Source organism: Lynx canadensis, chromosome D4 (genome assembly GCF_007474595.2).
Source record: "Lynx canadensis isolate LIC74 chromosome D4, mLynCan4.pri.v2, whole genome shotgun sequence".
NCBI classification, from domain to species: domain Eukaryota; kingdom Metazoa; phylum Chordata; class Mammalia; order Carnivora; family Felidae; genus Lynx; species Lynx canadensis.
In genome coordinates, this window is record NC_044315.2 from 10,092,389 (window position 1) to 10,236,567 (window position 144,179).

The 144,179-nt window shown below is 47.1% G+C and overlaps 1 protein-coding gene across 1 annotated transcript; it reads right to left on the reverse strand.

The window, feature by feature from the left end:
- Positions 1–7,519: 7,519 nt before the first annotated feature.
- DMRT1 (doublesex and mab-3 related transcription factor 1) lies at positions 7,520–119,435 on the reverse strand. Its single transcript, XM_030293680.1, has 5 exons — positions 119,067–119,435; positions 115,209–115,392; positions 74,479–74,762; positions 53,454–53,598; positions 7,520–8,624 (listed from the first exon to the last, which is right to left on the reverse strand). The coding sequence occupies exons 1-5, from the start codon at positions 119,433–119,435 to the stop codon at positions 8,470–8,472; spliced, it is 1,137 nt and encodes a 378-aa protein (XP_030149540.1). The 3' UTR covers positions 7,520–8,469.
- Positions 119,436–144,179: the final 24,744 nt, after the last annotated feature.

Genomic DNA, 144,179 nt, shown 5'->3' on the forward strand with positions numbered 1-144,179 from the left:
GGTGCAGCGGCCGTCTTCAAGGATCCCGCGACGCCCGCACCCTCAGCCTCCCTCCGGTGCTCCGCAATCCCACGCGCGTCGCGTCTCTCTGCCAGAGGCTGCTTCGGCTGGCACGTCCTTCCTCGCAGAGGCGTTGCGGCGGCTGCAAAGAGCCGGCGAGAGCTCTGGTTAAGGTCTGAGCCAGCTCGTCTGCAGCTCCCGCGCGCGCCGGGCGGCCCCAGCACCTCCTCCGCCGCCCTCCCCCCTCCACTCCTCCTCCCTCCCACTGTCACCCCCACCCCTAGGGTCCCGATCTCCTTGCACTCTCCACTCCCCACCCCACTCCACGCCTTCCTCTTTCCTTCCCGCTCGCGCCCCCAGAGTCCCTGCACTTCACCTTCCTTGCCACCTGCAGCCAGGCCACTCTGGCGGGGGCGCTCACGGCCCCCTACTCCAAGCTCTCTTCGCTCGGCCGGACTGCGGCGCTCCGGGACGCGACGGAGCACGCGGGGCGGGGAAGAGGAGGGCCGGCGGGGGTGCGGGTGGAGGTGCCCGTAGGCCAGTGAGCTGGCCGCTCCCCTCCTCTCTCCTCCCCTCCCTGCAGGCCTGATTTGTCGGCACCGAGCCCGAGGCCACTTTCATCCCCACACTTGGCGGCCGAAATGGCTCGGCGAGATCCGGAGCCTACCCGAGACTTGCGGGTGCACTTGGGACCCAGCAGGAGCCGAGAGGGTTTCACTTAGGGCGAGCCAGGCCCTGCGGCCACTGGCGGGTGCAGTTGGGGTAGGGCAGTGCCACTGGTTCGGGGAAATTCTGACTTTCTTGATTTCCTTTGCAACATTTCTTTTTCTTTTGCTGCTGTAGAACAAAATGTGTGTTTATGAAAACCTGCTGGCCCGAGGATGACAACCCATCTTGCGGGCTATTTCAAGGGGAAAAAAGACCGCCCTCTCTGGCGTTGAGTTTCTCTACTCCCCAACCCATGTTTTAATAATAATAGTAATTTTAGGAAAAAAGTTTCAGTCCTGAAAAGCCAGGAAGTGCTCATGTGGAGGATCTGCTTACGTGCGGGATCTAACTTTCTCTCAGCGGACGGAGGAGCCACGTTAGCACCCCACGAGCTGCCGGATGTGACGACGATCTCCACTCTGTTCTGCCCACCAGTCATTACCGCACCATCAAACGGAGGTCTGGAGTCGGCCAGTTCAAATGCCCACAGACTCAGTGACTGAATTATGGATGAGGGATGGGGCCATCCCTGCCCTCCCCCACCCCCCAGCGTCTTTGGGTAGGCGTGGAAGAGCGCCCTTGCACCAGATGACAGAAGCAAACTTTGTTCAAACTGTTAGCGGCGTGTCTCTAATCTCGGAGTACCGGTTTGGCCTAATGCAGACTCCCGCTGGAAGTGCGCCGCGAAGACTAAGCAAACACACACACACACACACACACACACACACACACCGCAAGAAAACAAAGAAACAAGCAAAAACGGGAGGACACAACGGTGCAGGGTAGCACAATGGTTCAGTGCAAAGCGGGGGAGATGGCATTCCCGGAGCCTTCGTTCCGCGGGCTCCTGAGAGGACACTGAGCTCATCTCTTGGAGGTCTCGGCGAATCGAATTCGAGAAGAGTCCGCAAGAATGGCCAACCCTTGGGCTGCACAGCGCCCCTTGTCCTCTCTGGGAAGCCGTTTTTCTCTGCACTGCCCTGGAAGCAAGTAACAGGAAAACGTCCCTCTGTGTTTGCTGTAAATTCAAATAAAGCATCGCCAGGCGTTCTGGAGGCAACCCTCCACCAGATTTCGGGACGGGAGGAGGATTAAAAAGGGAACCCGGTGTCCCTTGAAGTCCTGGCCGCCCCCTTTGTCAGACTAGTCCAGAGGTTGGGGATCACTGGATGTTGGCCTGGTGGGGGGGGGGGGCGTGGGCAGGAAACCTGTGAGGAACAGTGCTACCCCTGGGCCAAACTTGGGTCAGTACAGACTCCCTCAGTGTCCCTCTCATTCCCCCTCATCCACCCCCACCCTCAACCCCTCTTCTCCCGACCTCTGTTAGGAAAACAAGCCCTAAAACACAACTGGAGGGAACTTCCTACACTTTCAGGATCGGAGGCAGAGGTCACCGGCACCCCCCCCACACACACACACACCCCGCGGGCCTGAGACTGGGAAGTGGGAATTGTTGGCCAGTCCCTTCACATAAAGACAGACAAGAAGGGCCTAGAATGACACTGAATCTGGGAACTTTCGTGGGGAAATCTCTAGATCTCTTGGGAATGCGAAGACCACGGACTTTTTTTTTTCCTTTTTTCTTTTTTTGTCAGACGCATGCCTCCCAATTTTCTCCTAATGGTCAGCGAAACGGAGGAATGTGAGTGACTTGGGAGTAAAGAATTTTTTTAAGGAAAAGAACAGATCTCAAAACGGGTTTGGGGGGCATTCCCACTACTAAGGCGACCTCCTTTCCTCCTCCACTCACCTAGCCATCCTATCCCTTTGCCACTCAAACAGTCTGGCATTATTTGGGCCGGGGCCCCATTTCACTCCAGTGCACATCGGGGGCTGAGATCTAAATACTCATTTGATATAGCGCAATAATCCTTTTCTCATATTTGATGGGAATGTTTTCCATATCCCAGTATTTGACAACATCTCCCTATAGGAACAGGTTTGTATTTATGTTGGTAAAATGTCCCCTGCCTCAAAGTCTATTGTAACCCAACACCTGACAACCCCGAGTCCCATTTCTGTTTGCAGAAAGGGTTTATTCAAGCACATAATGGGATCCCAGCAGAAAGCCTTCCTGAACAAGGGGCTATGGTAAACTTCACCACATGAACTCCGTTTCCAGGGCTATTAAGCTTTTAATTGGAAAATAGCAGAGGAAATTTCAAGGTGACTATAACGTGTTAGCAGTTAGTGCGGAGAAGAAAAGCCCAAGCGGGGATGAATGTAGAAAGCATATGGTCCGAATCACGTTTAGAAGGAGCGGCCTGCTTCTACTAAGTCCCCGCCACTTACACACTTATGGGAAAAAGCATCAAAGAAATTGCAAAGGGAGGGAGGAGGATTATGAGTAAATGTAACCTCACTAGATTGGATCCACTCAAGTTCTCTGGGTGATGGTGTGTGCGCTCAGACAATTAACTAGGTAGAATTGTGACAGGTATTAACAGCGAAAGGGTGAAAGATAATGTGCGTATGTGGTTGTCGCTCTCTTAGCTTACAATTTCATGGCGTGTACACATTTAAAAGCTGGGGCTGCAGATGTGCCAGCTGAGAAGCCGAGGATGTTCTGCCTCCAATTCCAGGAGTCCTGGTAGATGTTCCTGCCCGCAAAAAAAAAAAAAAAAAATCAAAAAACAAACAAAAAACCCCACAAAAACAAAAAACAAAAACAAAAACCACCCACTTATCAAAAGGGCAGTTTCACATTGTCCCGGATGTATAATGCATCAGAAAATTTTCTGCTTTGCTGGATTCTCATGGAGGGGGAGGTCAGGGTTCCTATTTTGCCGTTTTTTAATCGCGACCATGGTGACGCTGGAGGCCAGGGCTTGCAGAAAGCCCCGAAAATGCAAGAAAACGAGCCCCCTCTGCCCGCGCGTGAACTTCTCATCTCTCATCCCGTCCCTGCCTCTAGGCATCGCCCTTTGGCCAGCTTCAAATTGAAAGTGGGGGACGAATGTCTGGGGAGGCGGTGGGGCAACCAGCAACCAATTTCTTGAGGTGACAATAATGCTCTTGTTCTCCCTCAATTAATTGGGGAAGAGACTCCTGCGCACCTCCCATAGCATCCCCGTAGCCGCCCTCGGGGGCGCGGGGTGGAGGACAGAGGCCACGTGAGGCCGCGGTGGGGGGAAGCGAGTGAACCTGGGTCTGGCGGGCCCGGGAAACGCGGCCGAACAGACAGAAGGTCCACGACGGTCGCGTCCCCACGCCATTTTGGCAGTGGGCGACCTGAAGATCTTAAAGGGCCGAAGCCTTCTTAAGCAAACAGGGGCGCAGAACAGCCCGCAGGCCCTGTGCAGACAGTGCAGGTGCCCGTTCGTTCTTTCACGTTCTCGAATTCTCGAAACCAGCAGGGGTCGTGCCTGGGCACGAGCGCTCCCACCCGTGCAAATGCCTCAGACGCAGCCCAAACACCAGGCCGTGCCCGCCCCCCATCTTCTGGGGGGGGGGGGTGTCGCTCTAGCTTTGCTTTATCCGAGGGGCCCACAGAAAGCCGACCTCTGCCCCGCGCTTCGCAAGGGAAAGTGGAAAAGCGCGACCTCGCAGCGCTCCCCACTGGGCCAGGGCCCCGGCCCGCTTCCCCCGCAGGCCTCGGGCGCCGCCGCTCCCTCTCCGCGCGCAGAGGTGGGGCTCTTGGGCCCTGCCTACTCACCCCCGCGGGGCAGCGGGAGGCCGGGGTGGGCTGCGGCGTCGGTGCCGTCCCTACCCGCCTCGCTAGAGGCTCGCAGTGGGGCGGCCTGCAAACCCGCGCGCCTTCTGAGCAAAGGGGGAAAAGCAGCATGTACTCTCCGAAGGAAAACGAGAGCGGCGCGGACCTGAGGACATTTTAAAGATCATGTTTCCCTTGGACTTGAACGCTCAAAGCAAAACCAAACAAAAAGGCCAGGGAAATCTTTTTAGGTACTTCGAGTAACGTTCAAGGGGCACAGAATCTTTGCTCCAGTGCCCGCTCTCGGGGCGCCGGTGCAGTTCTTCTCCAGGACGAACCACTCTTCCAGAACGCTCTTCTCCCTCCGCCCCCGCTGTCGTCCCGCGGCCCCGTAACAAAGCCCCGCTGCGGGGAAAGTGGGCGGCTCTGCGGCCTTCCCAGAAACACGTTCCAGTTCCGTCCCAGGGAGTCCCGGGGATAATGGGAAACGGCGGACGCGGCCCGCACCCCAGGGGACCTGGCTGCGAACTCTACGCACGGAGGCCCGACCAGAGGCGGGAGAGCAACGCTGGGAGGCTGGGAGCGGCGCACCCGAAGGGCGCCCCAGGGCAGGGGGCCGACACCTACACCCTCAGCTCTCGAGGCCCGCTCGGTATCCTCCTGGCCGGGGCGACTTCCGGAGCACTCGAGGCTCCGCCCACCCAACCAGCGCCCCGCCTCCTACCCTGCTCACCCCGCCCCCCCGCCTGGGGGTCCTAGGCAGCCCTCCTGGCCGCAGCTTTGAACTGTTGGAAAGTTTGCCGGTTGTTCTGGGGTAGGGAGTGCGGAGAACTTGACGAAATAGTGGCTGAGCGAAGGCCTCTCGCGTTTCTGTTGAGGGGGAGGAGGCGTCTTTCCCCGGCGAAGATCGCGAGTCGTCGGCAGTGGCCGGAGCGGGCCGAGCTGGCAGCAGCTGGGCTCAGGCCTTGTCCTTGTGTACGCGCCAAGGGGCGAAGGCCTCCGGCCCCGGGCCACTTCCCGCTGGGGCGGGACGGAGCCGAGAACGATCCCTCTCCTTGCAGCCGTTGACCTTCGGCGTATTTTTAAGACGCATAGCGCTTTCCACGAAGCGCTTTTAATACCACTTGGTGCAAAACATCAAAATGCGGTGCAATATACGTGTACGTGTGAAACCGGTTCAGCACTGGAGTTCACCCGAAGCGGAGAGGGGCTCGATTTTTAGGCGTGCGCAGCAGTTCGGTTTCCACGAGGTGCAAGGGACAATGGTGACGGCTAGGCGGGTCTGGTTCCCACCCCTGCCCCGAACTTAGGTTTTATGTGTGGGTTTCGGAGGGAACCCTCGCTATGGGTGTGGCAGTGGCGGTGGCAGCGAGAAAGCAGTGTCACCAAGGTCGCCCTGGGCCTCTCAGGCAGCTTTCCCTGAGGCCCTAGATCCGCAGGGTGGGGCCCGCAGCGCATTTTAAGGGTGACAGCAAGGGGCACCCGAGTGAGGCGCCCGCCCGGGGCCGCGTCCGCATGTAGTAGGGGCACGGTCACCCTCGCCCGCAGCTCCTGCGGGAGCCCGAGACGGCGCGTTTCGTTTGCCCAGCGTCCAGGAGGGGAAGGCGCGGCGATCCTGCCTCGGTTTCCCCGCGTTGGAGCGGCAGAAGCGCTCCTAAGTGCTCAGGGCTGTCCCGGCCGTCCGCCAGATGCTCACGGGATGCCTGGCACGCCCACACTCGCACACACGTGTTGGGCATACGTGTATACCGCACACTCCAGGGATATCGCCTGCAGGGGGATGCGGCCTTGCTGTTACAGGTCTTCCTACAAGGGATCAAAGCTTTAAAGTGCCTCAAATGTGTGTATTCAAATATGGTTAAAATGGAGCAACCAAGCCTTCCCGCGGTTGCTCTACTGGTGTTGAGAATTTGCTAAATTCCTACAGCTGAGCACCCTGGACCAGCCTGGCTCCCTCCCTAGCAGTCAGGAATAAACAGCCTAGGTGCAGTGGCCCCGGGGCCGGTTTTAGCGCCAGGAATAGCCCTCCTGTGGGGGTAGCGGGATTCAGAACCAAATCGGGCTTTGGGAGCGGCAGGAGGGGCCTCTCCGAAGGACGGGCGCTTCCCACCCGACCTGCCTGTTTCCCTGGGTGCCGGCAGCTGGGAGTAGAACTCGAACTCAGGGCGGCAGGAGGCCGGGATGCGCGCGGCGGGAGATACCAGAGCCCGTCCTTGGGGACGTAGGGGTGGGCACCAGGGGCCCAGAAGATGCTGGGTCAAATCTTTGGCAGCGCCCTGTCAAGTTTACCCAGGCTCCGCTGGCTTTTCAGAAACGTAGGGACACTTAAGACGCACGTTCCCAGAGGAGGCACCCTACCCGCCCCCCCCCCCGCCCCACTGAGGGGGCGTGTCCGACTTCTCCAACAAAAACACCCCGCAAAATCCGTGTGTTGGGGGCATCTATACAGAAAGGCTGGAACTGGAAGACTCCTGGGTCCGCGGAAGCCAGGATTATTCAAAAAACGTAGGGAGCCTGGGCAGTGGCCAGCAAGTGCACGAAGTATCTTCATCTTCAGAAAAGCCACCCTGAACGCCTTGGAGGTGGCGACTCCGCCGCCAGGTCCCTTCCTTGCGCACCCGCAGCCTTCTGGCGTCGCCGCCACAATAGCTACAGCTACAGCCGCCCCGAAGGGCACACGGCTGCAGTAGCAGCAGCCTGACAAGTGTGATAAAATGATCTTCCTTAACTAAACTCGTAAAGCACTGGGCAATAAAACTCAATCTTCTGTAAAATCCAATTAAGTCATTATCTGACTGATTGTATCTTTAATTGAAAACAGAAGTGACAGTAAATTTCTGTGATATATCAGGATCAATCGATACCACTATACGATTCAGCCCCAAGAAGTGATTTATAATGTCAAACCTATATAGGTAACTCCACATTATTCTCTCTAAAACCACTGGTGGATGAAATTAAGAGTAAGTGCATTTAATAAAAAACAAGATGGTCAGGTTATTGATTACAACAGATGGGGGTGAAATCAAATAGATGTTTTCAAAGCACAGAGCGAAGAAAATACAAGTAATTTCTTTTTTCCTGTTTAATACCGCTCACCAAATATACACACAAGAAAATTCAGTCATCAATAACATTTTTATTTCAGGTACAGCTGCAACTACACAGAACAATGAATTTTTTTAGACTAGTTTCATTTCAGGATGGCTTCTGTTACATAAGGAAGTACTCCACAAGCAATTTTTAACAAAGTAATGAACTCAGAAATCTGTAGTAACTTTTAAAGATGTACTTATTTTCAAATCAGATTACAACCTAAGGTTACAAAATAGTCTAGATTGCATCCATTTATTTTTCTCCTGTAGCAGAAGGAATGTGTATGATAAACTCTCCTATTATTCTAGAAACAAATCCAGGAATTCTGTATTACTGAGGTTACTTTCAATTGTGTTGTTTTGAAATAACCCTTTATGGAAAGGGCAGTGGTTCTCAGGAGCTTTCTTTTTCTGACTGTATTTCAATCATGTTTTGGATTTGGGGGGGTGGCGTGGGGTAGGGCTCGGCTTTTCCAACAGCAACACAAACACACCGTATTTCCATTTACTCTTTCTGTGGATTTCTAAAACAATCACTAAGTTTGTCTGCTCTTTTCTTCTCACTGGTCAGGTATTTGGCTAAATTTATATTTTTGCAGCTTTATTAAAATACTAAAATAGAAACGTCTAAGGCACCTAAGATTTCATTTTAAAATCAGAGGTAATATCTAATCATGACACACTGAGATGCAAATGTACTGCTTTACTTTAGTGAATTACTGTCTTTCTTGAAAACTACAATGTAAACCAGTATCATCCACAAAGTAGGGGTGGAGGGAATACTACTATCTAACTCCGTGAGCAAAGCACTTAATTCTTGTGGATGGTAGTCCTGGATCCTAAACTATTCCAAATACATTCTGGCCCCTGGGCTAAGCTCTAAGGAGTGGAAACCAAACACGTTCTCAACAGTTAAGTCGACCTGAGTCAAGACAAAATATGAACAACAAACCCTGTGTCTAAATGGAATACACCTGCTACTCCAAGTGAACCGCCAAAAGCATCGGGCACCATTCACTCGTCCTCTTCGATGACCGGAGTAACGCTGAAGCTGCTTGGCTCCGAGGCCGACTCGCATTCGAGCACTCCCTTTGTGCTCTCGTTACTAATGGGAGAGCTGCTGGAGAGGGAAACCAAGCCAGAATCTTGACTGCTGGGCGGCGAGAATACTGGGTCGTGGGGAAAGACAGGGAGGGAGAAAAGCACGTTAAAAGTAGCCAGTCTTTCTACATTCAGGATTCAGTGAGGTTTCAACAAAGATAGAGGCGCTCTGCATCTCCATCCTGCGTTCAAAGCGTGGTTACAGGCAGTCATGACAACCCCCAGCGTTTCTTTAGAATTAAAAAAAAAACAACAACAGTATTTCTGCACAATATCTATTCAGTTATCTGTTTGCATTTGAAAGGGAAAGTTAGGGAGCAGAATTCTGGATTTATGTGCATAAGGAAAAAAAAAAACCAATCTGCATCCCCCTCTTTGGGGAAACTATTTCCACCCTTCACTGAACCCCTCCCCTTTATGTAAAGGATGCTAATAGAACTTGTCTTGTCAAATGATCCGTCTGACAAATTACCCCCAGCAAGACTCCACCCATGTATTTCCACCATTTGACAGGTAACCCTAAGTTTTTCGACATATAGCAAGCAAAGGTGATAGCTTATCAATTTTCCTGTTATTTCTCTTCGATATACAGGGACAAACACTTGCTGTTTACATAACTTCTGCAAACCAAAAAGCAAGAAATGGGAGGGAAACTTTTTACAAAATATGAGAAGTTTAATACCTTCACAAAAACAGAAGTCAGGTAAAGATTTTAAAAGCAAATCTGTGAACATAAAACTCTACTAGGAAACTGACACTAAATATGAAAGATGCTAAATGTGCTCAACAATGTTTGCAACCTCACAAGCCACAGTAGATACAAAATTTAAGCAAAAGGGTCTCTGACCTTCTTAACCTTAGCCGAGTTCAGATCCACCCCCAGAACTCCCTTCCTGCCTAGTGTGAACGTAATTAAGGGGAAGCTGCAGTGGCAATTTCTCTCCTCATTAACTTCCTGATTGGTTTCAGCCTCAGGATTCTGCCGGGCAGTAGTTTGTCACCAATTCCAAATGGCCAATCGTTAATACTAATGTTTGTGTAACTAACTGCCAGCATCTGCCACGGCTTCTTGTACAACAATAATGGTGAAAGGGTACATTAGTGCTCCTGTGTTAATTCAGCTTGTGTTCATCAATAGGGAAATCTATGATGTAATTAGCAAAATGCACTGGGAACTGAGTGCTGAAGTCATTTGTAGGGAACTAAATCATCGTAGAAGCTGCACCGAGTCCTGATGTGTTTGCCATCAATACTTATTATGTTTGGGATTTAATAAGGTATATTACCGTGCTGAAAAGAGACCTTTTTACAAGAGAACACTATTTACGCTTGTTATGGGTTTGGAAAAGGTTTGCTGCAGCTAGTGGAAACACACAGAACTAAAAGAGCAGAGCTAGGATTTAAGAAGCGGACCTTTAAAACCACTCCACTGGACCAAATTATCTCAGAAGGCTCCTTTCTTCTAACGTGACATATGGATGGATAGACAGAAGAACGGAGAGTTTTGTAGGGCTGCCTCAAAACCTCCAAGAAGGAAAGGCATGATCTGGAAACTTAGTGAATAAATCTGAAAAACAATTTGGGCAATTTCCTGACAAACAATTACCTTTGATACTGATAGTATTTGCTTAGTAACTGAAATTAAAAAGCAAGGGTAATAGTGTGTAAGCCTTTTTAAGTGGAGCGCTGTTAAATAGTACTTTACAGACCCCAACAAAGCATACACATGCACGCCAACCAAAACAACTGGGAACCTAAAAAACCTGAAACCTTCATTTTACTGCAGTCCATAAAGGCTACATTTGAAGTGTTACATGGATTTAAAAATCCCCACAAATCCAAGATGATTTATGAATTGTGCTACATACACAGCACGTTGTATATACAAAGAAATGTTTTCCAAAGGCGGCACTTTGCTCTGACATCTTGGAACTACACAAAGATCTGGAGAGCCATCTAAGAACCAACCAGGGAGGGGGTATGAGTTATCTGCCCACCGCCCTCAACCCACCTCAAACCAGTGATGGAACCTTCTCTGTCTGGAAGCGCTGGGGACGAGAAGGTTTACTGCCCTACCTCCTGTATGCCACAAGCTGTAATGAAATACTTAATCCTCAAACCAGTCACCGAAAGAATCACCCCCGCCGGTTGATGGAGGGGACCCCGTGCATGTGGCACTTGTCAGCACCACCCCCTGGGTTGCTCCCCCCGGACCGTCCCACCCTCCTTGGGTGCCACACTGGCCTGGGAACCCTCCTCATCTCCGTGCTGCGGCGAGTTTAAGGAGGCAAAAGAACTGACCCTTGTCAGACTGATGCAGTGGCCAGAAAGGAGTGAGTGAGAGCTCTCTGCCACGTTCTGAGCCCTGGGCCTGCCTTCTGCCTTCAGTCAGCAGCTGACCCACGAGATGCCCCTCCACCCCAGCCGTGCACCTCTTACCCCCATTTAATAAACTGATCCGTGACCAGAAAAGGGAGGGGCAGGAATTCTGCAAAAGGAAGAAATGTGGGGATAGCTCCCTTTGGCCCTCAGTTGCCTTGTGCGTGTTTTCTTGGAAAGTATTCCTGTGACTCAGGCTACAGAGACACAGTGTCACCTGCAGAGACGGGGGAGGCTCCAAGCACTCCTAATCCATGACTGCACTCAGGGAAGATGCAAATAAATGAACTCAACCGGTTTTGGAAAGTGTCAGCATTTTTCAGGGTTTCTCCACTCAAAATTTAAATCGATGTCATTTTTACTTTTGTCCAAGGCTTGGCATCGTCTTTGAATAGTGGGACAGTGTTTGCTGAACTCATTTTGTGTGGCCCCCTCCTAAGAGTAGTTAAGGATTTCAGAAGTGTTATCCTGGAGACGAATGTCCAAAATGTGTTTTAGTACTGTCCTTAAAGGTACACTCTCCGTTTTAATGCAGCTTCATTAAACTCTGTTGGGGGAAGAGTAGTAATTGGTCACTGTAAATCATTTTATACCAATTAAAAATTCCAAAGTCAGAGTTATCCTTTCAGCTTTTTAAGTTGATTTTAATGAGCCTGACACAAGGCTCATTTCAACTCAAAAGGTTCCTCTTAATTATTTTGTAAAAATGCTAATGCCTTGTGTCAGTGGGACTGTAAGAAAAGGTACAGTGTTGGTAGCACTAGAAATTGGTTCGGTCTTTCTGGACAGCAATCTAGTGACATGTAATGAGAACCGTAAAACTGTTCATCCCCTCTGACCCGGTAATTCCACTCTGGGGAATAAACCCAAAGAAAGAAAGAATAATTGGCCCAGAGATGCTCAACACACGACTATTTGCATCACTGAAGATGTCAGTGCTTCGCTCCGGGCTGGGACTGGGCGGTGGGGGGATGGGGACAGCTGAGCTCGGGGAGGGGGGACAGGAAGCTTTCACAAGGCAATAAACAATTCAGGATTATGCTACCCCTCGATCGCGGGCAGGCTCCCAGCATTTACAGAAATGGAAGAAATGACTTCTGGAGACCGAGGTAGAGCCTAAAAAGTAAGAAAAAGGAAGACTTGCCCATCTGCTCTTTTCTCCGGTTCCAGTGAAAGGTGGGGAGACCTAGGGGCTGACCCTTGATTGAACCAGCAAGCCCAGTATCTGTTTTCTCTCAAGTAGCCTATTTGTCCACCGAAGGAGGGGCTTTCTTTTACTATTATTTAAAAGCAAAAAACCTTGCACATAATCACTCTTCCCGGTGCTGGGGAAAAAGAAAAAAATTTAAGATAATGGCAGCAACGCCATCTAACCATCATCGTACCGCCACCCCCAAAACCCACCTCACCAAAAAAACCAAACAAAAACCACTCTAACTGCTAAATCTTTCGACACTGCAAAGACCCCTGACTTTTAACTTGAATGATCTGTTGGAAGTCAGTGGGCTGGAACGAATAATTCTCCTCCAATGATGTGAGAAAACAGGATATTCATGCTTGAGAAAAATTTTTCTTCCTCTCTATGTTAAATACTATGCAACGCCCACTAAGAAACCACTTAAAAATAAGAATGCAAGCAGCATTCTTCAATTGTTAGCAACTCTTCACCTCCGAGGGGACAGGGAGAAAAACAAAAGTGCTGGCCTCGGAGTCTGATGAAAAAGCTAATGAAAATTTCTCAAACAACAAATTCTTCCGCTTCATGATAAACCGTAGTGTTTGGAAATAAAATCCCTTCCAATCAATACCACTTAGCAGATATTTAATGTTTCACAATGGAACTCTTTTCCGCTGTGAAACTGCTGCCCCTTCTCACTAACGTTTAAAATAATTAGGATTATCTGAGCCAGTCCGAAGCTTGGCAGGTTCAGTCTGTACTTTCAAACAGCATTAATTCTTGGCACTCGGAACAAGGGATAAAAGGTAAAGATATGAATGGAGATCTTTATTCAACCCGATCTATCACGGATTAGTTCATTCTTTTCCAGTTCATGCCTGCACTCCAGTTAAGGGGAGGGCAAAGCTGTAACTGATGTAATTAGAAACCACAAGCTGAGAAAAAATAGCCCTTTATTAATCTCCCCATTTACTATGTATTTACTAAAATATATATGTGTGTATATATATATATATATACGTATATATACATATATATAAAATCTTTGAAGCAATTAAGTGTGTTTTTCCCCCAACCTAAGTGTAATTAAAGGACAGTGACAAGAGAGAGCTGTTGAGGATTACGCCTTCCTTGAAAACACGTCTTCACGGGCAGTTCTAAAATCTAACACCGATTCTGAGAGGGGCCAGCTCTGTGCTCTGCATGTTGTCGAGACAAGTGGCCGAGCCACGGTAAAGGAAGGTTCCTGTGGTTGGCAGCAGGCACAGGTCACTGCTTCTCTCTTGAGGAACCCTCACGACCTTTTGAAGCACTGGGAAGGGCCGTTTCTACAAACGAAGTGAACGTGTAAGAGAAAGTACCCATTATGCAATATTAACAGTACCTCCGTCCCTCTAAATTTCTTGCATAACAAGGAGACACAACTCCCCAAATCACGCCAGAACACTTTCATTCTCAAAGTAAGCAGAAGCCCATGGAGCACCCTTCAGGAGCACTCTGGAGAGAGCGAGGGCCCCGGGGGGGGGGGGGGGGCTGAGGACCCGAGTCACAGCCTAGCCTGGCGGTTTGCAGCCCACCAGCTGGCTCATCCTACCGCTCCACAAAATCGGCGAGGATACGCCAAACCTTCTCCCTTACCCCCCTAGAGTTCAACACAGAGGGAACAATCCTTGACTGTTTTAATGTAGTGCCCAAAAAACGAAAACGAGAGGAAGGAAGGACTCCACTCAGCCTTGCACCTGACCTGGGACCCCGGGGCAGAATCCTCTCGGACCAGACGCCCCCCACGCCCCCTCTGCAAGACAGATACTCCTGAACTACTACATGGCTTATTGCTTAGGGTCATAAAACCAACTGGAGTGTCAGAGCAAGCCCATGAATTAGCAGTGTGCCCGCGACAGCAGCCCTAACGGCACCTCCAAGGACCCCACCCATCGCACCTCTACCCCAAAACTTCCTGCCCGTCAGCAGTGGTGATGCTGCTGGAGGCTCCCTGACCCCAAACTGTCCCCATCAGTAGTGGAGGACTCTCTCGCTGACTCACTCATTCCTGAACTCTCTCTGAAGTGAGCACATGAGGGGTTAACTCATCAGGGCTGGCCCACCCGAGGGAGGCAGCATTTTTGGTGACCCACACAATCCAAACATTCACATTTCCTCAGTGTGTTTTAACCAAAATACACTGCGTCTCAAAACCGTGCAGCGTGGCTTCGACTTCTCTTAGGTGACAACATCCTGAGATAAAGGCTCACACTGGCTGACTCTGCCCTCCTTTGCCCTTCGGTGAGCTGAATACGAAGCAGACTCTGAAGAAACCTCCTACGCTGCCCGGGGGATGGACGGAAGCATCCTGGGCCTTGGTTTCCCCATCTGTGAAATGAGACTATTAACAGGCCACTGTGATAATTACCGAGTAACATTCATCAGTTGCCTCATTTTATCTGTCTGCAAGTCTCAGTCTTAAGGTCTTAAAGTTAGAAGATTCTTGCCTTTGAAGGTGCAGGAATTCAATTGGGATTTAGGGCAAGGTCTATTCATCCTGGGCCACATACACAGTTGCCTTCTTGAGAGAGCCCGGAAGAGGAAGGCAGGTTTGCTTCCTTTGGACACCATCCCTTTAAGACAGCACTATCTGGAAGCAGGAAGAATCTCTTGTGTTTGAGCCTAAGTCTGTCTGAAAACGGGAACTCTGGGAAGTCCTGGGCAGAGGCATCGATGACCCAAAAGAAGTAGGGGTCTCACCGGTTCCCAATCTTCAATCACTGGCTACCTGGAGCCCTGAGAATGGGGCTCGCTGGGCTGGCGGAGGCTGACCCTCAGAGGGCAACAGGGCAGAGCCTCTGTTAGGTATGCGGGCTTTGGTCAGTTCCGTACCCTCTCCATGCCTGAGTTTCCTCGTCTGTGAAACGGGAACAGAGTAGATGGTTCTACACAAAGCGGTGGGGCTCTGTAAAGTCTGACGCCGCCGAAAAGCCCACCTTCAAATCCCGCCAAGCTTCAGGCTTTGGTGACCCCCACGCGGGGCCTGGCTAGGGCAGCGGGACTTCAGTGGTGTGAGCCCTGTCCCTAGCACCACCTCCCGGCCTCCACCCCCCTCCCCGCTGCCCCCAGCAGCCTCTGAGAGTCCGTGTCAAAAGCCTCCGAGCTCGGACACCAGCACCTCAGTGAACACCTGAGACCCGGTTTCTTTAACTGTTAAAGGAGAATAATCGTGTGTCTCACAAAGCTGACTAGAGGATCGAGGAGACGGAATCTGACGAAATAGTTGGCTGGCAAACCTGCAGAATATACACACCCGTCAGTCACGACGAGCCCCCGCCGCTCCCCCAACCCCGCAGGAGTCTGCAAACTTCTGCGGGAAGAAGCCAGGGACTCTGTGCACCCCACTGCCCGGCACAGAACCAAGAAATGAGTAAGATTTGTATTAACTCTGGTTGAGAAAGAAAAAAAAAGGGGGGGGGGACTTAGTGATGACACACCCCAAACATCCCTGAATGTTCTCAGACAAGTTTCAATTCTGACGTTCAGGGAAAGGGGACTTTTACTTTATTCACCCTTCTGCACACACCAAGATACTGACAGTTACGATGAATTAATTCCAAGTTGACCCCGGGGCCTGTGAGTTTGTGCTTTTCACAGCACCGTGCACAGCACTGGCGTTACACACAGGATTTCCAGAAGCCAGGTCAACAGGTCAGCAGTCAGGGCTGAACCAGGTGGAGCTGTCAGAGCCTCGTGGCAAAAACAGGTCAAAGACAGACATCTGGTATGCTGAAATGGAGAACATCTACCATACGTTGTCTGGCACAGGGCAGTGCACACAGTGGGTGTTTAATAATGACAAACGTGTGGGAGAGACCACGGAATTCAGTCTTCGCAAGACATGCCATAACCACAGAACGGGGCAAGCTCACACGCTGGCCAGAGTCGCAAGCCTAAAACCAGTTTTGAGGGCTATAAACTGCAAGGGTTTTACTGAATTCCATCTGTATTTACTGCACAGACTCTAAGCAAAGCCTGGGTACAGAGGCAGAGAAAAGCCACATCAAACACACCCTGGGACCAGGATCTCAGCCCAGGCCAAGGCCAAAGAGCCCGGCTCTTAGTGAGCATGGGGACCGTGTTCCGGGGGACTCTGCAATGCAAACACAGCTCAAGTCCAAGAACGGCACTGCGACTGGGTGGTCACATGGACAGCTGCACTTGCAAACAGAGCATAAACACGGAATATAATCTCAGAAACTAAAGCAGACCAGGCAAACCAGATGCTCAAAAGTCATCTCTGCAGGAGGTTTTCCATGCGATCCTGGGAAAGCGGTTTTCTCAGATACAGCAGGATTCACGCTCACAAAGCAGGCTGCGGGGGGCATTTGCCATGCCAAAAACTAGCTCAGCTCTGTCCAGATTATTTTGCAACAAGAGAACATTTTCAAGTAGCCTTGTGTTTTTCTTCACGTTGAGAAGAAGAAAGGATCACAGATGCTTTGACCTTAATGGGTGATATAATTGATGGGAACATCGACCTTGATGGGCATCTTGTTGAAGCTAAGAAAAAGGATCAAAGTTTGGAGTTCACACCACCACCGGGAGGGCTGGTCGGCGAAGGACAGTGAATGCTGCCTTCGAACCTAAGGCCTGAAAGGAACTCGGTTGCTGGCTAAACCACCAGCCTGTGGCCTGTCTTTCACTTTGGGATTACATCATCTTCCATAAAACGTGCTGTTTAACAAAACATTTAAGATATGCAGCTTTAGATGCACGGTTAAGGAAGCTTTTCGTTTAGAAATACTCTGAGACGTTTTGCCACGAAGTGGATATAAGAGAAAGTTCGTGAGCCATTTCTCAAATAGAACCTGTATAAAATTTGCAGCTTGTAATTTAAAAGTAAATATTGGGGCACCTGGGTGGTTCGGTCGGTGGAGGGTCTGACTTCGGCTCAGGTCACAATCTCGTGTTCATGGGTTAGAGCCCCTCAGAGTCGGGAGCCTGCTTTGGGTTCTGTATCTCCCTCTCTCTCTGCCCCTCCCCTGATCACGCTCTGTCTCTCAAAAAATAAAAAACGCTAAAAAAAATTAAATATAAAAAATGGAAGTAAATATTATGGGAGGCCTGGGTGGCGCAGTCAGTTAAAGTGTCCGACTCTTGGTTTCAGCTCAGGTCATGATCTCACAGTTTTTGAGTTTGAGCCCCACATCGGGGTCTGCACTGACAGCTCAGAGCCTGTGTGAAATTCTCTCTCTCTCTCTCTCTGCCCCTCCCCCACTTGCGCACACACGCGGTCTCTCACTCTCTCAAAATAAATAAATTAAAAACAAAATAAAAGTAAATATTGTGCCCCAAATGAAATGCCAGCAAGCAGGGTAGAAAACTGTGTTGTGTACATTATTTTACCTTTACCTCAAGGGGACTCCATCTTCTTTCAAAAGCAAACGCAAAACTCATCAGTACTGGCTACCATTCTATGCCAACTTGTTACTCCCCTTTCTAGCTAGCGTTACAGGAAATTACTAAAATTACTAAGGAAATTACTAAGACTAGTAATTATTAATATTTTTCTCTGGTACAGGATAAGGAAGCAGACACATCCAAATAAAACATATGCCAGATGAAATCAATCAGGACAGAAAATTCCAGGCATTTCCAGACAGGAGCATACATGCCTAACTCACAGCCACACGAGTGATTTTACCACCTCAATACAATACCGCCATCATGGACAGTTAAGGGAAGTTCAGGTTACAAGAGCGAGAATACACTATTTTGGAATGGTTCACGTTAAGGGTGAACAGAAATAAGAAAATAAGAGCACAGAGTGTATGTTTTTCCAAAAGAGAATTTCTACACTTTGCCCAAGACTCCAAAAGCTAAAAAAATAAAATAAAATAAAAAATTCAGTAGATGTATTTCTGAAATCATTTTTAGGTCAAGTGCTGTCTTTTCACTTAGCCCCCAAGAAAGGACATCCACCCTGTGTGAAGTGAATCTGTGGGTGATATGAGGCATTTGGGGACTGTGCTTGCGCCTTCTTCCCTCTAGACGTTTGTGGTACTTTCTAACTGTTTCGAGAGAGAAGAGCTCATGTGTGGACAAGAAAAGGTCTTCCTTTCCTCCACAATTGCATCTTGAAGCCAACGTGAGCTGCGGCCTTTGTTTGGGGCGCTCCGGGAATGGCCGCCTGTGGCCTCCTTGGACGGAAAGGCTCCGCACGGGGGGGCTGCGGGTGCCCGTCAGCCCAGCTCCACTCTGAACCGAAGGGAACCGATACCAGCATTTTTTACCAAAGCAGGGGACAAATTCTTATTTAGCTCTTCCTTCCTCTGGTCAACAGATTGGGTTTCCCTTTCAGGACTTAGTTTTCTGTTTTTCGTTTCTTTTTTACTGTGGTGAAACGCACATCACATAGAACATTTTAACCATTTTCAGGCGTACGGTGAAGGGGTATTATGTCCACACACGTTGTGATGCACTTGCCATCTCCAGGACGTCTTCATGTTTGCAAACAGAAAGTCCACACCTGCTGAACGAGAACTCTCCATTCCCTCCTCCCTCAGCGCCCAGTGAGCACCCTTCTGTTTTCTGTGGTTGTGCAAGGACCACTCTGGGAACCTCACGGAAGTGGGTCATACAGTGTTTGTCGTTTTGTGACTGGCTTATTTCAGTTGGCATAATGTCCTCAGGGTTCATCCATGTTGTAGCGTGCGGCAGGATTTCTGTCCTTCTGAAGGCGGAATAATGTTCCACTGTATGTAGACACCACATTTTGTTTACCTACTCATTTCTCGGTGGCTATGTGGGCTGTGTCTGCCTTTGGCTATTATGAAAAATGCTGGTGTAATCACTGGTGTTCAAATATCTCCTAACGTCCTTGCTGGCAATTCTTTGGGGGAACATACCCAGAAGTGTGACTGCTGCATTATATGGTAAACCTATTTTCAGGGTCGCCTGGGTGGCTCAGTCGGTTGAGCGTCCGACTTTGACTCAGGTCATGATCTCACGGCCTGTGGGTTCGAGCCCCGCGTCGGGCTCTGTGCTGACCGCTCAGAGCCTGGAGCCTGCTTCGGATTCTGTGTCTCCCTCTCTCTCAGCCCCTCCCCTGCTCATGCTCTCGCTCTCTCAAAAAAATGAATGAAACATTAAAAAGTTATATGGTAATTCCACTTTCAGTGTTTTGAGAAACCGGTGTTATGGTTTTTCAGAGTAGCTATACCATTTCACATTCCCACCAGCAACACACAGGGTTCCAATTTCTCCACAACCTTGCGAACACTTATTCTTTTGTTTAAATTACAGCCATCCTAACAGGTATTTGGTCTTTTCCTATTAACCCATTCCTCAATTTCTCCCTGCCCTTCTTTACCCTTACTTAGTGTCCTGTCTCCATTTCACTACCACCGAATTTAACTAAAGAGTAGGCCTCACGGACCATTCGCTGGGTTAGGCCCGGCCAACTGGTGGCTGTCTTATTCCCAGACAGGTTTCCTCCAGGTCCCCCACGACTTTCAGATCCCCACAGCCCACGGCTGCTCTGGTCTTCCCTCAGCTGCTTCCTGCAATGTAAATTCACTGTGTGTAAAATTAAACCTACCATTCCCCGCAGAGTAAATACGACCCTCTTCTCTTGGGTCCGGAGCACGCCCACGTCACTGGCTCAACCTCTAAGCCTCAGGATTATCTTAGGAAACTTCTCCCTTCACCTCTCCCCTACCTCCCAGCACTGGCAAAGTCCTGCTCCTGTGAACCCCATGGGGCTCTTCCTCAGATCTCTCCTTCCCATTTCACTCTGTCCCTCCACGCCCCAGACTGGATCCCACCCTCATTACCTGTACCTAACCTACCAGAATCTGGTTGTCCTGCTCTGTCTTCTCGATCTCTCTCCTTCACCTTCCCCAGAACGGCCACCCTACTTCCAGAGAAACATCTCCCCTCAATCAGCACCTCTGGTGGCATCTGGAAAAGCCCAGACTCATCTGAGGAGGAGCAACCGGTTTGCCCACATCTCCCCTGCACTTGACTCATCCTGCTCTCCCCACCCCCAGCTCAGACCCAGGATCCTGGCCTTTGACACGTGCTTGTGCTGGTCCCACTGTCCCCTAGTCTCCACAGGTCGAAACCCAGCTCAAAGCTACTTTCCTCTCCCTCCTCAAAGGCCCAGAGTATTTTGCCTCTGCCTTTCTTGTGGTGCTCACTCCCACCTTCCTAGCCCTGCCTCTCCACCTCTCCCATCACAGACCTAACAACTCTCCCCACAGAACAGGGGAGGATCCACGTCATATTTGTCTTTGGGGCCCTTTGGTGGCCACCAGTTAAAAGCCTGCTGTCTGGTAAGCACTCAACACATACTAGTTGAGGAATGAATGAGAGATCGGACTCACTGGTCAAAGCAAGCGGATCTGTTTCCTAGAGCCCAACCCACCCTGAGCCACACACTACGTGAGCTCCCACAAGAACAATGGTGGGGAGGCAGCTGGAGTGAAAGGGAGAGGCATAGCTGTCAGTCCCACATCCAGGAAGGGGTGAGAGAGCCAACAGAGCCATGACGACACGTGACAGTGAATCTGAATCCTCCAGAAAGGTTCAGCATGCTGAAGGCAAGGATCCACTTGTAAACCTCCCTGTTGTCTGAGGCTGGGAGGCAGGAAACTTTGGCGACAGCAGGGGAAATGATCAGTCATTTGGGGAATTCATTTATGTGAAATCGCTAATTTCTCAGTGACCAAGAGCTAACGAGGTACCATGAATCGTCTCTTAAACTCAGTCCTCGGGGCACCTGGGTGGCTCAGTTGGTTGAACGTCTGCCTCGACTCTTGGTTTCAGCAAAGATCATGATCTCATGGGTTCGTGAGATCGAACCCCACATCAGGCTCTGTACTGATAGCGTGGAACCTGCTGGGGACTCTCTCTCTGCCCCTCTCTGCTCACACACACACTCACACTCTCCCTTAAAATAAACATTAGGGGCGCCTGGGTGGCGCAGTCGGTTAAGCGTCCGACTTCAGCCAGGTCACGATCTCGCGGTCCGTGAGTTTGAGCCCCGCGTCAGGCTCTGGGCTGATGGCTCGGAACCTGGAGCCTGTTTCCGATTCTGTGTCTCCCTCTCTCTCTGCCCCTCCCCCGTTCATGCTCTGTCTCTCTCTGTCCCAAAAATAAATAAACGTTGAAAAAAAAAAATAAATAAACATTAAAAAAAAACCAAACTCAGTCCTTGGATGATGTAATTTCACTCTAGACACTAACAGAAATGTTAGATGTAAAATCGCAAGACTGAAAGGTACGTAGGCACTTTTTTTCCTCCAATGACAGAACCTTATTAAAACTACTCCCTGAAAAAGGTAGGTAATGTGACACCATCACATAGGTTTTGCAAAGACTGCTTTCTATTATTGATTGAGAATGAGAACACAATAAACAGACTTAATTCAACAGACGTACAGAGAACTCCAGCCTCAACCCTCTTCACAAGCACCCCTGCCACATTAATACACAATGGCCACAGACTTGTCTGCAAAGCAAGCCTCTACATATTTCAGAGATACGTATCTTCCAAACCTTTGAAGTCTTGGACATTCAAGTCTGTAGTCTATCACAATAAGTAGTCTTACCACTACTAAAAATAGACCTTTCAGCTTTAAAAAACAAAAGACAAACAAGAATATAAATATCACCGACTCTGACTAACCAGCAGGCCAGCATTTGGTCACAATATAATTGATTTCACCCTCAATGCTACTGTTGAAAGTATTTAAATGCCCAGGCACTGACTCCAACCCACACACTCCTCCTCGATCCCCATTCCAAGCAGACCAGGTATTTTCACACATGGTTCATCTTCAGTGAAGACTGTAATTAAATCTTTAATTTGAAAACAAGAGTGAAGGTCCAGCACTCTGCATTATTGGCTGCCCTCGAAGCTTAGAGCAAAGAGCAATCAAATAACAAATGGTGACCTTAGCTCCTTCAAGCTTAAGTAATCTGCTAATTTCAGAAGGTACCGGCTCCTCTCAAAAGTGGCCAATTTACAAGTGGAAGTGCTTTCCACAGTTAACTGGCAAGCTTCCTGGGAATCAGAAATGTTATTTAAATTGCATAAACCGTCAAGTTTATGTGCTGCCTGGCCTTTTGCTCACACCATCATCTTTAAAGCATAAACTTCAGAACGTGCTTTATTTCATATCCAACGTGTGGGAAGAGGCCTGTTAGGGAGCTGAGTGTTAGGAACGCGAATACTAGCACTGGTCCCTTTTACTCTCCTCCTCTACCTCCAGAATGACCTAAAACTCTTCTTAGGCATAAAAAAAGGCAGTGTGGTACAAACTGATTATTAACTCTTAGAATACTTATTAAGCATCTGCTCTGTGCCCTGCAAGGCTGTAGCCACAGGAAATAGAGCTGTGAGTAAAACAAGTCTCCGTTGTCATAAGGAAACACCAGGGACACCTGTAATCACCAACACCTGGGAACGGATTCTGGCCAGGTCACTTACTGGTGATGTGACATTGGGAATATTTTCACAGCTCTGAACTTCTCTTCATGATCTATTAACGAAAAACAACAGGGGCAGCTGGGTGGGTTCAGTCCGTTAAGCATCCAACTTGTCGGCTCGGGGGGTGATCTCATCGTTCCCAGTTCCAGAATTCGAGCTCCACGTCGGGCTCTGTGCTGACAGCTCAGAGCCTGGAGCCTGTTTCAGATTCTGTGTCTCCCTCTCTGTCTCCGCCCCTCCCCCACTCATGCTCTGTCTCTCTCTCTCTCTCAAAATTAAATAAACATTAAAAAAATTAAAAAAAAAACAGTAAGATTAAAGGCTGTTGCAATTAAAAATAAAATACACTGAGTATTCGATCAACACTAGTCTCTTCCTCTGCTTGTTCCTTTCCGTAATACGGGAGCAGATAATCAGTACCCCAGGGACCATCGGAAGCAAAATCAGGAGGAAGGTGGTGTTTTTCTCAATTCTTTGTTTGCCTTCCTTTGTGTCTTCTTCACCTCTTTGCACTTCTTTTCTGTTCTTCAGAATCTGTGGTCCCTGGTCCTCCCTCTGCCAAATTACACCTTCCCCTGCCCCTCAGCCCATTCCAGAATTCTATTCTTTCAAGTAACCCCTTGAAGCTCCAATTAAACTAATTCACAAGGTAAATGCAGGCTTCACGCTTTGACCCTCTTGTGGATGTGTTCATTTCAAGGAGGTGGCTTCCAGGCATTTCGGACGACGAGTCGTCTGGGGGCGGGGAAAATTTCCAAAGTATTGCCTGTACCACTCGGTATGCAGACTGTACCGCTATTAAGCAGGTACATCCTGAGATTCGCTTTGACGAGGTCAAGTTTTTGTAACGTACAGCAAAGACACACTCCTGCTGAGTGAGGTTCTGGTCCATGCACAGTCTGCATTCCCATCCCAGGCCGCAGTCACAGCCTTTCAAAGCATCTACCCCCGGGAGCGCCTGGGTGGCTCAGTTGGTTGAACTTCCGACTCTTGATTTCGGCTCAGGCCATGACCAGGGTCATGGGATCAAGTCCTGCATCGGGCTCTAAGCTCAGCGTGGAGCCTGCTTAAGATTCTTGCACTCTCTCCCTCTCTCTCAAATACTAAATAAATAAATAAATAAATGTATCTAGTGAGAGACTCTCCAGCTGATAATCAGCTTCCCTTCCTGGAGCTTCATTAGAATGCAATTCTAGGGCGGATCAGAAAACCACTGGTATTTAAAGAATCAAAGTCACAAGACAATTATTTCCCCGCTAACGGTAACTCTCCTGTTTTCTAGCACTTCACTGAGGCTCCAGAATCCTAATGACGTATTTGTCAGAGCAGTGAATAGAATGAGCTTTTAATTATTTTTGTTAGGAAATATTGCTAGCGTTCACACTAAACCAGGTAAAGTTGAGAGAAAAAGCAAAGACACAAATATTAGCGTTAGCTAACCATGTGCTTGGGAGCGAAGGGGGGGAATTTATCATGCTAAACCAAGGTCATCCATTTATAGTAGAAGTACTTAGAACTTTCTGTGTCAAAATCAACTATCATATACCAAAGGATTTACTTTGCTTTAGTAAGCATGTATTCTTTTTGTAGTAATAAAAAGTGATAGAAAATGGCAGAAAGGAAGGATAAAAGGAAATCAAAGAAAACACAGGCCATGCTGGAAACCCAGCTCCCCCTCTGGAACTGTAGGAGTCAGCTCTTTAATGAGGGCAGGCGTGGACACTGGCAGATGAAACAGGGATTCTTAGGAAGGCTGGACCTCCCAGCCTCAGGCAGGAGCTAAGTGCTGACCTAGGTAAGCAGGCTGGTGAAATGAGCCTCAGCCCACATTATTTATTAGCATAATTATTAATAATAATCACTATCATTCATTGAAGCCCTATTGTGTTCCAGGCTGCACTTTGCTTATTACCTTCACAAAAAAAAAAAACCCTTTGGGGAGGTGGGTATTAACAACCTCATTTGGCAGATTTTACAAACTGAGGCCCAGAGGTGGTGATTAACATCCAAGGTCACACAAGCGTGGAGTGTCAGAGCCAGAATCTGTGCCTGAGTGGCCTTGAACCGGACTGTCCACCACAAGGCCACAGTGCAGAACCACCAGTCTGCTGTCTCCCCCTGCCTCCTGCAGACACCCCCCTCCTTCCAGGGAGCCCTCTGCACCCAGCTACCAAGTTGCTGCCTGAGATCCCCTCCAGAAAGCCACGGTTGTGCTCAAAGAGACAGCTTTGAAGTTTAAGCATCACCAGCTGCCCAAGGGCCCCCCATTCTCACATCTTTTAAAATTTTTTTTCAACGTTTATTTATTTTTGGGACAGAGAGAGACAGAGCATGAACGGGGGAGGGGCAGAGAGAGAGGGAGACACAGAACCGGAAACAGGCTCCAGGCTCCGAGCCATCAGCCCAGAGCCTGACGCGGGGCTCGAACTCACGGACCGTGAGATCGTGACCTGGCTGAAGTCGGACGCTTAACCGACTGCGCCACCCAGGCGCCCCTACATCTTCTAAATCTGTCTTCCACGCCAAAGAGACCTGAGGAATCCATCACGTGATTCAGTGGAGGGAAGGGTTGGGGGCAACTTATGTGTTTGCCGCTGATTGTCAGATTCTGGGCGGTTCAAGAAAATAAAGTAGGAGTCACTTGGCAGAAGCCTGCATTCTCTTCAAGAGCAGCCTCCGCTGCAGAGCCTCGTGAGCCCCAAAGCAGCAGAGCACAGGGGAGAGGACAGTCCGTCCTGGGCCAGCAGGGACAGAGCGCGGATTTCCACCACAGACTCCTGAGCACTTGGCAGGAGCGTCAGAAACAGAACCACAGGATCTGGGAATGTGAGCGCTAGCACGCACCGACGCGTCCGAGAGAGCTTTTGCTTCCAGGTTGCAGGAGTCTCAGGAGAGGAGAGGAAGGCAAGACAAGACCCTTCCCAGTGTCAGAGCTTTGCTTTTCCCCTCCTCCCATCTGAGAGAATGAAGACGGTTGAGCAAAGCTCACCTGTGACAGGGCGACAAGAGCGGGGGCTGAGGAAGCAGGGGCAGGTGGGCACCGAGGTGACAGACCTCACAGTCCCGGCACGCACCCAGAGCACAGAGAGGCACGAGACAGCCCACTTCTGGGCACATCCATATAGGTGAGTTTTCACCGTAGCTAAGTAATTATCCGATTCCACCTCTTGTGACCTTTCATGAAGTCAGGATGGAGACGATGAAAAATGAACCAATTCACCCCAGCAGGCTCCAGCACCTCACGGTCAGCAGTATCAAGGGCTCCTGATACATCTAACAGAAATGCTGCGGCGCCTGACCGGGGCCACCGGCGGGAAGAACCTATCAATCAATGAAACTAACACAGAGTCCGGGTCCTGCTCAAATCTGAAGCCGCAGCGGCAGGAAATGGCTCACAGTACAATAATTAACTCCTGGATTCAGGCAGTATTGTCTTTAAGACTATCCTGTCTCTTGGGGCGCCTGGGTGGCTCAGTCGGTTAAGTGTCCGACTCCGGCTCAGGTCATGATCTCACAGTTCGGTAGTTTGAGCCGTGCGTCAGGCTCTGTGCTGACAGCTGAGAGCCTGGAGTCTGCTCAAGATTCTGTGTCTCCCTCTCTCTCAGCCCCGCCCCCACCCATGCTCTGTCTCTCTCTCTCTCTCAAAAATGAATAAACATTAAAAAACATTAAAAAAAGAAAAAACCAAAAAGACCATCCTGCCTCTTGGGCAAGTTATCTTCAGGACCTCAGTTTCCACATCTTTACAGCTCGGGATTTGAGCTCAATGACTTATAATTTCTCTTCCAGAACTAAAATTCTGTGTTCTGATTCTCAGGTTCTGATTCCTTAAATCTCCGTTTCTTTTAGGCTCTAAAGGTTTAAGCGCCAGCTCAAAGTCAGAGTTAACAGAGTACAAAGCAGAACAAAGCAGAGTCGGGAAGTTTAACATCAAGTGCTTAGTTCTGAAGCAAGAAATTAAGGCCTTTTCTTCCCTAATAGAGGCATTAACATTTTCTGTCAATAACTGACTATCTAAGTAAAAGCTCCTTCCAATCACTGGGATTCGGCCACTAAATGGGAGGTTGAATCTCTCTTTATGCTGCTATAGAAAGTAGCTTCAGGTGACATGTGACAGCTTCTGCTTCAGAACCAAACAGTGATCAGGGGCACCTGGGTGGCTCAGTCGGTGGCACGTCTGACTCTGGCTCAGGTCATGACCTCACAGTTCCTGAGTTGGAGCCTGCTGTCGGTTTAGCTGCCGTCAGCATAGGGCCTGCTTCAGATCCTCCGTGCCCCCCTCTCTGCCCCTACCCTGCTCAAGCTCTCTCTGTCAAAAATAAAAACAAACATTTAAAGAAAAAAGAATCAAACGCTGATCACGTGACGATGACTTGGTGGAAACCAGACTGGCAGATTTCTCACAAGGAATCTCCTAACTCGACTGATTCTCTGCAATCTTGATGGGCTCAGTGTTGGTGGATCGTCAACTACTGCTCTTTCGTGTGAATTGCAACCGGTATCCGCATGACCTCTTAGACCTGGACACACCCCCCTACACCCCTTAGCGCAGAGAGGACACATCCCCAGCCTTTCCCACAAAGGGGACAACACATTTTTAAATGCCCCGAAAACACAGTTGTCTCTACACCATATCAGCCAGAAAGCAGGTGGGATCGCCTCCTGCTTCCTGTATTTCGAACTGCCTCCTGTTAGACCAGATCCTCTAGTGACAAGAAAGCAGCTATGAGAGAGAAGAATCGCTCGGGCCTTTAAGAGCACCTCTGCCGGTACCAGAGCTGGACACGGACTGGGATTCAGTACAAGCTGTATGTCAGGCACAGGTGGACCATGCTGGGGGACTAGGCCTGTGACCTGTCACCTGCTCTTGTACTTTTCCTGCAGGGACAGGAGGGAGCGGTGGTGGACAAAATGGTCCAGTCACTCGGTACCTCAGGCACTGCCCGGACGCTAGACAAGGGCGCCTCCCTTATTGCCAGGCCATTTAAGAGGTGCTCTGGCTCCGAAGGAAATGAAAGGGACCCCCAGATTCCATTCTCCATCCACCAGATTGACAAAAATATAGATGTCCAATAGAATCACGCTAGCAAAAGATTGGGGAAAGTGGTACTTTCACACAGTGCTGCTTAGCAAACCAGTATAGCTCAGCGTGGCGGTTAATGGGGTGACATTTAATACAATCTGAGACGCAGGCTTTCTTCGGAATGCCCCTTCTTAGTGTCTCCCCAGAAAAACATGTACATAGAGGGTGCATTCGTACAATGAACCAATAAACTGTGGTCCATCCAAACTGTACAACAGTAGGAGCCAGTGAGAAAGAATAAACCAACACGAAAGATCTCTAAGACCAAATGTTATCTGAAAAAACTGTATGTGAGCAACGATATGTTACAACTGCATTTATATTAAAAAGCCAAGAAAACTATGTATTTCTACAGAAACATATATCTGTGTGACGTCATAGCAAAAAGTCTAAAATGATAAATTATGAATTTAGCTCTTGAGGTAACTGTTAAAATAAATGGGGGGGGTGGCGCTTGGATGCGTCAGTGAGGTAAGTGTCCTGATGTCAGCTCAGGTCATGATCTCAAGGTTCGTGGTTTTAAGCCCCACTTCGGGCTCTGTGCTGACAGCTCAGGACTCTTTGGCCTCTGTGTCTCCTTCTCTCTGTCCTTCCCCCACTTGTGCTCTGTCTGACTCTCAAAAATAAATAAATGTTAAAAACGTTTTAGGGGTGGCTGGGTGGCTCAGTCAGTTAAGCATCCAACTCTTGATTTCAGCTCAGGTCCTGATCTCATGGTTCATGGATTCAAACCCCGCGTTGGGCTCTGTGCTGACAGCTCAGAGCCTGGAACCTGCTTCAGATTCTGTGTCTCCCTCTCTCTCTGCCCCTCCTCCATTGATGCTCGCCCACTCTCTCGCGCTCTCTCTCTCTCTCTCAAAATAAAGGAATAAACTGAAAAAAATAATTTTAAAAATAAATAAAATAAAATAAAATAAGTAAATAAAATAAAATAAAATAAATTAAATTAAATAAATGAGGGGAAAGACCACAGCACAGTACGCACAGCAAAATTACCACTGGTTAAAAAATGTGGGTGTAGGGTGCCTGGCTGGGTCAGTAAGGAGAGTGCGTGACTCTTGATCTCGGGGTCATGAGCTCAAGCCCCACATTGGGTGTAGAGACTGCTTGAATAAAAGTAAACTTTAGGGGCACCTGGGTGGCTCAGTCAGTTGGGCTCCTGACTTCGGCTCAGGTCATGATCTCATGGTCTGTGAGTTCGAGCCCCACATCGGGCTCTGTGCTGACAGCTCAGAGCCTAGAGCCTCCTTCAGATTCTGTGTCTCCTTCTCTCTTTGCCCCCACCCCTCCACTCTCTGTCTCTCAAAAATAAATGAACATTAAAAAAAAAATTTTTTAAGTAAACTTTAAAAACAACAAAAAAATGTATGTGTATTAAAAAAAAAAGACAAATCAGGAATTACAAAGAAAATAAAAACAGCAGTGTTCTGTTCATCTAAGAAAAAATAAAGTGAGGGGTGCCTGGGTGGCTCAGTTGGTTGAGCCATCTGACTTCGGCTCAGGTCATGATCTTGAGGTCTGGAAGTTCCAGCTCCGCGATGGGCTCTGTGCTGACAGCTTGCAGCCTGGAGCCTGCTTCATATTCTCTCTCTCTCTCTGCCCCTCCCCCACTTGCGCTGTGTCTCTCTCAAGAATAAACACTAAAAAAATTTAGGAAAAAAGAGTTATTTTAACTGTTCACTCAGAAACATGTTCTGAGAAACCAGTTTTCCAAAATTATTTTTAACTGCTCTTAAATACGACTTAAAAAGGTACTTTTGAGGTGAATACAGCACAAAACATAGCTGTACACAGCAAGTTTCATCTTGATGGAAGCATGGAATTCCTGACTGCAAACTAGTAGAAAGAAAAAATTAACTACAGCCTAGTTATATTGTTCATAGGGACCACTGTAAACTATTTTGATTTTTGAAAACGCTACTTCATAGAAGGTCTAATTTGCTGATAAAATTTGCAATGCATTTCATTAATACCGCCAATTTGTTGTGATACAGCAGGTCTTTATCCAACAGAGGTCTGAACAATCCTATGGTTAAGCTGGTCACTTTGCAATGTGTATTGCTTTAGGCAATGAGATTCACCAAATTATCTTGTTCATAACCTTCTAAAATACAACTTCAAACACCTTGCAAAGCAAAGAACTAGAATAAAAATATACTATGATGTCTCTGAAACATTATAGAAGAGTAATACCTTACAACGCATAGCCTGTTGTTATAAACGTGTGATATTATAATATGCTTATAAATGTTTGGAATAAAGCCAAATTTAAAGCAAGTCAAAAACCCAGATGCTTGAATCAGGCTTGGCTCCATGCACACAAAAAAGAGGGTTACTTACGAACAAGTGATTTGAGATCCAGGGAACAAGAGATTCTGTCCTCAAAATACACCTGCTACCCGCAGACCTAAATATCTGAAATTCTACTATGAAAGATTCTTCAGAATAAACACGATGTCTTTTTAAAATGCAAATAATCAGGACGAAGACATCAAACCAATATTATTTTACCATGTTATTTACCAGATCATTCTCTCTCAAAAGAGGGGGGCCAGAATACTGAAAATAAGAGAAAGTCCTAGACGTGTGTGTCCTTACTGCGTGAAGAAGTTGGAAAGGATGATCATAGCCAACCCTACTAATCCCTTCATTTCTTTCCTGGATTTGGTTTCTTCAACACCTTCAACTGCAATCTAATAATTTTGGCAGGCATAAATTCAATCCGGAACTTTCAATGGAGATCATGGAATCACCAGAAAACCAGTAACAGGTGCTACAGTTTACTGAACACTAACCACGTGCCATATGCAATCCTAATTCCTTTTCATACATTACTTCAGTTGATTCACACTAACACAACGAAATGCATACTCTTAGCTCCAACTTACAGGTATGAAAACTGAAGTTCAGGGTCACGCGGCACTATGCAACAACCCACGTCTGGGACACACCCAACTCAATGCTCCACTATTCAATGGTGTCTCACCCCTCCCCTCAAAAGTTACACAGAAAAAGAGAGTCATTTGACCATGAATCACTGTTTAATCCCCCAAACCAACCACATTCTCTGAAGGGTCGCTTTTTTTTCACGTCATTTGTTTTAGAAAGAGCACGTGAGCAGAGAAGAGAAGAGAGAACCTCAAGCAGGCTCCACACTGTCAGCATGGAGCCCGACTCGGGGCTCGATCCCGTGACCCTGAGATAGCGACCTGAGCCAAAATCAAGAGTCAGATGCTCAACCAACCGAGCCACCCAGGCGCCCGGCTCACTCATACCTTTAATCTTTCGTTAAATCCATATATTTTGGGGGCGCCTGGGTGGCGCAGTCGGTTAAGCGTCCGACTTCAGCCAGGTCACGATCTCGCGGTCCGTGAGTTCGAGCCCTGCGTCGGGCTCTGTGCTGACAGCTCAGAGCCTGGAGCCTGTTTCCGGTTCTGTGTCTCCCTCTCTCTCTGCCCCTCCCCTGTTCATGCTCTGTCTCTCTCTGTCTCAAAAATAAATAAACGTTGAAAAAAAAAAATTAAAAAAAAAATCCATATATTTTGGTTAAGAAAGGTAAAAATGATTCCTTTACCATGGTATCTTTTCTTTCTTACCTCAGTAAATCATCTCTAGAATGGGGTACTTCATCAGTAAATCAGAACCTGCACATCTCCAACGGGCTAATTTCCACCAGTCTTTCCAGTTCCTTTCCCTGGCTGATGTTCCCAGATGGAAAGGAAATCCACTTGGCAACTGGCCGTGTATCCCACCATCCCAATGACTTTTGGAATTTAAGGAAATAAAAATAATTCACACTACCCGGAATCCAGGACATAAGTGTCAGGCAGCTATGTGTTACTTTCATGGAAAACAGAGCTGGGTAAATTCACTGTCATATGTGAGTTGAAATGATACTCCAATAAGCAAACAGCACTAGATGCCCGTGGTGTCTGACTTACACCCTAGAGGCAACACCTCCATGCGAGCTTGAACTCACGTCCCTGCAACAGCATCCTGCACCCAGATCAGACCGTGGGTCACTGACTTCCTGTCCCAGGGCTTCTCTGATGCCACGGATACCACAGTTCTTCCAGCACACGTGTGCAAATCAGAGTGAGGGGCTTGATGCCTTAGCCGGTGGGGGATGGGAGCCTATGGATAAATGCTTCCCCTGCTTTACCCCCAGGTAGACAACTTTGAGAGGTTTCCAGGAGCTCTTCAGAAGGTTCCAGATCTAACGCCTGTTGCTGTCCTCAGTCACTCAGATCATAACACAGCTTTACGCTGGCCTTTCCTCCTTCCTTCACTCTTCCTCCTTGGAACTACCACCGACCGTACCACAGCACAGCAGTCCTTGTCTTGAGCTCTGCTTTTCAGCAGAACCCAAGCGGAGACAGGCTTTCGTTATATCCCACCAAGTTGCCTAATAACAGAGTGTTGATGGGGTGGGGATGTGAGCTTGCAAGACAGATCTGACTTTGAATCCCAGCTCTGCCATTTACTGGTCACATTCTTTGGGAAAGTGACTTCGTGAAGTCAGTGGCTTTATTACCACAAACACCCACACTTTTTGTTGTTGTTGGGATTGAAAGAAAAATCTGGAAGTAATTTCAAAAATTTCTTCAAGAACTTAAGTTACGTCAACCAAAATCTACACATGAACTTGTACGATGGTGCTATGAAATGACCAATAAAACCAGTGAAAACCTTTAGAAAATTTGAACATGAACCCAAGAAAATAAGTAAGTAAAGAGAAAAGCATCAAACATGAGAAAGTGGATACAGCCACAGGTGTAGTGTCAGGAGGCCACCCGGGAGTTGAAAACCCCACCACCTTGCCTCTCCCAGATCAAGGATTGCCACTGACCTTAGCCTAACCTTGGACTGTTACACAACCCTCAGAATGTATTTAATGCCACTAAACTATACACTTTAAAATGCCCATTTTTATGTTATATATATTTAGCATCGAAGAAAAAGTATAATTGAAAATAAACGAGGGGTGCTGGGTAGCTCAGTTGGTTGAGCATCTGACTCTTGATTTCAGCTGAGGCCATGATGCCAGGGTTGTGGGATCGAGCCCTGTACTGGGCTCTGCACTGAGCATGGAGCCAGCTTAGGATTCTCTCTCTCCTTTGCCCCTCCCCCTTTGCGCACTCTCTCTCTCTCTCTCTCTCTCTCTCTCAAAAAAAAAAAAAAAAAAAAAAAAAAACAAACATTATGAGTGCTTCACTGTGAAAGATGTTACTAACATGACCCAGCAAGCTCTGTGGACTGGAACAGGTAAGTGGAAGAAGACAATGGCCTGACCAAAAAGAAAACAGAAGATAAATAAAGAAAAGGAAATCATGAGATTGTTCTCTCACCTACTATTAAATGCGCCAGAGTGGCGCCTGGGCGGCTCGGTCAGTGAAGAGTTGGACTTCGGCTCAGGTCATGGTCTCACTGCTCGTGGGTTCCAGCCCCGCGTCAGGCTCTGTGCTGACCGCTTAGAGCCCGGATCCTGCTTCAGATTCTGTGTCTCCTTCTCTCTCTGCCCCACGCCCTGCTCAAATTCTGTCTCCCTTTCTCAAAAATAAAATACACATTAAAAAAATGTGTACCAGATATTTCCCGATAACAGAGCCAGCACGATCAAATCGGCAGTATCTGAGTCCCAGCTACGAAGAGTCAGACCTCCTGTCACCTGAATTTGCAAAAGGAACGAATGCAGCCACTTTAGCAGTTTTCACTCAACACCCGAAGTATCAGGTAGCACAGACCTTTCCTAGAAAAGCAGAGCCAAACACAAGGAGAGAAATCCATCTCTCAACATGTAGTTCCTCTGCTAAGAAAGTTCTGGGGCGAGACAGCATAGTATGCTCTCCTTCTAGAGCCCAGTGCACTACTGCCCTTATTGGTAATGGCTGGAGACGAGGTGACACTCACATTTGCTGTAATTACAATAAAGTGTTCCCGGCCTTGAAAACGATTTGGGGATAATGTCACTTACTGCATGGGGACACTTTTCTACCTATCAATGCCCAGAACAATACACAATAAACCTCTCTGGTTTAACAGCAGCAAAGTGCTATTCGCAGGATTAAAAAATGAGCAAATCATTTGCCTCCATTTCCTGGAGACAAACATTTGGTTTGATAAGTAAACAAAAAGTCATTTATACTCAAAAGACCACTCAGATGGATATAAGCAGTTCTGATTTACTCCAATGGGCCTGGAGGGGTTGTAATTTATTTCAGTCCACTTAGCGCTGTAACAACTGCTTTTCAAAAACCGACATTGATTCATGAAAATGAACATACGGACTCTCTTTGCAGCATAAACCCCAACAGCCTCAGGCAACAGAAATGTCGTACAAGGCTGTGCGAGGCTGGTATGTGGAAGCGAGCAATTACGCCGGTATTTAACGCAATCTATTGCTCATCAGAAAAGCGCTTAGCACAGGAGTCCGACCCAGACAGCCACTTAACTATCCCCTCCAGCGATTACACTCTCTCAACCCAAGAGTGTGTCAAATTAAAACAACTGCACATTGACTTTTTGCTTCTGTAAACATTAAGGAGTGATTGACAACTTCAGGCTGCAGCCAGCCGGGCATTATCATCCCCCTCTCTTGCTGATCTGCTCTCTGCTCCCTAGCCTGTTTGCTTTGGAATATTCCTACAGAACACTGAAGGATTTCAGAGCTTCCCCCCCCGGAGCTCACCTAAGGAGAGTCTATCATCTCTTACGTATAAACAGCTTCAGATCACCTTAAAAAACTGGGCGTTTTAAAATTTAGTATTCGTCACTGTTCTTGTAGAAAAACTCCATTTCCAATTAGAAAATTGGAAAATCAGTCAGTCTTTTACCCACACTACTATTCTCACCGCTCTACTATGATCCTGATGTTGGAAGGAGTCCCTCCTCCTTTTTTTTTTTTTAAATGTTTATTTTTGAGAGAGAGAGAGAGAGAGAGAGAGACAGCAGGGGAGGGGCAGAGAGAGAGGGAGACACAGAATCGGGAGCAGGCTTCAGGCTCTGAGCTGTCAGCACAGAGCCCAATGTGGGGCTGGAACTCACGTAATGTGAGATCATGGCCTGAGCCAAAGTCAGACACTTAACCGATTGAGACACCCAGGTGCCCCCCCCCATTCCCTTCTTTATTCTATTCTCCTTTATTTCACAACTGTAAGGGGAAGAAAAAAAGTACAGTTGAGATAGCAGGGAGAGACAAGTAAACAAAAGTAAAAAAAAAATAACCAAGATGATCTATTCACCAATGATATCCATGGGAATCTCCAACTGGCAACTTTATAGGCTTGTACTGTGGAATCTGACCCACAATGCCTAGTGTTCTCTGATGATCACAGAAAAAGGCCACAGATGAGTGTCAAACGTTAACCCTTCTGCCCCTTTTCCCTCTTGGTGCCAAGACCAGTCAAAAGGGAAAGGAGCCTTCAATAAATGGTTCTGGGAAAACTGCATATCTACATGCAAAAAAGGATGAAGTGGGGGGCACCTGGGTGGCTCAGTCAGTTGAGCGTCCAACTTTGGCTCAGGTCATGATTGTGGGTTCATGGGTTTGAGCCCCATGTCGGGCTCTGTGCTGACAGCTGAGAGCCTGGAACCTGGTTCATAGTCTGTGTCTCCTTCTCTCTCTGCCCCTCCCCTGCTCACTCTGTCTCTCCCTCTCATAAACATTAAAAAAAAGAATGAAATTGGACCCTTGCCTTACAGAAAAATGAACTCAAGATGGATCAAAGACCTAAATGTTAGAGCTTAAAGTACAGAACACTTGGAAGAAAACATGGGGGAGGGAAGCTTCATGATGTTAGATTTGGAAATGGCTTCTTGGATACAACCCCAAATGCACAGGCAACAGAAGAGAAAAGACAGATTGGATTTCATCACAATTAAAAATGTGTGTATCAAAGGATACAACATAATCCAGAGTGAAATTCACAGAATGGGAAACCATATTTGCAAGTGGTCCCTCTGACAGGTGATCCATGCCACTTTTCTCTTCTAGGTTTTAATGCAAGCAAGCCCTGGTAAGTCCCCAAAGCTCACATGCCTTGCCATGGCCAGAAGGCACATTTTCTACCCATTCTTGGACTGAAATTAACCAAGTTCTAGTTTACTCACTTCCATCTGCTATTTAAAAGCAAAAGTGTACAACACGGGTCAGGTCCAAAGATGGGTTAGGCTACTGTTCCCTTTAATCATTCAATCACTTTTCCCTAAAAAGTCCTCCTCAACCCCACACATTATTTGAAGAAGGGCCGATACTCCCACAAAAGTCAGACTTTTATTATATGTTGCTGAATCTTTCCTTCTTTCTTTCTTTAATCTCTACACCCAATGTGGGCCTTGAACTGACGACCCCATGATCAAGAGTCACACGCTCTCCCAACTGAGCCAGCCAGGCATCCCAAAAGTTAGACTTTTAAAATAATGTTTGTTGAACTTGTGTTATTTGAGTGACTCCTCTGTCTCAGGTTTAAAGACCATGAGCCTCTTCCATAAGAAAGTAGCTCCCACTTGTCTAAGATGGAACCACTGTCCAATAGAACGCCTGTGATAATGGACATGTCTTATTTCTGCATTATCCAATATGGCGGCCACTAGCTACATGTGGTTACTGGGCACTAGAATGTGGCTAGTGTGACAGTAGAACTCAATTTTAAATTTTAATTCATTTAAATTAAAATAGCCCTATTTGTCTATAGAAGCTCCTATTTGTCTATAGAAGACAGAAGCTCCTGCCTATAGAAGCTCCTGTATTTGATGGTGCAGGCCAAAGATAGCAGACTGAAGAGGAGAGCTGCAAGGCTGACAGTCTGAGGTTGGGAAGAGAAACATGGAGTCAGGAGACAGTCCATTCCAAGCTGTGCCACTTATTCTATTCAGAAGTTTGCTCTGCTCTAAAATAGGGTCAATGATTTTATCTCCACTTACCCATGTTTCAAAGAAAGATACTTGGTCTTCCTCCTTGGTTCCTCGCATAGAGCTCCTAAAACCCTTGGAATTTCCTGAGTGATTAGGGAGATAGAAGCCTCTTTGATTTTGATAAGGTGGCACTTAGTGGGTCCCTAGACAGCTTTAGGATAGGGGTCGAGTGCCAAAAAGACCCAGGCTTAGTTAGAAGCTTGGAAGTTCTAGCCCTACCCCATCAACATCCAGGGGTGGGAGAGGGGCTGGGATTGAGTTAACCATCGATGGCCAATGATTCAATCAACCATGCCTAATGATGAACCCTCCATAAAACCCCCTTAATGACAGGGTTCAGAGAGCTTCTGGGTTAGTGAACACATTGAAGTGCTGGGAGGGTGGTGAGAAAAGGGCACGGAAACCCTCCACCCTGTCCCCATTCCATGCCCTATACATCTCTTCCATTTGGCTATTACTTAGTTCTATCCTCTATATTATGCCAGTAATAATATGTAAAGCACTTTCCTGAGTTCATTGAGTCATTCTACTGATTTATCAACCTGTGGAGGAGTTGTGGGAACCCCCCAAATTGTAGTAGGCCAGGCAAAAATGTGGGTAGCCTGGAAACCCCATTTCTGGCTGGCGTCTATAGTGGGGACAGTCTTGGGGGGTTGGGCTCTTAACCTATGGGATCTGGGCTAACTTGGGGTAGTTAGTGTCAGAACCTAATTTAACCGCAGGACACCCAGTGGTGTCAGAAGGAAAACTCCTCCCACTACCTGACAAGACTGGTGTTAGGATCAAACAAAATGGGGGCATCTGGTTGGTTCAGTTGGTATAGCATATGACTCTTTGATCTTCGGGGTTGTGAGTTCAAGGCCCACACTGGGGGAGGAGCCTCCTTAAAAATAAAAAATAAAATAAAATAAAATAAAGTAAAGTAAAGTAAAGTAAAGTAAAGTAAAATAAAATAAAATAAAATAAAATAAAATAAAATAAAATAAAATAAAATAAAAAGGATTAAACAAAATGATGTATGTCAAAGGGCTTCTCTGGAGTAAGAGATCATTTTTAGTATTTGGCTGATCTGTAAGGTACGTTAGCTGGGCCATGAGTGCTGTGATAAGTTCACCGTAAGTAACCTTTGCATTGGTTCATAATAACATCTGGAAACAACGTGTTGCTGTCTCATTCACTTCCCTGTGTGTGAAGGCCCTAAATCTCTGCCACAATGGCCGGGAAAATAAGCAAAGACTAATTTGTAGCACTACGTTGGCGTGAATTGTTTAAAGTTATGCAGTGCGTTACAAGGGCAGTGATGACAAATTGGAAATCCTTCTCCCAAAATCAGAAATAGGAAAAAAAGAAAGTTACCAAACTCTTGTGGGGGGGGGGGGCAGGCAGGGAATGCAGGAAAGAAGAGCCACAACCTGGAAGGGAAGTACTCCTGGTGACTGGAGTGTGCTCGACTGTGGAAGACTCCATCTCTGGAAAAAACCCCTGCTTTGGGGATGTGACCGTGAGACCAGGGTATGCCATGGGCTAATCGGCATGTCAGAGAGTCTGGAAGGCGAGTGAGTGGTCAGCAAATTCCACACATTAGCACGGGACCAGGAACACACTGGTTCACCAGGCCTCGCCGTCCTTCTCCTATGTCCCAAGAACCTCATCAAGAGGAGATGTTTAGAGACACTGAATTCTTCAACAGTGTTACAGACTCCACTGTGTTGCCCCAAATTCCTATGTGGAATCCCTAGACCCCAGTAAGACTGTATTGGAAATTGGGCCTTCAAGGAGACAGTTAACTGAGGTTAAATGGGGTCATAAGGGTGGGGCCCCAGCTGGACAGGACTAGTGTTCTTCTAAGAAGAATAAGAGAAGATCAGAGCTCTTTTTCTTTCTGGCTGTCTGAGCACACAGCGAGAAAAGGCCACGTGAGAAGGACACAGTGAGGCGGCCGGCCATAACCCCAACCAACACCTTGACCTGGGACTTCTAACCTCCAGAGCTGTGAGGACATAAAGTTGTTATTTAACCCGCCCAGTCTGTGTGAGTTTACTATGGCGGCCTGGCAGAAGAACATAAATGGTATTAGCAGAAAACAAGAAGATAACACAGCCTTGCTTTGTTCAATGTCCATATACACCCGCTCCTCTCATTTCCTGTAGTAGGGTTCTACTCATTACAGGCATTCATGTGTTGAGTTGAAAGAGCTAGAGATTTACTAAAATGAGATTAAACACGTATTTCACCTTGAGAATCTTGCAGTTTAATAGTTTTGCTGGGCCCTGCAATAGTTTCTGAACTCAAAACCAACCAAGCCCTTCCACCTAATGGAATATTGTTCGGCCACGACAAGGAACAAAGCACTGTCACATGGGTACCACGTGGACAAACTTCGGAGACGTAATACTAAGTGAAAAAAAGCCATGCGCTAAAGGTCACATCTTCTAGCATTCTATTTATAGGAAATATCTAGAATAGGCAAATCCACAGACAGAAAATAGACAGTAGCTTCTTCCAGGGGCTGGGAGGGAGGCAGAAATGAGGGGCGACTGCATATGGGGAACCTTTTGGGGTGATGGAAACATTCTGGGATTAGATTGTAGTGATGGTGGCACAATTTTGTCAACACACTAAAAACCACTGAACTGTACGCTTTAAGGAGATGAATTTTATGGTGTGTGAACTATGTATCAATAAAGCTGTTATAAGCAAACAAATCAATCAATCAAGCCCCAGGCCACCTCTTAACCGCGTTAGTAACAAAGGCAAACATGCCCGGGCAGGGCTACGTATTTGGAACCTTCGTCCATAAAGTTCAGTTGTGATCCTGGTTTCTAACTGAGGAAGCAAAACCTCCCCCTTAGGTTACAGAGAGACCTCGACCAAGTCCCTAATAAGAGCAAGGCGGCTGGGCACGTGGCAACTCCCCTCCACCGCCCCGCCCCGCAAGGCTTTGATGAGGCAAAGCTGTTCTGTGGACAGGAAGGGAAGGGCATGTGTTCCCGAGATCTGCTGACATGAAAGGGTCCCTGTCCCGTGCTCTCCACCATGGTTCACATCCCAGGCACGAGGCCAGGTCACGGCACTCCTGGAGTTTATTAGTCGGGTACGGACCAAGCCGCCCGCGTGTATCCTGGTGGCGGGCGGGGGGAGACAGAGAGAAACTGGTTCTGCTGAGAGTTTCAAGAGTTGCTGTTGTGCCTGGCAAAACTACACACGGATACAACTGAACCAAACACACAGACCGTGTACGTTTCCATTCCGATGCTGAGCGGCCAGCGGAGTAATTTTTATTCGCTGCTGTATTAGTGGGACACTGAGAAACCCACAAACGGCTTTCACCAAAAGAGACCATCCCCAAGCATGGTCAGCGCTGCCTCTTGTACTAGTTTTTATAGAAATATAAACGAAGCGACTCTTACAACTGCTGAAGATGCTTCCAGAAAGCATCGCTGGCCTGTGTCCACGTTTCATTTCTGCCTTTCACCCCAGCGCCCTAAATCGATGCTTAAGACTTGAATGGAGCATGAAGATGGCTAGATTTAACAAATAAAAACACGGGACACTGAATTAAATTTAAATTTCAGACAAAATAGAGAACTTCTAGCATAATAAAGTGTTGTGGACATGATTATATTAAAATCATTTTTTGTGGTTCAATCTGAAATTTGACTTTAACTGGCCATCCTGCGTTTGATGGCGAAGCCCCCGAGGGACAGAGTGCGTTGGGCAGACGTGGGGGCTCTTCTCTCCCTCCCCTGGCGCTGGAGCCAACGGACGGCTTCTGGCCCCTGTCCCACCTCTAGAGGCCAGCACCGCATTCCCGCAATTGTGTCCTGTGCCGCTTGAGGAAGCTCAGAAGTGGCACCGTTAATCAATCTCCAGTAAGAAGACATTGCGACTCAGAGAGAACGGCCAGAAGAAGAGCAGAGGGCAGGGGCGGAAGGGGGGCTTACCACTGCGTTTAAAGGAGGGAGGAGGACCCCCACCCTAGGCTGGGTGTATACCGGGAGCCCCGGACTCACTGTAGCGACACCGGGAGCCCCGGATTCACTGTGGCGCCAGATACGAAAAGACCGCAAGACGGTTCTCCTGACGGGTTCCCTGCTACACTGAAGACAGAATTTAAAAATATATGTGTTAAGAAGATGATCCTGGGGCTGCAGGGCCTGAATATTATTTTTTTATGGAGCTCATTTTTAATATCAGCACTTTTAGGGTGAATGTAAATAAACCCGATCATGCAATAAATTCAGTGTGCTCTTTTATTTTGCAGATTTAAGCTAAAACACCATAAATCTTTTCTTGGAAGCAGCATCTTTCAAGATAACAGAGGCAGCACTAGGATTTTGATACCCACTAGAAAAACCATAAATAAGCAACTGCCTTCACAGAGACCTCCCCAAGTGCATGTGCTCGGCTGACAGGTGCAGCGCTCCACGGCGGGCAGAGCGGTCCTGTGGGGTTTCTTCGCTTTGCCCCTCATCACAGGGATCATTCCCGCATATTGCAATAATCCCGGGAGAAAGGGTTCCTTGGCTTTGTAAGAAAGGACGGTGAAAATGACCAGTGCACGCAGGACAGAGGCAACCCCACTTCCGCAGTGAAGTAACCATCTACCCTAGCCCCCCGCGAAGATTCCATAAAGTTATGCCAGTCTCAGGGAACAACGGTTGGAAGGCACATAAACGCTGGCCACCATTCTTTACAGAAGCCCAGTTGGAAGCTGACCTCAGCCTATATTGTATACCCGTGTATATGCGCAAGATGGGAAGTATATGCCTATATATAAATACATATAAAGCTAACTTTCAGTGTTCGGAAAACAAAAGCTATCCCCATATAACAGCCAAATTCTGACATAACTCAATTTGGACACCTCATCTGGTGTGCAGTGCACTCATTCGCAGTGTAAACCCCACCGCGCCGGGCAATGATATACTGTAATGTCACATCGCAATCTGGATTTACTATAAAGGGCCGCTGACGAGCTTCAGAGCAGTAAACATTGCAGCGAGGTGTATTTCACACTGAGCTGGTTTTTATGAAGAACACTTCACCGCCCAGGCACGGCACCTGGATGATGGATGGTGAAAGATGCTTGACAAGCTTCATCATTGTTTGTAAATCTTAACTGTTCCTGCTCACTAACTCTGGAGGCAATTTTCAAAGACAGCGGCCGACAGAAGGACAGCACAGCTCTCCTGAAGGTTATTCAAGTTGTACTTGGCCTGGGCCGTGCCTCTGAGGAGCCGAGGGGGGGAAATAAACTCCCGAGTTACTCCGCACCAGGCCGGGAAAGCATCACTGAGGCCCAGTGCATTCAGGTCAGACGGAGATGAAATCTCACGTGTGAGGACATCGGATGCTCTAGCCAGAGTGGCTGCTGTATCCCCCAAGTTTGTGCCCAGGGGGATGCTACCTCTTCAGGATTTTTAAGTAGAAATGGTCGCTGAATGAGCAACAGAATCGGCAAACTCAGTGATGTGTGATGTGCCCACAGAAGGCTGGGTTCCCTGCATGATCAGGCAGGCAGGGGACCAGACATCTCACTTGAACTCCATTAACGTAAAATCAGCACAGACGACACGGGCACGCACGGTCTCCTAGTTAATTATGGTCGGTCTAGTTATGTCAGGACACGCAGGAGTTCCTAAAAGCATAGTTTCCAGAGCTCACCCTCTGTGCCCTGTTCTACACCCATCTTCTTTAGCCCAAAGGAAAACCCCTGCAAAGGGGGCCCTGTATACTGAACTTAGAGTTTTAAGAGAATAAATAAATTAAAGATGTAAAAAGCAGCCTCGTAATAAGCTGCGGACAGACTAGGGAGAATGTAAAATACTGCCTTTCTCAAAAAGTATCTGGGGAAAACAGACAAGCCTTCAATTCACCCTAATTTCTTTTGAATGTTTATTTATTTTTTAAAAAAATTTTTTTTTTCAACGTTTATTTATTTTTGGGACAGAGAGAGACAGAGCATGAACGGGGGAGGGGCAGAGAGAGAGGGAGACACAGAATCGGAAACAGGCTCCAGGCTCTGAGCCATCAGCCCAGAGCCCGCCGCGGGGCTCGAACTCACGGACCGCGAGATCGTGACCTGGCTGAAGTCGGACGCTTAACCGACTGCGCCATCCAGGCGCCCCGAATGTTAATTTATTTTTGAGAGAGAAAGTGAGAGACAGAGAGAAAATGAGCAGAGAAGGAGGAGAGAGAAAGGTAGACACAGAATCTGAAGCAGGATCCAGGCTCCGAGCTGTCAGCACAGAGCCCAACATGGGACTCGAACCCACAAGCCATGAGATCATGATCTGAGCTGAAGTCGGATGCTTAACTGACTGAGCCACCCAGGCGACCCTTATTCACCCTAATTTTAAAATAACACAGAATAGCCACAGAAAATAAAAATTACTATAGAAAAGTAGTTGATTGTGTTTCTATTTACATTTATAATTTCAAATCTGATAACTAGTTATTTAATTTTATTATGTCTGCCTTCATCAAATATCAACAGTCTGTCCTGTTAAATACAAAGAAAATACATATATAACCACAAAATTAAAGGTTGGCTTTACTGTGCTAAGTTAAAGAGACATTCTATAGTTTACATTTAGCTTTGGGAAGAGCAATGTAAATATTATACCTGATTCGCTGGTGGGTTTTTTAAGTCTACTTTACAGCGTTGTTTTTGTTTTTGTTTTTGTTTTCTGTGATAACCACATGCTATAGAAAGACATCCCTAGAAGGGTTATTCCTGCATGATGCATATGATGAAAGAGTAGGTTCCAGAGTTTTGTTACAGAAAAAGTATTACTATTGCATGCATATCTTTGATCTCAGCAGATAGAACATTTCCAACCCCCAATGACAGCCACCATTTCCATGAAAGTTTTTCACACATGAGAACGCCAGACTGTTGCTCAGTGAGGCCTTAGACAAGCTAAGTCAGTCATCACTGTTCCTCAGTTTCTCTATCTGCCACTTGGAAATGAGGACCTCTTCTCCTCTCACTGTCTCTGTGCCTCATTGTCCTCATCCATAATATGGGGGTAATAATACTATACTGTAAGAATTGGGGGCGCCTGAATGGCTTAATCGGTTAAGCGTCTGACTCGTGATTTCAGCTCTGGTCGTGATCTCATGGTATGTGAGTTCAAGCCCTGCATCGGCCTCCGTGCTGACAGTGCAGAGCCTGCTTGGGATTCTCTCTCTCTCTCTCTCTCTCTCTTTCTCTCTGCCCCTCCCCAGCTCATGTGTACACGCTCTCTCTCTCTCACAAAACAAATAATGAAATAAACTTTAAAAAAATTAAATGAGGGGCACCTGGGTGGCTCAATCAGTTAAGTGTTCAACTCTTGATTTCAGTTCAGGTCAGGAGATTGAGCCCATGTCGGGCTCTACACTGAGCATAGAGCCTACTTAAGATTTTCTCTCTCTCTACCTGCCCCTACCCTGTTTGCATGTGCTCTCTCTCTCTCTCAGGGAAAAAAAAAAAAGAATTAAATGAGTTATCCCCACCGAGCACACAGAACTTTGTCTTACAGACGTTGGAAGAGCTATCTAACTGTGAGGGAAGGGCGGGAAGAGAAACCATAAGATATCCTAGCAGAAGGAACGCCCGGAGGAGTGCTTTAGAGACCTGAGTTCCTATGCTGGCTCCTGTTCCTCAACACTGACAACAAGGCCAGAGATGTCACAGTGCCCCACCCCCACCTGGCCTCTCTTAAGTATGGTTAGTGAGGAAGCCCCTCTTGACCTCACTCGCAGGGCTGTGTTACTCATCAAAATAACAATATATGCAATATATGCAAAGAAATAAGTCTTTTAAGTTTGAGTTTTCCAAAGGGAATATGGGGAATATTCTACGTGACGTGAATCCAGGATACATTGTAGCCTGGAGGTTGTACCCTACATTTGCCCACGTCTGCTTTATTTCACTGACTGGTTCACCAGAACACCTGACTCCAGGCTGGTGAGGCACCAGCAGGAAGGATCCAGAGGTCGGTTTCTTATTCATCCAAGAACCTACGAACGACCCCAGGAGCGCTTTGAGAACAGGGCATGATGTGAGGCCCCCTGGCAAAGCGCAAACCTGAATGAGCACGATAGCTGTGCTCCCTGTGTGAGGCCACACTCTGATAACTCTTGCAGAAAGGGCTACAGTGAGTGAACTTCTTATGTGAGTCTGACCTTCCTCAGGTAGGTCCTTGGGAAGTGCCTGTTCTTTCTAGACTGGTGCTGGCCTGGTCAGGGGGCAGTGTTTTACACAGAAGACATGCTGGAGGCCCCTCAGTTCTCAATCTTTCCCACAGTTTGCCTTGTAGGGGGCTCTTTTCAAGTTGGAAGAAAAAGAGGTTTGAAGAAACAATGGAAATCAGTGTGCCCGCATCAAATGGCACTTCAGTTCGCTTTCAGGGATATTCTTGAGCTACAAAGAAACCTGCTGGTGTCCTTCCGTACCCCTCTTCCTTGGTTGTTCCCTCTGCTTTTCTTAGCAAACATATCACTTGTGATACATTACAAATAAGCCTCCAAAGCTGCTAGTTCTAAATGTTTATTATATGCTTATTAAATTATTATGCTTCATCTTCCTTACTCAGAATACCACAATGACTAACTAATTTCAAGAATCACAATACACATGTGGTTAGTTTCAAACAGGGCCCCCGTAGGGCTAAACAATAGGCCCTCCTTAGATTGTAACGACTTTTATTTGCACAGTCCACTGCCAGTCACCTGCAGGAACAGAAGATATTTAAGACATGGTGACAGGTCTTCATATGGGAATAAGGGAGTTGACAACTTCCTCCATGCCTTTTTAACATAATTGTTTATGTGGCCCATATAGAATAGGTAAAGCTGTTATTACATTTTTCAACTTTCCAGATGAGGGAAGTAAGGCTGGAAGAGATTAAATGAGCATGGTACAATCAGGCCCAGAGCTAGGGATCTGAGCCAGATCTCCTCTCCTGGGGTGGGATCCATTTGCCTTGCACACACTGGCCTCTATGGTCATTGCCAACGAATGCCCCACACTCTTTTCTGTGCAAAGCTGGAGCTGAAAATAAAATGGCTACATAAAGACAGGTTTACTAGTCAAGTGCTTTTCTTTAAAACTTAGCAAATGGATGGGGCGCCTGGGTGGCGCAGTCGGTTAAGCGTCCGACTTCAGCCAGGTCACGATCTCGTGGTCCGTGAGTTCGAGCCCTGCGTCAGGCTCTGGGCTGATGGCTCGGAGCCTGGAGCCTGTTTCCGATTCTGTGTCTCCCTCTCTCTCTGCCCCTCCCCCGTTCATGCTCTGTCTCTCTCTGTCCCAAAAATAAATAAAAAATGTTGAAAAAAAAAATTAGAAAAAAAATTTAGCAAATGGTAAGTCATTTCCTAAAGAGGTAAGTTTAAACTTAACATTTTATAAATGTTGCATAAAACATACTCAGCTTTCCTTAAAGCAGAGAAACAAAAGAGTCAATGTTTTTCTCCCCTGCAGGCTTGCCATACACTTCAGAGCAGAATATACACAAGAAAAGCAGCCCTCAGATGCCTTGGCCTCCCCTCCTTCCTGTCTGAGCAGGACTCTAAAACATTTCCAGAACATCTTTCTCCCTGACAAGAAGAACTGCCTGAAATGTCAACACACCCCTTGCAGAAAGGAATGGTGGAAGTTTGTACAGTATTTCGCCGTCTCTTGCTGCATTTTGTGATTTACAGAGCTTGTTTCCATAGGCGACATGATTTCATCCTCATAACACCTGTGTGGGTTTGACACATCCCACCCCCTCGCCTTCTCTTAAGGGGTGAGGGAAGCAAGGGTCCAGGAGGAGAGTCTGGTACTCCCAAGGCTACACAGCTGGTTAGTGGTGGCTCCACTGAGATGCTAAGCATGGAATGTTTCCAGCACCCCACCCAGGGGCCGTGCCAGAAGCTCACATCCCCTCACGAAAGGGCGGTGGTGACATCCCAGATCGTGAGCAGGGGGAGACCTGAGGGTGCTTCCAACAGGCAGCGCCGTGTCAGTGTTCTCACCTGAGAAATGAGATGGATGGTCTTTTGCTAAAATCCAACATGCGGCAGGAAGCAAAACCACTCCATGGGGTGAAAGCTTAACCACTTTGCGTGTGGTCGTGACAACAGCGGGGGAGGGAGCCGATGCCATCAGTGAAATCAGGCACCTCTAGAGTCACTCAGCTACAACATTGCTAATGCCGAATGGATTAAAAAAGTCATGTCTGGGAACGCCTAGACTTCTGCAAGCTTCCCAGACACCACAGAAGGAAGACAAGGCCTTCAACTCAGAGAGGCCCTTCCACTATCCTTGGCCATCTGACCTTTGGGGGAAAACGTAAATGCTTTGTATCTTGCTTCACGGAGCTGCTGACATCCTATGGGTGCAAAATGAATAATACAAGAAGAGCTCATAATATATAAGGAGCATCTCAAACGAGTGTTTCTTTCTCCCGGAAAGAGCAGAGGTTGAATGTAAAGGAAGGGTGTTTGCACAGGGGCCTGCCACTTGGGTCTGCACTGGAAGGCGCCAAAGAACCAGAAGAAACCGAAACGTACCAGCTCTAACTTTACACCGAGACTGCAAAATAAACAGACAAAAAAATCAAAGTGTGTTCTTCTTCCTCATTGTGAACTGAAACCGTTTCACAGGGGTTGGCCAGTCAAGTATACTCCAAGAACCTATACACAAGAATCCAACACGTAGAGAAAGATGCCTGCTTGCGGACATGAAATGTCGCCCGCCCATAAGCACGGGTGTATCTGTTAACGCAGAGACACTGCTGTGGAGACGCACCTCTTTACTGGGAGCCAGGAAGCGTTAGTTTCAGGGCGGTCCTGCCACCATTTCGGGAACCACCTGCATCTGTTACTATGAACATTTTACAATCCACCACGGTCTGATGCTTTAATAAGATACAACAAAAATGAATTACTAAGATCATAATAAAAAGATGGAAAGTAACGAGAGCTGGCTGGAGAAATCAGAACCCTCATACACTGGTGGGAATGTGCAATGGCATGGCAGAGTTCGACAGGTCCTCAAAAAGTTAAACACAGACTTATACGATCTAGCAATTCCGCTGCTGAGGATGTACTCGGAAGAGCTGAAAACGGGTCTTCAAATAAAGAACACGAAGATTCTCGGCGGTGCTATTCACAATAACCAGTAAAAGGTACTAACGACCCAAATGTCCATCAACTGATGAACAGAAGACGACGTGGTTTAGTCACACAATGGACTCTCAGTAGGCCATAAAAAGGAGTGAAGTACTTACTACCTGTCACAACGTGGAAGAACCCTGAAAATGTTACGCTAAGGGAAAGAAGCCAGTCACAAAATACCACATGTTGTATGATTCCCATGAACCTTTCAGAATAGGCAAGTCCATTAAGACAGAAAGCAAATTCGTGGTTGCCAGGGCGCTGGGGGTGGGGGGAGTAGGGTTGAGTAAGGGAAGACCACTTAGCGGGTATGGGATTTCCTTCTGGGGAGATAAAGATGCCTTTGAACTAAATAAAGGTCATGGCTGCTGAACACTGCAAAGGTCCTAAGCGCCGCTTAATTGTATACTTCAAAATGGTGAATCGTTAATTTTATGCCAGGTGGATTGTGCTTCCAAAACAAACAAACAAACAAACAAACAAACGAATTCCTAGAAAAAGGAAAGACAAAAAAATTCAAGCCCCCAGTTTCAAGTGAGAGTCAACAGACATAAAATCGCTGTGTCAAACTAAGTTTTTGTTTGCTTTTAGGTCCTTTGCTTACCTCTCCTTACACGAGTAACTCAGCACTCAGAGCCGCCCCCCACCCCCACCCCAGGATCCCATCCGGTCTTGCTGACTCAACACCCTGCCACGGAACCTGCTGGCAGTGGCCCTGCCCTACACACCCCGTACCAGCAAACTTCCCTCCACGAGATCACTCCCATCAGCACACAAACCCGTCTCCTTTCTTCGAAAAAGACAGAAAGATCTTCCTTGAACTCGGCTCCCCCTCCCGCGGCTAGCCCATGTCACTTGTGCCCTCCCAGCAGAACTCCCTGAAGACCTGTCTGTGCCCAGCCTGGGGGGACCCCAACCTTCTCTCCCACGCACTCCCGAATGCAGCCCGGCTTTGGTTCCCACCTCCAACCCCGCTGGCCTCGGTCCCCCATCATTTCTACCTCCCAACAGCCAGTGGTCGATCCCAGCCCTCATCTGACCCACCAACTTCCGTGGCTCTGCTCAATGCACTGTTGTCTTCGCATGGCTTCCAAGACAGCATCCCCGCGAGCTCTCCCCCCACCCCACGGGCTGCTCCTGTCACGGTCTCCTTCACTGGTCCTCTTCATGTGTGACGCACCTGCGGAGACTGGAGGGCCCTGGGGCTCCAACTTCCATCATTCGTTCTGCTCTGTCTACACTCGCTTCCCTGGGGGCTTTCATCACACTGGCTTCAAGGAACACCGAGGCACGGAACTCACAGATTTGTTTTTTTTTTAAGTTTTTTTTTTTTTTTAATGTTTATTTACTTTTTGAGAGAGAGAGAGAGAGACAGAGTTTGAGAGGGGGAGGGCCAGACAGGGAGGGAGACACAGAATGTGAAGCAGGCTCCGGGCTCTGAGCTCAGCACAGAGCCCGACCTTCCCACAGCTGTGAGGTCATGACCTGAGCTGAAGTCAAATGCGTAACTGATTGAGCCACCCAGGCGCCCCACTCGCAGGTTTTTTTATTTCCAGCAACGGTCTCTCAACTTGGGACTTCATACATCCAATTCCTACTGGACGATCCACTCGGATGACTCATGAACATCTCTAACTTCCTATGTGCAGAATTCAAGTCCTAGCTCCCCACAAACCTCTTTTTCCCACGGTCTTCTTTACCTCAATAAATGGAAACTCCTGGGTCAGGTCAGAACTTAGGGAGTCCTCCCTCACTTCCCCCTTGCTGGTCTATCCCAAATCCATGAGCAAATCCTGCTGGTTCTCTCTCCAAAACGGATCTAGAGGGGTGCCTGGGTGGCGCAGTCGGTTAAGCGTCCGACGTCAGCCAGGTCACGATCTCGCGGTCCGTGAGTTCGAGCCCCGCGTCAGGCTCTGGGCTGACGGCTCAGAGCCTGAAGCCTGTTTCCGATTCTGTGTCTCCCTCTCTCTCTGCCCCTCCCCCGTTCGTGCTCTGTCTCTCTCTGTCCCAAAAATAAATAAACGTTGAAAAAAAAAAATTAAAAAAGAAAAAAACGGATCTAGTACGAAACCACCTGCCTCACCACCACACTCCCACCCTCACCAAGCCACTGCCACCTTCTGCAACAATTATGACAACTTCTGCCGCCCCCCCGCCTCCACCTTCATCCCTACCGTCTGTCCTCACGCAGCTGCGAGCGTGATCTTCCAAAACCACAAAACAGACATATCTCCCATGTCACCTCTTCACTGGAACTCCATGGCTTCTCGTGTCACTTGAAATAAAAGCCAAAGTGCTCGCGGTGGCTTACAAAGTCCTACACCACGACCAGGCCTCGCCGTCTCTCTGATCTACCTCCTGACATGGAGTCAGGACATGGAAAGGGGAAGAAATGCTTCCTAGCTTTTTGACAAAGAAAGCCATTAAACAGCAACACAGGAAAATGGAAACTTTCCCTGTAATCCTCCCCCACAGTCTATTCATACGTTGCAATCTGCAGCAAAAGCAGACGAAAACTTTGAACCGGGACTCATTTAAGCGGTACAGAGGTTAAGCTTGTCTTGAAAGAAACTGAAGAGGGGTGACTGGGTGGCTCGGTCAGTTAAGCACCCGATTCGGCTCAGGTCATGATCACAGTTTGTGAGTTCGAGCCTCGCGCTGGGCTCTGTGCGGACAGCTCGGAGCCTGGAGCCTGCTTCGGATTCTGTGTCTCCATCTCTGTCTGCCCTTCTCCCCCACTCGTGTCTCTCTCTCTCTCTCTCTCTCTCTCTCTCTCTTCCTCTCTCTCTCCCTCCTCTCTTAAAAATAAAACATTAAAAAAATTTTTTTTAAATGTTTTATTTCTGAGACAAAGAGAGACAGAAAATGAGCAGTGGAGGGGCAGAGAGAGAGGGAGACACAGAATCCTAAGCAGGATCCAGGCTCCGAGCTGTCCGCACAGAGCCCGACGTGGGGCTCGAACTCACAAACCACAAGATCATGACCTGAGCTGAAGTCGGACACTTAGCCAACTGAGCCACCCAGGCACCCCTCAAAAATACACATTTAAAAAAAAAGAAACTGAAGAAAAATGTAATTTAATGGACAAATGTATACTTTAAACATTAAACCTACTGCAAACCAACCAACTTTTCTAATTACTTACAAGTCCCCACTTAGATCTTCCAATCATATCTTACTAACTCAACCGATCAAAGGATCTCAACTCAAACCTGACAGGAGTGAGAAACGCAACTGGTTGATGGCCAGCCTCTGCCACCTTGTCACAAGTGAACACAGTGCTGCCCCTACCCTCGCCCACTGCACCCTGCCGCCAGCCTCAGCCCCACTCGGCAAAAGGGCCTACGTTGCCCCAAGTGCTTCCTGCTTGTGTCAGTGCTGACGGTAAAACTGAGGATCCATCGTTCCAAGAGATAACGCCTAGGGTGCCCTTGGTGGCCCCCAAACACAACTTCCTCTTCCCTTCCACCTGCTCTGTAAACACTGCATGCAACGCAGAAGCCCCAAATTCCAGGCGTTTGGAAGTCATGAAGCCGCACGTCTTTAAAAAATTAGCTGACATGTAGATTTTCTATGAATTCACATTCTCCTGCTCCATGGCAACTGGAAAGCAGAGGTTACTGAGTTTCACTGTGGCCCTTCCCAGGTAAGCCCCTCCTGTGGGAAGCTCCACCCTCCTGATTAATTAGTGGTGAGTGGGCGGGGCGCCAGACGTGCAAGTCTGAGGCCTCCTCTCACTTTCAAGCCCAAGTATCACCAGCGAAGTTGTAACCAATCCTCGCGGTTATTCACACAGTCTTTCCCTCTGAGCGCTGGTCCTTCCGGTCCTGGACTGTAACCTCTGTCCTTCTGAGCCTCTGCCTTTGCGGCCATAAATTCAAAAACCCCCTGCTCCTCCTCAGAGCTGTCCCTCTCCGCTCTAATAAATTTCCTCTTATCTTTTTATCTTCCTGCCCTGCTCTGAATTTACACCTTTCTCTCAAGAGTGTGAGTGGCTTCTGAAAATATTCCATTATTCCAGGAGCAAGAAGCTCAGGCAATTTCTTCCTGGAAGTAGGTTTCACTCCTAATTTTCTGTACGAACGAACGTTTCTTTAACTGCTTCATCGCTAAATTCTGTACTGACTCCATCAGACAAGGAGTTAGGATCCTGACCCTTTAGGCTGGTATTTCTTTACAGAGCGAGCTCACTTAAAAAATAATACCCGATTCATTTATTCATTCATTCATCCACTGGCTTAACCAATCAACAACAAATAAAAGGCATCATAGCAGGTAAAAATGTATGTAACATGTGTTCTCTGTCCCCAAAGAGCTTAAAATCCAGACAAATACCTAGAATCAGAGACAGTAAGAAAGAAGGACCATAAGGGCATACGTTCTATGGTATGAATATTTATAATACAGAGTTGTGTTTGTACACTCCCGACAAGAAGAGTCAAAGTAAAAAAAAAAAAAATCAACGTGTACTTCCATCCGTCTATAGTTCAAAGTGATCAGTTCCCTTGTACTCTATATTCAACATTAATGAAGTCCTCTATTTCATCTTGGTATGGCAAATAAAGTATAAATTGCCCACCTTTTTTAGACTTGTTTTGAACTTGGAAATCAAAGCATGGTTCTGATTCTCCTTCCCTAAACACTTGCTTTACCAAGAGAGTCAAGTTATTTTGTAGACGGTCAAGTTATTTTGAAAACCTCTCTTTTTATGTAGTACAGGGTGGGTTCCAAGAGTCGATTTACTACCACACCACTTGCTACTGCCCTGATTTCTACTTCTGCCTTGAATGTATACACGTCTCACTTTCCTAGGTCAAAAGATAAAGCTTAAATATAAGGATCTTAAAAATGGGGTCTGGGGGCGCCTGGGTGGCGCAGTCGGTTAAGCGTCCGACTTCAGCCAGGTCACGATCTCACGGTCCGTGGGTTCAAGCCCCGCGTCGGGCTCTGGGCTGATGGCTCAGAGCCTGGAGCCTGTTTCCGATTCTGTGTCTCCCTCTCTCTCTGCCCCTCCCCCGTTCATGCTCTGTCTCGCTCTGTCCCAAAAATAAATAAAAAAAAAACGTTGAAAAAAAAAAAAAAATGGGGTCTGGAAACACAGCCGCCATGAGAGACCTGCCCATCTTTAACAGCGTAAATACTGGGGAGAAGGTTAAAATTGAAGTTGAGGAACTGTGTATTTCAAAGTGCTTTGGCTCATTAAAGTCATTTTTATTTTAAAGCCTTTATACCAGAGTTATTTGCATTGCTACTGCATAAACTCTGAGGCCTATGGTATTCAAAAATGTTTTATTATTCTATTCGCTCCCCCAAAAGATGAATACGCCTTCAATTTGAGAATGGAAAAGTTTTGGAAAACAGGTATTCAGTACACAGAAACACTTCGCCAAGAATGATCAGGATTTGAACCACGGTTTCCTTTGAGTTTGTATTTCATATTGATCCTCCTGAAAATATATTTGTTAGCTTCTGATGGGAGGGAGGCTCTCACTGTATTCTTGGCACTCCAGGTATTCAGAAAAGAATCATGTGGTATTAATTTAGAGAAGCAAAAACATCCCACAACTAAAAGCTGTAAAGGATACTCACAGAGGAGGCACAGAGATCTTCCAAGGGCTCCTGACCGGCAAGCCCTCGGAGAGGGCCAGAGAGCCGGCCTTGGACGCTCGGCCTCCCTCCACCCCAATCCAGGCTCTGCACAACCGGGCACCTACCGCTTGCTTTGGCTTCCGAGTAAGAGGGGCCGTCCTCGAAAGTGAAGATCTGGGACACACTCTGGCCCAGGTAGGAGGGAGGCGGGTAGTAAGAATGCATTCTGTACTGGGAGCTCATTGCGTGGCGGTTCTCCGAGTTCTTCATCTGCTTGAGAAAAAAAGAAAGGCGACGTTGAGCCCAAAGCTGCATTTTACAATTATTACAAGACCTGCCTATAAGGGGAATAGCCCACTGATGCTGGGAGTATCCTCAACCATGAACAGAGCATGGACCGCAGCTATACTAAGGATGTGTGCCTCCTCACAGTGCCTCTTCTATCTTGGGGTCCCTACTAGAGCTCCCCTAAAGCCCCACTTAGTCACATGATACTCAATTAACCAGCACTACGGAAAACACAGCAATAGAGAGGAGACAGCACGGCGTAGGAGCTGGCTCGTCGCTGTAACTCCGTCTAACTTATTTGGCCAGGAGCCTCATGTGTAAACCTGGCATCTTACCTTGGGTTAGCTCACGGTATTCAGAGAAAAAGAATATTTTAGAGGCGCCCGGGTGGCTCAGGTCATGATCTCACAGTTCAGGAGCTGGAGCCTGCTTTGGATTGTGTCTCCCTCTCTCTGCCCCTCCCCTGCTCGCGCACTGTCTCCCTCCCTCTCTCTCTCTCTCTCTCTCAAAAATAAGTAAAAATATTTCTTAAGAGAATGTTTTTAAAAAGACAACACACAAAGCACGTGTAAGAGTAAGCTGTTGTCATCACGATGGTGATGTGCTGGATACTGTCCTCAACGTCTGTTCCCACCCTGTTCCATACTCTTCCTGCAGCAAGAAACCCAAGTGCGGGATCTCCGCTTCCCAGACCCTCCTGTCACCAGGGTTCTGGAGGGGATGCGGATTCTGCAAACCGGACATGCAGTGAGACGTGGAGGGCAGAAGGCAGGCACGTGCCGTCCCCTCCAGCAGCAGTGGCAGCCAGCCTCAGCGGTCATGTGTCTTTATGGCAACCGGACTCTGCCTTTGGGACAGTGAGGCAGCTTTTAACTAAGGAGCAGCACCCCATCGCTTCCTGACCTCTCACTCAAAGACTTAAAGGGGCCCCCCTTCTGCTTTCTCAGCACTTCCTGGCCGTTTCCACAAACATGGAGACCTGTTCTGTTTCCCGCATGGCCCCTGGAACAGACACTGAGCTTTACACGTGATCCTTATCTCCCCAGCAAGAACAGCTAGACTTCAATGATTTATACTGCATTTAAAAAATTAAACTTAGGGGCACCTGGGTGGCTCAAGTCAGTTAAGCTTTCGACTTCAGCTCAGGTCATGATCTCACGGCCTAGGAGTTCAAGCCCCGCATCAGCTCTCTCTCTGTCAGCACAGAGCCCGCTTCAGATCCTCTGTCTCCCTTGCTCCCTGCCGCTCCCCTGCTCACACGCTATCTCAACAATAAACAAAAAAATTAAATTTAGGTGACATTAACTTTGTTTAAAAGTCAATTTAAGGGGCGCCTGGGTGGCGCAGTCGGTTAGGCGTCCGACTTCAGCCAGGTCACGATCTCGCGGTCCGTGAGTTCGAGCCCCGCATCGGGCTCTGGGCTGATGGCTCAGAGCCTGGAGCCTGTTTCCGATTCTGTGTCTCCCTCTCTCTCTGCCCCTCCCCCATTCATGCCCTGTCTCTCTCTGTCCCAAAAATAAATAAACGTTGAAAAAAAAAAATTTTAAAAAAAAAAAGTCAATTTAAGGGAACGTTCAGGAAAAACCAATATTGTCCAAGGATTAAAGAGTAATTTCAAAATCATGTCTTTCAATCAAATAAATCATACTAACATGACAGAGGCTGGCAGGGTTCCTCAAGATTATCTATGAATGTTAAATTTTGGACAGTTTTCCAATTACTACAGGCCTACGTGTACTTTGAATGTTTGACACGGAAAGGCCAGAGTTCCTAGCCTTCCGTCTGCCGATTTGAGAAGCTCAAGGGACTCATTTTTGCCCCTCCCAAGTGCCCCCCCCAGCACAAATGAATGCTCTGATGGGCACATTACTTCTTGGAGAAGCCCAGAAGACTCTATTCTGGTTGATTAGTTTCTTTCAACTGAAGTTTTCTGGGAAGTTCCCTTTACTCTTTCCAGTTTGTTTCCCTGAAGCATATGAAACGGTATCTCTCCTAGCTCAGTCACCCAATTTTCATCTTCTACCTTCACCTAAGTCCTTACTAAGAGGGCAAGCAAGCCATACTTGGAAATAGGCAAAGGGGAAAAATTGGCTGCCCTTAATGAGCAGCCCACATCAGGAGAGCAATTAAGGGGCCATGAAATCATTTAGGAGGGTGGTGACAATCAGCAGTCACCTAACTGCACAGCACCCAGTTATCAGTTAAACCAGTGCATCCCAGGGCTCTCTTACTGGGCATGCAAATGGCCTGAGGCTAAGGGATCCTGATTCAGTAAATATGGGGCGGGGCCTCAGTCTGGCACAGTCCCAGGAGATGCTGATTCTGCTGGCTCAAAACTCTCACTTTGGTGACCAGGGACTAGAGCAAATGATACATTCTCTCCTACTTCACACCCGTAAGAGGCCAGCGACCAACACGGTTTACAACCATCAACTTTCCGCTTGAGCTGAGGGAGGATGGAAACCAAGTAAAGAGCACTTTTCACTGTTTTTCTTTTCATACGTGAGATTCCTCGGCGTGAAAGGAATCTTTTCGGGGGTCTGCCGCCATCTAGAATCGCTGCAGTGGTGGTAACAACCTCAAACAATCTTCAAACCCTCAAATAGCCGTTTCTGCCTCTACACACTTCCCTCAAGTCAATTACACAGTCTAAGTAATGAACACTGAATGGGAAGCCAGGGGTCAGCTTTAGAGCACAAAGCGCCATCATACACAGGATGAAGCCTCCTCACCACCCACTCCAGGCACGGAGCTGGTGACATCTCCTCCCGGTGTGACAACATCTGCAAGTCAGTTCTTCAAGAAAAATGCTTTTCAATTTTCTCAGCGTACAAGTAAACCGACAGTACTTGAGCCTGCTGGCTCTGCAAAATGCTGGATTTTTTTTTTCTTCTACTGGGAATTTGTATAAAGCCTCTTTTCAAAACGTTTGAAAAATGTTCACTGTGAGTCTACAGCAGGGATCAGCGTGCCTTTTTTTTTTTTTTTTTTTTTTTTTTTTTTTTTTTTTTTTTTTTTTTTTTTGGTAAATGGCCAAACAGGAAATATTTTAGGCTTTGCAAACCGCATGGTCCCTAGACAACTGGTAAATGAATGAACGTGGCTATGTTCCAATAAAACTTTATTCATAAAAAGGCACGCCTGGGTCACAACCTTCACTCCCACTGGAGGAGTGGGAGGAGATGACCTAGCACTGATGCCTGGGCTCCACCCCTAGAGTGTCTGATTTCAGTGATCTGGGAGGTGGCCCGGCCTTGGGCTATTTCAAAGCTCCCCAGGTAATTCTAATGTAACACCAAGATTGAGAAGCAGTGTCCTAGATGTACTGACATATTTCCTACGCCCCCAAGAAGTGTGAAACCCCAACATCTCCAGTATTAAGTAAAAAAGGCAAAAGGTTAAGTCTGATAGATAGGTCAACTGCTGCCAATTTCAAGTTGCATATTATTTGAAAAGAAATTCAAATAAACTGTAGAGTGTTTTTCGTCTTTCAAAAAGAGCTTACCGAAAGATAAACACATTTCAAACCCATGTACGTCTGTTTTCCTTTAATGCGTCTTCTGTTTTTAGAAAGCACCTGATAACAAGGATTATTTGGAAATAGAAAAGGACTGATTTGATCTCAAACATTCGATTTTCCTAATGAATCCCAAGATCACTGAGCTATAAAAGACTGTGAGGAAAAGAGAAAGATACAAAGGGTCAGACTCCATTTGAGGTTATTAAAATGTGAATTTTCTGAAGCCATTTATCACTTCAGCCACATCAAACATGAAGAATAATCCACAAATAACCATCCATGTGATCTCTGGACATAAGGCTGTAGACTTGTATGTACAGCTGGCTCTTGAACAGGACAGCGGGTTAGGGGTGCCAACTCCCTGTGCAGTTGAAAATCCACATATAACTTCTTACTCTCCCCAAATTTAACTACTAAATAGCCTACTGTTGACTGGAAGTCCTACCCATAACATAAATAGCAAATTAATACACATAAACTGTATTCTTAGAATGAAGAAAGCTAGGAGAAAGAAAATGCTATTAAGAAAACACAAGGAGGGGCGCCTGGGTGGCTCAGTTGGTTGGGCGTCTGACTTCGGCTCAGGTCACGATCTCGTGGTCCACGAGTTCAAGCCCCACATGGGGCTCTGCTCTGACAGCTTGGAGCCTGGAGCCTGCTTCAGATTCTGAGTCTCCCTCTCTCTCTACCCCTGCCCCACTCATGCTCTCTCGCTCTCAAAAATAAATAAACACACAAAAAAATAAAAAATAAAAAAGTAAAAACACATTTACAGGACAGTATTGTGTTTCTCACAACAAAGTCGCACATAAGTGGACTTGTGCAGGGCAAACCCCCAGTGCGGTTCAAGCGTCAACTGTAGTATTTCTAAGTCCATTTGTTACCCTCTGAAACCTGAAGCTAAAATCGAATTGTGATTTGTCCAGAAAAAGGAGTGGCAGAATGAGATTTAAAACTGTATATCCCGGGCACCTAGATGGCTCAGCTGGTTAAGTGTCAGACTCTGGATTTGGGCTCAGGTCATCTCATGGTTCACGGGTTCTAGCCCCATGCTGGGCTCTGCGCTGAGAGTGCGGGGCCTGCTTGGGTCTCTCTCTCTCCTTCTCTCTCTGGCCCTCCCTCACTCATGTACTCTCTCTCTCAAAATATATAAACCTAAAAATAAATTAAAACTCTAGTTCCCTTCTAACTCAAAAACAAACAAACAAACAACCACCACAACCTTGGCTGCCTTCAGATTAGACAAATGGGTAAAGAAGGAAATGTTTGGGAAACCTGCTTTACTTTAAGCGGGTAATACTCAACTGGGGGCAATCTGTCCTCCAGGGGACACCTGGCAAAGTAGGGAGACACTTGTGAGTCACAGCTGGGGGGTGGCGAGGAGAAGGGTGTGCTGTGGCATCTGTGAGGAGAGACGGGGTGCTGCGATACACAGGCCAGCCCCGCACAACAAGAATTATCCGGCCCCACATTTCACGGAGGGCCAAGGGTGAGAAAACCCGCTTTAGACTAGCCTAGTCCCCGCCCTCCCTGCCCTCCCCCACACCTCCAGCTGAAACAGCAGTGTTCTACCGAGGGACAGAAGTTGTACAAGTTGCACACAAACGAGAGGAAGCGTTCAGTTCTGCTTAAAGGATATAATTTTTTCCGCTTCATGCAGTGCTACCTTGTTTCTTCTCAAGGTTTTATTTTTTATTCCTTTAAATTAAACACGCAAACCAAGGAAAACCTAAAACCCCAGTATTCCGGTGAATTATGACTCCCATGATTATTAGCATGTGCTAGCCGGCCAGCAAGAGGCATGTTTTATAATCTTATTACCCACCCCAAGTCTCTGAACCAGAGTGTGACCTACAGATAGGAGCTGGGCTGGCGGGGAACGTGCATGATGCTAGTATTAACCCCGGAGGAAAACCTAAGAGCTTTGGGTTTTATTTTATTAAACCGTGGAGGACACGCAGCGCAGTAAATCTGAACCACAGGTTTCCTTTTTATATACCTTAGTCACCCCTTTTTTATAGTAACAATAAAATCCCAACAAAACGTACAAATATTAGACCCTACTTCCTGTAAAAAAAAATAAAATTCCTCAACAGCACGTGCCGGTTGTCCGGGAGCGCGTCAGCCAGGAAGAGTCTGGTCTTATCCCGAGCCGAACACTCCATCCAGGCAACAGCTGGAAGAGGTTCGTGAAGACCAAACTGCGGTCTAGCTGTTCACGGAGCGTGGCTCAGCGGCAAAGCAGAGCTGGCCACGAAAGCGAACAGACTTCTCGAGAACCGTACGGGATCAAATTCCTAAGCGCAAGCTCCGATATTTAAGCCAATAATGAGAAGATGCCCTTGGCAGTGACGTGTGGCTTGCAGCCTTTTAAGCTGCAAGAGCCACATGTGGGATGGACCTCTGGTTTTACAAACAGAAATGTTTTTATGAAAAAAGTCAGGGTTCTTCACACACTGTGGAACTGCAGGTCTCCTGGTGATGCTAAGAGTGAAAGCTGGGGGGTGACTTGCACCCTCATTAAAGGATTTCTTTATTTTTTTTTAAATTTTTTTTTAATGTTAACTTATTTTTGAGAAAGAGAGAGAGAGACAGAGCGTGAGCAGGGGAGGGACAGAGAGAGAGAGAGGAAGACCCAGAATCCGAAACAGGCTCCAGGCTCTGAGCTGTCAGCACAGAGCCCGACGCGGGGCTCGAACCCACGAACTGTGAGTTCATGACCTGAGCCGAAGTGAGACGCTTAACTCACTGAGCCACCCAGGCGCCCCTCTCCAGTTTTAGTATAAGCTTCTTTTCAAACCATCCAGAAGGGATGGCTGTTTCCAGGCTCACGTGATGGCACACTGTGAGCCCTCCTCGTTCACAGACCTTACCTGCACGGGTGCTTGACCCAAAGGGCAAGTGCCCGTTCACTTCCTAAAATGCACCTCATTCATCCTCTGCCATGCCACGCATCACAGGTGGCAAGAATTATTCTTAACATACGGGCTGAAAGTGACCTCTCTTACGCACCCATCTCCGAGATTACTGAAACGTTAACATGGCAAATGCTGATGGACTCATGACACGGCGGACTCCCTCCGGCTACAGCCCATCCTCCCCTCTTCCCTCCTGGTCTCTCCTGTCCTCTAGGGCTTTGTCTTCTCTCGCCTGCCTTCCTTAACTTCCTCCACTGAATCCACCTTGCCTTCTCTCCTCAGGGCTCATTCGGAATGCCCTTCACCCCTCCCCAGCAGGAAGACAAGGGGACAGCAGGCAGAGATTGGCCTTGAGCACACTCAGGCCTCTGTAAGAGATTCCCGCCAAGCCTGGGTGGACCCCTCCGGTAAACTGAGGGGGAATGGGCGGAGTTTGAGGGTCAGCACTTAAGAGGCTGAAGAAACTAGAGCTGTTCCTCCAAAAATGGAAGGAATGTTCATTCCTCAGAGAGGAGGGAGAAGACAGAATAGGGTGACCATGCAGTACGGCAGAGCGGACAGGTGGGTTAAGAAAGGATACATCTGAGATGCTTGAAGCTGTGAACCCCACGATTCTCACAGTTTCAGAAGGTCCGTGACACAGACAGAAGCCAACGAAGCTTGTGTAAGTGGGCTTTCTCAAAAAGAACGGAAGGAGCAGAGCTCAATGTCTGGATTAACACCAGACAGATTTCAGACACATGAGCAACAGCCATAAGATGCACCAGAGAAGCAAGTCTTCTGTGTTTGGAAACACAGAACCAAAACTGATCACAAGAAGAGAAAGCAAGCTTCTCCCAACTCCCAGGAGGTCCTGGCGAGGGCACGGAAGATTCACACCACTCTTGTAGAAACTTTAAGGGGTGGACACCTGACAGGATATTAGGATCACAAGTGCGTTTATCAGTGGTCCATTATGCTTGTCCTGATTATACAAAACAATTAAGACAGAAAAAAAAATTAAATTTTTTAAACTTGTGTTGTTCAATTGGTTGTTTTCATCTTATTTTATTTTTTTCAATTGCTTGTTTTCACCATCTGCGTCTGGGTGCTGATAGAACAAAGTTTACTCCTTGGAGAGTATTTTCCAAAATGCAGCACTCTGACCATCTGTGGGCCCCAAATAATTCAGCAGGTTGCAAGCAGCATTTTTAAAAAATAACAGTACAGAAATGCATGGAATGAAACAGAGTAGAACAGAAATCTGGCAATTCACTGTGCACAGTATGAATAAGAGATGCTGTACGAAAAGTTTCATTTTGTGTTTACATGTCTGTGTAAACAAATACTGGATCCCAACGTAAAACATTTCTTACTGTGGGTCTCCACCTAAAATGCTTGAAAGGCATTGATTGGTATATAAACCTGGTGAAAGGAAGCAAGGACTTTCAAAACTAGGTACCCGGGGGTGCCTGGGGGGCTCAGTTGGTTAAGTGTCCGACTTTGGCTCAGGTCATGGTCTCACAGTTTCCAAGTTTGAGCCCCACGTCCTGCTCTGTGCTGACAGCTCAGAGCCTGGAGTCTGCTTCAGGTTCTATGTGTGTGTCTCTCTCTGCTCTTCCCCTGCTCGCACTGTCTCTCAAAAATAAATAAGCATTAAAAAAAAAATACGTACATATCAGAAAAAGCCCAATTTAAAAAATGGTTCCTTTTCCTACAACCTGGAAAAATCCAGATGCATTTAAGGGGGCTCAGAAAACAGAGAGGAGAGGTCTGTTTGCAGACAGTCTCTGGCCACAACGAGCCCAGTGCTTCCCTCATTTTCCCAAACTACACATCTATGCAGGATTATCTAGTTCCTGAGTCAACGCTTAACATACGCTTTGATTCACAAATCTAAAACACAAACCCTGACTTTCCAAGTGAAGTCCTACAGAGCCAGACAGAAATGCATCATTTACGTAAAAGCTAATAGAAAATACGGCTTCAGTAAAGTAGCTGGTGGAAAAGGGCAGGAAAAGGTCTGTATTTTTATTTCGGGGCTGATAACCAGCCAGAAAGAGGACTCCCCGTTTTCTCTAACATGTCAAGTCTCTGGGAGCGTTAACAACAGTTCTTAAGAAAAGAACTGGGGGCCTGTGATAGTGACATTCTTCAAGTAACTTTCTTGAGAAAATGTTGCTTCTTGACCACAGAACTAACGGACTTTCAGAGGAAGAAAGTAAATTTATTGAGAGATACTACAGAGACCTGTCCTGTTTTCTCCTGAGTCCTCAAAGTAAAATAATCATTAGCATAAGAACTGCTCAGAGGGATCAAGTAACTCGTTTCCACTCATAAAGGGATTAAACAGAGAAGCAGGATCCAAACAAAGCAAATCCGCCCTGGAAGCTTCTACACTAAACCTCGCTTGCTTTTCCCACTTTAAATTAAGATGTCTGCTGATTATGAAGATCTACTCACTCACTGCCTTTGGCTTTTACCCGTTCTTCCTGTTTTCACTGCTCCAAGATCAAATAAACTTTTTTGAGGAGGGAGTCTGAAAATAAGAAAACATGCCTATAACCACACATTCAGGAACTTCGATTTTAGGACGGAAGCATTAGAAGCGTCCATATCTGTTCCCATTTGATGGACAAACTTAATTAACCTTTGCTACTGTGTTCCAACCTACTGTTTTAGACAAAACTGGTGACCCACAAACAATATGTTACCATCAGAATCTCAACGGCGGTGACACCAAGAGATATAGCCCTATCAGCAGTATCGGGAAATAAGCCACTTGGATTAGCTGCTCTAGGAAATATGGATTCTATTCATGTCACACATGAGCTGTCAGAAACATTAGGATACTTTTAGCATAAATCAGCAGTGTGAAGGGTATCTTATGAGTGCTGAACATGATAGACGGCTTGGAGGGCAAGGGGAGACCATCTGGGGCCACCTGCTACGTGTAAGCACACACATATACTCACATACTCCGCCGGAGGTGGTGTTAGAAATTCAAACGCAGGCTGGTGACGGTTGAGGGGCATACCCAACTCACGGGGGGTTAGTGGCACAGAACGGCCCCTCCGGAAGTATGATGGAGAGCCCACCTCTAAGTAACCAAAATGACACAAAAATCTGTTTCCCTAAAGCACACAGAAGGTGGGGGAGGGGTGGCAGGATAGGACAGGATGCGGAACCATAAAACCATGCTTAAGGACCAGATGTTTAGTCATTTCGATTTGGTTAATACTGTGAAGACATAGGAGTGTCCGCTTTTTCTAACGTCAAGACTCCAAAAATACTATTTAAGATACGCTATAACCAATGAGGTCTCACGAGACCTATCATAAGACGTAAGAAAACATTGAACAGCTCTCAAGGCTTCTTGCAAGGGAAACCAAGAAATGCATATTGCCCGCTAGGAAGGCAGAGATACAATGGGAGCGGACGTGCCTCTACAGTCAGGTAAACCCCAGTTCAAACTCAACCCGCTTTCCCCCGCTTAGCAGCTGTGTGACACCAGCAAGTGACTTGTCTCCCGGAATGTCCGCTTCCTCATCCACAAAAGTGGGAGCAATCCCTGCAGGCTATGTTAAGGGTTAAGCGGGACAGAAGATATGAAAGCTGTCCCTGTGACATCTGTCCTGTCACGCCTACACCCTCCCTTCCCCCAAGGGGGCGTCCCTCTGTGGGAGCATCGGTGGGATAGTGGTGGTCACACTCAAGGACCCCACTTTTGAGATGCTACCAAGTAACCCTGAGCCCTTTCACAGGTATGCCAGGGATGTGGTCACAAAGAGGGAGACAGACACACCCCTGGATGACATACTTAAGTATCTTAAGTACATAAAACTTTTGCTCGGTATTCAAAAGAAAACTCCATTCTCTCAATTTTTTCTACTTTTCAAATCTTAAAAAGTTGAAAATCTACCTGTTTCCTACATAGCCACTGTTACATACAGAGTGAGAGAAAAAGACAACAAAGAATGTTCCTTCAGGTTTTCAGAGTTTAGGCCATTACTCAAGACAGGAGATTATGTGTCTTCCCTTCATTCTCCCGGGATTGGCTGATAAGAACTACTAACTGCCCAAGATAACGCTTGTGAGAAGGAAGGTGATGAAAAGGTGTGAGAAAACAAAACAAGGAGGTCATCCCTTCTGCCCTGTTTCTCAATCTCCCTGTGAACCCGCCTTCCCGGAGGGTGTGGATGGCCAGGGTGATGTCCACAGAGCACGGGGAGCAGCCTGTCCCAAGCGCAGGCAGTGAGGGGGTCTCCTCTCTGCAGAGAATGTTTAAAAAGTAATGAAACTCTGGGGTGCCGGGGCGGCTCAGTCAGTTAAACATCCGACTCTTCATCTCAGCTCAGGTCTCGATCACAGGGTTGTGAGTTCAAGCCCCACAAAGGGGTCCGCACGCGATGAAACTCACTAAGTCAATCTGCTCTGAACTGTCACTATCCGATGGCAATTCCGAACAACAGCAGTGATGAAATCCTGGCCTCACCCCACCCTGCCCCCGGCACACCACTGCCCGGGGACCACATCACAGCCCTCCCCAGACTCCTCCAGACTCCATCACAGCAGCCATCAGAGAATTGCGTGTATCCTAGTTCCCTGCGTGCTAGGACCTGGGGGGTGAGGGAGTCTAGCACAGTACACAGCTCTGGGGGCGGAGCTAGTATTCAATACATGAATTGTAACGAATGAGTGAATGCGTTTCTTCTACATGCTCTGTAACATGATGGAGATTTCTCGACGGTAATTTTTTTAAGATTTTATTTTTAGGTCATCTCTACACCCAACGTGGGGTTCAAACACATGACCCCAAGATCAAAAGTCGCCATGCTTTACCAACTGAGCCGGCCAACCAGGTGCCCTAGAGAGTTTTCATAACCTTAGTCTTTTGACCCTTCTACTGCCATATTCCTAATATACTTTTTTTAAAAACAGGGCAAACCAGCCTCTGTTATGCATTCCCCTGATTTTGGGCTTTATTCAATTAATGAGGGACACTTAACCGGCCATGTACAAAATCTGTCTCACATTCACATCTGCTTCGGGGGAAAAAACAAAAAAATCAAAGCTACCAGGGAAAACATCAACAGATAAGATTTTGGCCACTGGCCCAACCAAGTCAAATCTGAAAGCTTTCAAAAACTGTGATCTAATTATCTGGTTTTCAAGCAGATTACAGAATCCCCAAATGATGTATTATTTACTAACTTGATGCCACTGTGTCAGAGATCAGGTTGTGTAACAATCTCTCAACAGACTGATCATGTATTTCTTTCTGCCTCCGACTGAATAGGGAGTAGTCCCCGGGGTATGCCAGTCCATTGCAAAGTTCTCCAACTCAGTCCGGACCAGACTGAACTTATAACGGAAATGTTGTACCCCAGGGCTCCTAAAACCCGAGATGACACTCCATCTGGATTGTCTGGATGCCACTGGACCGCTCCAGCCAGGCTGAGAAACAACCCATCACGATGTTCAGGACCAACCCCGGCCCAAGATATTCTCAGAGTCAGAGCCGTCTGCCTCGGGGCCCAGGTTTCTAGAGCCCAATTCTGCTTTCTTCTGCCAATCACACGTTTTCAACCCAAATGCTCAAAAGGGCCTGGCCCGTGCCCTGCTGCAGTTAGGAGAGATTCCTCAGCTTACCTCTCGCCATCTGTCTGGCTTCAGCATCTAGAATGCCCACCACCTCCCTCAGTTCTGTTCCAGACCCAGGGCCACCCAGCAGTACTGTCACTGTGGCCCCAATTCCTGCAAATGAGTGCCCTCGCGGAGGGATCCAAAGCAAGCAAGCCATCAAACGTTCATCATCTGTCAAACAAAACCAATTCTTCGAGTAAGGATGTAATCGACACCAGCTGACGGTCGTCAGAACCATCGAGTGTAATCGTCTAAAATGGGACCAAACAGCAGCTCCTTTGTGAAAGTGCATGTGAGCAAGGTGGCGGTTTAGAGGCCGGGAGACAGGACTGCACTCATCCAGGTTGCAGAGCTCTGGCGAGTCTCAGGAGCACCTCCCCCCAACTGCTGCTGGCGCCTTCAGAGCTGGTGGCCAACAGAAGCTTGCTCCCCTCAGGATTGGGGGTGTGTTGTAAAGGCCAGGAGCACTGGAGTCATTATTTCTCCTCGAAAGAGAAGAATCTCAGGAAGAAGTGTGCTGCACAGGAGAAAGTTATAAATACGGCCAAGGTGTGACAGGCCACTTAAGGGAAAGTTCATAGTAGAGGCCATGTGGGCTCCACACCTGGAGAAGCTGCACACCTTCCTCTCACTGGCTTTAAACTTTCCGAGGTGCGGGGCGCCTGGGTGGCTCAGTCAGTTAAGCCTCCGACTTCGGCTCAGGTCATGATTTTATAGTTCATGAGTTCGAGCCCGTGTTGGGCTCTGTGGTGACAGCTGAGCCTGGAGGCTGCTTCACGTTCTGGGTCTCCCTTTCTCTCTGCCCCTCCCCCTCCTTCTCAAAAATAAACATTAACAAATGAAATTCAAACTTTCTGAGGTACGTAGTGACTTGTATGTTTTCTGAAACAGAAGATTCTCCAAGACCGGCCCTCCAACCCAACGGAGTCCTCACTCCACTGGACAGACAGCAGGGCCTACCTGGGGTGCATGGGAAGGGGTCCCACAGAATGCTGGGCATTCACAGGACTGCTGTAAAAAGGAAGAAAAAGACCAAAGCACTCTCCCTGTAAAGAGTCAAGCTGAGCGTTAAGTCGACACAATCGCTAAACGAAGCAGATGAAGACCCAGGGAACTTTGCTGTTGTCATGGTGACACAGTGACAGACGTTTCCAGACTCTGTCTGGACTGCAGAGACTGGCATGATGTAAAAGGGAAAGAGACGGGGAGGGGTAGGGAGGGTGCTGCTGAGTGAGGGCATTTGCACAAAAAGAAATCCTGCCGCCTAATAGGATTTTATTTTTACAAAATGTTAGAAGAGCAGTCGCAATAAAAACAATTTTTTAAAAGTAAGCTCTACACCCAATATGGGACTTGAACTCACAACCCTGCAATCAAGAGTCGCATGCTCTTCTGACTGAGCCAGTCAGGTGTCCCTAAGAGCAATTTTTTAAATTGAATAGCTGAGCTTTAAGAAAAACTCACTTGGCCTGGGGCACCTGTATGGCTCAGTTGGTAAGAGTCCGACTTTGGCTCGGGTCATGATCTCATAGTCCGTGGGCGCGAGCCCCCGTCAGGCTCTATGCTAAGAGCTCAGAGCCCGGAGCCTGCTTTGGATTCTGTGTCTCCCTCTCTCGCTGGCCTCCTTTCCCGCTCATGCTCTGTCTCTCTTTCTCTCTCGCTCTCAAAATAATAAGCATTAAAAAAAAAAAAAAAAAAAAAAAAAAAACTCACTTGTCCTTATTTTCCTCATTCCTCTGTAAAACCAGCACAGGTAACATCCTGCACAGATGACAGTGAACCGCTGGACACATTCCCAGTAAAATGAGGAACAAGAGGACACCAACATCCACGGCTAGTATCCAAACTGAGTATCATGCCAACGACATGTATCAGAACTGGAGGTATACAGGGGAAAACGGCAGTACCAATATTCTCCTGTATCTGACCCAGATACCCCAAAATAAGCAACTAGAAAATTATTAGAATTACAGAGATCACAAAAGTGGCCAGATACATAATAAGTATACCCCATCACAGCAATGGAACCTGTAATACTTTCTAAGTTTTAATTTAACTTATTTATTCTTATTTTGAGAGAGGATGCACGCATGCACGGGAGAAAACATGCACATGCGTGGGGGAGGGGCAGACACAGGGAGACAGAGAATCCCAAGCAGGCTCCATGCTGTCAGGTCAGAGCCCGACACAAGGCTCGATCTCACAACCCGTGAGATCACAACCTGAGCTGAAATCAAGAGTGGGATGACTTAACAGACTGAGCTGCCCAGGCGCCCTGAACCCGTTAACACGTTCAGTCAACATAAACTTACATCCTTCTAATTCCCCTTTAAGAAACCTAATAGAGGGTGTTAGCGTTTACAGGCCAAGGCCATTACCGTATCTATTTTAATTACCTTTTCCTAAGGTAAGAAATTACTTTAAATATTTTAAACTGTATTTGTTCTTATAGACTCTCTTGTGTCTGCTTGCAAACTTTGTCAATTTTTCTTCCCAGAGAAAAAAGGCAGTTAGTGTCCATCCACCAACAGACAGCGGCCAATAACCAGCTTGCTCGCAACAGGGAAGCCTAGGCGAGATTAACCTGCTGGCACGTTTGGATGACAGTTTGGAGCAGACAGCCTTGATCACAAGGCTCTGTACAGAGAGCACGTGAGCAAAGGCAGACAGCCCAGCTGGAGTCTGGCTCTCCTATAACCAGCTGTGTTCCTCAATCACTTCAACTTTCACAGCTCACAACTATCCAGGAATCTGAGGTGCCCTGATGCGCATCATCCTGGGGTCCCTGACAGTACAGCTTGGTGGTCGAGGCAAACCCAGAAACTTATCTGAAGTCTGCTTCGTCTTAAAAACCGAAATGGTGGTGCCTGGGTGGCTCAGTCAGTTAAGCGTCAGACTCTTGATTTCAGTTAAGGTCATGGTCTCACGGTTCGGGAGTTTGAGTCCTGCGTCAGGCTCTGTGCTGACAGCACGGAGCATGCTTGGGATTCTCTCTCTTCCTCTCTCTTTGCCCCTCCTTCCCTCTCTCTCAAAATAAATAAATACACTTAAAAAAAAAGCTGAAATGGATTTTGCATTCTACTGCCTTCTCTCTGATATGTTTTTTAAATTTAGGAATATCTTAAAATAATGACTATGACTTATAATCGTCTCCCTGGGAACAAGAGCCAGGTCTGAGCCACGTGCAGCCCCTCCAGGACCCTCCGGGGTTGCTGTCCCCCACACAGCACACACTCCAGAAGTCACTTCCTCTCAACCTTTTGGCTAACAGGTTGTTCTCATGCTGAGCAACGCTAATGAAAAGAGGAAGCAGTGTGGAAACAGGGGCCCCATCAGGCTGCTCGCTGTGGGACAGAGAATATTATATGGTGGCTTGAACTGGCAGGGGCTTTTGTAAGACCCTGCCTGATGCTTTGGCCCCAGCCAATCAAAGGTACTAGAGCGCCATCCCAGGAACGCTCACAAGGGGGCGCCTTCTCTGTACTCCAAGTCCAGATCCCAGGATCTGGTTTCCTTCCTGCCTGGAGCTCAGTTTCAAATCCAGGGTTACGGAGATGATCCCCAACTTTCTGCCTCATTTTCCAGGTGGTAACAGCAGCCTTCCCCCAAGACCTGCTTTTCCCACTTTTGTCTGCTGGTTCAGTGGTAGTCCCTAACACATAGCAGAATGCCCATGAGTGTTTATTTAAAAAACAAATGCATCCCACTAGGCGCGTAATCATAAGTGGGCAACCCTAAAACAAGACATCTCAGATTTGAGCCCAAAATCACCACCAGAAGGAACGAAATCACCTATGTTGTCATTTTGACCACACCCGAACTGTGAGCAGCACGGGAGTCTACACATCTGGAGGCACCAGCTTCTGAAAGGCGATTGAGAGGTTGCCAGCCAGAGGGGCTGAAAGGAGATCCCAGGTACAGCTTCAAGTCCTCCCGTATTTATTTCTGCTCCCTTGATATGCACCTCTCCCTTGTCAACCTGGTACAACATGTTTATTTAAGAGATAATGTTGCCGTGGAGGAGTGCACAAGACAATAAACAGCTTTTGCAGGCAATTAAATGCAGAAGTGAAATTGAGCTGCTGGTCAGTGGAACCAGCCATTCATCGTGAGTCTGTTCCAGTGTCACAAATGTTATTCCTGTTTCACAACAGGACAGGAATGTATGATTGGGCCACAAATCTCCAGAGGCTGGAGGCAGACCAAAAGCGATTAAAGCAGTTCTCTGCATGCAGGGCATTAACACGAAGGAGTCCTGAGCTTCTGGGATGCGGACCCAGCACGCTGTTCTATTTCCTTTAATAGATTTCGCACTTAGTAGGTGCTCTGTAATTATTTGTGGCTTGCTTGATTTTATAGGGACACTTACCGGAAGTCTCATCTTTACAATAAACTCAATGGCTACTTTCTGGCAAATAATTCAATACCCTCCCTATTACCTTTAAAAAATTAGGATTATCCCCACTTCCATCAGTTTTTCTAGGATCAGAAAGGAGCTCTTGGTTGAAGAACATTCCCGCTGTTCCCCCACCCCCACCCCCCACACATGGATATACTCCGCAGTAAGGGGAGGGGGAGAACTAACAGAATGGGGACTTGATCCAGTGAGGAGTGAGGAAGGAAGTCAAGACAGTCTCTGGAGGAGATGTGCCAGGGTCAGACCAAGGGAGGAGGCAGTCAGGAGGGACTAGCACAGTCTGGCACACCTTCCACAAAGGAGATGAAAAGCAGGGTCACAATCAAGGGGGCACCCCCATGCCGTCCTCCCCCGGGAAGCTTCCAGCAGGAGGGAGCACAAGAGCAGAACCAGAGCACCCTCCCAAAACAGTGGGGCTGGGGCCCAGATGGCTGTTCCCGACGCTCCTGCCCTAACAACGTGGTTAAAAAGTGAGGCCTCTAGGGGTGCCTGGGTGGCTCAATAGGTTAAGGCTCTGACTTCAGCTCAGGTCATGATCTCATGGTCCATGAGCCTGAGTCCTGTGCCAGGCTCTGTGCTGACAGCTCGGAGCCTGAAGCCTGCTTCGGATTCTGTGTCTCCTTCTCTCTCTCTGCCCTTCCCCCACTCATACTCTGTCTCTCACAAAAATAAACGTTAAAAAAAAATGTTTAAAAAAAAGTGAGCCGTTTTGTTCCTTATTAAGAGCAATAGTGCTTACTAGTTATAAGTATTATGTGTAGGCATTCACCATTTAACTAATACTTCATAACACACACATCATAAACATGTGTTGCACCATTACGATTTCTGTCTGTGCTTCTGGTTTTCCATCTGCTGAGCAGAACACGTTTTTCCCCAACCCTGAAAAAATTATTCCACGTACATTCATATTTGGTCCATACTCACATGTCACAGTCTTTCAATACTAAAACGCGCCCTACATATACCCTATCTTGTCACAAAGGGGATCTGAGATCGCTAACTAAAATACATAGCAGCAGAAGGCTGAAAATTAGATAGATCTAAAAAATGATGATTGGGGAAAAGAAATAACCGCAGTCAACACGGGCATAGTACTTGCTGGTGTGCCCAGAAACGTCTACGGGCACTAATCACCTCACTCCAGCTGTTACACTGCCAGACGTATGCAGGCAACAATTCTCTGAAGGTGGTACCGTGCCCACTCTACAGACCAAAACAGAGAGACACAGAGACGATTTTGTGTTTTGCCCCAGGCTTCACAAACATTTAAATGCCAAGTCAGAAGTGAATATGGATCTTCCAGTGTTCTCCTAAACCAACAGACCCGGTTTCTAGCCCAGGCTCTGCCATCAACTATCTGTGGGGGCGGAGTAAACCCCTTCAGCTTCAGACCTCCGTTCTCCCTGCACCAGGATGGGGTGAACTGGAGCTTCCTAAGACCCACTGCAGCTCTGATCGCCACTAGACTGATGGTCACCTGCCATTCTGCAAGGCGATGGCTTATATACCTACGTTGGGTCTTGGCACTTAGGAGTTGATTTCCAAGAGAACTGATTTTTGTGGGAATGACAACAGGGCTGTAAGTCCAGCTTGTGTTTGTATCTGGTTACGAGGTTAATCCATAGACTCACACAGCGTCAGACTGAGGAGGGATGGAGACGCCACGCGGTCAAGCCCCTCATCTCAACGGTTAGGATCATTTTCCGGGTTACACGAATACTGCAGGTGTGTCTAGATATGCTTTCCCAAGAAGCACATTCACAGGGGATTTGCAGGCAGATTCCAAAAGCAACTTTGAGATAGCAGGGAATTCAGCATGTTTTAAATGCTATTGCCGAGACTGTGTATTTCAGGAAAGCTTCAGAGGCCCCATTCTCGGCCATCCGAAGTAACCACACGTCAGCACTGTTCCAGAAGTTTCTGCATATTTCCAACCTCCACAAGGGAGGAAAGAAAACCGGAAGACGATTCCAAGAAGACCCTCAATGTAAAGCAAAGCGCTTAGGTAGGAATTCTAAGCCCTAAAGAACTAGAGAGGACCTTGGTATTTATATTGATGGCAGTTTCCGTGGCCTGACCCAGTGATAACCAAACGCTGCTGAGAAACACCGTGGAACCAGACAGGTCCACATTCAAACTCCAGCTCTCCTGTGTGGTGGCTGTGTGACCATGGACAAGTCAGCCCTCTGGGTCTCAGTGTCCTCACCTGTAAAAAGCAGGCAACACGATCTGCCTCCTGGGCCTTGGAGGAAGACTCACCGCTCAGCAAATGCTAGCTGTCATGACTGGTGCCATTTCTAACTAAGAGGAAGGGGCATCAACCACAGTAGCAGAGAAGGACCTATTTCTGCAAAATAATTTGTTCCATGAGAATATATTACCAACAGCGACTGGAAATAAAAGGTCTTAAGCTCAGCCTTCCAGGAAGACAAACTATATGTTAAATGATGCCTTGGCGGGCGTCTCTACCTCTCTCCATAAGTGGCAGTGCTAGAGACAGCATGAACAGCATCAAAACTGCCTGTCCCCCAGGACTAAGAAAGTCTGGCCACGATTTTTCCTCCAGGCGTGGGAACCTGCCCTCCGGAGACTCTCTCTCTCTCCTTACACACAGCACCTGAGACATCTCTCCAAGACCAGGCAGTGATGCTGGTCTGCCGTCTTACAGGCCAGCTCAAGGATTCTGACAAGTAGACGTCTGACTTTACTGGAAAGCTCACCAAGAGTTGCCTGCCTCTCTCTCAGGAAACAGTTAAGGTTCCCCCCCCCCCCATCCTTTTTCTCATAGGCCAACAGGTTCACAGAGCTGTCCTACTTTTATCCTTAAAGCCTAGAAGTAGCCAGAAAATCAGGACGCTCCAGCGGTAGTCCCTGCCTTGTGGGAATCTACAGGATACGCTGGTGTTTTCAGAACTAAAAGATACTTCTTCTTCTTTGCAGAGAGGAGAGCTTCTGATGGAAATCAGCCCAAAACCTGCCCCCAAGAATTAAATCCAGTTGGCACTTTGAAAGGCCTGTAGGGGTCCAGGTTGAAGATCTGTAAGTCATTGCATTCCTTTACACTCACATTACCTCCGAGTTCTCACACCCATATGCGTGAAGCCCTCTTTTTTTTTTTTTTTTAAAGCTTATTTATTTTTGAGAGAGAGAGAACATGAGCAGGGGAGGGGCAGACATAGAATTCAAAGCAGGTTCCAGGCTCTAAGCTGTCAGTTCGAGCCTGACACAGGGCTTGAACTCATGAACTGTGGGATCATGATCTGAGCTGAAGTCAGAGGCTCAACCGAGCCCCTGTGAAGCCCTCTTTTTAACAAGCATGGTTCTGAAAATAAAATGTGTGGCAAACTTACAAAAATGTGTATCCCAGGGGACTAGGGTGGACGTATTAATAGGCTGAAGAAGTCTGATCCCTAAGGGGAGTGAGAGAATCCAAAAAGCGGGGGAGCTTGAAAATTAACTACTTCCTCACACCTAAAAAATACAAAACGGGATAGAATCGCTCAGAGGAAAACTTCAGCTTACATTTTTAAAACATGGGCATAAGAAGGTCGAAGTTTTGCCCCGAACTCCCAGATATGTATGTCCCATTGTGTTGGAATCAAAGCCCAGTTGAGAAAGCCTGCGAGGTAAATGTACCCCAAATAAGAACCGTTCTCCCTGAATTGTAACATCTATGGCTGCCGGAGGCTCGCAGGTGGGGAGTGCTGGCTCTCATGCGGCCACACTCCCCGCGGCGTGGTAACCCAGCTCGTGGACGTTTTCAGTGCCTTGAAATCCGAGGAAACGGTTACAGCTGAGGAAGCAGAACAGCTCTAGAAAAACACTCCTTCCCTGACAATGCAAAATGCTTTGTTTTACCCCCGTGTTAATCTACAAGCTCTTGATCGCACACTTAAGCATATGAAAGATGACTTTCATTCCCAGCTAAAAAAAAAGCACCCAATTTGGCCCAGAACGACAGGGACCTAATTCCTTTTCTTACCTTGCTTCCACGTGAGCACACAGGTGATACCACTCGTCCCTTCCAGGGTGCAAATTCATCACTAAGATTACGGCCACCCAGAAGGCTGCACCCAGCATTTTCTAAGCTGCTCAAAGAAAGTGGGGACGAGGCTACAGGGGGAGGTGAGACCTCACACAGTGAGCCCCTCGTGAATCTCCCTCCGGCCAACTGGGTATTTATGCAAAATGATAGTGCAAAATGAGAGAAGTGCAAACACACACAAGTGTGATCCCTTTACACGTTACAATTCCCGTAGCCGACCCGGGAGAGGGAACTTTTTTTTTTTTTTTAACGTGCACACATGTGTGCTGAGCTGGTCGTTGTGTGTGCGTGTGTGTGTTCTTGACAGATCCAGTCACTCTGGGCCACGTCTTACCTGCCACTGGTTTCCCGGCTGACTGGGCACGTAGGGTGCCGGGAGGCTCCGCAGGCTGTTCTTCACCGGGGACCCCCCGAGGGGGTTTCCCACGTCCCCGGAAGAGGAATCCGCGGCCAAGGCCATGGAGTACTGCGGGTAGTTGTACAGATTGTTGTAGTAAGGGAACAGAGAAGGCTGGTAAAAGCTGCTGTAGTAGGTGGAGTCAGAAACCAGATCAGGTGTGTTCTCCATGTGCCCTCTGCTGGTGACGGCAGGAATATCCTGGATGACCATGCGTCCCTCTGGAAAGGAAAAGACCACACGGTATTCACATGGGGGTGCACAAAACTCTACCTCTCAACCCTGGCAACGTACGGCCTTCCTCATCTGCAAAGCTACAGAGCAAGGCTCTGGAACACGCTGCTTCCTCCCACAGCCAAAATAAGGGACACGTCTCTCAGGCTGGCAAAACTGGGGACACAGCTGGCAGACCCCTGCAGAGGACTTATTTTCACCGAGAATACCAAAAACATTTTAGTGACACAAAGCCTGGGCAGGCCTAACTTCGACCCAGACAATTCTACCCCAATGTTAGGAAACTGGAGATCAAATCTAGTTAACTTGGCCGTCGGCATCATTTTTACAACAAAATGAATTGTACTTCACTTTCAACAAAGTAATAAAATCCCAATGCTCAAACTATGGTAGCCACATCGATATATCAAAGAGCCAAAGCAAAAGGCTAAGAGTTTAAGCACACATTATTTCTTTAATTTCCTCCCACACCTGATACTGGACTCTTCACAAGTCTGGACAATGGTATAGACCAGGGGTAGACAAACTTCTTCTGTAAAAGGTTAGTAACGATTTCAGGCCATTCAACTGCAGAATGCCCAGACTGCTGAGTGGTCATGTTACAATAAAACTTTATTCACAAAGCCAAGCAGTGGGCCGAAGCACCCTAAAGGCTGTAGTTTTGTCAATCCCGTGTCTAGATTTTAAACTGTGTCGATTCGTAAACAAGCAGACTCCTAAATCCTCTCTCCCATGGACATCCATCACGCCATGTTCTAAGAGGTGGTCCAGGAGCCTGAGATGGCTGCAAGGTGTCAGGATGCCGCTGCCCGGGGATTCTACAGTCTGGGGTGAGACATGTGATGGGATTACAAATACCAACAAGGATTATCACACAGGAATAGCCATAGACTTTTATCGAAATCCAAAGGCTGGAGAGAGGACTTGGGAGCCTAGAAAGGACCACAGAGACCTTCAGGGAAAAAAAAACTGCATCCAAGCTGAAGTTTAAGGGAGGAACAGAGAAAGGTGAAAAATAAAGAAAGTGTTGAGAAAAGGACAAGGAGGACAAAGGCATTAAGCGGGAAATCGGGAGGAGGGCGTGCCAGCGAGAGCTGGACAGGGCAGCGCAGCGAAGCTGAAGAACTGGGTGCCCGAAAGGAATGGGAGGCGGAGCCGGAGCAAGGGGCGGGGAAGCCTCCAGCCAGCCCTCCAGACCCTGCAGCATGTGACGACTTCTGGGCCAGGAGCAGAGGGTCAGCACTGAGTTCCAGAGTGAGTGACCTGATGGCAAGCTTAGGACAAGCGAAGGGAAGAGAGACCTCAAGTCTGTGAAAGCAGCGAGGGGCCTGAGCTACGGGCAGGGGGGCAGGACTCAGCAGAAGTGGAGGGGCTCGCTGGACTTCCATCTGGAAGGGAAGGACAATGCCGGAGGAGGCACTTGGCCGACCTGGGGGAGAGTGGGGAGTCTGGTGTGGTAGGAGAGGGAGGCGATGAGTTCTGTCGCATCCACAAGCTGGAGGCACTTACAGGCGATGAGCGAAGGAGGGAACTGGCAAGTGCACTCGGCAGAGGAGAGGCTGGAGGAGCCCTGGGAGCCCTGGGGGGGGGGGTTCTACCAGCCTCCAGGGAGAGGGGGAGGGAGTTGTTACCAAAGAGCGAGTTCTGGGAGAAGAAAAGGGAGCCAGGAATGGAGCTGGGGAGAACCAAGGAGAGAACACAATATCACACAGGCCAAAGTTGATGTGGCTCCTGGAGGGGCCAGCATGCCTTGTCAACTGCTGCCAAGAGATCAAGCAAATCAGTTCTAGAAAAAAACCAACAGAGGGCTTCAGGGCCTTGTGGGTTTTGCAGGAGAGGGAGGAGCGAGTAAGCAATGCGGAAACAGACCAGCTGGGCACAAGAGCCTTCTCTTCGCCAGAATGTAGACGGAGCAAAAGCAGGCACCAGGGCTGCGGGCTCACTGGTGCATCCCCGAACCTAGCACACCGCAGGACACGCGGTGGTCAATTATGTGCCCGAACAGATCGACGAGTCCCGGTTTTCCAAGTAGCCAGGCCTCAAAATAAATGTGAGGAAGAAACAGAAGCTCCCCGGAGCAAGAAAGCGTCATTTCATTTTTAACCCACAGACAAGGGTTGAGCACGCATAGGTGGGGAGAAGCTGGTCGACGGAAATTCCCCGCAGAGTCAACACGTGGCCCAGAGCAGGTGCTCCATGTGTCCGCTGGCCGAATATGGAAGGAAAAGAGAAGATATGCAGGCGGCAAGCTGTGGAAGGGATTTTCACAGCCCCACCTTAAAGTCAGTGCTAAAGTGTCCTCTCTCTGAAAGGATACCAAATCCATCCACCTTAGTGCCCTCCCAACGTTGTCAAGCCACTATTTCATTATATTTCTTTCCTTCCGTCTCTCCTCTTCCCAGCTAATGAGATGAGACATTCCAGTTCCATTACCCCACACCGCATGTGGAGAAGGCACCTACCCTCCTCACCTCTTGAACTCCCCAGCTTTTTCTTATTTTAAACACCAATTTCGCGCATAACAGGTGGTTTCCAGTGGCGAATTCTTTTGTGTTTAATGTTGTCTCTTCACTGTTTTCCTCATTACTTAAGCAATACAAATTTTGTGAAAATGACGAATTATACGGGTGTCTAAATCAGGGAAGGAATGAATGACACGGGCTTCACCACTCAGTCACAAGCATTGGTGGGACATCCACGTGTAATCTCACAGACATTGAGGAAGGCATTTCCGATGCTTATCTCTGTCTTTGCAGCGGGAAAAAACAGATACCCCTTCGGACCTGCCCTTCAAAAGCAAGGTCCTCAATTAAAAAAAATATACATTAGTAGGTAAAGAATTAAATAGAAGGCCAAGAGAGGCAGCTGGGTGGCTCCAGTCAGTTGAACACCTGACTCCTGATTTCCCCTCAGGTCATGATCCCAGGGTTGTGGGATCAAGCCTGGTGTCGGGCTCCACACTGGGCATGGAGGCTGCTTACGATTCTCTCTCTCTCTCTCTCTCTCTCTCTCTCTCTCTCTCTCTCTCTCTCTCTCTCTCTCTCTCTCTCTCTTTGCCCCTCTCCCCTGTTTGCACTCTCTCTCTCTCAAATAAATTAAAAACAAGAAGAAGAAGAGGAAGAAACCCAAGGACACCAGGATTCTCAGATTAGGACACAGGTTCGTGAATTTCCGAATCACACCCCTACTCAGGACCTTTTATCAGGCCTCCGTTTTATCCAGCAATATGATGTCAGTAATAATTCTCAAGGTAACAAGAGGATGGCTTCAACAAACTGCACAGGGAGCCTCTAGGTCAGGTCAGAGCGAGGACTGGTTTTGCTACAGCTGAGTATAATCAATCAGCTACTGAGGCCATCACTTTCCCACTTATCCGGTATTTTACTTCCTCTTTCAGATTATATTGACCTTGAAGAATAAATTAAGAAACACACTGGAAAAGTTTCATTTCCTACCAGTATTTAAATAATAAAAACTCTTTGAGCTTTCTAAGAGTAGGTGCCTAAGGATTTTACAATCCTAAGATGTTTAAGCACTCTTGAAAAGTGACATTTTAAAAAGCTCTAGGGACCTGTGGAACTGCCACACCCTGTACTTTGTAAACCTCAAATTGTATTTTAAAGTTCACATCAAAACTCTTGGTCCGTGTTCAAAACAGGTTTACGAGCCCCAGCCTCTGCGTGCGTGCCACTGATACGTGGAAATTTCCCGAGGTCGAAATAAGCATCCATCAGTTGACAGGTGTCTCATCCAGTGGAGTTCGCAATGTGGCCCTTGAATGGGCAGCATCAGCCCCCTCGGGAACTTGCAAAAGCACACCCTCTTGGACCCCACCACACCCACTGAATCAGAAACTCTGAGGGGTGGGTGGGCCCAGCAGTCCTGAGTTTAACAAAGTCCTCAGAGGGCTCTGATGCACTCACAGATCGAAACTCACTGGTCTACTTGGAAGATTGCAAACAAGTGCTTCAGAAGCTATCCCCCAAAACGTGACCCCTGACCGCACTGCTGTGACACTCCTGCCTGGCTATCCCACAAGAGCATGCAGATAAATACCACCTCCTCCAAAATCACGGCAGAGCTCGGATCACAAGTGGTGTGCATACTGCTGCCTGACAGTTGGGATGCTCACGGGCCACACCCAGGCTTTCTTCATTTATTCTAACCACAAAAGTTTAATTTATTTAAGTGTTTTTTCCCTTCGAAAAATTGAAATATTCCACACAGGGCTTCTGGAAAACCAAGAGGAGCGGGTAATGCAAAAAACATTTATTCTTTTTTTTAATATGAAATTTATTGTCAAATTGGTTTCCATACAACACCCAGTGCTCATCCCAACAGGTGCCCTCCTCAATGCCCATTACCCACTTTCCCCTCCCTCCCACCCCCCATCAACCCTCAGTTTGTTCTCAGTTTTTAAGAGTCTCTTATGTTTTGGCTCCCTCCCTCTCTAACCTCTTTTTTTTTTTTCCTTCCGCACCCTCATGGTCTTCTGTTAAACTTTCTCAGGATCCACATAAGTGTGAAAACATATGGTATCAGTCTTTCTCTGTATGACTTATTTCACTTAACCTCACACTCTCCAGTTCCATTCACGTTGCTACAAAGGGCCATATTTCATTCTTTCTCATTGCCACGTAGTACTCCATTGTGTATATGAACCACAATTTCTTTATCCATTCATCAGTTGATGGACATTTAGGCTCTTTCCATAATTTGGCTATTGTTGAGAGTGCTGCTAGAAACACTGGGGTACAAGTGCCCCTATGCATCAGCCCTCCTGTATCCCTTGGGTAAATTCCTAGCAGCACTATTGCCGGGTCATAGGGTAGATCTGTTTTTAATTTTTTGAGGAACCTCCACACTGTTTTCCAGAGCGGCTGCACCAGTTTGCATTCCCACCAACAGTGCAAGAGGGTTCCCATTTTTCCACATCCTCTCCAGCATCTACAGTCTCCTGATGTGTTCATTTTTGCTACTCTGACTGGCGTGAGGTGATATCTCAGTGTGGTTTTCATTTCTATTTCCCTGACGAGGAGTGATGGTGAGCATCTTTTCATGTGCCTGTTGGCCATCTGGATGTCTTCTTTAGAGAAGTGTCTATTCATGTCTTCTGCCCATTTCTTCATGGGATTATTTGTTTTTTGGCTGTGGAGTTTGGTGAGTTCTTTATAGATTTTGGATACTAGCCCTTTGTCCGATAAGTCATTTGCAAATATCTTTTCCCATTCTGTCGGTTGCCTTTTAGTTTTGTTGATTGTTTCCTTTGCAGTGCAGAAGCTTTTTATCTTGATGAGATCCCAATAGTTCATTTTTGCTTTTAATTCCCTTGCCTTTGGAGATGTGTTGAGTAAGAAATTGCTGCGGCTGAGGTCAGAGAGATTTTTTACTGCTTTCTCCTCTAGGGTTTTGATGGTTTCCTGTCTCACATTCAGGTCCTTTATCCATTTTGAGTTTATTTTTGTGAATGGTGTGAGAAAGTGGTCTAGTTTCAACCTTCTGCATGCTGCTGTCCAGTTCTCCCAGCACCATTTGTTAAAGAGACTGTCTTTTTTCCACTGGATATTCTTTCCTGCTTTGTCAGAGATTAGTTGGCCATACTTTTGTGGGTCTGTTCTATTCCACTGGTCTGCGTGTCTGTTTTTGTGCCAATACCATGCTGTTTTGATGATTACAGCTTTGTAGTAGAGGCTAAAGTCTGGGATTGTGATGCCTCCTGCTTTGGTCTTCTTCTTCAAAACTACTTTGACTGTTCGGGGTCTTTTGTGGTTCCATACAAATTTTAGGACTGCTCGTTCTAGCTTCAAGAAGAATGCTGGTGCAATTCTGATTGGGATTGCATTGAATGTGTAGATAGCTTTGGGTAGTATTGACATTTTAACAATATTTATTCTTCCAACCCATGAGCACGGAATGTTTTTCCATTTCTTTATATCTTCTTCAATTTCCTTCATAAGCTTTCTGTAGTTTTCAGCATACAGATCTTGTACATCTTTGGTTAGATTTATCCCTAGGTATTTTAGGCTTCTTGGTGCAATTGTGAATGGGATCAGTTTCTTTATTTGTCTTTCTGTTGCTTCATTATTAGTATATGAGAATGCAACTGATTTCTGTATATTGATTTTGTATCCTGCAACTTTGCTGAATTCATGTATCAGTTCTAGCAGACTTTTGGTGGAGTCTATTGGATTTTCCATGTAAAATATCATGTCATCTGCAAAAAGTGAAAGCCTGACTTCATCTTTGCCAATATTGATGCCTTTGATTTCCTTCTGTTGCCTGATTGCTGATGCTAGAACTTCCAACACTATGTTAAACAACAGCAGTGAGAGTGGACATCCCTGTCGTGTTCCTGATCTCAGGGGGGAAAGCTCTCAGTTTTTCCCCCATTGAGGATATTAGCTGTGGGCTTTTCATAAATGGCTTTTATGATGTTTAAGTGTGTTCCGTCTATCCCGACTTTCTTAAGCATTTTTATTAAGAAAGGATGCTGAATTTTGTCCAATGCTTTTTCTGCATCGATTGACAGGATCATATGGTTCTTATCTTTTCTTTTGTTAATGTGATGTATCACATTGATTGATTTGCGAATGTTGAACCAGTCCTGAAGCCCAGGAATGAATCCCAGTTGATCATGGTGAATAATTCTTTTTATATGCTGTTGAATTTGATTTGCTAATATCTTGTTGAGAATTTTTGCATCCATATTCATCAGGGATATTGGTCTGTAGTTCTCTTTTTTTGCTGAGTCTCTGTCTGGTTTGGGAACCAAAGTAATGCTGGCTTCATAGAATGAGTCTGGAAGTTTTCCTTCCCTTTCTAACTTCTGGAAAAGCTTGAGAAGGATAGGTATTATCTCTGCTTTAAATGTCTGGTAGAATTCCCCTGGGAAGCCATCTGGTCCTGGACTCTTATTTGTTGGGAGATTTTTGATAACTGATTCAATTTCTTCGCTGGTTATGGGTCTGTTCAAGTTTTCTATTTCTTCCTGTTTGGGTTTTGGAAGCGGGTGGGTGCTTAGGAATTTGTCCATTTCTTCCAGGTTGTCCAGTTTGTTGGCATATAATTTTTCATAGTAAGAATCATTTATTCTTTATCTCAAGTTGTATTTTTGTATTTGTATTTGGCTCACTCGTTGGTTATCCTAGAACAACTACGTCCAAAGCTTTGCTTTAGATGTAAAAGGCACAAAGAAATATTCAAAATGTTTCATTTCTTCTCTTTAAAAATTTTTAAAAATGTTTACTTTTGAGAGAGAGAGAAAGAGAGAGCGAGCGAGCGAACATGAACAGGAGAGGGGCAGGGAGAGAGGGAGACAGAATCCAAAGCAACCTCCAGGCTCTGAGCTGTCAGCACAGCTGAGACACTTAAAAAGCAATCATCTCATTGCCACAATGACAGTATAGGTAGATGTCACCATCAACAAAAGCAGTGGAGATGGGAGCCAGGGTGGAGGGGATTTAGAGATGATGGTGTGCAGACACACTCCAAAGAATGATACCAACAGGATCATGAAGGAGGAGAAACACAAGTCCTGTGGCAGGGACAGTGACCAGATTGGCCTGGCCACAGTACACAGTTCATGTCAAGGGCCCACAGGTAATGAGAATGGGAAGCGACCTTGGTTAAAATTGTGGAAGGCCTCGAATGGGGAGGCCAGTCAAGGACTTCGGGTTTCTCCTCAAGCTACAGGGAGTCAATGAAGGTTTTCAGAGGAAGCAAGTAACAATAAAAATGTTTTAGGAGAATTGATCCAAGCACCAGGGACAGATCTAAGAGACTAAGGAGGTAGGAGTATAGACTACTCTAGAATAGTCTATTCCGTATATGCATATATAGTCTATAGGCTAGTATACACTAGGATCGTTAGTTTCTTTTTTAATTTTTTTATTTATTTTGAGAGAGAGAGAGAGAGAGAGAGAGAGAGAGAGGGAGGGAGGAGGGGCAGAGAGAGAAGGAAAGAAAAGAATCCCAAGTAGTCTCCGTGCTGTCAGTGCAGAGCCTGACACGGGGCTTGAACCCACCAAACTGCAAGACCATGACCAGAGCTGAAACACAGTCGGACGCTTAACCGACTGAACCACCCCGGCACCCCTATACTAGGCTCTTTACATACTCCAGGCCTGAAGATGTAATTATGAGCGTATCTAGGGAGGCTGTAGTAATGGGGGAAAAAATGCATGAAAGTCACTGGCATGTCTTGTTCCGGGCATTCCCTCCAAACGACCAAGTTACACTGCTGATACCTGTCACCCAGGATGCCGGGAAGCCACCGAGCTCCCTTATCAGACACTTGCTGAATTGCTGAGTGACCATGCGACACTCCAGCCTGGAAAGGCACACAGCTCTCACCCAGGCTGAGGGAGAGTGAGAACAGAAGCCACACATGCCCCTTCTCCGACCTCTGCTACAGCAGAGTTCCCAAAGAGTAACTAGAGACATTCCCTTGAACGCTGGGACGTCACCAAAGCTGGGAAGTCAGGCAAAGTGTCACTGATTGGCAATAAACCCGAAGGTAAGATTTACAACTCATAAGCCACAAAACAGATCAACTAACCATACAAAACTTGAAATGAATATGTAGATATAAATTCAAGAATCCATTTCCCATGCACCAAACTCTTACTGGGCTACTCTTAACCCTTGTCTGAGTCACAGGGTAAAAAAAAAAAAAAGCAAATACTGAGCTGCCCGCTATGAATTCCTCCTGCTCCCCCCACGCCTGACACACACTGTGACAGGGACATTTTAACTGCACGGCCAACATGACGAAGCACAAAGACAGCGGAAACATCTTAATGAATTTGCTGAAAATTCTGAAGCTGGATCTCATGGTTTATTTTTGTAGGCTAAACACTGGCCCAGATGACTTCGTGATGGTATTAGTAATAATAGCACAACAGAACAGGCTTTCTCAAGAGAATGTGGTAGCTTTCTTTCTTTTTTTTAATGTGCATTTTTAAAGTTTTATTTAAGTAATCTCTACACCCAATGTGGGGCTCGAACTCACAGTCCCGAGACCAAGAGTCACATGACATGCTCTTTGGACTGAGCCAGCCAGGCATCCTGAGAGTGTGGTCACTTTTTTAACCAGCAGCACCATGTAAGAATTATCAACCTGTAGGTCCTCTGTCAAGACGCCAATGGAAGAGTGAAGCCAGACATTCTAAGTGCTGGTACTTATGACTGGGCTAGCATTAATTTGTGCTAGAAGGAAAAAAAGGTCAGCAGGACTGGATTCAACAACTAAGAGTATGTCCGTATCTGGAAAAAACGACCAACAGCATTTGTCTGAGCAAAGACGTCTATACAGAGGTACTGCCCACAGACTTGATCCCTCTTATTCCGAAACTCCTATTTGTGGCTCTATACATTTACCTTCCGCACATCCAGTTCTGGGATAAGGCTTCCCAATCCCTCTGCTACTTTTTTTTCCCACTAACATATGCAGCGTGAAATATGATTCACTCCTTCATGAAGGATCAATACCCACACATGATAAATACCCGTATCGATCCTGCAGTGTTATATGCTGGTCTCTGGGCCCGTGGCATATTAATAGTAGTTAACCAGTAATTCATTTTAAGGTATGTGAAGGCTTTTTTTTCCCTGCTCTTCCTCTAGTGTCAAGATCCCCAGAGCTGTTGCACTTTGAGTCATTCACATTCAAACCAAGAGTCTACTCCCTTTTCAATGACAAAACCAAATCCCACAGTTTCCTATATGAAAGATCACATAGAAAACCAGAATTTATAATTTACAAACAATAAGGCTATTTATGATTCACCGTGAGTGATCCTCGACTTAACTGGCATATACCAAGTTGTTTTTTTTTTTCTTAATATAATTTATTGTCAAGTTGGCTAACACACAGTGTGTAAAGTGTGCTCTTGGTTTTGGGGGTAGATTCCCATGATTCATTGTGTACATACAATACCCAGTGCTCATCCCAACAAGTGCCCTCCTCAATGCCCAGCACCCATTTTCCCCTCCACCTCCAATCAACCCTGTTTACTCTTGGTATTTAAGAGTCTCTTACGGTTTGCCTCCCTCTGTTTGAAACTATTTTTTCCCCGTCCCTTCCCCCATGGTCTTAAGTTTCTCAAGTTCCATGTATGAATGAAAACAGATGATATGTGTCTTTCTCTGACCGACTTATCTCACTTACCATTAATACCCTCCAGTTCCATCCATGTTGCTGCAAATGGCAGAATTTCATTCTTTCTCATTGCCAAGTAGTATTCCACTATATATATAAACCACGTCTTCTTTATCCGTTCATCACCAGGTTTTATTTTTCTTTGTAATCCCATGCCTTGCTTAGTTCCTGTCATAATTAGTTTCTAGTTTTAAGAGTTACCCACCGGGCAAAATTGTTCACTCCTAAGTCTGAGATCTCAAAATTATCTACCTAACATGTTATGCTGAGTGTTAGGAGGGTACAGAGAAAGTGTAAGTCATTTTCTCTATTCTTTTTTTTTTTTTTTAAAGGAAAACTGAGGTCTCAAGATTATGCTCAGTGATTGACATGATGATGGAATCAGGATAGCAGAGGTACCTCCCTGGGACAAGAAGGCTTGGCTTGGCTAACTGCTTTTAGCTTTCTTCTCTGCGAGGTCACCCAATGTCCAGAGTAATAGCTCCTGGCATTTCCTAGATTTAGGAGTAATGGAGAAACCCAGAGAGATGCTTCAGGACTCCTCTCCCACAAGGGTGAGAGCTTGGAGAGAGACACGGGGAGAGAGAACATTGTCCTATGGGCCGTCCCTGGACCCTCTAAGCACTCATATGATCCCAAGACAAGCTCATCATCCTGACAAGGGTTTCAGAGGGAAGCATAGTTGGCACAGGGAGAGGCCCAATTACACAGGTGGCAGTGTGCCTACTATTCCCTGAATGCTGACAATGAGGAATGAACGAGGGACTTGTCACCGCCACTGTCACCTTCCCCTGATAGGGACGCAATTCATATCCCACACAGGAAACGTGCTGTGTGCGAGGCAACCTGTCTGGGACTTTGGGGCACAGACCAAGGCCGTAGTCCTTGATGCAGCAGGACTCACAGGGGAGGCTCCGAACAAACACACAGAAGGAGAGACAGACCAAGGCTGTGAGAAAACACAAAGGCCGCGGGAAGGGAGGGCGAGATCAACTCCAGCCTTCCAAGTACAAGTTCTGCTGGTGTTGGCTCGCTAACGTCACTCTTGTACACAAAGCATGGAATGTGTTAGAGCCAATGTTGCCTTTTGCCCAAAGAATTTTGCTAAGTGTAATTAGGTCCCGCCAAGTTCAGTTTTCTCAGGGTGAAGGCTTTCCAGAACAAAATGAACCTGAAGTTGGTCTTGCAAGCCAGGCGCAGGTTTTTGGTTCAAAGGTGTGTAAAATATTAATGTGGGAGGCAAAGGGATCCGGAGAGGGAGGGGGAGACAGAGACAGAGGAGGGGAGGAATATCTTGATTGTCAAGCATGACCGCATGAAACAGACCAAGCAGGACATATGGCGGAAATGGGGAAAATATAAAGCGGGAAAGGCAAATACGGGCCTTCCAAGGGACCCAGCCAAGATTTGAAACAGGCCGCCCTGGGGCCACTGAAAAGCCCAGTGAGCCACAAACACGTCCATTGTGTGCAGCAATTCCTGAAAGAAGGCTTCAACTACCTACATTTTGACCTCAAACTTCTAAATGATTAAGTTCTTCTTTCTAGTTTATCTCTTAACTCAGGCAAAAGACCCTGTGGACAAACCAACCCCGATGGGGAATGAAATGTCCCCTCAAGCAACAAGGACAGCCCTGAGCCCGTGAGACCCAGAGGCACTGACCTCAAGACAATGATGGACTTGACCTTCATAGCCCACCTGCACAGACCCATCCGCCTCTGCCCAACACGTTCCTTCGTTCCTTCTATAAACCTGGAAGTACTTTCAGCACTTCTGGAGACAGTGTTTGAGACGCTGGTTCACTGTCTTCCTGGTGTTAGCCTCACTGAAATAAACTCGTTTCATCACTACTGTCTCTCTGCCTGTGGACTTCTGTCCACGGCGAGTGTCCACACCTAGTTTGTTTGGGCCCCTCGGAGCCACGTGCTGTCCCACCCCTGCCGGCTCCCATCTCCTGGAATGTCGACAATGAGCAAAGAGCAATCCCTGCCCTCAAAGAGCTTACTCTCTGCGGATGAAGAGCCCCAAGGACAAATCAAGGTATCAGAAAAGCTTTCCATCGAAGAGTCTCTAAAAAAAACAAAACAAAACACAAGTATGTCTATCTTCCCAGCAGGACGAGAACGAGGGTACTGCCGGCACAGGAGGTTGGACTTCAGACTCATCCAAGGAAAAATCCTAACTGGATCTGGAAAGACTGGCACTCACCACCCCGACCTCCCACACCCACGCACCTACCCGTGTTCCTATTCCCGGGTTTCCGCTTTCCCTGTGTGTTCCCCCTTCCGCACCCCATCTGTGTGAGCCTCAGGATTCCGGGGCGGGGGGCAAACAGGAACATGGTTGGCCTGCAAAGGGAGTCAGATATGGAGAAGATGCCATTTCTCTGACTTTGCTAGAGAATGTCTGGTGGCCGTGAAAGCCTATCTCATGGCCGGAACGTTTTCTGTCCTTAGGCCAGCTCGGAATTCCCTATCGTTGGCGAGATGCCAGAGACAATCTGAGACTCCCGTCAACACCGCCAGCGGCCTGGAGGAGTCGCGGGGCCACCAACAGGCCAGTGGCCAGGCCCGGGTTCGGGGCGGGGGGGGGACCAGAGAAGAGAGGAAGGACGGCCAGTGATCTGTTCCAAAGGCGACCTTATGGGGAGGGAATCCCTTCCCCACTCTTCTTAGTACCCCTCGCACGGAGAAAACTTCAGGTCGGGGGCATCTCGGACTGACTGTGAACGTACAATTTAGGTCCCCACAGGAAAGCTATGCTTTGAATTGTGTTCGGACAACTTAAAATGCAGGGGCTGCAACCACGGAGGTCTTCTGCTTGGCCACGAAGGGTGCTCAACACAAGGCTGTCAGATCGCACTTTCGGAACTTGCTTTTAAAAATAAGATCCCAGGTATTTGTCTCTGCTCCTGAAAGTCCCAGGTTTCAAGCCAAGAAGTCACACCCGACATCTCACTGCGGCCCTTCCAGAAATGTGGTGGCAATATTCCCCAGCCGCCGTCCCAGCCAAGGGTCCAGGTCACATGGATTGTCACAGCAACAGAAAGACGTCATTCACCTTTTTTCACTGTGTGGACATTTGCACCGGTGACGCAGAAGCAGTGGCGGGGAAAACCGCCTTCGCACACATCAAGGTGGTCCCACCGAACTGCACCAGCAGTGGCTGGATTCCTCACTGACGTCCTCATTTGGAATATTTTACTTTGTATAATATTACAAAATTAATTTTTTTAACGTTTATTTATTTTTGAGACAGAGAGAGACAGAGCATGAACGGGGGAGGGGCAGAGAGAGAGGGAGACACAGAATCGGAAGCAGGCTCCAGGCTCTGAGCCATCAGCCCAGAGCCCGACGCGGGGCTCGAACTCACGGACCGCGAGATCGTGACCTGAGGTGAAGTCGGACGCTTAACCGACTGAGCCACCCAGGCGCCCCTAATATTACAAAATTAAATGTCAGTTTTGCTTATGATGCCCTCGATGAAGTAGGAAAAAAACCCCCACTGGATTAAAACTCTGCCTTTGCGCCTTTTTAATAGCCCATGACAAAATGGGAGGGACTCATGAGGCAGGTCTGTTGCAACCCAAGGGTGATGGTTTCCTTGAACAAGACTTGGTGCAAATGTCTGAATGATGAGCTTATACTCTTGGGGCGCCTGGGTGGCTCATTCGGCTAAGCATCTGGCTTCGGCTCAGGGCATGATCTCATGGTGTGTGGGTTTGAGTCCCGCATCGGGCTCTGTGCTGACAGCTCAGAGCCTGGAGCTTTCTTTGGATTCTGTGTCTCCCTCTCTCTCTGTCCTTCCCACCCTCACACTCTAGCTCTCTCTCTAAAAAATAAATAAATGTTAAAAAAAAAAGAGAGTTTCTTGACTTATTTTTGGAACACCATACACTCAAAGAGTGATGAAACTCTCCGGTTACTGGGGCTTGGATATTTGGTAGATGTTGCCTTGAAGAAGAACAAAGTGAGCCTATCCCTTCAAGGAAAACTTAAAGGATTTATTGCCCAAAATTCGAGCTTTCAAGTAAAAACCAGAATTTCTGAAAACTTAAGTCTGCCATCACGGGCTTGACAGCTTCCCGAACTTGAAGACTCTTTTGACAAGATATGTAGTGATAATAACGAATGGGATTTTCCTGATATTTTGCAATGAAAGAGGACAACCTTTGGAAAACCTGCACAACTCAGTGAACTAATATTTTCCAAACGACCAGTTCATGATGTTACAAAATGATGCATGGGTGAAAGATCCATTTAAAGTGCAAGATGCACCAGTGGATTTTAATGTAACAGAGAACAAAGCTCTTTGGCATGGTTTTGGACTCCACCCTGCAACTAATCTTTAAGAAATTATCACCTTTCAAGTTTTGGTCCAGTTTCAGAGAACAGGCACAAGGGTCTCAAAAAGCTATTCAAGGGGCGCCTGGGTGGCTTGGTCAGTTAAGCCTCCGACTTCGGCTCAGGTCATGACCTCACTATGTGTGGGTTCAAGCCCCATGTCGGGCTCTGTGCTGACAGCTCAGAGCCTGGAGCCTGCTTCGGATTCTGTGTCTTCCTCTCTCTCTCTGCCTCTCCCCCTCTCATGCTCTCTCTCTCTCTCTCTCAAAAATAAACATTAATTTTTTTTTTAAAAAAGCTATTCAGGGGCGCCTGGGTGGCTCAGTTAAGCACTGGACTTCAGCTCAGGTTATGATCTTACGGTTCGTGGATTCGAGCCCCATGTTGGGCTCTGTGCTGACAGCTCAGAGCCTGGAGCCTGCTTCAGATTCTGTGTCTCCCTCTCTCTCTGCCCCTCCTTGGCTCACACTCTGTCTCTCTCTCTCTCTCTCTCTCTGTCTCAAAAATAAATAAACATTAAAAAATTTTTGAAAAAAGCTATTCAAACACCTCTCTCCCTTTTCCAAATATTTCTCTATGTGAAACTGAATTTGCATGTATTTCAAACGACAGACTGAAGAAGCAGCAATTGGGAACCCAGCTACGTCCTACTAAGTCAGACAGAAAACAGATTAGCAGAAATGTACAAACAATGTCACTGTTTTGTTTTGGGAAAACATAGTTCTTTCCTCATTAAAATATGTTACTTATGCTAACAAGGGATAGATGTTATTATTTTAAAGGAATGAACATATACGTATGATTTCTCAGTGTTTGGCTTTGATTCAATAAATGCTGATCGGCAGAATCCATATCCCCAGACGCTCTTGGAGGTCCTTGATAATTTTGTAGAGTGTGAAGGGGTCCTTGCCACTGAAAGGTTTGAAAACTTCTGTCTTATGAGCTCTTCCCTTTCTGAGAAGAACAATTTCAGGGCAGGTGGGGTCCAGGGTCTCATTGTGAGCAAGCTGCACAGTTAGCATTCAGCAGTCAAGTCTCAAGTGGGCGCCTCGGCTCTGTGCTCAAGCCTGAAATACTTCTTTCAGTGAAACAGACGCTAACTCCTGCACACTACAGCCAGGCAGCAGAACTTCTGGTTGAGAGCACCGGCTCCGAAGTCAAAGTGCTTGACAGGCGTCTTCTGCCCCATGACCTTGGATCCAGGCACTTAAGGGCTCTGTGCCCCAGTGTCTCTCTGTAATGTGGGGATCACACTGCTACACACACCACAGAGGGCACGGGGGGCGGGTGGGGGGGAGGGCTGTGACACACGGTAAGTGCTTGAGAAATGTTCGCTATTGTTATGATCACAGTCACAGCACAGTGATGGCATTCTCTGCCATCAAGCAAGAGAGTCACCAAGTAATTCTGGAAAAAAAAAAAAAAAGCTCATCCTTGGGGTCCCACAGGAGGGCAGGGCTGCACCTGGCAGAGGCGAATGAACTTGGAAAGGAGCGGAATCCTCTGCTCCCGGCCTTCTCGGAGGTCAGACAGTAGCCTTGAGTACAGTCGGTGTGATATCACTCCCTAAAGTCATAATCAGGAAATGCGGGAACAATCTGTTTCTCCCACAAGGCGATCATGACAGGGCTATTTTAAAACGTCAAACACAAACCTGGAGCCAGGAAAGCAAACAACCTTTTCACTGTGTACCTGCCGCAGGCCTGAAAACCATTTCCACTTAGCGAGGCGAATGCGGCCAGGTGGAGAAGAACTGACCCCTGCTTCCTCTCCCCAGACTCTCTGCACCAACCCCCCCCCCCCCGCCCCACCCCTTTCAGCATGCAGTTCTGCTCTTGAGAAGCACAGCTACTATGGTGCTTCCTTTAAGTAAGCTGGGGATTTTATTTATTTGGGGGGGGGGGACTGCTGCTGTTCCAAGGCTGAACTTTTAGCTTGCTATAAAGTTAATGTGCTATTCAATGTTCATTCCAGGCAAGACTGTGGGGCTGTGTATTTTCTGCCACCCCCGGAAGCCCATTATCTGTAATTGCCCATTACCATGCATAATTATTTCTCCCAGCTTGGTCTGTGACCTCCAGGGTTGCACTCTGTTACAGCTAACGGCTGGTCTTACCAAATTCGTGAACGAAGCCCTTCTGACCTTTAGCGCTTTGAAGGGTCTGTTCCGGAGCTGACATGGAAAGCCTCTTTTCAGGCACACTTTTCTGTGATCAGGAACAGTTGAGATTTCTTCCCTGATGCACCTCCGCCCAAGCAAACAGGAAAACAAAGCATAATCAAGTCTCCATTATGTGGGAGCTGGTAACCCAAACTGGGAATTATCTGGAGCCCTTCACACTCCCTTTTCTTTGACTTGGCTATTTAATTGTATCACGCTTTTTTAAAGACTGCTATTGGGAGAAGGTGGAGGTAAAGGAGGGCAAAACTTTAAATCTCAAATTCAATATATACGCTCCCACACTTAATGTTATTTTGAGTGGGAAGAAGTGCTACGTCCCCATCAGTGATGAAAATGGAATTTGGGGATTCCATGTGCGCTTAAAATATGAATTCTAGAACTGACATTCAGTCACACCAGCAAGTCACTTTACAGCATTAGCGGGGCAAGAGAGGAGGGGATGGCGATCGCTGGCTGCACGTGGCCTGGGTGCTGGAGGGCTCAGCCATCCACGGCTCTAGTGGGTCTTCCCCACTACGGCCTCCTTGCAGAACCCGGGGGTGGACAACGCCCCTCTAAGCACACACACGGTTCACAACAAAATCTGAAAGTGCACTGACTGCCAGAAATGAGACCACTCAATTGTGGTGTGGCCACTCACTGCCACGGCCCCCCAGAATCTCCTGGATGTGCGGAGCGGCCTGTCCTTGCCATCTTTATTTTCCTGCGGTCTTTCCTTCCTTTTCAGTGAAGCTCCTCTAAAATGAACAGAAGTCAATCCTAAATATAAACGCTCATCCACTCTTTCAAGCATCATTTTTACCAAAGTCAGGTAAGGTGAACCACAGAGAATTAAACCTAACAACTTTTCCTGGAGCCTGGAGGCAGGGAAGGCTTGGGAACTAATTCCGCTCCTCGTTCTGACGCCTGGAAGAGAGCGGCCAGTCGAAGGACATGTGAGCACTGGCAGCGTGACAGGGCTGAAGATCCTATGCTTCACCACGGGGCTGTGTCATCAAGGGAAAAGGAGGCTGCACAGACATACCAATGAACATCCGAAGTTTAAAAAAACAGCTGTTGCTCCTGACAAAGGCTTCCTGGAGAAGAATCTACATGACATCTACATGACTGCTAACGGTTTAAAGGCTCGCAGAGGCCCATCAGACCTCAAACACAGAGGTCAAGAGGGTTCTCAGATCCCAAAGACGGAGACCTGGACAGTCAGCACCTCATCCTTGCCACCAGGGGACAGGGCAGGCCGGGCAGGGGCTGCGAGTGGTGATCTGGTCCAGAGGGCATCAAGATGGCCCCCAAACCCTTGACTTGTGGCTCCACTGACTCACCCCCGAGACAGCTCACTCCAGCCTCATTTCCCGGCTGCTGCCAATCCAACTGTGCCATCCTGTTCTCAAAGTGTGTATACAAGTCACCCAGATTCTCTGAGACCTCCTCACAGCGAACTGCTCCCCCGCATGTGTCACTAACCACGGGGACGGGAGGGCACGGTAAAAGATGGCATACCTGTGACCATGCCTGCCTCCCCACTATGGAGGCCGGGACTCCCATCCCCAGCCTCGGTGCAGCTCAGGCCTTGGTACACCCAGTAAGCAAGCTCTGCCCATCAGATTGCCCAACTGAGACCTTCCCCCTGGGACAGAGCCCTCTCTTTCCTTCTTTCTTCCCGGCTGGAGCCAGAGGCTTCTGGCTTTTAGTAATGGCAGAGACAGCAGCTGCAAAGCTCTGAAGTCTCTGACACCTTGGGATACATACGTGAGTATTTAGACACGTATGTATACACACACACATATCTGCACACACACGGACAGATCTACACCCACACCTGTATCTCTATCTATGTACATCAGTCAACATCTTAGCAGAGAAGCCGAATCTTAACCAAAAGAAATCATTACCAAGACTCAACTAGAATTTTCTCACGGCAGCTAAGAAACAGCATGACACAAGCTACATAACTGGATGGCTTCGCATGCCTCTGGGCACAGCTGCATCACATGTCCCTTTATCCTCCTCGCCTAGTGACCTGCGTCGTACGGATTTCTGTCCGTCTGATCACCAGAAACCTAACATGCTTGCAGACATTCCGCTTCACAGAAAGGTCTCCACTATCAAGAACTGCTTCGTGGCCCAGGCCCAAGGAAGCCCGCCCAGCCCCTAGGAACATCCCTACAGTGATGCACAGCCCGTGGCACAGAGGGAGGGATGCACAATCTCTAACCCAGGGGCCTGCATTACGGGAGCCATGTCTGTGGCAAATTGGGCAGCACCTGCTATCGCCTGCGGCTGGGTCAACCACCAAGGTTTCTTCTGACACAGAAACACCGACTAGATTGACAAGTAAGAGAATTTTTTTTTCAATTGAACCATGAGACAGGGCTAGAATCTGAGCAGCAACAAAACAGCACACACTCCTGGAAACACACAAGTTTTAACAGTACGTTGCCCCCCAGCCCTGGGGAAGACACAATAGAACAGGCAGAGCCTGGAGACCCACCTGGGGGTGGCTCCTTCATCCTGGACTGGACACAGACCAGAAAAGCACCAAGAAGTCCTCTCTCCTGAGAAGAGACCACCATGCTGTAAGCAGATGGCTGTCACAGGAAGGATTCACCAAGAAGTGAGCCATGGACGAGGGAAGACAGTGGTTCTTTCATACGAGCTGAGCAGTCACGCAGCCATTTGCCCCACAGAAGTCAACTTGGAAGAAAAAGCTCTCACAATTCAGATTGAGTCATCCATCCATCCATCCATCCACTCATTCAATACCAGCCAAGCGCTCAACTGTTTATCTCCAAAGTACGAAGGGTCACTTTATCGTGACATTACCATATGCATCTGCAGGTGCTTTCGGGTTCAGTCTGAAACCAGGACGCCCATCAAGTCCACAGAAGATGTAGGACCTTATTTATTGCCAGCCAAAACACAGGCAGATGCAGATTTACATTAACGGCTGAGACAAACGTAGACAAGGAGAAAAGAAAGGCTATTAAGCTGAGTGACGGAAAATAGGACGCCTTAGGTAAAACTAAGGAAATAATAAGCAACAGATTATTAAATTCTCAGGGACTGGAAAAGCAAAAACAGGGAGGAGAAACAAAGTCACTGCAGATTAAATATGGCGAGTTTTAAGCCAATTATAAAAGATCAAAGAGAACATGAGAGGGGAGGAGTAGCCTTACAAGTAACCGAGATAGGAGACCTGGGGAGAAATTATGACCAGGGTAAAATCATTACAGTTTACAGTAAAAGTAATCTAGGGATGACTTCAGAGAGAAATTCACTAGACACCACTACGAGGTGAATAACATGGAGACAGAAATCAAAAAGCTCTTTATTTTCAAAAGGCACAAGACTCCAGAGGGAAGGTACTTCCTCTGTAGAGCAACAAACAGGATTGGCAACGTGGAAAGCGTAAGTGAAAACTGCCAGAGCCTTGAGTCACATTTTGGATTTCTATACCATCAACCCCTAGCGAGCAGATTGGGCGTGGTCTTTACCACATGCCACGGTGAACAAAGGGAAGGAAGAAGCAACGTGGCAGTATTCATACAGAAGTGTCCTTGAAACTCATTTGACACTTGCTCTTTCTCCCCCAGTAAAAGTCTGACACCGCCCCCTTTGAATAATGTCAACTGCCTCGCAAGTCTCAACCCTTACTAACTCTAGAAAAGCTGAGCTAAGAAAAGAACTAAAGCAAATGATGCTAACTTTCAATGCGAGCATCACCTTTCATTTTACGGAATATCCCGCCATTTGCGTACATCCTTGCAGTTGCTACCCACAATAACTCTGCAGTAACTGCGGGGTGGAAACAGCAGAAATATGATGCATGATGCCCCCTGGGGAGAGGAGCTGGTGGTGGTTTAGCAGGGGCCCCCCACACAAGGGAACAAAGCAGCAGCTGGAGTCTGGATTCAACACTGGCCTTTTTTTTTTTTTTTTAATGTTTATTTATTTTTGAGAGAGAGAGAGAGAGACAGAGCTTTGAGTGGGGAGGGGCAGAGAGAGAGGGAGACCCAGAAGCCGAAGCAGGCTCCAGGCTCCAGGCTGTCAGCACGGAGCCCGATGTGGGGCGCGGACTCACGAGCTGCGAGATCATGACCTGAGCCGAAGTCGGACGCTTAACCCACTGAGCCACCCAGGCGCCCCAACACTGGCCTTCTGATTCCAGGTTTGGAACCCCCTGGCAATCACATAAAAATCCCGACATCCAGCTCTCTGCCTTTGTTCTGAATAGTTAATTCTGTGTTCTGTTTTGTTTTTTAGTAATCGTCAATACACCGGACGCGACAAAATAGCAGAGCCAGAAAGCCAAAGGGAGTACAGAACACTGCCTACGAGCTGCCTAGGAACCTCCAGTACAACAAGCACGTGAGATGGAGGATAGGGGCGCCTGGGTGGCTCAGTCGGTTAAACGTCAGACTTCGGCTCAGGGAGTGATCTCACGGTTCTTGAGTCCAAGCCCCACATCGGGCTCTGTGCTGACAGCTCGGAGCCTGGAGCCTGCTTCCGAGTCTGTGCCTCCTTCTCTCTCTCCCGGCCCCCCTTCCACGCTCTGTCTCTCTCTCTCAAAAATAAATAAAAACATTAAAAAATTATATGAAAAACATTGAGGACAATACCCGCCTTATAAAATGTCCCTTTCCTATGTGATATTGTACAGGTCACTATATAAGGATGACTAAAAGCTTATGTATAACTGGAAATCTGGAATGAGAAAATGTAAAATAATAACGTAGCACTTACTGATACTGGGAAAATTTATCTCAAGAAAACGAGGAGAGAAAAGAAAACGGGAGCTCTGGACAGCCAATGATTTTGCTCACCTCACACCTGGATGCAAAGTTTCCCTGGCTGAGCCAGCTGGCTCCCCAGTGGGTCCCAAACAACTGCTGTCACGACCAAGGTAACACACCCCAACACAGTGCGGGGCACCAGCTGTGAGTCCCAGACCTCGGTTGGAATCCCGACCCCACCACTCAATACACGTGTGATCCCGAGCACGTGACTGGACCTCAGTTTCCTTCCAGGTGGAAAAAATAGTTCCTACTTTACAGAGTTGCTGTAGAGACTAAATGAGAGTATAAATAACCAAGCAGCTAAGACCATACCTGACATGAGCCGGACCTCAGTAATTGAGAGCTAGTAATACTGTAATTATTATCACCACCTCTGAAAACACAAAGTCAAGGAGCTGGGAATTAAACTACACACTCAGAAGGCAAAGAACAAAAGCACTGTCCTCCCTTCTCACGGAAGAATTAGGAAAACATTATTCACACTCGTGTGTGGATCCTGTTTCAGAAACATTACTTATTCCTGCCATTCGGGCCCCTGGCAACACGAACTAATGTGAGAATTACATTTCTTTGCTTAATCATCCTTATAATGCTTGGTCTTTTCAGTTCTACCCAATTTTCCTCTGCTCCTCGATGCAAGCGTGTGTTCCCTGCCAAACTCCTCCCCGCTGCTGTAAATAATCTCTCTCCTTCTTTTATATTACCTTTCAAATATTTATAGACTGTTATTCTCCTTCTCTCCAAGCCATACATCATTTTTGTTGTCCTTCTCCTGGATTCTCTCTAGATTATCTACATCTTTTGGAGAAAAACAAACCCCAGGTGCTTCATGATGAAAACAGCACACCCAAAGCGAACAGCCCTCAACCAGTAAGGCCCCTTATTCAGAAGCCACAAGAAAATTCTTTGATGTGCTTCTTACTCCTCTCCTTCTGTAACTCATAATTCCATCGCTCAGATAAAAACCAAGGCACAGAGTGATAAGCGAAACAAACAGAACCCTCCTCAAGAGGATGGCCGGGGCTCTCAGAGGTAGCAGTCCCGGTGTGGCTGGCCGGGCGGTCCCAGAGAGGCTCAGGCTCGCTAATGAGGAATTGTGCGCTAGGCTCCACTCATCCCTTCCCCATCCATAGCCACGGACTTGCATGTGCGTGCATCAGAACGGTGGCCTTGAGACTCCCTCGGCCCCTCACAAAAACATCTGACGGTGTTCATTTTCAAACATTTTGTTTTCAAAAACCGTTTATGTTCAACACACATTTGGAAGTGTTATTAAACATGAAAACTTCTAGGGGCACCTGGGTTGCTCAGACAGTTAAGCGTCTGACTTTGGCTCAAGTCATGCTCTCACAGTTCGTGGGTTTGAGTCCCGCATCAGGCTCTGTGCTGACAGCTCAGAGCCTGGAGCCTGCTTCGGATTCTGTGTCTCCTTCTCTCACGGACCCTCTTTTGCTCGAGCTCTCTCCCTCTCTCTCTCTCTCTCAAAAATAAATAAAGCACTCTCTCTCTCTATCTCTAAAAAAATAAATAAAACGTTAAAATAAAAATGTATAAAACTAAACACAAACATTATCCTCACCACCAGACAGACCTCATTTTGGTGGGCAACAGTTGAGACTCACCTAGTTCAGCTTCTGCACACTTCTTCTGGAAGGTGGTGATGTCTAAGTGTCTCTCCCGCCCCCACCAGGTCTGTGCCGACACTCTCTTCTTTTTCTTCTGACACACAAGGCCAAAGGTTTCTAAAATGTGCTCCTTCTGTCCAAACCCTCAAGGGCAGCAAGGTACTGACGGGGCTTTACCTGTTTTGCTGAAGGCTAGTTCCTGGTCTCAGAGCCCTGAGTATTTGTGTGGCTACACAACATTCCCATACCCTTAGAAAGGATGAGAGATGGCTAACACTACAGGCAGAGGTCAGTAAAATTAGTAAAACAAAGAAAAGTGAGGCCAAGAAAAGGGAGAAGCTTACTCCTATTTTAATGTGAGGACACAATGCATTTCCTGTGTGTAAGCATCAAGACGCTGAATTGGAAGATCCCTGGGTGGCTCAGTCGGTTAAGCGTCCAACTTCGGCTCAAGTCATGATCTCACAGGTCTTGAGTTCGAGCCCCACGTCGGGCTCCCTACTGACAGCTCAGAGCCTGGAGCCTGCTTCACATTCTGTGTCTCCCTCTCTCTCTGCCTCTCCCCCGTGCTTGTTCTCGTTCTTTCTCTCTCAAAAATAAAAAAACATTAAAAAAATTTTAAAAGGAAAAGGAAGACCCCTGAATTGGAAGAAACAATATTTTTTAAACGTCCATACTATGCAAAGCAATCTACAGATTCAATGCAATCCCCATCAGAATACCAACAGCCTTTTTCACACAACTAGAACAAATAATCCTAAAATTTGTAGAACCATGGCAGATGCCAAATTGCCAAAGAAATCTTGAAAAAAAAAGAAAAAAAGAGAACAAAGCCAGAGGTATCACAATCCCAGATTTCAAGATATACTACAAAACTATAGTAATTAAAACAGTATGGGACTGGTACAAAAACAGACACATAGATCAATGGAACAAAACAGCCCAAAAGTAAACCCACAATTATATGGTCAATCTTCAACAAAGCAGAAAAGAATATGCAATGAGAAAAGACAGTCTCTTCAATAAATGGTGCTGGGAAAACCGGACCACCTTCTTACACCATTCACAAAACCTCAAATAAAAAACTTCTGCAGAGCAAAGGAAACAATAAAGAAAACAAAAACCCAACCTACTGGGTGGGAGAATGTATCTGCAAGTGATATGTCCAATAAGGGGTTAATATCCAAATTATGTAAAGAACTTCTGTGACTCAACACCAAAAAAACCCAAATAATCTTAGTTAAAAATGGGTAGAAGACCTCAATAGAGATTTTTCCAAAGAAGACATCCAGATGGCCAACACACACATGGAAAGATGGCCAATCATCGCTCATCAGGAGAATGTAAGTCAAAACCACAATGAGATATCACCTCACATCTGTCAGAATGGCTAAATTCAAAAACACAAGAAACAACAAGTGTTGGCAAGAATGTGGAAAAAAAGGAACCCTCGTGGACTGTTGGTGGGAATGTAAACTGGTGCAGCCACTGTGGAAAACAGTATGGAGGGTCCTCAAAAAATTAAAGGCAGAATTACCACATGATCCTGCAATTCCAGTCTTGCGTGTATCAAAAAGATATATGCATCCCTATGTTTACTGCAGCATTATGTACAATAGCCGAGATGTAGAAGCAACCCAAGGGTGAATCAACTGATGAATGGATAAAGATGTGGTATATCATACAACGGAATATTACTCAGTCATAAAAAGAAAGATCTTACCATTTGCAGCGACGTGACTACAACTAGAGAATATAATGGTAAGTGAAAGAGGTCAGTCAGAGAAAGACAAATACCATATGGTTGCGCTCATGTGGGATTTAAGAAACAAAACAAAGAAAAAGAGATGACAGAAAAACAGACTCAACTACAGAGAACAAACCGGTGGTTGGCAGGGGGTGGGCAATGGGTGAAAGAGGTAAAGGGGATCAAGAACACACTTAATCATGAGGAGCATCGAACAACGTATAGAAATGCTGAACCATTACATTGTATACCTGAAAATAGTATACCACTGTACGTTAATCGTACTTGAATAAAAATTTAAGATGCACGCCAGAGATTCCTGGCCATCAGGGTGCCGGTGGGGTGGAGGGAAATGTGACAGGCTACATAACCTTCACCCAGGAACATCACCCTTTTCCTATCAGTTCACGCGGCTTTGTCTGTGCAAGAAACCAGGTCATGGCTTTAGGACGGACCGAACCCAAGCTCACTGTCCCGTTCCCCCCATCAGTATCTGAGACTTGAGTGCTAAACACGTTTATGTACTTTGTCAGGGTTGACAAAGACCCTTCACATACACTTCTTAGGGGAGCACCGTAAACTGGGCAGGCATTATTATTCTCTCCATATCACAAATGAAGAAACAGACAAAGAAGTGAAGCCAAGTGCTCAAAATCAGAGAGGTGGCAGGTACCTCAGCCAGGTCTCAGACTCTGGATCTTAGGTTTTTGTTTTTAAATATTTGTTAATGTTTATTTGTATTTTCGAGAGAGAGAGAGAGAGACAGAGACAGAGCAGGAGTGGGAGAAGAGCAGAGAGAGAGGGAGACCCAGAATCCGAAGCAGGCTCCAGGCTCTGAGCTGTCAGCACAGAGCCCGACACGGGGCTCGAACTCATGAACCGTGAGATCATGACCTGAACCAAAGTCGGGATGTTTAACCAACTGAGCTACCCAGGCACCCCTGGATCTTAGGTTTCCTTCATGACATGGGGCTTCCTCCCCAGGTATGAAGTTTCAAGAGACCAGCCAAACTCTTTTTCTAGATGCCTTCAATCTCCAAGACCTCTGATTAAGCTTCTACTACCATAAGTCCTTCTTCCGGGGACGAACCCAGCACAGCCACGTGGTACTAACAACCTGCCCCAGGAGAAGCAGGGCCCTGGGTATGTCCCACATCAACTAAAGAAAGCAATAAAATTACTCTGAAGTATTTGATGGTAACGTGCACTCTAATTTCATGTAACACTGGTAAGAGAAATTTTACTCTCTAGTAAGCAGAATATCTGACTAGACACTACATCCCATTCCCCAGTCACGCCATACCAGTTTACTACACACCCAATAGTCCTCCTGTACGCACCTGCCAGACCACAACACTGGACATGACCATGAGATGGTTTAAGCCATTGGGGCCATTGGATTCACATGAGGTCTGCCCAAGGTTAAACTGAGGAGCAGAAGCTGGAAGAATACGAAGGACACAACAGATTTAGCCATCTGCCATGTCCGTTTTCACTTGGCTAACGGCCGGCTCACGGGGAACCAGAAGAGCCACGGGCTTCAGCTCCTCTTTCTCCACCTGACCCCCAAGGAGTGCGGTGGCCAGGGCTCAGGCCTTGGGCCCCTCATCTCTGCAGTCTGTCCGCAAGTGGTCTCACGGAACACCAGCTGGTCTCTCGAAACACCAGGCAATGGGGGAGCTGGGCGCTGCACCTCACACCACAGAGGACCAGTCTCCATAATGAACGAGGGACACCTAGATGTGGGGGATTCAGCAGAGAAACGGGCAAAGGACACACACAGAAAAAATTACAAATGGCCCTTAAACGTGTGAAAAAAGGTTCAACCTCACTAACGCAAGAAAAAAGATGATCACGTATCAGATTTGTTTTCTACTGCCATACAACAATTACCACAAACTTACCAGCTTAAAGCAACACAGATTTATTATCTTCCAGCTCTGTGGGCCCAAAGTCTAACGCGAGTCTCTCTGGGCTAAAAGAAAGGCATCCACAGGGCTGCACTCTCTTCTGGAGGCTCCAGGGGAGGGTCTGGGCCCTTGCTCAGTCAGGGTGCCGGCAGAGCTCAGTTCCTGGCAGTGGGAGGACTGAGGTCCCCTGTCCCTGCTGGCTGTCAGCTGAGGGCTGTCCCAAGTTCCTAGAGGCCTCCCGAACTCTTGGCCTCCAGGCCCCTTCTTCAACCTCCAAAGCCAGCAAAGGTCAAGGCTCCTGCTTCAAACCCCACCCCTCTGTAACTCCTCCCACTGTGGTATATTGCGGGGGGCGGGGGGGGGGGGCGGGCAGCCAGGAAGGCTCCTCCAGTTCTCCGGATTCACACCACTAGAACGGACCCACCTGAAAAATTCAGGACCACCTTCCCATCCCAAAATGCCTGACTTCATCACATCTGCCATCCAAGGTGACATCCTCACAAGTCCCAGGCTGGGGTGTGGCATTTCTCGGGGGCCATTACTCTAACGACCACAGCAACGTACAACGCTTCACCTGTCAGGCCGGTAAGGCGCCCACGACACCCCACCTACCACTGGCAATGATGCGGCAGCCGCTCTCTGCGGGGGTGCCGTCCACGACATCCCCCAAAGTTGCATTTGAACTGACCTCCCAAAGAGACCTCGGGTCCCACCATTTCTTTCCATCTCTACTCCCCCCCGCTCCCGTGCGAGCAGCTCTCCCCCCCACCCCGCCTGGGCACTTGCAGCCTTCGCTTCAGTTTCTGACCCACTCCTCCCCTTCACACTGACGCCCAGCGCCGCAGCAGAGAGACCTGAGGAGAGAGTAAATCAGGTCACGTCACTCAGTGCTTCAACACTCCAGTGACTTCCCATTGCACTCCTAATAAAACCCCAGCTCTCTCCCGTCCTGTCAGGCCCCCGGAGATGTAGTCTCCGGGGACGGCAGCCCCTGCTTTTGGCACACAGGCCTCCTTCCCATTCCAGGCGACCTCTCTGCCCCACCTGGAAGTCTCTTGCCCCAGGCCTTGACCACAAGGGCTCACTATCACTCAGGACTGGCTCCCACTGACTCCCCTTAGAGAGGCTCCCTTTCCTGAACTATCCTATCAAACACCCACTGTCCCCTTGGACACGACCATCATATCATTTTGTCTTTCTTCATAGCTGTGAACACTTTTCTGAAAATACCTCGTGTTTACTAGTGTACTTATTTATAAACTGTCTCCCCTCCTGGATCTGTAAGATCCGCGTGAGGCACACGCTTTTTATGTGCTGCTGTCTATCCCATGCCTAGAAAAAGGTCTGACCCAAGTTGCACGATGAACATTTGCTGACTGAATGAAAAGTTAGATTAAAAAAAAAAAAAAAAAAAAAAAAAACAGAAGGAAGAAAGGGAAGAAAGGAGGGAATCTTGTTCAGAAAGCAGACTCACCAACCAAGATAATTCAATGCAGTTCAGCAAACATATTAGTGTTTGATATATGCAATCTGCTTCCCTAAATTTACTCATAGCCTATATTTTAGATAAACCTCAAACCTCAGGACCAGAGTTAAGGGGTAGTGCAAAAACAGTAGTTTTATAAGTACTGAGATCAATAGTCATCTGTTAATATATAATGAACTGATATTGGATGGTTGAAGCAATATGTAAGAATTCTTAATACCAATAAACATCAAAAAACCCTGCTATTACTAGAATACTGAATCGACATTTTCTTTTGACAAGAAACCAGCTATTTATAGTATACTTTAAGAGTTTCTTGTGCATTTTTTCTCCCGAAAAGCATGTTCAGTGGGCTTGTACAGTAACACCAGATTAATGATTGTGATGTCCACCAAGAGACATCAGGAGACTACAGTAAACTGGGTTTGAACTGTAATTTGCTTCAGAAACGGGGACCAACATTTATGTGAATTTTCTTAGGGGAGTCGAAACGGCTGTCACATTGAATTTTTTGTAAGTTGAAAACTAAGAGACAGAGGCTGGAACAGAAACACAGATCTGCACTACAGAGTTGCCTGTGACAATGACAAAAGGGACCCTGACAAGTCAAGAACCCGCGGGATGGTGGCCGGAGCCACGGGTCCCACAGGCATCCCTACCCTTCTCCCCTTGCTTCACAGCACCGCACGGAACACTGCAAGTCTCGGAGGAGTTGAGATCACCTGCCAGAGGTACAGAATTTATAGTGTCCTGAAGGGGGTGTTAGCAGACACTCCCCTGTGCCCCTTTCTCTATAAACCTCAGTCCTTGGAGAAACATCAGTCCTCATTACCCCAGAGCCATGGATTAGCGCAGCGTGTAAAACAGAGAGAAGCCCACAATAAAGCAGAACTTGAGGGGCTGGGAGAAGAGGAGGAGAAAGAAAGGATGCGGACAGAGATAAAAAGGGATCATCTTATCTCATGTGAGTCTACAGGTGATATCAAAGACCGAGAAGCTTTGAAGAAAGCTGTGCCAGCAAAACAGTTAATGAGAGGGAGAGAATGGGGAGTTACCGCTTGGTGGGGATGGGCTTTCCGTTTAGGAAGATGAAAAAAATTCTGGAGACGAATGGTGGGGACAGCGGCACAGCAGCCTGACTGCTGCAGGCCACAAAACTGCACGCCAGCAAGAGTCAAAATGGTCAATTTTATGCCATGTATATTTTGACGCAATAAAAATTTTTAAAAAGTCAGTTACATAAAACAACAGGAGGTACGGAAAGGCGTCCACAAGATGCAAAAAATAGTGAGTGATGAGTGGGTGGTCAATGGACAGGACTCTTGAATCAGCAGTTAACAGGAATCCATGGTTCAAGGACTCCGGGGGATGGTGCAGAGTGGGCAAGCGAAACAGATGACACAGGTGAGCTTTTGGACACGCAAGAGTTTCCCATGACAGAAAATGCAAGGCTGTGTCACACGACGACAACACCTACTGCTGTGACCAGCTATTGGCAGTCAATTCTAAGACAGTCTATGAACCGTACCCTTTTCCCACCGGAATATGGAGGACAGGGGTCCATATTCACCAACCCTCAGCTTTTCGCTTTTGGGTTCCACCAAAGCAATGGTGGTTTTTCATGTTCAGAAATCCAAGGATAAAAATTATTCTTGCCAAGTTTCTAAGGCAACAGAATTCTTTCTCCATTGTTCTGAGGAAATGCGTGTCCCCCAAGGTCTGAAGAGTTACGTTAGCCAAAATACGGCAAAGAAAGCCCATCACCAGGTCCTCTGTGGTGTACCTTCTCAAACACCATTCCTTTCACTAAAAACTGTATGTGATAACGAGGTAAAAGAGGAAACACTGTAAGAGGCTGAATATTAACATATTTCCAGTGAAAATAAAATGCAAACCTAGAGAATCCTCCATGATCTAAACTTCTGGTCATCAAGGAGACTCTCACTGGGTTTTATATCTGTAATGTTTACCAGGATGAAGGTATCTTACCTTTTAATTTTAAAAAACTTGGGGCGCCTGGGTAGCTCAGTCAGTTAAGTGTCCGACTTCAGCTCAGGTCATGATCTCAGGATTCATGGGTTCAAGCTCAACATGAGGGTCTGTGCTGACAGCTCTGAGCCCGGAGCCTGCTTCAGATTCTGTGTCTCCCTCCCTCTCTCTCTGCCCTCTCTCTCTCTCAAAAATAAACATTAAAAAAAATTTTAAAAACTTAAGTTTGGGGACACCTACCTGGGTGGTTCAGTCAGTTAGGCATCTGACTCTTGATTTCAACTCAGGTCACGATCTCATGGTTCATGAGTCCAAGTCCCAAGTCAGGCTCTGTGCTGACGGTGCAGAGCTTGCTAGGGATCCTCTCTCTCCACCCCTTCCCCACTTGCATTCCTCTCTCTCTCCCTCAAAATAAATAAACTTAAAAAAAATAATAAGCAGTAAAAAAACTTAAGTTTGAATTTTCTGGAACCCTCGATACCATCCTTGTGAGAATGTAAAACAATGCAGCCTCTTTGGAAAACATTCTCAAAAGTTCTTAAAAAGGTTAAAAAACATAGTGTTACCATATGATTCAGCAATTGGGACTACTTGGTACATACCTAAGAAAATGAAACGCATGTTCATACAAAAATTGGTACAAAAATGTTACAGAAAAATTACTCCTAAGAGCCAAAAAGTGTAAGCAACCCAAATGTCCATCAGTTGATGAAAAAAATAGGATATATGCATATAATGGAATATTAACTTAAAAAATGAAGGGGCACCTGGGTGGCCAGTCAGTTGAGCCTCCAACTCTTAATTTCAGCTCAGGTCATGATCTCACAGTTGTGAGATCGAGCCCCACATCAGGCTCCGTGCTGGGCACGGAGCTTGTTTGGGATTCTCTCTCTCTGCCTGCCCTCCCCTGCTTGCGCGCGCGCTCTCTCTCTCTCTCTCTCTCAAAATAAATAAATAAACTTTAATTTGAGAATTCGTAATTAATGCATGGTACAACATGGATAAACTTTGCTAACATCAGGATAAGTGAAAGAAGCCAGACACAAAAGGCCACATATATGATTTCATTTACAGGAAGTGTCCAAAAACACAAAATGTCCAGAGTAGGTAAATCTATGTGGACAGAAAACATATTAGTGGTTACCTAGGGCTGGTATGGGGATTGGGAGGAGGGTAGTGACTGCTAATGGACAGAGTTTCATTTTAGGAGGAGGCAAAAATGTTCCACAATTAGTCTGGTGATGGTTGCACAACTCTGTGAATTCACCAAAAAACAATGAGTTGTGCATTTTAAATACAGGAATTATATAGTACATGAATTACACCTCTGAGTTGTTAAATTATGTTTGGCTTTTTAGCATTTCAAAAATCCAGATACATTTTAAGAATATCACAAAACAAAAATGCACACTGATCAATGATTTTACTCCCTGACATCTGCAGATGGGTGCATGGCCACTAGTCTAGTGCTTTAACCTTTTTATTTTTTATTTTCTTATTTTTATGGCAGGGGGGAGGGCAGAGAGAGAGAGAGAGAGAAGAGAGAGAATCTCAAGCAGGCACCACGCTGTCAGCACAGAGCCTAAAGTGAGGCTTGATCCCACAAACCCTGACATCATGACCTGAGCCGAAATCAAGAAACAGACGCTTAGCCAACCATGCCACCCAGGCACCTGCCCCCCCCCCCCGCCAACAACTAGTCTAGTGTTTAAAACACAACTTCCAATGTTAACTATCACCATTCACTCACTCAACAATGGTTTATGACTGCTTACTGTAAAACCAGGTACTGCGCTGTGCACGTGGACACAGGGATAAACAAAATACAGTCCCTGCCCAGAAGATCACATTTTCACAAAGGAGATAAAGATGTAAACCTATCAAAACGTTTTCATGTCTTTTGCAAATGCTCGTACACAACTAATTTGTGCTTGAAACCTAGCATTTATCTTTTTTGTGGCTCTAGATGTTTTCTAACTTTTCTCTTTAGCCACAGGGAGACCAGAAGGCTACCTCCTGTGTACCTTGTTGACTGCCACTGCTCTCCGGAAATACTATCTACAGAGAATTTCTATCAGCCCGATTAATTGCCACATCTGCCACGCAAGCAAAGACTTCCCTCGGAAGAAATAAAATCGAGTGAGAGCCGATCTAAAATGACGGATACTTGATGATCGGCACCATGACTCTTCAGTGTTTCTTTTTTGTATTCAAGCCTCCAACTGTAGCTTCGGTGAAGGAGTTTTTGTTTTGTACAACATTCTAGAAATTTCCCTGACTGTGAAAGTAAAATTGAGGAATACTTTTATCAAAAGTCTTTTTAAAAACAAGTATCTACATTTTCTATTCTAATAGAAATTGAGAACTCCATCTAGAGTCGATGGAGCTCATCTCATATAAATGGCCAGAATTCCTTAAAAGTGAATCTTCAAAGCAGTTTATATGAAATGCTTTGGGTATTCATTTAAATGAAGTGCTTCCTTCTGTACAATAATGGAAAACTGCAAAGATAACAACTGAAATGAGGGCGCCTGGGTGGCTCAGTCGGTTAAGCGTTTGACTTTGGCTCAGGTTGTCATCTCATGGTTCGTGAGTTCGAGCCCCACATTGGGCCCTGTGCTAACAGCTCAGAGCTTGAGCCTGCTTCAGATTCTGTGTCTCCCTCTCTCTGCCCCTCCCCAGCTTGCACTCTGTCTCTCTCTCTCTCAAAAATAAACATTAAAAATTTTTTAATTGAAATGTTATTTTTTAAATGTTTATTTATTTTTGAGACAGAGAGAGAGAGAGAAAGAAAGAGACAGAGAGAGAAATCACAAGCGGGGAAGGGACAGAGAGACAGGGAGACACAGAATCTGAAGCAGGCTCCAGGCTCTGAGCTGTCAGCACAGAGCCCGACTCAGGGCTCGAACTCACAAACCAGAAGGTCATGACCAGAGCCGAAGTCAGGTACTTAACCGACTGAGCCACCCAGGTACCCCTGGAATGTTATTTTAAATTTAAATAACTCCACACAGGGTTTTCAGGTCACTGAAACAATTCTGTGTGACACTACAATGGTGGGTACAGACGGTCATTAAATTTGTCCAAACCCATAGAACACACAACACGAAGCCTGGATCCTCATGTAAACTACAAAGTTCAGGGGTAACGACATGTCCACACAGGTTCAACTGTACCAAGTGTCCTGCTCTGGTGGGGGACGTTGATGGCAGGGGAGGCTGTGCATGTGTGGGGACGGGGGCACACAGGAAATCCCTGTGCCTTCCTCTTCGCCACGACGTGAACCTGTAACTGCTCTAAAGAATAAGGTTTATTTAAAAAAAAAAAAATCTAAACTCGGTATCTTTTGTTGTTAATTCATCAGCCACAGTTCTTACTGGTAAGAGCTGCATGGACACACGATTCCATTTTCAAACTGCCACATTTCCCATTTGTAAAGCACGGAGAAGACACACAATGAAATGTGTTCCCCTACCAGCATGTGCTTGCTCCCTGTGTATGCTCGAGTGAGAAATTACTGTGAAGGAAGAGCAGCGAAGTTGGAGGCGGCGGGAGGGGGGGGGGGCATCATTATCAGACACAGACCTGACTGACCCTTCCAACAGGGGAAAGGTGAGTGAAAGTGGGCCACAGGCCACAGGAGGCCCGGCAGCAGGGGGGAGGCCAGAGACGGTAGGAGGTGGTCTGATGCGAGGGAGTGTGACTGTGAATGTGTGTGGAAGTGCCCGGTGCTCCAGAAGGGAGGGCCCCAAGGGCGATAACATTCAGGTCCCTACTTACAAAGGACACACATGCGCCAGATGAGCTACAATGCAACCCTTCATCTGACAGCTGTGCCCAGAAAAGGAGAGGCCGAGAACCATGCAGACCTCAGCGTGAGCCATGCGAGAAACAGCCTCCGAGTGGTTGTGCAGGAGTTGAAGGACAAGCAGAATATAAAACAGGGGCGCCTGGGTGGCCCAGTTGGTTAAGCATCCGACTTTGGCTCAGGTCGTGATCTCATGGTCCGTGGGTTCAGGCCCCAGGTCAGGTTCTGCGCTGACAGCTCTGAGCCTGGAGCCTGATTCCGATTCTGTGTCTCCCTCTCTCTCTCTGCCCCTCCCCCATTCACACTCTCTCTCTCTCTCTCAAAAATAAAAAAAAACATTAAAAAAATAAAATGAAAACTAAAACAAAGAGGAATGCAAATTTTAAAGATGAAGAACGCCTATGTGAGACTTTTTAAAGTCAACTGGTAATTTTGAAAATTAAGATGTATTTTATGCTAGGGGCGCCTGGGTGGCTCAGTCGGTTAAGTGTCAGACTTCGACTCAGGTCATGATCTCGCGATTTGTGAGTTCCAGCCCCACGTCGGGCTCTGTGCTGACAGCTCAGAGCTTGGAGCCTGCTTCGAATTCTGTGTCTCCCTCTGTCTCTGCCCCTTCCCTGCTCACACGCTGTCTCTCTCAAAAATGAATAAACGTTAAAAGAAAAAATTCTAAGACATATTTTACGCTAAAATTAAAAATGGAAAACCGCAGAGATAATGTTGAATAGTTGTGGTTAACTCACTGTTATTTACAATAAAAAATGCTTTTTTTTTTCTTTGCCATTGCACTGAAAATGATCCTGCTAGCATAAGAAACAACAATGAATAGGGCAGTGCTTCAAAAGGCTGTTTCTTCCACGGTAATACCCACAGTCATAGATGAAAATAATAGTAAGAAATCGTTTCCACCCCATTATTCTAGGAATCTTTGGTAGATGGTAGCCAGTCTCTGGTTAAGGAGGGGAGAGACTTTCCTCTAAGGTACGGGATCCTATTCAGAGGGAGTCTGCTCTCCAATAAGTGAAAACAACAGCTTGGTGATGAACCCAATTTCCTTCACAGCATCCTTAGAATACAGCCAATAATAATGTGGGCAATAATTCTTGGGTGCTTTCCACTCTAACTTTGGCACTTTTGGGAGCCAAAAGGAGATAACTAAGAAACTTCAAGGACATGAAAATCTACTGAATTTCACTAGGCTACTGCCCTTGTAGACACTAAACATTAGATATTAGAGGGAGAAGGGGAACAGCTTGCCTCCGTGTGAGTAGGGCCAACTATTCCCTGATCACACTGGCAGCTTTCACCCCTCACTAAATACAGTTCTAGCCTTTTACATTTATATGATGGAGGGCTAACCCAGTAAAAAATTCCAAGCTGTGGGGCACCTGGGTGGCTCAGTCGGTTGAGCTTCTGACTAGCTCAGGTCATGATCTCACAGTTCATGAGTTCCAGCCCCTTCTCAGGCTGTCTGCTGTTGGTACAGAGGCTGGAGCCTGCTTCGGATCCTCTGTCTTCCTCTCTCTCTGCCCCTCCCCCACGCTCACTCGCATGCGTTCGTTCTCAAAAACAAACGTTAAAAAAAATTTCAAGATGTTTTAAGAAAAAAAAAAAAAAACTAAACTAACTCCAAGTAGGAACAATGCACTCTCATTAAGTTAAATACATGAATAATAGATCTACAAAAGTGAAAGACAGACACATAAACCTATATGTCCAGCCAGTAATCCTGGAATGCCAAACAGAAGGGATTTGCGGGTTGGGATTGGAAGTACAACCCCATTTCACTGAATACGCTTTTGTACTCTGTTTCCCTTTTACTGCATGAAGTTAACTGTTATTTCAAATAAATCCCAATCTCTGGAAGTTTAATATAAGCTCTACTAACGTGTTAGCAGCAAACTATCTTAAATTGGGTCCCACGTGCTTCACAAACCTTGAAGGGCACTCTTCAGTCTGTTTGTCTCTCTCTCTTGGTTCTCTCTCTTCCCCACCTCCCTTCCTCTCTTTCCCTCCCTCTATATATTTATGTAGTTTATCTCTAGTGGCTTTTCTGTCTTTCTCTTGCTCATATCCTAGCTCAGTCCAGAAATTATCAATCTCCACTCAAGAGCCTTGGTGCAAGCCTTGGGGTGCCTGGGTGGCTCAGTCGGTTAAGCGTCCAACTCTTGATTTTGGCTCGGGTTGTGATCTCAAGGTTCCTGAGACTGAGCCCTGCACTGGGCTCTGAGCTGACAGCATGGAGCCTGCTTGGGATTCTCTCTCTCTCTCTCTCTCTCTCTCTGCGCCCCTCCCCCTGCTCTGGGAGTGAGACCTTGTACCTGGGGCTCCTGCCCCATGGAGGTGGGCTGGCGAGGGGAGAGCCCACAGGCAGAGGGCCTCCAGAGCGATGCCTCCCAAGCACACGAGCAGAGCACACTGCTGGCTTCCTCATTCCCTCCTGCTGAGTGTTGAGTCCAAGACTCCAAAATGACTCCAAGGTCTACCAGCTCCATAGGCAAAAAAAGAGAATCTGGTCACATCCTCCCTGACCCTGAACCTTCTAGCTTGCTCCCCTGCTGCTTCTATTTGTGATTTTCCCTGCTGCTACTCTGAAATACTCTTCGAGAACGTCTTTGTCACGCTGAACTCCATCAACCCTGAGATCCTTCTCTAAAGCTCCTCTCTTGGGTATACAATCCAACTCTGACATCCCTTCCACAAGGTGGAGTGCAGGACAGCTGGCTAAGCCAGGCTTACCTGGGGTGCCCTGTAAACTGCCCTGCTTGGACATCTACCCATCACGGGCCTCTCCCTCTGTTCCTCCCCATGAAGATCGGTGGCCACAGCCTTCTAGAACAACAGTGAATGGCAGGGACTTCTGTCCCTAATTAAGTTGTTCTTAATTTCTCGGGTAGCCCTAAATCCCTTCTGAAGATTAAACCACAGCCTCGAATTGTGATTGGTCGTTTTGACAAGGAAACATGGCAACTGTTCCCCCAGCCTCTCTTCACAGGCAGGTAAAATGGAAAATCCATGGGCTTTGAGGCCTTACAGCCCTGGACAGAATCCAAGTTCAACTCAGCTTTATTCTGGGGCAGCTCCCTTACCACTGGTTTCCTTAGCTGTAACAGGGAAGAGTGCCTACCTCAGAAGATGTTTGTGAAAATCAAATGAGTTACTCCCCTCTTTATTCCTCTGACACACCCCTTTCCCATTTCAGCCCTCCAGCGAAATCCACCAGACCAGCCCTTGACCCGGTATTATTTGGTAATCAACCTTAAACACAGCGTATAATCTCAAAGTGTAAAGATCCCACTGCTGATAAATGTATTCAGTCCTTCCTAACAAAAGGGAAGTCTGGAAACCCTTTGTAAGCATACATTATGAGAAACCAAGCCAAATAAAAAAAACACGGTTCTCCTTGTAAACTACAGAACCTAGAGCCGCAGCAATACTCACAGGGAGAGGTACACAGGCACACCTACCTGCTGCACAGAGACAAGGGTTCCATCTCTCACTGGCCTTCTTCGGTGTCCACTTACCTTTACCTTCTTTATAATGGCCAGGACTCAGGCTTCAAAACCCTCAAAGACCTCCTCCCCCATTTTTGATATGAGGAAACCAAAGGCCCAGAGAGCTTAAGAGACTTGTTTGAAGTTGCACAGCAAATAAGTGGCAAGGCAGCTGAATAACTTCAGCCCCGCTGAACAAACCGAGTAACTCAAGAAAAGCTTAGTGAAGAGGAATCACACTGCAAGGCTGTATTTCAGGGAGCCTTAGTGGACTCTAAAGATCTTCTATGAATCTCAGCAGATGTTTTTATTTATTTTATTTTTATTTTATTTTAGAGAGAGAACATGAGTTGGGGAGAGGGGCAGAGGGAGAATGAGACAGAATCTTAAGCAGATTCCAAGCTCTGCATGGAGCTGGGTGCGGGGCTCGATCCCACAACCCTGGGATCATGACCTGAGCCGAAATCAAAAGTTGGTTGCTCAACTGACTGAGCCACCCAGACGCCCTTCGGCATGAGTTTTTAGCATGTAATACAGTGGACTACCGAACAACACAGATTTGAACTGCAAAGGTCCACTGACACGTGAATTTTTTAAAATAAATACAGCAGTTCTTTTAACGTATTTTCTCCCCCTTATGACATTCTTCATAACATTTCTTCTCTCTAGCTTACTTCATTATAAAAATATATTATATAATACACATAACATACAAAATATCTGTTTTATCATTGACTGTTTTATATCATTGGTAAGGCTTCTACTCAACAGTAGCCTATTAGCAGTTAAGTTGTTGGCAAGCCAAAGGTTATACATGCATTTTTGACTGTGCAGGGTGTTGGTACTCCTGACCCCCGTGTTGTTAACGGTCAACAGTATAAATATTTGTCAACAGGATTTCACAGATCTTGATGGATTTCCTAGAACTCCTGCACTCTAGGCCAGTGCCATTCAAAGGAACTCTGTGAAAAATGGAAACGTACACTTTCTGATAATTTAAATAATTAGAACCTGAGCTCTAAGTGCCTTCTGAGCACTTGAAATGTGGTAGTGCAACTGAGGAGCTAAAGGTTTTAAGTTTTTAAACACATTTTTTTTTATAATGGTAAAATGCACGTAACGTAAAATCTCCCATCTTAACCACTTTTAAATGCACGCTTCAGTGACATTAAACACCTCTGTAATGCTGCCACCATTGCCACCATCTGTCTCCAGAACTCTTTGCACCTTGTAAAGTGCAGCTCTACACCCACAGAACACTAACTCGCCATTCCCTTCCCCCCCAGCCCCTGGCAACCACCAATCCACTTTCTGTCCCTATGATTTTGATACTCTAAGTATATAAGCAGAACCATACGGTATCCGTCTTTTTGTGACCGGCTCATTTCGCTTAGCATAATATCCTCAAGATGATCCATGTCTTAGTGTGTGGTAGAATTCCCTTCTTCTTGGGGCGTCTCAGTGGGTTGAGTGTCTGATTTTGGCTCAGGCCATGATCTCACAATTCGTGGGTTCAAGCCCTGCGTCTGGCTCTGTGCTGACAGCTCAGAGCCTGGAGCCTGCTTCAGATTCTGGGTCTCCCTCTCTCTCTCTGCCTCTCCCTTGCTCACACTATGTCTCTGTCTCTCTCTCTCTCTCTCTCTCTCTCTCTCTCTCTCTCTCGGAGCCTGCTTCAGATTCTGGGTCTCCCTCTCTCTCTCTGCCTCTCCCTTGCTCACACTATGTCTCTCTCTCTCTCTCTCTCTCTCTCTCCCTCCCTCCCTCTCAAAAATAAACATTAAAAAAAGGTTAAAAAAAAGTTTAGAATTCCCTTCCTCCTAAAGGGTGAATAACATTCCACTATATGTATAGACCACATTACCACATTTTTGTTACTCGCTCATCTGTCCGTGGACACACGGGTTGCTTCCACATTATGAATGCTATTATCAACGTGGGTGTACAAGTATAGGGGTCTCTACGAGACCCTGCTTCCAGTTCTTTTGGGTACAAACCCAGAAGAGGTGCTGCTGAGTCATAGATCATTCTCTTTGCTATGTTTGGAAGAAACGCCGTATGTCAGCTACACCATTTTACATTTCCACCAAGAGTGCACAAAGGATCCAATTTCCCCCCATCCTTGCCAATATTGTTATTTTCTGGGGTTTTGTTTGTTTTTATTTTTATTTTTTTTGAGAGCCACCAACCTAATGGGTGCAAAGTGGTATTTCACTATAGTTTTGACTTGCATTTCCCTAATGATCGCTAACGCTCATTGTATACCTTCTTTGGTCTCATGTTTTCATCTTATTTCACTGTACTTAGGTTAAATTTAAATGGCCACACCTGGCAAGGGGCGTCCATCCTGGACAGTGTGACTCTAGACCGTCATGATTGCTGAGGTCATTTGGAGACCAGTTTAGCACAATGAGCTCTGGAGGCACATGGACCACGTCAGATACTTTCTAGCTCAGTGGACTCAGCCGGTCACTTAACCTTCCTACCCCTCAGGACCTCTGCAGACACTTTCCCCAAATGGACCGCAGTCCTTGCCAGAGAAATGGGACTTACGGTTCTAGAACACAAGGATCTTTACCTCCCACCAAGAGGACCTCAAAACAGAGGGTGGACTGAGATGAACTCTGGGCCGATCTCAGCCCTCTGATACCCAGTGAGTCCGACTCTGTCCAGATTCAGACTTAGCTATTAGCCAATGGGAAAGCGAAGCTACCAGACTTCCAATTCGAGAATTCCTGGCCATCTCCTTCGTGAGGTAGCTAAAAACAGACCCACAGAGGGAGACCGCTTACGTTCTGGATGTGACGCGTGGCGCAGGCCAGTCCCGAGACCATTTTCGTGGACCGCGGCCCTTCTTCCGTCCTGGCCGGCAACCACGTGCGCCTCGGGCCCCTTACCTGATGCGGCAGTGGTGGGGGTGCTGGCCGGCCCCGGCTGCGAGGGGCTGCTGCTCTCGGTCATCAGGCACGGGTTGTTGCCATTGCTCTCTCTCTTGACAAGCAGTTCGGCAGCGCTGGGCAGCGGGATGGGGTGGCTGATCCCCAGCTCCTCCTCCTGGGCCTGCTGCCTTCTCAGGGCCACCTGCAAGCACAGGGCAGCAGGTCAGCCCTCCTGCACCCCCCCACCCCCGTCACCTGGACAGCACAGCTGCGCCACAACCACCAGGCCCCCGTCCCCCCAGGCGTGCTGATTTAGGGGCTTCAGGACAGAGGCCCGAGATCCTCTCATTCCTTGCGAAAGAAAGCCACCCCGATACCTAGGAGGTGCAGCCAAAGTAGAAGGTGGTTTAGAGCCCACGGTGGGTCACAGCCTGTCCCCTACACCCAGGAGTATGTAGAGGAGCAGGAAATGAGCCTGGCCAGGGAGGATGGGCGCGGTTGGGGGGGGGGAACACCCGTAGAGTCAGCCAAGCAGAGGAGTTCAATGTGAAGAGAAGTCAGCGAGGATAGAACAGGAAGGAAGGAGAGTGAGGTCACTCACTCCTCTCCACACATAAAAGGCCGCCATGCTGGGAACAGCAACCAGCAAGAAACAGCGAGATTAGAGTCCACCATCCCAAGGTACTCACTGTTGAAAAGCAGAAGCAGGAAGGTGCACATGGGCAGCCACAACTCACCACGCAATGTGGCAAATACCACAGGACAGGGACACATCCACCCCCACAGCAGGACTCTGGAGACAGAGATGGCTTTGAGTGCAAGAATCAGCCAGAAGTGGTACTGGAACAGGGCCTCGAAGGACAGAATGAGAAACGCCTGGACCGGCAAGAAGGAAGGGTCAGAACAACATAGCACAGGGGAGCAGGGTAGGTGGGAAAGGCAGGGGCTGCCCAGGAAACCCCACAGGGCCCCGATCTCTGGAATGGAGGAGCATGCAGAGCCAAAATGGGAGAAGGGGCTGGAACACCGTGTTGAAGTCCCTGGGGAAAGGAAGGGAAGGGAGAGGCTGCAGGGGGAAAGAAAGGCAGAGGACAGGCTGGAAGGAAGGAGCCGGAAGTGAGGGTGTAAGGGACCTAACCTAGGAGAGAGACTCCTCACGGTCCCTCTTCAATTTATCTGCTTTTAAATAACATTGTTAAAGGTTGGGGGGGGGGGAAGTGTAAAGCAAATAGAAGTAAAGTACTTTTGCCTCCTACACGTAACAAAAGAGGAGTATTTCTGTTGAAACTGGACTATTGGTAAGAGCGAAATGAGAAAGTAAAATATCTCTACCTCAGCGGCCCAACTACAAGCCCAAAGTCGAAATCAAAATGGTTAACCAGAAACACGGTTACGATTTATATATTGTTTTAGGAAAACTGTAGTCCACATTTAGCAAACTGATTAACCTGAAAATAATTTCCCTCACAACAAGAATCCTCAGCTTACAAAACAAAATCCTTAAATAATCAAGATAAAACGACTAACCTTAAGTCTTGGATTCTCCATTAATAACTAAGTTTAGAAACAGAATATGAAAGATTTCACGGAAACAGCAGCAACAACAGCAAAAAATACCCACAGATCTCTGAAATACGTCAATGCATGCTTATACCCCAATTTACACAAATCCCACGCGTGCACAAAATGCACAGGGTGTTTATTATATGCGCCATAAACTAAGGACGCTGTTATAAAGACCTCTCAAATATTTTACTTACTTTTTTAAGTTATTTATTTTGAGAGGGAGGGAGAGAGAAGGCAAGCAGGAGAGGGACAGAGAAGACCTCTCAAAGATCTTAAAGAAATGTTATTTAATCCAGAAAGGTGGGGCAATTGATTAAAACACTACCACTTGAACGTCATATTTAAGTTCAATTTCACACACTCAGAACGAAAAGAATGGCTGTAATGGGAAATTTTAAAGGATTTCATCTAGCACAAGTGCAAGCTTTCTGGTGCAGAAAATGCTGAAGTTTCATATTATAACAGTAACCCTGCGTCGTTTTTGTTTTTAACATAAGCAAACAGGCTTTTTCCAAGCTGGTGCCCCTTTTAATAAGAAAGCTTATTCAAAATGAATGGCCCTATTTCAATACAGATTTTTAATTATATTTTGAGGACAATTCCCCTCTCAAGCATACCCTCCACACTAAATATTTAAGCTAACAACTAAACGTTCAGAATATTTTTCTACGTACAAACAGAACTTCAATGCCCCTAAGTCTTTCTCAGTAAGCTCACGGGGATGCATTTTAACCCTCCATCAGTGTTCTCTCTTCACCCACTCCAGATTAAGCTAAAAATCCATAAGGAAACGAAGGAAAATAACCTGCGTGTCCATTTGCGACCCGTGAAGGCAACATACAACCAACCTGAGACACATTTTCAAAATTCAGACGGATATATAAAAAAAGCACAGTCTTGTTAAACCGCTTATAGGAGTTCTTCTCCACGGAGGATATCTACACGATCCCAGTCAAAAGTAGCGCATCGTTAGTAAACATTTCTTTGGTATCTTTTAATCTTAAATAAACTGTTTTAAAAGGATGAAACAAATTTTAGCTGGAAAGAATGTATATTATTCTCCCCTAAAAATCCTTTCAGGATACCAAGGACGCTAACTATTTCCGTTGAAGACGCTAAACTACTGTCCTGCTTGGGATGCTTTAGAAAAAAAAAAAAAAAAAAACAGAACTACAGATCTACCCTTAAACCCTTGCCATTTTCTCCCGAGCTGATTTTCAAACATCCTTAAGAGTGCTTTAAAACAGACTCAAAGGAACTTGGACCTGAGTAGGCCAGGTCCAGGCGGCAAAAGTTGAAACGCTAGTAAAATTTCCGCGGCTCAAAATGGCTGATGCGCGTGGCGCGGACCCGCGGGCGGCGAGCTTGGGAAGGGCGCCTGGAGGTGCGCGGGGACCACGCGCGCCGCAGCGACTTTTCCAGGAGGATCTCGCCACCCGCGCGGTACACGAAAGAGCGGCGGCCGCTGTGACCTCCGTGCTGCCCCCCCCCCCCCCAGTCTGCCGAGCGGGAGCCCTCCGGCACCCTCCCCAAAGTGAGAGCTAGTCTCTGCTCGGGGGCGGGGATCCTAGGGCCTCCGGAGCCGGGTGGGTTCCCCAACTCTGTGCTCCAACAGCGAGGTCGGAGATCCTCGGGACCGCGGGCGGGTTGGCCTCCCAACACTCTCTGCTCTGAAAGCGGGATCAGAGATCCTGGGGATGCTGGTGACCCCCCAAGGGGCGAACCCTGCACCTCTGTGCTCCAAGAAAACCATCAGAGATGCAAGGAATTCTGGGGACCCCCGAAGGCGCGAACCCCGCAACTCTCCTGGAGGACGGGGTCAGGGATCCAGGGACTCCGGGACAGAGCGAGCCCTGAAACGTACTGCTTGGAAAGGATCAGCCATCCTAGGGATGGATTCTGGGAACGCCCGAAGAGGCGAACCCCTCAACTGTCTGCTAGAGGGCGGGGTCGGGGATCCCGAGACTCCGAACAGCGCAAACCCAGCAACTAACTCTCTGCTCTGAAAAAGGGCCGAGATCCTGGGGACCCCCAAAGGGGCGAACCCCGCAACTCTATTTAAGGGCGAGATCAGGGACCCCACGGCCTCGGGCAAAGCCCGCACCTCCCCCCTCCGCGGGCCGGATGGGAGACGACTCCCGGTCCTCCAAGGGTGGCGTGGCGCGTCGCGTAGCTGGGAGCCCTGGGCCCCGCGGCCGTCAGCGAGCCCCACGGCCTCCCTCCAGAACCCCTGGACCGCGTGGCGCCCGCCTCGTTCGAGGGACTTCAAGCTCGGGGCTGATCCCCCTGTTCCTGGACGCCCGCACTCACCTGCGCGGCCATCACGCGCTGTCTCTCGGCGATCAGGTTGCACTTCTTGCACTGGCAGTCCCGCCACATGCAGAAGCGCTTGTGGCCCTTGAGCGGCGACGCGTAGCCGTGGTTCCTGCATCGCGCGCACTTGGGCAGCCGCGGGGACTTCTTGCCCCCGGAGCCCATGCCCGACGACCCGGAGCCGGAGCCCGAGCCCGAGCCGCCGCCTCCGCCGCCGCCGCCGCCGCCGCTGCCCCCGGCGGCCGCACCACCGTTGCTAGTTAGCTGCGGTCCTGCCGCTTTGCCGAAGCCCCCCGTCTTGCCCTGCGGGGGTGCCCCGGCCTCCGACGGTGCCGAAGGCTTGCTGAATGCTTCGTCGTTGGGCATGGTGCCCCAAAGAGAAGTGCTAGGACCCTCTGGACTCCTCTCTGGTCTGGAGCCGGCTGCAAGGAAAGAGCCCAGCCGACGGCGAGGCTCGGGAGCGGAAGGCGCAGAAAGCGTGCGCGCCGCAGCCGGAGGTGCAGCCGGAGTGGCGAGGTCGAGCCACACAACGCTCAGACTGGCGGGAGTGGGGAGGGAGGAGGTTGTGCCTTTTTTTTTTTTTTTTTTTTTTTGGCGCGCGCGCGGCGCCCAACTTTTAGATACTTTTCAGAACGTTCCCGGGACTGCCTGGGCGGGAGAAGGCGAAAGGGAATGCAGCCACGCCCACCGCCCCCCAACTCTGGCCCTAGCGTTCCGGCCGCGAGCTAGCTTGCACTGGCTGCAAACGCCGAGGGCACTGCTGCAGGGTGGCTGCAAGTGCAGCCAGAGATGCAGAGCCGCGGCGATCCTGCGATCTCTGTGCCCGCCCAGGTGCGAAAGCGCGCTGCACCAGCAGGAAGCTCAGCTCCCCAGGGCGAGGGCGTAGTTGTGCATCCTGGTCGTGCAAGCTGCTTGGAGGAGATGCAGACCCCCCGGTGGGGTTCTCTCGCTCCCTTCCCCCATTCTCCAAGTTAGTTGGGTAACTAAGGCAGAGGTTGGCAGAAGCCAACTCGGAAAGGAAAGCGCCTTCTGTCTCACTTAAGAGAACGAAGTATGAGATTGAAGGCCTGAGAAAAGAGAAGTCTCTGCACTGAATCAGCAAATGAGACTCTCACTGTGTGGGGCTCGATGGCACCAAAAATTGGACCTTTCTGTTTTCCAGTTATCCCTTCGTGCACTTATGTTCATTCGTTCACAGGATTTCCACCTGCTGGCTCCGGATAACTTTCAAATCTATAGCTCCAGCTCTTGTCGCTTCTCACTTTGGGGGCATACAGCTTCTTGCCTTGAGGCAGCTTCACATAGGATCTGCAGGCACGTGAAATTCAGCCTTTAAAAAAACCTCGATGGGGGTGGGGTGTGCTTAACAGATGTAGATATTTCTCAAAAGTCATCCCACACTTAAGATCTGTGCATTCACTGTAATTATCCCTCTAAAAACCGTCAGTCATCTTACAGCCTTCTCCCCACCCCCACCCCCACCCCACCCATGTGTGTTTCCTCTCTGTTCCCAGGTACAGCAAATCCCTTCCCAAGGCCCGCAGATCATTTCTTCCTACACACCCACGTGTCCCTGGAACACCAGCCCTTCCCTTGTCTGGATCTGCAGTAGCTCCCAGCGGGTCTCCCTGTTTCTTAGTATTCCAGTATATTCCATGCAAACAGCAGCTGGCCCCTGCAGTAGCTTGGTATTGTTTGCCTTGTGAAAACCAAAAGTTAAAAAACCTAACGCTGTGTCTTAAAGGACTTTGAATGACCTCCCTCTGCATTTCTCAGCCTCATAGAGTTTCCACCCAGCATGGAGGACTGTTGTGGGTCCTTTACCTACCTGTTTACTTGGTGACACCTCCCTAACCCCACAACAGCCATTGTCCAGCCAGGGGGCTGCCCTAACATTGCCCTCCCTCCACTCTCCTTGTTTTCTCCAGTATTAGTTCTCAGGTTCCAAACTCTGGGCCCCATCCCGGGAGGGGGGAGGGGCGTTAGGTCTGCAAAGGATGGAACCCACCCTACTTGGCTTCTCATCGAGGTGGTTATCTGGTTACCCTCACTTAGCAAATGAGCATTTTTCACATTCTCCATTAGTGTTCTCTGGCTGCAAATTATTTTCTAAAGAAGCTTCTAGCTTTACACAATCCCTCATACCCTACCCATCGAGTCAGTGAAGCTCTATTCCGGACAGAGGCCAGGATCCAACCAATCATCTTGTTCTGGAACCTGTTACGTGATCACCACCAGTTTGTGGAGGAATACTGCCATTAAAACACACAGGCCAATTGCTGTTGGGTACTATTTATTTATCTTTTTCCATACATTTATACTTTAATACATTAGCTAGAGCAGAATTATTCCCAAACGCCAATCCAGTTTTAGAGAATGGAGTAAATGTTGGAAGCAGTGACTGTCAAATTCTATGTTACAGGGGAGCCTCCCCTCCCTGGGATCTGTGATGGAGGGGTTTAAGGCTACAGAAACGTTGAGGCTAGGAATCTGTGCGACCGAGGTGCTAACACATAAAATGTGATGAAGCTAACGGCCTAATAAAGTTTTTATTCACAAACCACAGAGGAGGTACCAGGCGCAAGATGATCCAAAAGGAAAGTAGGGAGCTCCCAAGGATGAGCCGAGTGGCTCTGGATATTCCGAGTGGCCTGGCCCTCTTGTCTCCTTTCTTCCCGCCCCTCTTTCCAGAAACCAGATCTATGAAGGCTGATGATGCAGACCTCTATGTACTGAGGTAGAAACATGGCGAAGACATACTGATGAGTGGTGGAGGTGGGGAAGCCTGTTCTAAAATGTGGCAGGGTTAGGCAAAGACTTCTTAGATATGACACCAAATCACAAGTGATAAGAGCCAAAAAAAAAAAAAAAAGCTAAACTGACTTTATCAAAATTCAAAAATCTTTGTGCCTCTAAGAAACTGAAAAGCCACAGACTGGGAGAAAATACTTGCAAATCATACCTAATAAAGGACTTGTATCTAGAATACATTAAAAAAAAAAAAACTCTTGAGACACCCAGTCGAAGAATGGGCAACATTTTGAATGGACATTTCACCGAAGAAATTATTCGAATGGCCAGTAAGCACATGGAAAGATGCTTGGTATCGTCAGTCACCAGGGAAATGCAAATCAAAACAACAGCGAGGTATCACCTCACACCCGCTGAGATGGCTGTGGTCGAAAACATGGACAGTAGCAAGTACTGGGTAGGATGTAGGGAAACCAGAATTCTGATACAGTGCTGGTGGGAATATAAAATGGCATAGACATTTTGGAAAGCTTTACCATGTGACCAAATTATTTCGCCCCTAGATATCTACCGCAGAGACATGAAAATATGAGTCCAAACAAATCCCCGGACATGAATATCCATAGCACCATTATTCATTTTAAAGAATCCCAATTCATCAACACATGAATGGGTAAACAAAATATGGTATATGCATACAAAGGAATATTATCCAGGCATCAAAAGGGATGACAATAGTGATACATGCTAAAGCAAGAACGAACCTTGAAAACATGCTAAGGAAAAGATTCAAAATACCACATATCGTATGTTCCCATTTATATCAAATGTCCAGAAGAGGCAAATCAATATAGAGAAGATAGACGAGCATTCACCAGGAGCTGGGGGAGGGATGAAAAGGAAGTGCAAACGGGTATAAGGGGTCTTTCGGGGGTGATGCAACGGTCTACAATTGCGTTGTGGTAGAGGCGCCTGGGTGGCTTGGTAGGTTAGGCGTCCGACTTCGGCTCAGGTCATGATCTCACGGTTCGTGGGTTCGAGCCCCGCGTCCAGCTCTGTGCTGACAATTCAGAGCCTGGAGCCTGCTTTGGATTCTGTGTCTCCCTCTGTCTCTGCCCCTCCCCTGCTTGCTCTCTCTCTCTCTCTCTCTCTGTCTCTCTCAAAAATGAATAAAATATTTAAAAAATAAAATAGTATTGTGGTAATGGTTGCAAAGTTCTGCAAATTTATTAAAATTATCAGTATGACTAAAACAAGAGAATTTTATGTATATAAATTATAGCTCAATGAAGCTGTTTATAATTTTGAGCTGAAAGGCAACAAACAAAAAACACCATGATATACAATGTGGTTCCATTTCTGAAATAGAAACTAATGTGGATTTATATCTGTTTGATAGGCTATTTAGTTCTCCCTGGGTTACAGGATTATGGGTGATAATCTTATAATTTGTTTTAATTTTATAATTTTGCAAAGTCGATCCAGATTCTGGAACCCTCCATTCTGTCTCTTTTCCATGACTGTATGGTAAGAGCTGATATCCAGGTTTGGGCTGAGCTGGTGCAGCCTCAGTCCTGTGGTCAACGCCAATTTGCCAGCACTCTTAGCATTAGAATTCAGAAACTAGGGGCACCTGGGTGGCTCACTCAATTAGGCGTCAGACTTCGGCTCAGGTCATGATCTCACAGTTCGTGAGAGCTGAGCTCTGTGCTGACAGCTCAGAGCCTGGAGCCTGTTTCAGATTCTGTGTCTCCCTCTCTCTCTCTGCCCATTCCCCACTCGTGATCTCTCTCTCTCTCTCTCTCTCTCTCTCTCTCTCTCTCTCAATAAACATTGAAAAAAATAATAATTCAGAAACTAAGCTCATTTCACAAAAAATTATTATGTGTTTTGCTTTCTAACTACTATAGCTCAGTGGTGCTTACACTTTACTATCTGATTTTTATAAGTGCTTAGGAGGCATTACTTTCACCATCAGAAAAAAAAATACATTATTTTATGAGCGAGGCAGTATAGCATCATAATGAAATGCCTAGCTTTGAATCCCAGCTGTGTGACCTTAGACAAGTTTCTTAACCTCTCTGTGTCTTAGTCTGTTTATCTGTAATAGGAGAATAAGAGGATAATAATAACATCTGCCTAAAGGATTGTTAGAAATACTAAATTAGTTAATACTCATGAAGTGCTTAGCAAAGTATCTGGTTCCCAGTAATAGGGTTATTATTATTATTATCATTATTATCATTATTGTTGTTATTGTTATTTCCATATTGGAAAGAAAAAAGAGTAGGGAGAAAGCAGGGTACATATACGTCTAACCTTCCACACGTTAGTATAATTTAGCGGGGGGAGCTATGTTAGAAAGCACCAATGATAAATTTCATCTCCTTTGCATTTTGTCCACAGGAAGCAGTCTTTGCCTGAGGTCTACGTACAATAGATTAGAAGGAAAATTCTCTGTGGTGCTTCTAACCAAATATATGAAGCTAGATACTATACCAGTCAAAATATTCAGCTCAAGGGTCAAGCGTGGAGCCCTGAGTCTACTGGCCTGAACTAAAGCCTTGGTGTGCATCTGTGTGTGGGCAATGACCCAGCGACCGGTATGAGCAGTGGGAGTCTAAGGAGGAATGAGAGCAATAGAACCTGAGGCGCGGCATGCAGGGGGACCCGCCATAAGACCACACCGCCCCATCGCCTGCAGTCTCGCAGGTCGTGAGCAGGCACAGAGGAGAAAACAGGACCTTCTAGCTCGTGGGAACAACGGATGGAAGGCTGGACACGGGGAGTGAGCCTGTGGGTTGGGGGAGAGGGCACAGGCATGCCAGTCTGGAACAGAGGAGTCAAGCTGGAGCCCAGCAGGAGATAACGTTGGGAAGATAGCGTGGCACCTTGCCTGCCAGTGAGGAATTTGGCTTCTATCCTATAGGCAAACGGAGAATGATGAAGGTTTTTGTCCTTGAGGTGTTTGGGGAATAAAAATGGTGGGTCTGCTAATTACTGTGTGATTTGAACGAACCACTTAATGTCTCTGAGCCTCCCTCTCTTCATCTGGAAATTGGAGAGGATCTGAGAATTGTAATGATGGAGTGACTGCCATACATCAAGGGCTGAGCTTGGTGCCTGCGAGAGAATAAGCACGATCCGGGTGTGAGCAGGTGTTTCAGAATTCCACAGGAGGAATCCTGAAGCACAGAGGGGACATGAGGGGAACTAGGAGGCAGGTTTTTAGGATCTGGACAGGCTGCTAATTCTTCCTGAGTAAACAGGTCCCGACCAAGTCAGTAATTAGGAGCCCCGCCTGGAACTTGGAATTAAGTGACGGAACCTCTGAGTAGCTAACATCTGTCACAAGGCACAATGCCCCCCACCTTATCTGAGCATCTGGGACCCAACTCCGAGGAAGACTGACACAGTAAGGCAGTGCAGCAAGAGCGGCACAGGTGGGAGCCAATGGGAGGGAGGAGACAGCACACGGGAGGCGGGGCTCTGGGTTAACTCTGTGCAGAGGCTTCCTGCTTGCAGGCCCCCCCCCCCTGCCCCCCCCCCCCCCCGCCCCCAGCGTCCGGATTTTCTAAGACCATGCAAGGATTGATTTTCCCAAGTAACGCCCTGTGGGTCATCAACACAAATTTAAGTCCTGTTCTAGTCCTTACTCTTCGTTTAAGCAAGGAATATAAATATTTGATTTTTTCCCCCAGGAAAAATTGTTAAAATGTAAATGTTATGACATTTAAAGGGAAAGCTTAGGGCACCTGGGTGGCTCAGTAGGTTGAGAGCCTGACTCTTGAATTCCGCTTTGGTCATGATCCCAGGGTCCTGGGATGGAGCCCCAAGACGGGCTTTGGGCTGAGTGTGGAGCCTGCTTGAGATTCTCTCTCTCTGCCCTTCCCCCCTCCCCCCACCTCTTTCTCTCTCTAAAATTAAAAAAAAAAAAATCTTTAAAAAAATGAAGGGAAAGCTTAAGTTATGTGGGGGAAAAAAATTACTTAACCTGATAGTCAAATGAAGTGATCCACAAAAAAATACTCATCATCCAGAGAAATTAAAAATGTATTTTGAAGATAACTATAGAGGATTTTTCAGTCTTAATTGCTGTTCCGAAATTGTCAGCAGCATCTTGACCCTTTTATATTAAGCTAAAGAAAAAAAATGGCTTGCCATTGTTAAGTTTTTCTTGTAGGATCAATTGTTTAAAATGTCAAGAAGAGGGGCACCTGGGTGGCTCAGTCGGTTGAGCGTCCGACTTCAGCTCAGGTCATGATCTCACCGTTCGTGAGTTCAAGCCCTGTGTCGGGCTCTGGGCTGATGGCTCAGAGCCTGGAGCCTGCTTCCGATTCTGTGTCTCCCTCTTTCTCTGCCCCTCCCCCACTCATGCTCTGTCTCTCTCTCTCTGTCTCAAAAATAAATAAACATTAAAAGAAATTTTAAATGTCAAGAAGAAATTTGGTTAAAAATATTTATTTTGGATGGGAATTGAAGAGTACACATATCATGATGAGCACTGAGGAATGTATAGAATTACTGAATCACTAAATTCTACACCTGAAACTAATATTACACTGTATGTTAACTAACTAGAATTTAAAATAAAAAAATTTTTTAAAGCTTAAAAAAATAAAATATTAGGTCCAAAAAATTTATTTTATAAAATTTATTTTGGTGGAGAGAGAAAACAGTACACTTGGGGCACCTGGGTGGCTCAGTCAGGTGTCCAACTTGTGATTTCAGCTCAGGTTATGATCTTAGAGTTTATGGATTCAAGCCCCATGAGGGGTTCTGTGCGGATAGCATGAAGCCTGCTTGGGATTGTCTCTCTCTCTCTCTCTCTCTCTCTCTCTGCCCCGCCCCAGCTTGTTCTCTCTCTCTCTCTCTCTCTCTCAAAATAAAATAAAAAAATAAAAAACTTTACATTTATTTTCAATGTTTGTTTATTTTATTTTATTTTTTTTTGAGAGAGAGAGACAGAACATGAGCAGGGGAGGGGCAGAGAGGGAGACAGAATCCAAAGCAGGCTCCAGGCTCTGAGCTGTCAGCACGGAGCCTGTTGCTGGGCTCCAACTCACGAAGCATTAGATCATGACCTGAGCCGATCAAGACCTTGACACTTAACCAACTGAACCACCCAGGAGCCCCTAAAAATAAAATGCTTTAAAATCAAAGGTGTCTAGGGGCGCCTGGTGGCTCAGTCGGTGGTGTCCAACTTTGGCACAGGTCATGATCTCATGGTTCATGGGTTCGAGCCCTGCATCGGACAGTTCAGAGCCTGGAGCCTGCTTCAAATTCTGTGTCTCCCTCGCTCTCTGTCCCTCCCCCGCTTGTGCCCCCCCCTCACTCTCAAAAATAAACATTAAAAAAAAGTGTCAAATTAAAAAAACTTTTTTAAAATTTATTTTGAGAGAGAGAGAGAGAGAGAGAGAGAGAGAGAGAGTGAGCGTGCACACATATAAGTTGGGGAGTGGCACAGAGAGAGGCAGAGACAATCCCAAGCAGGCTGTGCATTATCAGCACAGAGCCTGAGTCGGGGCTCAAACTCACAAACTGTGAGATCATTACCTGAGCTGAAATCAATAGATGCTTAACCGACTGAGACACCCAGGTGCCCCTACTTTTTCATGTTAATAATCCCCCTGAAATTACTGTCTATTTAAGTACTTTCTTATACAGCTACTGCCCTGGTAAACGGAGGCTCTTGCAAGGGTTTTCCTGTGCCTTCTGCCACCACAGATTTAAAAGACCAGAGGAAACAGTAATCACAAATCTTGAAATAACTTTTCATTTAAGAGTTTCAAATGAATCGGAAGTTAAAATGTATATCAACAAAGGTGCTCAGATACATCTCCCATGGGGTTCAATAGCCACTCTCTGGCCAATTTGTGAGTTTGCTACCAAAATAAAAAGAAGATAAACAGATAGATTCAGAGTGCAAATACTGCCAAGATAAATAACAATGTAAGTATGCTTGGATTTTTACCACGGACCATTTCATGAGGCAGAAGCCGTTGAGAATAGTAAAATGAATTATTTTGTGGCTGATTCAAAGTTTAAAAATTGAAACCTTTAGTAGACACGTAGATCAGTTATTATGTGCTTCAGCAAACTTTGTGTTATTGTTGTTGTTGTTTTCCCCCAAAGAAGGCCTTGTCAGGTTTCTCCTTTCCCGGCAAATGGAAGAAAACTACAGTAAGTTTTAGAAATCTGGTATAAAAACAAAAATTTGTCTAATTCAAGAAGGAATCTTCTATTCTAGAATCTTCTAGCCAAGAAGCTAGAGAGTGAGGATGACTGTGGTACTGGATGCCAACAATTAGACTGAGCCTACTCATTGCAATTATTAGCACAAATTATTTTAAAATGACCTGTAAGTCTAAAATGGCAAAAGAAATAATTATACATTTCTATACTACTTTCATAAATGTTGCTTCAAGTTGATTACTGTGTATGGTTATTGTCACAGTTGGCTACTATGACTTGAAGGGTCAGAACACCCCTAACCAAACGTGACTTCAGAACACTATAAAGCATGTATCTGGTGCTCAGAAAACAGGACAAACGTGTAAAATATTTCACCAAAGAAAACATCAGTAACCGTTCAGCTCAAGAAAGGTCGTGAGTTAGTGCAGGATTCATCCCCAAATGGAGGATGACATTAAGCACTAAAGAGTTTAGAAGACAAACACACTGAAGACTGGAGGGGGTGCTGGGGGGCTTCTTGGAAGAAGCAGGCTTTCAGGAGAGAAGCATTGGGATTAATGAACCAAATCAGGAAGGGGTGGTAGACTGGTACGAACTAGAATCACACCTTCCAAAGGGGGAAACGGGGCTGTCTCATGATGGGGACATTCAGGCAGCCTCTACTCTGTCCTGGAAATTTTTGTCCCCAGGGTGCGCACTTCCTCCAGCCCCCATCATTCCTCACTGCCCTACTTGGATGGGCATTCCTAATGGACACATCTCTCCTGCTTTCAATAGACTCAGGAGGCACACAAAGCCCTTCTTTGCCTTGAGGAATCTTACTGAGACAAGGATGAAGTACTTTTAATTTATTATTATTTACAAATACTCAGAAAATGGGTACCGGGGTGGCTAAGTTGGTTGAGCATCCGACTCCAGCTCAGGTCATGATCTCAGGGCTCATGGGTTGGAGCCCCACTTCCGGCTCTGTGCGTGAAGCCCCTTCAGATTCCGTGCCTCCCTCTCTTTCTTCCCCTCCCCCACTCGTGTTCACTCTCTCTCTCAAAAATAAATAAACATTACAAAAAATACTCAGAGAAGCTGGGGCAAACAAGGAAATAACCCCAGAGTGCCATAAATGGACACACCCCTGCTTGCACACGCCCCAGTTCCTGGGGACTCCCAAGGGAAGGGTCACCCTCTAGGGCTCCACCAGCCCACGGCCATGTTTGCCACCGCAAGACAGGCATTATCTTTACACAGTGCCTCTGAGAGCCAGTATGTTTGGCCCACAGGACTGGGTCATCTTGCACACATGCACCGGTGGGGGGGGGGGGGTCCCGCCTGGGGCAAGGAAGCTTCCTCCTGCTCCCTTTCAGGCCCTATTTCCTGCCCAGAAGAGCCCCTCCTCCACAGTGATTGACAGGTAGTGTCTGTGGGTCCTCCTCCGCCCCTCCCCCCACACGCTGTGAGCTGAAAGTGGTCTCCACGTGGGAGGTAGGCACCAGCACAGTGGTGTTGGAGGTGACAGGTGGTGGGACTAGAGGGTGGGATTGATAGCCTCATACCCAGAGAATACGACCAATACTCTGTTAAGCAGGGGAGCCAAATAAAATACATAAATATTGCCTGGGACGTACTTATACTAAAAAACATTACCTTTGTTTATCTGAGATGGAATTTCAACAAAGAAACAGGTTGAATTTCTGTATTTTAACTCGCCAAATATGGGGATTCTAATTTTACCGGTTCTTGGAAAAATGACTTCCCCCAAGTCTTCTTAGAAGTAGGGGGAAAAAAACCCTTTAGGGCCAGGGATCCTCCAGCTATATCCCCATATGCCAAATTCAGGTAACTGTATGTTTTGGATAGCCAGTGGGCTAAGAATGTGTTCTACGTTTTTCTGAAGCTTTATTTATTTTGAGAGAGAGAGAGAGCACAAGTGGAGGAAGGGAAGAGAGAGAGAGGGAGAGAGAGAATCCCAAGCAGGCTCCCTGCCATCAGCGAAGAGCCTTATGCTGGGCTTGAACCCATGAACTGTGACATCACGACCTGAGCCAAAATCAAGAGTGGTTGCTTAACCGAATGAGCCACCCAGGTGCCCCTGGGTTATACATTTTTAAATGTCTGAGAAAATCAAAAGTACAAGTTTTGTGATACATAAAATTACATGAAAGTCCAATTTCAGTGCCTGTAAATAAAGTTTTATAGGAACACAGTTCCACTCGCTCCTTTATGTACTGGCTCGTAGCTGCTTCAGAGATAGGAGGGCAGGGGCCAGAAGTGGCAACAGAGGCCACATGGCTCACAAAGCTTAAAATATTTACTATTTGGTCCTGTTACCTAAAAAGAGTGTGGATCCCTGCTATGGATTTCCTTTTTTTTTCTTTCTTTCTCTCTGTTTGTGTTGTTTTTTTTGTTTTTTTTTTTTAGATTCCCAATATGACTTAAAAAGCAAATGACAGTATTTCCAACTGGGAAAACACATTTGGAGGTACACTAAAAGTCTTCTGTGGACAGCAGGCTTGGTTTAAAATTGTGCTCCAGGGGTGCCTGGGTGACTCAGTCCCTTAAGTGTCTGACTTTGGCTCAGCTCATGATCTCAGGGTTTGTGAGTTCAAGTCCTGCGTCGGGCTCTGTGCTGACAGCTCAGAGCCTGGAACCTGCTTCAGATTCTGTGTCTCCCTCTCTTTCTGCACCTCCCCTGCTCGTTCACTCTCCCTCTCAAAAATGAATAAACATTAAATATATATATATATATTAAAATAAAATAAAATAAAATAAAATAAAATAAAATAAAATAAAATGGGGCTCCACTCTTTACCCCTCAGGGTCTCTCCCTGCCAAGCCCCTGCTGGCTGGTGGGTTTAAGGAAGAACATGACATGAGCCCTCTCTTGCCCCAGCTCTCAATTACCAGGGGAGACAGACACGTAAATCAAGGGTTCTACTGGACGTGTATTAAGGAAGTCTATCCGGGCTCCTGGGTGGCTCAACCAGTTAACTGACTTCTTGATTTCGGCTCAGGTCATGATCCCAGGGTGGTGGTACTGAGCCCTGCGTCAGGCTCTGCGCTGAGGGCGGATCCTGCCTGGATTCACTCTCTCTCTCCCTCTGCCCCCTCCCCTGCTCATGCTCTCTCTCATAAACAAACAAATAAATAAAATGGAGTTGAGAAGGGGCACCTGGGTGGCTCAGTCAGTTAAGTGACTGACTCTTGATCTTCGCTCAGGTCTTGATTTCAGGGTCCTGAGCTAAAGCTCCGCACTGGGTTCCGGGCTCTGGCACTCTGCCACTTGCAGACCCCAACAGGAAGAGACAGTACCTTGCGTTCCCCGCAGGAACAAGCCTGTACTTGATTATTCTGGCAGGAGGAGGGAAGGTTTTCTCCTTGCCCAGGAACGGCCCAGCCAATGGGAGACGGTCACAACCCAGCCAATGAGGAGCCAGTATACTTCAAACTCCCAGTTTATCCCAATGGACGCTTTGCTTATTACAGCCCCGCCCAACGCCCCCCTTCCCTCTCTAAAAAGGTGTTTCTCCCCATTGTTCTCAGAGTTGCCTATTGTTTTCCCCTGGCTTGTGTTTGCTGGATTGCAGTTCTCTGATGTTCGCAAATAAACTCGTATAACAGTTTATTTTTAGGGTTAACAGTGTGAACCGCGATAGCAACTTAATTAGGGTGATTTACAATGAGCTTTTCTGAAGCCGCAGCAAACAAAACAAAGGGGGCAGGTAATTCATGGTTTACATGTGATGCAGACCAAAAAATGCTGTTGCAGATCAGAGAGGAAAGGAGAGGAAGATTCCTGCTCGGCATAGAGTTAGAATGGGTGGCAGAAGGGCTGCCTTTGAGCTGGTCTTTTGGACTCTGAGAAACAAGGGGTATGAAGTCTATGACAGTCCTTTCGTGTTTTTGTTTGGTCCTGTTCACATCTGTGCCTCCATCACCTGGACCAGGACCTGTGATGCCCTAGTGGCTCATTAATGTTTGTTCAATGAAGGAGTGAATTTTAAAATAAATACGTATTTTGGGGCACCTGGTTGGCTCATTCCTTTGAGCGTTTGACTCTTGATTTCAGCTGAGGTCATGATCTCATGACCAGAGCCTGGTTGGAATTCCCTCTCCCTCTCCCTCTCCCTCTCCCTCTCCCGCACCGCTGCCACTCTACTGTTGTTTATCTCTCTCTGAAAATAAAAAAATAAACTTAAAAAAAGTAAAATAGATATGTATTTTTGAATAGATAATACAGTCCCATGGTTCCGAAGTTAAAAGATTCAAAAAGCCGGAGAATGAAGTTCCTTCCTGCCTCTGTCCCCAGTCACCAAGTTCCCCTCCACACAGGCAACCAGGTTTTAAATTTTTTGAGATTTCTTGCAGTTACTGGGTGCATACACAAGCAAATGCCTCGTGTCTGTGTGTGTCTGTGTGTGTGTGTGTGTGTGCGCACACGCATGCACGCGTAAGTGCGTGTATTTATTCTCTACTCTCCCCCACACACTTTTTTTTTTTTTTTGTGGTAGCATATTTTACACGCTTTGGTGCATGGCTTTTGTTCATATATATATTTTAAGTTTATTATTTATTTCTTTTTGGTAATGTCCACACCCAGTGTGGCGCCCAAACCCACGACCCCAAGATCAAGAGTTGCATGCTTTTCCAATTGAGCCAGCCAGGTGCCCCTCGCTAGACATATTTTGAAATTATTCCCTGATAGTCTGTCGTAGGGCTGTGCCCACTGCATTGATGTGCCACACCTTATCCAGTCCTCTACACTGGACACGTCCAGCTTTTTCTTCCTTTGCTTCTAGAGGTGGCATTGCAACGGGGTATGTGTGGGTGAGAGTGAGGAAACGCTGGGATACGGAAACAAAATGACTTCAGAGCACAACAATCACCACTTTTTTAGATTCATTGGAAGTCACCCACCACCATGGTTGTGAAATGCCCACCCTCAGAATCTGACAGCTCCAGAGGTGACCTGGTCAAGCGAAAGACAATGGATCTTTGGGCAGACAAATGTGAATTCCCATCTGTGTTCTGCTCCTTACGACCTGCATTCCCCTGGAACAGCGGCTGAATCCCCCAGTTTTCCCATCTGAATTGGGGCTCGTGATGCTCTCGGGCTATGAAGATTCAATTCAATGAGATAAGGAACAGAGCCTGCCTTGGGGCATGTGACTGCTTTGGGGCATGTGACTCTTGATCTCGTGGTTTGGGGTTTGAACTCTAGATTGGGTGTAGAGATTTCTCAAAAATAAAATCTTTATTTTTTAATTTTTTTTTCAACGTTTATTTATTTTTGGGACAGAGAGAGACAGAGCATGAACGGGGGAGGGGCAGAGAGAGAGGGAGACACAGAATCGGAAACAGGCTCCAGGCTCTGAGCCATCAGCCCAGAGCCCGACGCGGGGCTCAAACTCACGGACCGCGAGATCGTGACCTGGCTGAAGTCGGACGCTTAACCGACTGCGCCACCCAGGCGCCCCTAAAAATAAAATCTTTAAGAAACAAAAGAAATGAAGTTGCCTGCCTAGGTGTGTGGGACATAGGAGGGAACCAATTCCTGCCTTCATTTCGTTTTGCTTCTGTGCTGTGACCCACAGAATTCTCTTTCTTATCTTTCCCTCCAACCTTTATTCCACCTCCCTTGCCAAGAACAACTTGATGATCTGGAAGTCTATCCCACGGTTGAAGTTCGAAAACATGATGGTAAGTAACAGACGCCAGCCACAAAGGACCACGTATTGTATGATTCCATTTGTATGAAATGTGCAGAGAAGACAGATCTATAGGTTGATAGTTTCCTAGGGGGCTGGGGGCAAAGGGGGAGTGAGTGCTAAGGGTACAAGGTTTCATTTCTGGGTGATGAAAATGCTTTAAAATTAATGTCGTTGCACAATTATCAATATACCAAAAACCAGTGAATTGCACAGTTCCAGTGGGCACATTTCATGACTTTATGAATTATATTTCCATAAATTTGTTATTTAAAAATGCCCTGGAGGAGGGTGCCTGGGTGGCTCAGTCGGTTAAGTGTCTGACTCTTGATTTCGGCTCAGGTCATGATCTCATGGTTTGTGAGTCTGAGCCCCACATCAGGCTCTGTGCTGACAGTGTGGAGCCTGCTTGGGATTCTCTCTTTCTCTCTCTCTGTGCCCTGGCCCACGCGCACTCTCTCTCAGGATAGATAAATAAACTTTTCTTTAAAAAAAATTAAAAAAAATAAAAATAAAAATGCCCTGGAGGGAAAGCGAGGTAGAGGAGAAAAAAGTGACAGAAGGAGTCAGGAGCAGCCGAGAGAAAGGGCTAGAGAGAAAGATGCAGGTCCAGGGCAACAATAGGCACCTAAACCTTAGTACTGGCTCAGCCTCTGACTGCACGGTGACCTTGGAAAAGCCCTTCACCTTTCACCTCTCTGAGCTTGGCTTGCCTCATTAAATCACAAAATGAAATTAAAAGAAAGAGGTGGAACTTCGTGACCTCGGGTCTCTTGCCATCTATGAGTCTGTAATTTGCCTCCTACAGGGGCTGGGGGAAGGGAGGGCAGGGGAAGAGAGAGCCTGGAGGAGAGCAGAGATACTGGCTGGGCCCCTCCCCACCTCTCTTTGCCCTGTTCTGCACCCTGCCCTCCCCTTGAACCCTCGGTCTTTGTTCAGCTTCCCTCAACCCTGGAAGTCCATGCACGCAGGGGAGAGTGTGAGGGCTGGGTCAGGTCAGGGTCATGGGGAGGCCGGGACAGGAGCCACGTTCACAGATATTATTCCACTTTCTAGTAGAGATTATAGACCTTGGGAAGGAAGCAACTTGGGAAAATGAATACAGAGCCGAGGCAAATTCTCAAGGTGGTTTTCCACCTACTGGTAAGGATAACTTTGCTATCATTAAGGTTAATTAGCATCCTTTAATATATGATCGTGACCTGCACCAGATCGAGCGCGCGAATTTTTTTTAATTATGGTAGCATATACATAAAATATACCATTTAAAACATTTTTAAGTGTGCATTTCGGCGGCATTAAGCACGTTCACACGGTGCACCCATCACCACCGTCCATGTCTATTTGAAAATTTTTATGTCGAAGCAGAACACACGTGAAGCGCAAGCATCCAAGCAAGCATCCAAGGTGTTCCCCACCGTGAGTTTTTACATTGTATATACCCAGATAACTGCCGTCCAGAGCAAGATGCAGACTGTTCATGGCCCTCCAGAAGGCTACCTCTTGACCCCTCCCATCACTTATATTTTGTGTTTGTTAAATTTAACTCTTTGCAGGGAGGAAAAGTTCTTTCGCAGACAACTGAGGGGTTTGCAAACTGCACTGTCAGTATCTCAATGTTTCATTCCTGAGGTTGACGTCCCAGTGTACTTGGGCAGGAAAGCTCTGTGCTAGGTCCGTGAACATGTTGCTCTCCAGAAGCTTTGCTCCCCTTCAGCTGGCTGGAATCCCCGAGTCCCACATCGTAGGGCCAGTTCAGGGACTGATAAGTTCTCCCTGGAACTTGCTCTGAATTCTCACTGCAGATGGAACAAAGGCGTCAACCTTTCTGATAAACAGAATGCAGAGATATTTTCTTCTTGCTGCAGGAAATCGGTAAGGAATCCAGACCTGTGGTCCACCAGGGATGTCAAGATGTCTGCTTCCGTAACTGCCTTAAAAGTGACATAGCCTAGCCCACATCATCATTCTGTAGCAGGAGCTGAATACTAAGGTTAGCATTAACCTACGCTCTTTTTTTTTTTCAGATTTAAAAATGTAATTTAATTTTTATGGAGATATCATCAACAAAAAACGGTAGGTTTAGGCGCACACCGTAAAGGTTGCATAGTTGTATATGTTGCAAACTGATCGCCAGTTAACATCCATCACCACACACAGCTACACATTTTTTTTATTGTGATGGGAACTTTTAAAAAAATATTTATTTATTCTGAGAGAGAGAGAGAGGGAAAGAGAGACAGAGAGAGAGGGAGCAGGGGAGGGGCAGAGAAAGAGAGGGAGAGAGAATCCCAAGCAGGATCCACACTGTCAGCACAGAGCCTGATGCAGGGCTCAGTCCCACAAACCATGAGATCATGAAAATCAAGAGTCGGACGCCCAACCGACTGAGCCACCCAGGCGCCCCAGGATGAGAACTTTTAAGATCTACTCGCACGGCAACTTTCAAATATACGATACCCTTTTATTAACTGTAGTCACCAAGCTGCACTTTCCATCTCCAGGACTTATTTATTTTATAACTGGAAGTCTGTGCTTTTGACCACCTTCACCCATTGTTGTTTTCAGTATCAAAATTGAGGCTGGTTGCCAGTGAAGGCAGAAGCAGAGGGGTCAGACAGTAATTCATCAGACTGGGAAAATAGCCTGTAGGAAACCAGGGAATATAGACAATGAAGGAATCTTGAATGACAGATCGGAGGATCATATCAATCCCAGAGAGAAAGAGATCACACAGCTGTGGTCAAGGAATCCAGAAGAACACAAAACAAACCCCTGCTGATCTTCAGCTCCAACTTTCCTATCTGCAAAATGGCTGGCTGCAGTTTTTTTTTTTTTTAATGTTTATTTATTTTTGAGACAGAGAGAGACAGAGCATGAATGGGGGAGGGTCAGAGAGAGAGGGAGACACAGAATCCGAAGCAGGCTCCGGGCTTTGAGCTGTCAGCACAGAGCCCGACGCGGGGCTCGAACTCACAGACTGTGAGATCATGACCTGAGCGGAAGTCGGACGTTCAACCGACTGAGCCACCCAGGCGCCCCATGGTTGCAGTTTTTTACCTTCTCTGGAAGCTCCGTGAAAGCTGGAGCGTTTTACTCACCACTGTCTCTCTGGAGCCTAATACAGGTGCCTGGCACGTGGTAAGCAGTCAAGAACCAAGGAGCAAAGAAAGGAGCCAGAAAGGCCCATTTCTAACTGGGGAAAATGGCCAAGGGAGAGTGGAAGGCAAGGAGGAAGGGCCACCAGGGAAACTGTCACATGTTCAGAGGGAGGCAGACTGGTGCTGGGCTTCCCAGGGTAGGTACACAGGTACTTGGGACAAGGAGGAAATAAACCTGAGAGGCTTTTTTTTTTAAGCTAGAAAAAAAAAATTGTAATTATGTGTGGCAATGGATGGTCACTAGACTCATGGTGAAGATCACATCACAATATACACAAGTATTGAACCATGATGTTGTGCACTGGAACTAAAATAAGGTTACCTGTCAATTATATCTCAATTGAAAAAAAAAATAAGAGCAAGGGAAGGAAACGCTTAGAAGGAACGAGGCAGAAGTTCCAGGGGAAGATGAAGAGAAAGCCTTTTCTTTAAACTAACAGGAGTAAGGCCAAATAAAATTCTAAGAAAAATAAAGAAAGAGAAAGCAAGTAGGATTTTAATTTCTTAGCCTTCTTGGCAGAAAGCGGGGGCGGGGAGTAAACGGAATCATACCCACAAGTGCTGAATGTCTTTTTTTTTTTTAATTTTTTTTTCAACGTTTATTTATTTTTGGGACAGAGAGAGACAGAGCATGAACGGGGGAGGGGCAGAGAGAGAGGGAGACACAGAATCGGAAACAGGCTCCAGGCTCTGAGCCATCAGCCCAGAGCCTGACGCGGGGCTCGAACTCACGGACCGCGAGATCGTGACCTGGCTGAAGTCGGACGCTTGAATGTCTTTAGCAAATGAAAACCATGGAGACTCAAGACAGGGGGTTTTCATAGTGAATGCTCTAAGCTTTCCCACCACAGCAAAATGCATGTAGTTTGGCTTTCCTAAAAATAAATTCTGATTTTTAGAACGTGTTAAGCTCTTCTGTGGGACTTAATACGTGATCAATTTGGGGACATGTTCTTCGGTTATTTAAAAAGACTGTGTTACTTCTGGTAGGTGCAAAGTCTGAACATATGTTCAAGCTTGAACATACATTCAAGCCCATTTTATTTTCATATACTCTGCATCCTTACTTTATACCTGTGTGATCTGTTGATGTCTGAGGTCAACGTGCTCTAGTGTCCCCATAACCACAAACACAGATCTGTTCATTTCACATGGCCATGGCACTGGGGGCATAAAGACTCGTGATTATTACATATTCTCAGTGGCTTGCACCTTTTACGGAGAGTGCAATCTCTCTCCTGGTCACTTGTAATGATTTTTTTTTTTTTCCAGAGCTTTATTTTGTCTGGATCAGTATTTTCCGCACCGGAGTCTGTTGTCCTGGTGTATCTTTTCCCACGTGCAGTTCTTTCCTTTCTGCTAGACAGACAGTGCAAACCGAACCAACATCCAAAAACATACCCACAGCTTGAAATTTTCCATTCATTGTGAAAACCTAAGGCAAACCTCAAAGACTAACAGGGTAGACCTCAACTGTTTATGTTTTTTAAATTTTTATTTACTTATCTATTTTGAGAGAGAGAAAGTGCTAGTCACGGAAGGGCAGAGAGAGAGAATCCCAAGCAGGCTCTGCTCTGTCAGCAAAGAGCCAGATGCAGGGCTTGAACCCATGAACGAACTGGTGCTGAATCCATTCTTCTAAAGGAGGGGAGTTTTAGCAGAGAAGAGGTGGATTGATCTCATTCTACTGAAAGTGTGTGTTGTCTTTCTGAATAGTTGTAAGCTCCAGGATGGGCCAAATCATGTTGTATCTTTGCCTTGAAATTTGGGCCTCTGGACTCATGGTGCATGGGGTGGGCTTCATCTTTGGAAGAGGCATCCTGGGTTGAGGGTACATTCTTCCAGATATGTTTTGCCTTTGATCCTGCCAGAATCCCCCCCCCCATGGGTGTTAAGAGCCCAGAAACACTTGCTTAAAAATTTTTCTAATGCTTCTTTATTTTTGAGTGACAGAGAGAGAGAGAGACAGAGCACGAGCAGGGGAGGGGCAGAGAGAGAGGGAGACACAGAATTGGAAGCAGGCTCCAGGTTCCGAGCTGTCAGCACAGAGCCCGACGCGAGGCTTGAACTCATGGACCGTGAGATCATGATCTGAGCCGAAGTCGAACGCTCAACCAGCTGGGCCATGCAGGCACCCCCAGAAACACTTTTTATATTAATACGTCTGCACAGAGATTCTTAGCCTTCACAGGTAGCATACATTTCAACTCCAAAACTCTGCAAATGTGTGGCTTGCTGTTATAGATTCTCATGGAAGGTATCCTCCTGACACCCTCCCCCTGCACCCCAAACCAAGGCCCGGGCAGACAAGCTTCCTCCTCATCTAGTCCACTCCTTTGTTCAGGGCGCACCCCCTCGAAAACCCTGCTTTATGTTTGGGTATCGATTCCAATTCGGTTTTTTTTAGGCGGAGGCCCAAGGCCCTTGCCTCCTGGCCCCGTGACGGTCTTAAGAGCCAGCCCCTTGATCGCTAAAAACGTACAGACCGACAGACCCACACCAGGGTACCCAAAGACTCCATTTGCTCACCCTCAGTTTTTCCGCTTCTTTGTGAGTGACCTCTGGGGATTTCCCTTATTTTCTTGTCAGCTCCGCATTTATAGGACATTTATAATATTTTATACAGAATTTATAAGCCTTTCATTGCAGGAAGTTGCCCAAATACCTGTTCTGCCTTTTTTTCTTTTTTCTTTTTTTGGAAATGGGAGTCAGCCGAGAGCTGTGTTTTTATCAGCCTTTGCATTTTCCTCAATACCCAACCCACTATCATACAGGGGCTGGATACTCAGTCATAAATAACGGTCACGTGAATGTCTGTGCCACTGCCAAGAGAAAACATACGATCACGTGAAAATGGAGGTCATGTGGTCGTCTTTTAATTTCGAACTGGTGCCGAATCCATTCTCCTAATGGAGGGGAGTTTTAGCAGAGAATAGGGGAGACACGGATATTGGTGAGATTCAAGACCAAGGAGAGATGCTTAGGAAAGGCACGGCCAGTCAGGCTCCTCGGGGGACCCAGGGAAAGGGATGGGCGTGTCCGGAGATAGGTCACTGCAGGTCAAGGTCACTGTCGTTCAAGAGAGGGACTTCTGTCAACGCTGTCGCAACTTCTGCCAACTTTTGTACCAAGGGCAGTTTCTTGAGTGTCCCTTTTCCACCGAGCAAGTCTCTCAAGATTTGTTAAGCAGACTTAGCAAGGTGTGAACGGCAGTTAAACTTTCTTTCCTCCTTTTATGGTTTGTTGGGGTTAAGAAGGAAAAAGTCTGAAATTAGGAGGAGAAAATAAGCCCCAGCTTTTTTTTCTTCAATCTTTTTGAGGAAGAGAATCTTAGGAGGGACAGGCACGTTTATTCCCTCTTAATAAATATTTATCGGACGCCTACTAAGTAACCAGGCCCCGTGCTGGAGAGTAGGGCTGCAGCTGTGAACTTCGCAGATGAGGAACACGCTCTCTGGAGCTTCGTTCCAGGAGCCGAGACTAGACATTTGCCAAGAATCCCAGAAATAAATGTCTGCATCCAGAGAATCCACCGAAGGGTGCAGTGATGGCTTGTAACCAGGGGGTGGTGCCACATGGGAGACCAAGGGGGCTTCTCTGAAGAGGTAACTGTACGTAGAGACCCGAGGGATGACACCCAAGGGGTCAGCTGAAGTGTGCGGACGAAGGAAGAGTCGGAGGAACAGTGTGTGTGTCGTTTCTCATTAGTAATAACCTATCTGCAGAACTACTGGAGCTTTTGCTTCATTATCATACGACCTGACAGGGGCGCCTGGGTGGCTCGTGGGTTAAGCATCTCACTCTTGATTCAGCTCAGGACTGATCTCATGGTTCGTGGGTTCAAGCCCCGCCTGGGCTGTGGCACCGACAGTGGAGAGCCTGCTTGGGATTCTCTCTTGCCCTCTCTCTTGCCCCTACCCCACTCACACTCTTCTCTCTCTCTCAAAATAAATAAAAGCATTAAAAAAAAAAAAAAAGACCTGAAATTTGGTGGCACTTCATGGCTTCTGGGAGTGTTTTACTGGGGTGGGACAAGCCGGCATTGTAATCCCCGCTTTGTCCATGAAGGAACCAAGGTTCTGTGTTGCCAAGTCACCCGTCCGGGCCACACACCAAGAGAAGGATACAGCTGGAGGCTGGGCTCTGGGTGTTTAAGCGACTCACGTTTGAAAAGGAAACTTTGAAAGGTCCCCAGAAACAAGTGGTTTTCTTTCAGGCAGCAGGCTGGCGGCTCCCTCGACACTCGATAGAAATAAACTAACACGCTTCTGGAAAGAAATGGCCTTTTGAATAGGGACAGAGGCTCAGGAGGAAGAGGCCCCAGCTGGAGATTTAGCTGTAAGGTTGTCACCATAACTACAACTTGTTTTTGGGGCACCTGGATGGCTCAGTTGGGTAAGCATCCAACTTCAGCTCAGGTCATGACCTCAAGGTTCATGAGTTCCAGGCCCCGCATCGGGCTCAGTGCTGACAGATTCTGGAGCCTGGAGCCTGCTTCGGATTCTGTGTCTCCCTCTCCCTCTCTTTGCCCCTGTCCTGCTTGTGCTCTGTCTCTCTCTCTCTCCTCAAAAAAAACAACACTAAACATTAAAAAAAATTTTTAAAAAGGAAACATTTTAAAAAAGGATGGTACTGGGGGCGCCTGGGTGGGCGCAGTCGGTTAAGCGTCCGACTTCAGCCAGGTCACGATTCTCGCGGTCCCGTGAGTTCGAGCCCCGCGTCGGGCTCTGGGCTGATGGCTCGGAGCCTGGAGCCTGTTTCCGATTCTGTGTCTCCCTCTCTCTCTGCCCCTCCCCGTTCATGCTCTGTCTCTCTCTGTCCCCAAAAAATAAATAAACGTTGAAAAAAAAATTTAAAAAAAAATAAATAATAAAAAATAAAATAAAAAAGGATGGTACTAAATGGAACTGAGATGATCATCGTGTTGATTAATATACGCGTCAAACTTGGCTAGGGTATGGTGCCCAACTGGTTAAACACTAATGTACATGCTGCTGTGAAGGTATTTTGTAGTGTAATTAATATCTACGATCAGTTGACTTAAGTCCTCAACATGGGTGGGTCTCACCCAATCAGGTGAGGGCCACAAGAGCAAACACAGTTTTCCCTAAGAAAGAATCCTGCTCAACGGCTGCAATATAGAAATCACATGCAGGCGTCCAGCCCCTCTGGCCTGACTTTAGACCGCTGACTCACAACCTCCACTGTTGCATTAGCTCCTTCTTTAAAATACATCCATTTCTCTCTCTCTCTCTCTCTCTCTCTCTCTCCTTCTCTTTCTCTTTCTTTCTTAGCAATAGAGGTAGATATAGATTTAGATACATTTGATCTTGGTTTAAAAGGAAGAAAATAAAGTATCTCTTGTGTGATCACCATCCCGCTATCATTGGCCCCCCCCCCCACCCCCAGCAATGCTGTGAGGTAGATATAATCACCTCCATTTCACAGAGGAGAAAACTGAGACACCCAACGTCGACAGAAAGCTTGCCCAAGGTCATGTAATGGAACAGGATACGAGTCCAGGACCTCCTGGCTTCAGAGCTCCCTGCTTTCCCGACGGCACCTGCTGTCCCTCAGCTGTCCTCCCCGAGCTCACAGATCGCAAAGTGAACGGTTTCCGCTCAGCCTCACAAAGCACTGGGAACACGAAAAGCTTCCCTAACCGAGTCCGCGACTGCTAATGTGCGTGGAACGCTTGACCGTGGCAGTGTTGGCTTGTATTATTCGTCTAATCGTCAACACAACCTTAGCAAGCATATACTGTTACTGTTCACCTTTTATAATTTAAGGGGCTCTGCGTGGGGCGGTGCTCTCAGCTGGCACGTGGCTGAGCTGTGACCCTAACCCATCGCTGTCCCCTCCAGGGCCCGGCTGTAACCACCACACTAGAGAGACTTCTCTGAAGCTGTCTCAGGACCTTGGCAGAGTTTGTCCCTGGGACCCACATCATCCCCTTTCTCCCTTCTCCACCCTCCTGGCTGGCTCTTGCCGACATGACTCGCTTGTTCCTATTCCCCACTGCAAAAAACACCTACTTGTCCCGGGGGAGGGATGGGTGGCCATCTGATGAACAGTTGTCATGATCGGTTTGAGATGCCTAGCATTTGCCTTTACACAAAGGACCCCCGGAAACACAAAACCTTAACCCACAAGACTGAACGGTGGATTCGGCAGGTGGGCAGAATTTCAGCAGGCCGGGGACGTGCTGGAGGCAGGATTGGTTCGAAGGTACCAGCAGGAGGGGGACGGCACCCTCATTGGGGAACGGAGAACTGAATAAAGGCACGGTTTACCGGGGTGTGGGGACGGTTGAAGAGACACCACATGGGACGGTTCGGCACGCTGCGGCTGGCTTCGGCCCTGTAGGGGTGTGGGGAGGAATCGTCCTGGGAACCCGAGAGCTGCCGAAGCCTTGGAGAGGGCTCCTGGCAGGTGCTGCGGCTCAGCAGAGACCCGAGCCAGCCTCTGGCCACCGATGGGGAGAAAACCAAGGAAGGAAGTACTCCCTCCAGCCCTTCTCGTGCCCCCACCCAGGCCATAGGAGGGGCCCCCCCATTGACCGCACCCAAGCCGGAGGCAGAGAGTAAGGGGGCCCCGTGGCTGCAGCACCCCAGCGCACGGAGCAGAGTGGGGCAGAGAGCCCAGGGCGCCTGGAGGGCAGTGCTGAAACCCAGCACGGCGGCCCTCTGGGACAGGTGAGCACAGGGCCAGTTTCACACATGACAACGCGTGTTCACCGAGCGGCTGATTTAGAACGGCAACGGAGGCGGGCACAGCCCGTGGAGCCGGCCTGCCTGCCTTGGTGTCCTTGCACAGGTTACTTAACCTCTCTGTGCTTTGTTTCCTCGTCTATGAAATCGGGAGAGTACTATTGACCCGCACGGTTGCTGTGGGGATTGAAACGAGTTACAGAGCCTGAACGAAGTCTGCCGAAATGAGCACCGAATCATCCTCCAGGCTCTGAAGCAACGTGTCCCCCAGGGCCTCACGTACTGGGGAGTTGGGGGATGGGACGGACCAAGCAGCACTCACAGTACAGGTGACCTGGGCTGTCAGCAGGGAAGGACGGGGGGGGGGGTGTGCGCGGGGGGAGCATCTCTGCCTGGGGTGTGTCAGGGAGGGCTTTGCCTTGGGCAAGTTCCTGCAGTGCATTTTTAGAGGTCCCTTGTTTTTTTGTCAATACGTCCAGTGAACATCAGGTGACAGTCCAGCCCTTTAAAGAAGGAAAGAAGAAAGTCCAGCGGGGATTACAGAGGGTAGAGGATTTGTTGACGGTCGAGGACAAGAATCCACCCGCCTTGAAA

Coding starts and splice junctions, on each gene's coding strand:
- DMRT1 (XM_030293680.1), bottom strand. CDS start 119,435: ATGCCCAACGACGAAGCATTCAGCAAGCCTTCGGCACCGTCGGAGGCC. Junction 115,393..119,066: donor AGCGCGTGATGGCCGCGCAG/GTGAGTGCGGGC, acceptor CTGTGCTTGCAG/GTGGCCCTGAGAAGGCAGCA. Junction 53,599..74,478: donor AGCCGGGAAACCAGTGGCAG/GTAAGACGTGGC, acceptor TTTCTCAAGCAG/ATGAAGAACTCGGAGAACCG.